General features: G+C 36.1%; 1 protein-coding gene across 1 annotated transcript; it reads right to left on the bottom strand.

Annotated features, from left to right (window-relative positions):
- Positions 1-22,452: 22,452 nt before the first annotated feature.
- On the bottom strand, positions 22,453-102,233 carry BCHE (butyrylcholinesterase). The gene is made up of 4 exons (XM_005895334.2): positions 102,114-102,233; positions 94,234-95,758; positions 35,945-36,111; positions 22,453-23,429 (listed from the first exon to the last, which is right to left on the bottom strand). The coding sequence occupies exons 1-4, from the start codon at positions 102,226-102,228 to the stop codon at positions 23,305-23,307; spliced, it is 1,932 nt and encodes a 643-aa protein (XP_005895396.1). The 5' UTR covers positions 102,229-102,233; the 3' UTR covers positions 22,453-23,304.
- Between the last annotated feature and the right edge of the window lie 28,696 nt (positions 102,234-130,929).

Below are 130,929 nucleotides of genomic sequence, written 5' to 3'. Positions count from 1 at the left end.
AAAAGCACTTTTTAAAATGGAACATCCTCCCGAGTGTCAGCTAGATGAGGCTTTGAAACTGAGACCACTCTGATCACAGAGGTAGTATTAAGCTCAAGACTGCATGCAGTCTTTGTTTTTTGATCCTGCACCCTGTTTGTGAGATGTAGACCTCAGCATGGACTGCTGACAGAGGACCCACCAAGTGACCACTGACCCCAACTAGTCTGCACTCAGCTCTCCTAGAAGGTGGATCAGTTCTATATTCACCACACCTTGAATAGCCCATCTGGATCTCGGTAACCATGGGGATGGGAGGAAATCCAAACCAACAACCTCTGCTAGAGAACTGGCACCAGCAGAATGGTCTTTCCCTTGGATGTACATTCTGGTCCCAGGTCTGAAGAAACTACCTTGGGGTGTTAAATTTCACCAAAAGTGTCTTCTTATTGGACCTGGCTGGCTTCCCAATATCATTATTCACCTCTGGTTTCTCAGATAAGAGTCTGGATAATCCACAGCAATAGGAACTGCCATTCACCTCACTGAAGATTTTTTAATAAAAGGTGTTCATCCAGGCCCTTGTTGTTGTTGTTGTTCAGTTCCTAAGCTGTGTCTGACTCTTTGCAACCCTGGGGACTGCAACACACCAGGCATCCCTGTCCTTCACTATCTCCTGGAGTTTGCTCAAACTCAAGTTCATTGAGTTCATTGATGGTATCCAACCATCTCATCCTCTGTCACCCCCTTCTCCTCTTGCCCTCAATCTTTCCCAGCATCAGGGTCTTTTCCAGTGAGTTGGCTCTTCACATCAGGTGGCTAAAGTTTTGGAGCTTCAGCTTCAGCAGGCCCTCACTAGATTTTGCCTTAAGGGGTGAGAGATGCTGTGATTGGAACCCTCTCTCTTCCCTTCCACATTCTACAAGTTCTTTGTGAAAATGGAAGGCCGTACAAGGTCCCAGTCTAGAACACAGCTGAAGAGAACACCCAAGGTCATTGTTCACACATCAATTTTCAGTATTTGGAACAACTGAGACCCACTAACTATCTACAAATAGGTACTGAGGGCCAGCCTCAGTCCTTGGAGTGGACTCTCCTGGGGATCACCTACCTGAATCCTGGTCTGGGGGAGCCTGTGCTCTGCATCTTCTGCCTCCCAGGCCCCAGTCAGTTGCTTTATCGTGGATTTGCGACTCAGTCTTCTCTTAGCTTGTATTGAGTTGGGGGAAAGAAAGAAGACACATTGACCTGTGTAGTCTGCCTGGCTCAACCACTCTGTTTGCTCTACATGGGATTGTTGTTTCTCAGTGATTCCTAGGCACAACCATCCAGAGGCAACTTTTCTCATAGAATTTATGAGAATTTGCAGTGACCCTTCAAAATTAAAAAAAGTGAAATGAAAAGCAGCAAACTAAAGGCAGTGATGGCTAAACAGTAGACAAAGGACAGATGACAAAAAATAGGGAAAATAGTAAAAAGGTACAATTGAACCCCCAAATATCACTAATTATACAAAATATAAGTGTACTTAGTGCTCTTATTAAGAGCCAAAGATTGACAAATTGGATAAATAAGCAAAATTCTGTCTATATACAGTATGTGTGTCTGCGTTCTCAGTCATGTCCGACTGTTTATGACCCTATGAACTGTAGCCCACCAGGTTCTTCTGTCTATGGAATTTTCCAGGCAAGAATACTGGAGTGGATTGCTGTTTTCTCCTCCAGGGGATCTTCCCAAACCAGGGATTGAAAGCAGGTCTCCTGCATTGGCAGGCAGATTCTTTACCACTGAGCCACCTGCAAAGACTTCATATGCAGTATACATGAGATGAATTTTAAACATAGGAAAGTTGAAAGTGAAAGCATCAGAAAAGATATACTATGTAAGCACAATAAAATAAACTGACATGACCGTACTTATATCAGATAAAGTAGATGTCAGGACACAGGGTATTTCCAGGTATAATGAATATTTATAATTGTAAGAGAATCAATTTAACAAAAGGATCTAAAAATATTAAATGGTTTGTACCTAATAACAGAGCTCAGCAAATCATAAGTAATAACTGTTGGAGCTAAGAGAGAAATAGACAAATCCATCATTATTATTGGGCATACAGTAGGATTTTATTTACATACACAAAACACTAATTTAATTTGAGGCAAATCTCAGTAATGGTTGATCTTGGTGAACGCTTGATTGTAAAGGGGCAAATTATATTTTCTCAGGGTAATGAGATACCTTTTTTCCTTGACTGGGATGGTGGTTACACAGGAGTACACATTTGTCAAACTTCTCAAACTATACACCTGTGGTTTTTACTGCATGCAAATTCCTTTTCAAAAAAAACTTCAAATCAGTGCCCAGTATTTACCATAATACCCCTTTTTCACTTACCACATTTAATATTGGATTTTCTACACATTTAAATGTATTATTTCTCCTTTTGGAAATAATACATATTTCCAATACATATTTCTAATACATAGAGTCCTGCTTGAGTTATTTTGGGGGCTTCCCTCATAGGTAAGCTGGAGAAGAATCTGCCTGCAATGCGGGAGACCCTGGTTTGATTACTGGGTTGGGAAGATACCCTGGAGAAGGGAAAGGCTACCCAATCCAATATTCTACCCTGGAGAATTCCATGGACAGAGAAGCCTGGCAGGCTATAGTCCATGGGGTCACAAACAGTTTGACACTACTGAGCTTTCACTTTCACTTGTGTTATTTATTTATTTTTGCAACTTTGCAGCACTTTTCCCAATTTGAATAATCAATAAATACCAAGTGAGCAAATAAAAATGAACTCTGAATTTTGAATCCAGCATTGTAGATAGGATTAAGTTTATTCTGTATTGCAGAGCAATGCCAAGTGATGCTAAATTTGGCACACTGCCTATTTTTGTATGGCCCTCAAGCTAGGAATGGGTTTTCCATTGTAACTGGATCAAAAGAAGAAAATATAAGTGAAAAAATGATATGAAATTCAATGTTAGAAAGCAGAAATGAAGTTTTATTATAACATGGAAAGGTAAAAAGATGAGAAAAGATATACCATACAAACACTGAGGGTGATAAAACTGATATGGTACTAGCATTATGTAAAGGAGGCTTTGAGGGTACAGGGATTTCCAAATATAACTGAGGCAAATTCATGAAGATGAAATAGACATTTTTAACTGGGCTGATATAGAGCTCAGGAATCTGAATTGTCTTCCCTGATGGCTCAGCTGTAAAGAATCCGACTGCCAATGCTGTTTGATCCCTGGGTTGGGAAGATCCTGGAGAAGGGGATGGCAACCTGCTCCAGTATTCTTGCCTGGAAAATCCCATGGACAGATAAGCCTGGAAGGCTATAGTCCTTGAAGTCACAAAGAGTTGTACGCGATTTACGACTAAACATCAACAATGACAACAACAAATCTGAAATTGTACCACACCCTCTGTAAAAAAAAAAAAAAAAACCTGCTGTAGAGTAATTGGAATGACAAAACAATTCTTAGTCATAAGCCATGCAAATAATTAGCTATTTCATAAGATACAAAGTAACAGATGGGGGTCACACAGATTTAGTGAGAGGAGTGCAAGTGATTATGTAGGCTACAGAAGATACAATTTGGAAGGCTATGAGATAAGGAGATAACTGGTTTCTGCCTACACAGTTTCAGCAGCTTTGCAAAAATGAGATTTATAAATACCTTATAAATTAAAGAAATTAACTACAGCACCACTAAACTGAAAGTACCACCTACACTACTTGCACAGTTTTCTATTAATAGTGACTGAAGCATTAGCTGCCAAGGCCTTGGAATAAATTATTATGAAATTAGAGCTTGCAGAGATGAGTTATTGCCTCTCATATGCACATCACTTGTAGCAAGAAAATACCATATTTGGAGTCAATCTCTTGGAGTGTCCAAAAGCTACATTTAGTTACAATGACATAAGAGCTCAGACATACAGCCTTCTATGTTTCATAGAAATGGGGTGGAGAAGATAAAATGGATAGTAATTTAAATGAAGATGAGATGGTTCTTTAATACTTCTCAATTCTTTTGCTCTCTCAGCTACTTCTAAGGGGTACAAGAAGGAATTCCTTGTTTTAAAAGAAACTCGTCATTCTATCATGTCATTTATTAAGGAGGCAATAAATTCAGTATTAATTACATGTAAGATTATAGTTAGAAATGTTGAGTTCCACATTTAATAAATTGTCATATAACTGCAATGTGGGTGTAAAGGAGTTTCCTGATCAAAATTGTCTACCTATAGTTAATATGATAATTATAACTCTTACTGGCAAATAACAAGCTTGTTGTAAATCATTTAATCAAAAAGAAAAAAATACTAGCAGAATAGAATATAAGGGTAACTTACAGGTCACCAAGGGCCTCATATGTCCAAAGCTCAGAAAAAGAACTGGAACCACCAAAATGACTGTCATTAGAGCTTTCTTGTCATTAGTCACTTGGACTGTTTCCTGGTTCAGTCTTGCTGCTGAAACAACCTCTTCTCATGCTGAAAAAGGTATATAAATATATACCTCAACAACAATAACAAAAAAGCATTGTAAATAAATATTGAACTCTGATTAATAATGTGTATGTTAAGGTTTTTGTGAGGCTGTACTGTGTCTGTAACTTTGCTTGAAATGCATCAAAAAATAATATACATGAATCAATGGTTAGAGGGATGTGTAGATGGATATGGACAAACAGATATGTGATAAGACAAATAGAGTGAAATATTAATTTCTGCACTGATATAGTACATATATGTATTTTAACAGAAAAATTCTTCCAACTTTTTCGTGTGTTTGAAAATTATCCCAATGAAATACTGGGAAAAAATAAAAACCAAATCAAACAGAACTTGCTCACATTAAGCATGCATTCTCAGTTAGTATTTCTATGCACTTGAGAGTCTAGAAGAATCTCTATTCCTAGTATACTTCAGATGGTATTTTACATTGCTTTAAATTCATTTACCTTTCAACTTCTAAGTTCAATATGCACCTTTCTCACTGATTGCAATGGGTCATCTCAAACATTTCCTGAAGTTTTTAATTTCATAATGAATAGCTATCCATTTTTAAATACAAAAGAGCAAAATCTGAAAATATAAATTACGTATATTCTTACTACTCAGAGATACTTGGTGTGTGTTCTTTAGAATTTGCTTTAATAAATGCCCTTTTAAAAGTGAGTGAGTAAAGCAAATAGATGGGAAGCACATATTATCTTTGTCATCTAACAGATTTGGCCAGAAACCCTGCTTCTTAAAATTCAAATTTATCATTTCCCACCTGAACCGTATCATGACAAATATTGTTTTTATCCTTCAGATTTCTCATTGACCTATCCCATGGGTATTTTATGTTCTATTGATTTTCTCAGCTAGTACAGTCTTCTACATGTACTTCATAATACAGTATTATCGGATTGTACTGTCTCAATAGCTTAGGGACTGAGATGTTTATCAAGAACTGCATAATAGGCACCACTATGAATTGTGCCACAAAATAATATAAAGGAAGTAAAACTATTTTAGAGAATATTAAACAGGTTATTTTGTTTAATGGTTAAAATGGGTAACTACTCTAAGCCCCAGTTATAGACCTTTAACAGATTCAAGAGAAGCAAAATAAGATGCTTGTAGCACTTCATCCAGGGCACATCACATGCTCAGTGTATATAAGTATGAATTGATATTAGTATGTAACTTTAAATTTGCATATTATTCACATATTCACAGACCAAAATATGCTAAACATGTCTGTACTTAAAAGAGGTTTCAATATTTTTCCATAGATATTTTTTGCATTATTGATATTTTTAGTAAGACTTCCCATAATGCAGCCCAACTTCAGCTTAGACAAGATCTACTATCACAAAGTCTGAATTTTTTGAGTCTCAGCCATTGAGATTTTGTTATTTAAGAATCTAAGATAATGAACTTCACTAAATGTTTTAGATTCTTTGGGAAGACATCATTCTTTTATGTCTATACTGGACTATGACTCTGCTACTTCATCTGTGTGTTTTCGTTGTCGTTGTTCTTTAGTCACTAAGTCGTGTCCTGCTCTTTTGAGACTCCATGGACTATAGCGTGCCAGGCTCCTCTGTCCATGAGAATTCCCAGGCAAGAATACTGGAGTGAGTTGCCATGTCCTGCCCTAGGAGATCTTCCTGATCCAGGGATGGAACACCCATCTCCTGCACTGTCAGGCTGATTCTTTGCCACAGAGCCAACAGGCAAGTCCACATTTGTGTGTCTGTGTTAGTCGCTCAGTCGTATTCCACTCTTTCGTGACCCCATGGACTGGGGCCTGCCAGGCTCCTCTGTCCATGGAACTCTCCAGGCAAGAATACTGAAGTGGGCTGCCATTCCCTTCTCCAGGGGATCTTGTTGACCCAGGGATTGAACACGAGTGTCCTGCATTGCAGGCAGATTCTTTACCATCTGAGCCACCAGGTGTGTGATGTAAGGTATGTAACACATAAAGTAAAAGCTTTGTTCCTCAAATGATACAATATTATTTATTTTTGCCTTTCAAATTGAAGTTTTTCCATTTGCCACAAAATAGCCATTACTAATCTCTTCCAATCATTTGCATAATTCTCACTTTCCATCAATGTTCACTATATTTTTTCAATCAAAAAGAATAAATGATCTATTAGTTTTGCTGTCCTCCATATCTAATGGAATTTCCCTTCCAACTCACCTCATATGAGTCAACTGACATGTGGCAAATAACCATCCTCACAGATGGATTGGTAATGGCAATCACATAATTGCTGAGTTTTGCAACACAGGTGCTTGGATTGGCTCTGCTTGCCTGCCAGCAATCTACAGATTTTTGGCTGTGCCCCCACAGTTGTAAAAAGCAGCAGAGGGAGAGCACATACTCATTCAGCTGGCACTCATCCTTTTCTGCACTGGGGCCCAAAGTTGAGCCAGACTCACTGCTTTCATTGCCTCTCAGCCCCTGAATCACTGTCAGATTCTTGACTCAAATCTGTGACTTGCAAGGAAACCATTTTGGTTTAATTACAAATGCACAAATTTAATATGAAAATAATGTGTTCCTTCATGTAATATTTACTACCAACGAAGGAGTAGGAATTGAGAAACTTGAAAATAGTATTTTTCTTCCTAGTACAGAAGAGAATGTTTCTTCAATAATAATAAAACTGTTTAAGATGAGGTTTTCTTTAATAAAAAAAAGGATCTTATATCTGCTATTAGTTTTTAAATTAAACCTTTGATGCTCCAAACATACGTACATACTTGAAGATGTATGTAGAGAGAGGGATTGCTATTTAGATATGTGCTGTGCTTAGTTGCTCAGTCATGTCTGACTATTTGAGATCTCATGGACAGTGGCCCACCCGGACCCTCTGTCCATGGGGATTCTCCAGGCAAGAATACTGGAGTGGGTTGCCACACCCTCCTCCAGGGGATCTTCCCAACCTAGGGATTGTACTCAGGTCTTCCACACTGCAGGCAGATGCTTTACTGTCTGAGCCACCATGGAAGTCCAAAAATACTAGAGTTAGATATGTGGGTGGGTCTAAAATATTGTGAGCTATTTTTCAGCATTAAGTGTGTAAGAAAATTTGTCTGGAGTGAGAATTTATGCACTGGGCAAGTTTCCAGGAATCTTAATATGAATTAGAGATAGATTCACCATTGAGGAACTCATAGTAGAGCTGATGGAAATGCCAATGTGATCCCTTCTCCTAAAAGGTCCAAATAAAATGAAGTGATAGTATTGGAGGGGAGGCAGTGTGCCTGATGAGGATCAAGGAAAACAATAGAAAGAAATTGACATATACTTGAGATTTATAAGATGTGTAATACTTCATAAGGAAAGTATCTGGATGTAGGTAGTTTGGACAAAGAAATATGGAACAGTAGGTTTGTTTTGGAAAGTGGAATTTACATATGTTTGTTAGGATCAACTAGAGATGTGGTTGGAGAGATCGTCTTGGATCAAAAATGAAGCTCTGCTACAAGTATTTTCTCATTTTCCTTATTACGGCTTCTTATATCCACCCCTCATTTAAAAGAGGACATTTATTTTCCAAATACATGGGGTTTTTAAAATATGTTTGATGTTGATCTCTCATTTTGATATTAATTTTTCATTTAAATGCTTTCTTCTCTACAATCACATTCTGTGTTTCTTCAGTCTTTTAACTTTATTTAGGCTTTAAAAAGCTAAATCAAGGATCTCTCTTGGTAAATGTCACATTGAGTTTGAAAATATGTGGGTTATTTTCAAATATCTTTCAATACTGATTTCTAATTCCACAGTGATAAGAGAACAGACTGCATGATATTGGTACTTTTAAATCATGAAAAATTTGCACCTTGTTTTATATCCCTGGATATGTTTTAGAGTCTCCTAGTTTATAGTCTATGGGAACTTAAATGGAATTTATATTCTACTGTTGTGTGAAAATCGTATAAAGCTTAATTATGTTGAATTGGTTCATAGTGCTTTTCAGGTCCACTGTATCCTTCTACTTTTCTATTTATGTTATTAATTTTTGAGAGTTTGATATTGAAACTCCAATGAAAAATCTTAATTTATATACTTAAAAATATTTGTAATATATAGTGGAACTATATGTAACTTTGTTCTGTATTTTTCAAGTCTCCTGTAAATATGTTATCATACCTTCCCCTAATTTAAAAAATGAAAAGAAAAATTTGTTTAAAATGAAGATCTAATAATTTTTCCTAAGGAGTATGGGACTTACTAAGCATAGGCAATATGAATTGTGTATCCTATTTGAGGGAACACTTGATTTACACCTTCAGCTAATGAACTTGTTCCACTTCCTGAGTTTCCTGATCTCAGCTGCCCCACCTCACTGCACCACAACACACTGAGTTAATCAAATCAAAAATTTTGGAGTCATTCTCAAGTCTTTCTTTCATTCATACCCCGTACTCAATCCACTAAAAAGCTCTGATGATTTCACCTTCCAAGCATATTCCACCTCCTCCATATTCCAAATTCAAACCTTTCAAGCTTTTATCTGCACTATTTTAACAGCTTCTTTATTGGTCTCCCTGCTTTGCTTGGACCACCTATCCTAAGAATCTTTGCCACAGAGATGTCAGAGTGACCTTTCAATTTCTAAATTGGATCATGTCATTCCTTCACTTATTAACCTTCTAATAACTCTCTATTGAATTTATAATAAAATGCAAAATCCTAGAGCTCTTATGATTCAACTTTATCTCCTATGGCTCATGCTATTCTTTCTAATTCTAGTCTTTTCCTCAAACACACAAAGCTTATTTTCACCTTGGGGTCTTTGCACTAATATAGAATGTTCTTCCTCAGACACCTATGTAATGTTCTCATTCTTGTCATTTTCATCTCAGATTTACAACATGGACTTGGGGGACCATTTGCGACCATATCCCAGGCATATACTATCACTGGTTCTCAAATAAGACCTTCTGAGTAGTTGGAAATGTAAATAAGGAACTTGCAACAGAATGTAAATTAATGCACTGCTTTCTTGAGAAACTTTTGCTATGTAGCAAAAAAATGTCAACTATAGCATTTTATATGTAAGTGTCATAATTGCTTTTTTCAGAAACTACAGAAACCAGTATGGTGAACAGTCTAAGGAAAATTGACTTTATCTTGATCAGAAAACAGACATGATATATGAAAAAGAACATACCTGGGCATGGAATTGTGACTTTATGCCTTTTGTTAACCTCCTCTTGTACCTTATCAACAGACAAAGAGACAAAGGGAATGTGTATGGGTAATATGAAGATCCAACGAAATTCTGTGTGGGTGTGGTTGGTACTTAAATCTAAGGGCTTATTCTCCTTTATCGTATAAGAAGACAAAATGGTCTGGGTTTGGGGCAAGTCCTCATATCCATTTCATCTGTTCAAAAAACCCGGGGTATATTAATACATACATTTAATACTGATTGAAGCAAACAGTAAGTACTCATTTTAACAGTTAATTGTGGAAATTAAGAACTGTAAATTGTATTTTCTTTTAAAGAGTTATATTGACTATTTTTTTTTCCTGTAAAAGAATCAATGCCTTGGTTGAGATCCCAGAGTTCCACACCACAGAGAATGGGAGAGCCATTTTGGCCTGGAAATGTTAAGGGCAGATGTTCCAGTTATCCATAGACATTGGAGGACATTAGTAAATCTCTTTGCCAAACATAAAATTTTGAATAGCACTGCTTTCATGGATCTTCCAGGATGAACTGGCAGCAAAATACCAGTTTAAGTAGTTGAAAGTATTCACGTTGGATGGAATTATTTAGCATCATCTATTGTATTGTAGAACAATGCCTGTCAAAAACAATAGTATGGGTATTCAGTTCTTATTGTTGTTATTGTATAATTTTTCCTTGCAAATAATTAAACAGGTTTGCCTGCATTTTTACAATTACATGTTATTATTTGTTTTGAATAGGTGATATATGCCCATGCTACAGAGTATAAAAGGCACTTAAAGACAGAACATGAGCAATAACTCTTAGTTTGACATTTCTATTACAGGCCATCTAGTTCCTTCCCCAGAGGTATTCACTGCTATAGTTTTAAAACATGTTTTCAGAGAGCATCTATAGTATAGGTACCAAACATAATGTTTTTAAATAGAAATCATAGCTCATCTTTAATATTATTCACATTATTTTCTTTCAAATTTGGTGGAAAAAAAAATCATGGCAATCTTTCCATATCAGCTCATAAGGAGTTAGTTACCTCATCAAACAGCTACACGGTATTCTATCTTCTGAATAAACCAAATTAGCTTTAACACCTCCCTATTAGTGGACATTTATGTATCATTCTAACAAAGAATTTTTTTAAAGTCTTGGAGAAGTCCTAAGATTCTGTACTACTCTAACATATTTTCCACCCTGAGAAATAGTGCCATTTTTCAATTTACAAATGAAAAGTTGTATTTAACATCCTTTTTTCCCTGAGTTATATCATCAATTCTGTTTTGATCTATTTCAGTTTTCAATCTTAGCAAGCTGATTGTGTTGTATATTCTTTTGCAATCTCTTCTATTCTCCTTTTACTCCTGCTTTTATTTTATCTTATTTTACTTATTTTTCAATCCTGTCATATCATCGGTGTCTTCTCAAACAGGATCATTTTCTTTTATGATGTTCTTAGTGTAAGCATTACACCTGAGAGTTTATTTTTTTCCTCCTTCTGTTTTGTCCTTTGCTAACTCTTAATCTGTTACCTATCATTTCTTTCCTGAATTCTTTTATCTGTGCTTTGAATTATTGAATCTATAATTACTTGTTTTTTTTTAATGGTAATATATTTGCTTACAATTTTTATCTGTTCCATGAATTTTTTTTCCAAATTAGGTCATTATTTCCTTCATTTATTATTGACAAATATTATTATATTTAAAATACATTTTGATATTTAATTATGGCACCTACAATCTCTTAGTTTTGTGGTCCCCACTTGTTCATCTTGAGTGCTACGTTAAAGCAATAAAAGGAAGAAGCATTTGGTGAATTTACTATACCTGAGTCCTGAGTTGATTTATTCCAACTCCGAGTTAGCAGCACAATGCCTCTTGACTTTTAATTGAAAATATCTCAGTGAAAAATGAAAGGAGTCTTCAAATGCTGCTGCATATTATAGAAGGTATATCCGACAGTTTTTGAGCTTCTATTACAAGCAAATAAAATTATTGATGGAAGTGCTACTCAAAAAGAAAACTGTAGTACTCTGATCCAGTTAAAATAATTTTCTAGTTCTTACGACTATTATTTGATACATTTTCAGTTGTCTTTTGTACAGAACAATTAATACCCAATATTGTGATCATCAGTTGATATCACTATAGCAGAATTACTTGTTCTTGTGTGATATATCTCTTTGAGTTTCTAATGAAATATTTCTGACATACTGATTTACTGACAGATTTTAAGGATAAAGTTTTTTTCCTTCTTCTTCTTTTTCTAGCCTATGAATTTCTGCACAGATGTCACTCATAATTCCAGCCCTTTTACAGGCTTTCCTGGTGGCTCAAATGGTAAAGAATCTCTGCCAGCAATTCGGGAGATCTAGGTTCACTCCATGCTTTGGGAAGATCCCCTGGAAAAGGGAATAGCTGTCCTCTCCAGTATTCTTGGCTGGAGAATCCCATCCATAGAGGAGCCTGGCAAGCTACAGTTCGTGGGGTCACAAAGAGTTGGACATGCTGAACACAATTAACACTCACTATACACCTTTACTCTTTTAGGATCTTAAAAAACTTTAAAAATACAGGTCAACAGAATTTAGGCTCTTAACATTTTAATTAATCATATTTCTCATACTGACGACTGAGCCAGACAAAGACCAAACGGACCTCTAAAGGTGAATTCTGGTGTTTCCCATTACCAAGCAAAGCTGAAAAATATGTGAAATAAAGCCAACAAGAAAAATGAAAAAATAGGACACTGCTAAGTTGCTATCACACTTATCTTGGAGTAGAATTCAAGAAATATCCCTTCTGTGGCACGGCCCTCCACTAGAATTACCTCTTAGATGGTGCCAGATATTGGATTTCCTCACTGATAAATGAAAATAGTATTAACTATAAAGTCTCCTTTTCCTTTGCCTGTGTCTGAAGGAATAGACCAGGAATCCCCACCTACTTCTGTCAAAATTTATTTCAATATTTATATCACATAGTATTATATTAGACCTATGAAAAGATGACTCATTTGAAAGGAATAACTATATCTAAATCTATACTGCTTTTGAAATTCTGCTAGTGCAAAAATAAAGGAAATTTTTAGAATATTTATGAATATATAAAAATTATCTTTAAAGATTAAAGGAATTTTTACACTTATGAAATCATAACAATGGATGATGAGAGAAAAACTTTAAATAAGTAAAAATATATGAGATGCAAAAATTGTAACAGTTAATAATAATTGTGGTAATAAAAATAATGGATCAGTTATAGAAGACAAATCTTGGAGGAGGCACAAACACTTGGAAATTTTCCCAAATTATAGTATTTCTAAGGAAAAGAATAAAGTAAGATTAAAATGAAGCTAAAGTGAGACAGATTCAGGTAATATGACCTGTGTATAGTAGGACTACAGGTGGTGAGAATGAAGGAGCCAGACCAGAAATAACAAATAGATACACATAAGAACTTTCACCAAATTAAGATACATATTAACTTGCAGCTTGAAAATATCTTTGAAAATCTAGGGAAAGTAAGGTTAGATAAACAATACTTAGGTTCAACTTGGTGAAATTTAATCTCATGTATTAGTTTCTTATGGCTGCCATAATACACTAACAAAAACTTGATGATTTAAACTATGGAAATTAATTTTTTCACAGTTCTGGAGGTTAGAAATTTGATATTGGTTTCATTGTATCAAAACCAAGTAGTTGGCAGAGCCACACTTCCTTCCATAAGTGCCAAGGAAGAATTTGTTCTTTGTCTCTTCTACTTCTGGTGGGTGCTGGCATTCCGTGGCTTGTGGCTGTGTCACTCAGAACTCTGCCTCTGTGGTATTGCCTTCTCTTCTGTGTGTCAAGTCTCCCTCTGCATCTCTCTTGTAAGAATACATGTGATTGCATTTATTGCTCACCTAGATAATACAATATTACCTGCTTCTCTCAAGGTCTTCAACTTGACCACTTCTACAAAATTATTTTATGAAATATAAGGCCACTTTTACAAATTTCAGGAATTAGGAAGTGGCTGTCATTTGGGGAGTCCATTATTTAGCCTATGAATTAGATGTATGCTTGCATGCACATGCAAGTCTTGCAAAATACACAAAGAGAAGATACAGATTATAAGCATTAAAATAAGAATCTAGTTGCTCATAGACTTTCATTTTGTAGAGAATTCTATGGAGTTGAGTAAAATATATTTAAATGGTGATATTATAAATTGAACCAAATATTCATTTATTTTTGAGGACACCAAAAGATTTTCTCATCTATAAAAAGTCTTGGTTTACTTCTCCTGAAGAAAAAAATTTGTTGAACTACAGATGAATGGGAGATGACTCAAGGTTAGAAACTTAAGGATAGGGAAAGGTCTGGTAATAAGCAGGGAACTTTATAAAATTGACAGGTTTGAACATCAAATTAAGTCTCAGTGCTGGAGTGCTGACTTGGCTCAGTTCATAGTTGCACTCAGTTTCTAGGTAATCTTGAGTTCCATGGCTTTATATACCACCTTTATGCTGGAAACAATTTTATTCATATCTCTAACCTAGAAATCTTCCCTCTACTCTCATTCAGTGAGGTGTTTTCTCTTTTTCTTTCTTAGATACCTCATAAGCATCTGAAAGCCAGCATACCCTGAAATGAACTGTTGTTTCTCTATTTAGACCTGTAGGACCTACAACTTTCCCTGTCTCAGAATATGATAAATTCATTCTACCAGTTACTTAAGCAGAAAATCTTATATTTATTGTTTACTCCCCTCTGTCTTTTGGTGAATCCTTTTGGCTATTGCTTACAAATATTATAAATATATCTCTTACTTCTCAGTAGCTACTAACTACAAGCCATTCTTTTCTCTTACCTGGATAATTAAACAGCTTCCTTTATGCCCACTCTTGCCTTTTTATAGTTTAGCCTGTAAAGAATGAGAGTGCTCCTTCTTAAAAAAAAGCATGATCATGATTGTGTTACTCAATCTGCTCAATGCCCTGTGATGACTTGCCATCTGCCTTTCTCTTCAGTTCCCACCTCATTTCCTATCACCCTCCCTTATTTCTTCCAGCAGCTTAGACCTCTTACCTGCTCCCTAAACACAGTATGTGAGGAGATCTCCATAGGACCTTCTCATTTGTTCCCTCTGCCTGAACTTTAATGGGACGATGTCCCCAAATATTCTAATACTCCATTTCTGTAGATGGGATCCAAGACAGACTTACTTTACTGAAAATGACATGACTTGGAGTGATAATGTAATATGATAAATAAAATATTTTTCATTAAGACATTAGCATATAATAGTTGGAATATTTTTTATCCTGAGGTATAGTGACAGTCAAAAAGAGATTGAACAGATGATTGAAAGACATCCTAGAAAAAGTTTTTTCAGGCATTGAAAAATATGCATTAAAGGGTAGAATTCTGTACAGCAGTGTCAACCACTGATCAAGAACCATGGGTGCTCTGGAATTTAAGGCATTTTTTGTAGACTTCAATCTACTCTAAGTAAATTGCTGCCTCTCAGGACTGAGAGGTGACTCACCTGAGAACTGTAACTCCAGGTGAGCTGAGAAGAAGGACATGGTATTCACTCTCTGTCTTTGAAGACTTCAATAATCTTATAAGAAAGAACTAGTGTTCTGTTCTTCTTCTCACTTAATATTTTGCACATGACTTCAAAGAGAAAACTCCAAGGGAGATTATTAAAATTTTATCTTTCATGGTTATGTGAAAATGTTAATTCACTTACCAAAGAGAATATTATACACACATTTGGTTTAAAATTGAAATGCCACAGCAGATGTTAGGATTTGAGTTTTTACTCACTTATTACCTTGCACAAAGATAGTAACTTCAAAATTAGCATATTACAATGTTGTAAAACAATGATAGCACATTTCAACTAAAGAAAATTGGTGGAATGTCTTTAAAGGCAGTGGAGGGAGGCAGAGTCCTCTTGGATTAAAATGTTGTTTTGTGCCTGAGGCTATAGACTAAAGACTCATTTCCATTGATGCAGTGAAAAACAGAAACTAAACTAAGTTTTGCTCTTCCTGAAACTCCTGTCTTTCAGGAAACTGTCTTCAGCAAAAATAAAATTACACACAGTGTCTTCAAAGGGGTCCTTGCAAGTGTGATTCTTGAAGTTTGTTATTCTGCATGATACCTTTTTTCTTGGAAAATATTATTTTTCATCCCAAAGGCCTAACAGTATAATGAAAAATTGCATTAAAAATATATACACAGTCCTTTATGTCACCTGTGATTCCTAGACCACAACACAAGAATCTGTATTTTCTGCATTCATGGAAAAAAAAAAAAAAAAAAGATGAGAATAAAGAAGAAAAAACAAAGTCCACATGCAAAATGAGTGAATTCATTTGTCCTCAGCCATTCTATGAGGAGAAGAATATAACCAAGAAAACTTAAATTTGATGTCAAGAAGAAAAAAGAATCTATCATGAAACATTAAGAAATGCTAAAAACAAAAAATGCCAAAATATCAAGATTAACTTAAGAATGAAAATTATCATATGTGACTAAAGTCTAAAAGATATCAGAAAAAGTTTACTAAAAAGTATATAGTCAAAACCTCATAAGTTAAAATTTTACTCCCCTCTTCACTAGGGAATCACCCTTTCTGAAGAATATCTGCTGCAAGAAAATACTTGTATTTTCTAATATGGTAGTAGAATATGAATATAGATGTGAATGTGCCCTAGGCACTTTAAGAAGTGTTGAATTTTAGTTTAGACTGTGAACGTAAATACTGCACTGAACAAAGTTTAACAGTCAATAAAGACTTCATTCAAGGTTATTACAATTGGGGAATTAAGATTGCTGGGAGAAATATCAATAACCTCAGATATGCAGATAACACCACGGTTATGGCAGAAAGCAAAGAGGAACTAAAGAGCTTCTTGATGAAGGTCAAAGAGGAGAGTGGAAAATCTGGCCTAAAACTCAACATTCAAAAAACAAAGATCACTGACATCTTGTCCCATCACTTCATGACAAACATATGGGGTAAGAATGGATACAGTGACAAATTTTATTTTCTTGGGCTTCAGAATCACTGTGGACGATGACTGCAGCCTTGAAATTAAAAGATGCTTGTTCCTTGGAAGAAAAGTTATGACTAACCTAGACAGCATATTAAAAAGCAGAGGCATCACTTTGTCAACAAAGGTCTGTATAGGCAAAGTTGTGGTTTTTCCAGTATTCATGTATGGATGTGAGAGTTGGACTATACAGAAAGCTGAGCACTGAAGAACTGATGCTTTTAAACTGTGGTGTTGGAGAAGACTCTTGAGAGTCCCTTGGACTGCAAGGAGATCCAACCAGTCCATCCTAAAGGAAATCAGTCCTGAATGTTCATTGGAAGGACTGATGCTGAAGCTGAAGCTTCCACACTTTGGCTATCTGATGCAAAGAGACAAACCATTAGGAAGACCCTGATGCTGGGAATGATTTAAGGTAGGAAAAGGGGGCAACAGAGGACGAGATGGTTGGATGGCATCATCAGCTCAATGGACATGAGCTTGAGCAAACTTCAGGAGATGGTGATGGACAGGGAAGACTGGCCTGCTGCAGTCCATGGTGTTGCAAAGACTCAGACATGACTGAGCAACTGAACAACAATAACAACAGTTTCAAATGGGGAGAGAGACTGAACTCAACTTCTCTGAAATAAAAGATGTGAAGGTTTTTATGTGTTGAGGTGAGCTAGTAGAAAAGTACTGGCAGACTTTGGGGGAGGGTTGACCAAAGGGATATGTTGAGCACATAGAGTTATTCTTGAGTTTGCAATGTTTTCTTCTGGGATTAAGCCATCAGTGTTTGGTAATTGGCTCCCAAAGAAGTTAGGCTCCTATCTTCCCATTGAGACTGAGTGATGGAGGCACTATCTCTTTTAATGTTTAATTTCAAAGTAATAGTTCCCAGGTCCTTGAGAAAGACATTTCATGGGTAGTAAAACTGACAAGAGGCTGAAAGATTTATATACATTTCAAAGGGATAGAGAAAGAATTTACAATGGCAAGATTTCTGAAGCAAATTCTCTTAAGAAACTGGAAGTCAGAGGCCCACAGCCAGGAAGAAATTTGTCTAAAGCTTAGTCAACCTGAGGGGAACAGTAAGACTGTCTTGGTCAAGGCAATGACTTTGCATTTATATTCCAGGTTGTATTAGGTATACTAGTAGCATTCCTCTGGCTTTTATCCCTCCCTTTGACTAAAACTGGGAGCGGTTATCCTTAATAGATGATAGATAGATAATAGATAGATTGATAGATCATTCTATCTCTCTTATTTTTAGATCATTCTCTTGATATATTTACTTCAAGCATTTTAGAATGGTGTTTTACACTGTTAAATACATTTTTATAGTTTATTATCCAGAGACTTCTTTGATAAATACCCTCTGCTCCTGCTTTTTCTCCCTAACCATTGAAGGATATAAAAAATAATTAGAATGTCTAACTCAGAAAAACAAGGTAATATAGTAATTGCCTCAAGCAAAAGATGTCTGCAAATGCTTCTGAGGAGAAAAGCAAGTCTTTGTATTCACCTACCTAGTTTAATAATTATTATGTAATTAATCCTAGTAGCATATCTTTCTGAACCTGGTAAGAATGATTACTTGTCCATATTTTTGAGAGTTCACAAAACAGTCAGTACTTTTAAAATGAAGGATGGTATGGGGAGGGAGGTGGGAGAGAGGTTCAGGATGGGGAACACGTGTACACCTGTGGCAGATGCATACTGATGTATGGCAAAACCAATACAATATCGTAAAGTAAAAAATAATAATAATAATAATAATAAAATTTTTTAAATAAAATGAAAAGTGTGATGGGAAACAAAAATTAAAAGTCTGATTAGTCATCTTGCATCTGAATTGCTATTGTTACTTAGTGTCAAGTAAGCAAATTCTGTGTGTTGTGTTAGTCACTCAGTCATGTCCAACTTTGCGATGCCACAGACTGTATCCTGCCAAACTCCTCTATGGAATTCTCCAGGTAAGAATACTAGAATGGGTCACCATTCCCTTCTCCAGGGGATCTTCCCGACCCAGGAATTGAACCTGGGTCTCCTGCATTGCAGGCAGATTCTTTACCCATTTGAGCCACCAGGGAAACGGAAGCAAATTTTGGGTTAGCTCAAACAAAAAGATTATCTTCAGAAATAACTGCAGTTAATGAACAACTGTAAAATATTCTATGTATTTCATGTACTCTTTCTTATTTTTCAAACATCCTCTCAGAGTATATATTTATGATAAAAATGACATCCTGAAAGGATACCTTTCTAGTGTGGAGGTCATTGAAAAAACTGTGTGTGCCAAATTTATTTTATGCATTCAGTAATATCTGCTACAGTTCCTTGTTCAGAGAAAAACAATTAGGTCCTCAGATATCAATAATAAGTACATTTCTTTCTCATGTTAAATTGCAAGTTTTATGGTTATTTGCTTGTGAGTACTAAAACAGTATGAATATTGCACCCCCACCCCACTTGCTGAAATCAGAATTACCTGAGAAACTTAAAAATACTGATGTCTAGATTCCACTCCAAGATTCTAACATGTAGTCAAGGTTTAAAGTTGAGAATCATTGAATTAAATACCCAAATGTCAATGTGAAATTACCTACTATACATATCTACAATTCTATCTCATCACCTCTTCTTTGCTGAAACTCTCAAGTACATCAGTTCAATTCAGTCGCTCAGTCATGTCCAACTCCTTATGACCCCATGAACTGCAGCACGCCAGGCCTACCTGTCCATCACCAACCTCTGGAGTCCACCTCAACCCATGTCCATTGAGTCAGTGATGCCATCCAACCATCTCATCCTCTGTTGTCCCCTTCTCCTGCCCTCAATCTTTCCCATGATCAGCGTCTTTTCAAATGAGTCAGCTCTTCATATCAGGTGGCCAAAAGACTGGAGTTTCAGCCTCAGCATCAGGCCTTCCAGTGAACACCCAGAACTGATCTCCATTGGGATGGACAGGTTGGATCTCCTTGCAGTCCAAGGGACTCTCAAGAGTCTTCTCCAACACCACACTTCAAAAGCATCAATTCTTCTGAGCTCAGGTTTCTTTATAGTCCAACTCTCACATCCATACATGACCACTGGAAAAACCATAGCCTTGACTAGATGGACCTTTGTTGACAAAGTAATGTTTCTACTTTTTAATATGCTGTCTAGGTTGGTCATAACTTTCCTTCCAAGGAGTAAGCATCTTTTAATTTCATGGCTGCAGTCACCATCTGCAGTGATTTTTGAGCCCCCCAAAATAAAGTCAGCCACTGTTTCAACTGTTTTCCCATCTATTTCCCATGAAGTGATGGGACCGGATGCCATGATCTTACTTTTTTGAATGTTTAGTTTTAAGCCAACTTCTTCATTCTCCTCTTTCACTTTCATCAAGAGGCTCTTTAGTTCCTCTTTAGTTTCTGCCATGAGGGTGGTGTCATCTGCATATCTGAGATTATTGATATTTCTCCCGGCAATCTTGATTCCAGCCTGTGCTTCCTCCAGCCCAGCATTTCTCATGATGTACTCTCATCATGTACATTTTTCATGATGTATATTGTCAACAGGATGACAATATACAGCCTTGACATATTCCTTTTCCTATTTGGAACCAGTCTGTTGTCCCATGTCCAGTTTTAACTGATGCTTCTTGACCTGCATACATAGGATAGTCTATTTGGACAAATTCAGTGAAGGCTCTCCTCCTACACACACCTCCCTCAATCTTTTTCTTCTACTTTTGTCATGTTTCTTCCTGGTTCTCGGAGGACTCACAATGTAATTTTCCTGCTACACAATGGAACTGAGCTCGGCTGTATCTCATCCTCCCATCCAATCACTCAGTCAGCAAGCATCTAACCAGTGTAATGGTACTTGGCAAACAGTTCCCAGTTGGGAATCTAGAGATGGATCTGATAATATCAAGGCACTGGCAGTTAATTGCCATGGGAATTTGGATTTTTTCACCTTTCAGGGTAACCATAAAGAATTAAACTAGGCTAAGAAATTGTCTGGAAAATAAACCAGTCTTTTTGGGGCAGGTTTTATGTGGTGTGTACATGGTTACTTGTGTTAACATTCACTTCTCAAATCATTCTTTCACTCCTGCTGCTTTATTATCTCATCAGTTGGTGACTCTAATGATGAGATTTTGCATCAGGTATAAGACAGAGCAAGGCAAACTAAACTCATGGATAAAAGCTTCAGAATAAGTCAAGTGGTATTCTAGGTAAAATTCAAGAATGAAGCAGTTGGTTGTCCAAGGTAGGACAAAGTGGACCATGGTATCTTTTCTTATGACTGGGACTAATCATATAAGAAAATTTATAGGTATTCTACAAACATTGGTTATGTTTTATTCATTATTACTCTCATCAAGAGAACTTTTAAAGGGTCCTCAATGCTGTTGAATAGGCATCATTTAGTTGTTTTATAAATAAGAGTGTTCTACATCAAAATGACACTCAACTGATTCAGAAAAACATAATAGATCCTAGGAGAATGGCACCTGAAACCAAGATGGTGGTTATATAATAGAAAACCAGGATATTTGGCTATCTTATGTGTGGCTTTTTTATTCATCTCAAGATGAGGGAAGAAATATAAAATAAAATGTCCATTTATAGCACCACTGAAATGAATTAACTTGACATGTATAACAACTCTTTTTGATCAGCTGAAGTTGATAAAATACCATGATCTTTGACACACTGAGGACTGCAGATCTATATTTATTGGATCTAACTATAGAGATACTTCGGAGAAGGCAATGGCATCCCACTCCAGTACTCTTGCCTGGAAAAATCCCATGGATTGAGGAGCCTGGTGGGCCGCAGTCCATGGGGTCGCTAAGAGTCGGACAAAACTCAGCGACTTCACTTTCACTTTTCACTTTCATGCATTGGAGAAGGAAATGGCAACCCACTCCAGTGTTCTTGCCTGGAGAATCCCAGGGACAGCGGAGCCTGGTGGGCTGCCGTCTGTGGGGTCGCATAGAGTAGGACACGACTGAAGCGACTTAGCAGCAGCATAGAGATAATTATGACCAATGAATAATGAGATTTGCTTCTGCTGACAGTCTGCAGACTGATAGACTCACTTTATACTGAGTACTAGTTTTCAGTGCTTAATTAGCATAATCAACAACACTGCCCTGGGCTTCCCTGGTAGTTCAGTGGTAAAGAATCCACCTGCCAATGCAGGAGACACGGGCCTGATCCAGGAATAATTCACATGCCTAAGAGCAACTAAGCCTCTGTACCATGACTACTGAGCCTATGCTCCAGAGCCTGGGAACCACAACTACTGAGCCCCTGTCCCACAACTACTGAAGTGCATGTGCCCTAGAGCCTGTGTTCCACAGGAGAAGCCACGCCAATGAGAAGCCTGGGCACTGCAAAGAAGAGTAGCCCCCATATGCCCACAACTAGAGGAAAGCCTGCACAACAACGAAGACCCAGCACAGCCTGAAAAACAAATAAAATTGTAAAGAAAAAAGAATAAAAGAAATGACAAGAAAAACAGCAAAACAAAACAAAAACAGTGCTGCTTTTTCCTGGGATTTAAAATCCCCTGACATCTCCCCTTTAATGAAAGACAATGAATTTATTCATGGGATGCATTCCCTTGTCATGAAAGTTAGTAAGTGCAAATTTGTAATTTTTAATATTATTAAAACAATATAATTTATCTGAAAAAATATAATCATTTCTTTTTTTGAAATTGAACAATTTCTTTACTAAAATCCTGATATATCTGGGTCCAGTCAAGGGATATTTCAGATAGTACATAGTTTTTGAATTACAGGAAGAGTAATTTACATGTGGACATGTTTGGGACAGTTGACGAGTGAGGAAGTGAGAAAGAAAAAAATTGAAGAAACAGGAGTATAATTTTAAGACTATAAGCATACACATCTTTAAAAAATTCAAAATACAAGTAATTATATTCTTTTACATTTTGTCTTTTGGTTGTGACATTTTGTTTCTATCATTAGGTAATTTCAAGTGACCAAGTCTCTTATTTTAAGATTCTCTTAAATAAATTCTCTTGCCTTCATATAAAAGAAAAACCAAAGAAGCCAATTACTTTGTTTGTTTTAATATATCATATTAACATTAAATGCATAAATTAATTAAAAGGAAATAATATTGTAAATCACAGTATGTAATGTTTCAAGACCTCCCACCCATTTTTTAAAAATATCTTTTATCAGTGGTAATAAAAATCAGTTGGAGATTGGAAACAACTCAGATACATTTTAGGGAAATACTTTCTTAAAGTTATTCAGGAAAGAGAGAGTTTGAAGCTGCAAACTGTTTTAATATGCATATAATTAATTGTCATACTTTATAATGTGAAATTTAATTAAACTTGTTCTAGCCATTTGGGTTTTGGAATGCTAGGTACAATACTAAGTGAAAGAAGAGAGGAATCGATTTTATCCTTTTGACATTTTTGTTTTATACATAATAGCTTTCTTACCAGGAGTGTAAGAGAGCCAATGATAGTTTTGCCTTGATCTACAGGAAAACGAACATTCTATAAAAGGTAAATCTATTAATTAGAGACCTGCACAGCTTTCTTTCTTGCTAGTGTAATCGTTAAATTGATTTTTCCAATCCATCATGTAATTGTTCCAGCGATGGAATCCTGCTTTCCATTCTCGTTCTACTTCATCAATATTTCCTGTAAAACACGGAGTGAGTTGTGTTAATCTACATTTCATATCTGTTGGTTAATTAAAAAATAATTTTGATTTCAGATACCATTTTCTCCTAGCACACTGCACAGTGATCTTTTAATTCATTATTTATTATCAACTTCCTTCACTACATGAAAAAACTAATAAATTTTAAATATACTATATGAAATTGAAAATTATATATACATACAAGATGTATTCAACATAAAATGCAACACACATCAGTTTGTATATTATGTAAAATTATATTAAATATTTTTGCTATAGTTTCTGAGAAGATACATAAATATTGTTTTCTAGACTCCCTAAGCATAGCAAAAATCTCATTTAATACATATATTTTACATATCTAATTATATAGCAGAGTATTATTTCTGATGAAAATATTCATATATAAATATGTATTATTAATGCTTTAGGAGAACTGTGTAATTGGCATTCTACATAGATCTTACATTCTTTCTGTATGAATATATTTTCATTACACACAAAGCCTGGTCATTGAAAAGAGTTTATTAAAAATAGTGTAATATAGAAGTTTATTAACTGCTTTGAAAATTAGAAAGATGACCAAGAAAATCTCTGTTTTTCAGCAGTTTGCAAAGTGTATGTATGTGTCAGGGGAAAGGAGTGTTTCTACCAGAAATAATATGAGACAAGGAACCAAAAAGGGTTTATGTAATACAAAAAAAACTTGAAATTTTGATTTATTTGAAGTGTATTATATTAAAGAATAAAGATTGTAAACAACAGAAGCTCTTAAATTACAGGCTTTTAAAATCATATATTTAAGTTCCTAATATAAATAGATGTAATAAAGCCAGAAGATGGTTTATTCAAATCTATAGGTATTTAATATATTTGTAGTACTCTCATGGTTTAAGGTTTTAGGAGGTTTTGTCAAGAGATAGCACTGGTCATAGCAAACAACCTCTTCCAACAACACAAGAGAACACTCTACAAATGGACATCACCAGTCAATACCAAAATCAGATTGATTATTTTCTTTGTAGCCACAAATGGAGAAGCTCCACACAATCAGCAAAAACAAGACTGTGAGCTGACTGGGGCTTAGACCATGAACTCCTTATTACCAAATTAAGACTTAAATTGAAGAAAGTAGGGGAAACCACTAAACCATTAATTTCAGTTCAGCTCACTTCAGTTATTCATTCGTGTCCGACTCTTTGCAACCCCATGAATTGCAGCACGCCAGGCCTCCCTGTCCATCACCAACTTCTGGAGTTCACTCAGACTCATGTCCATCGAGTCAGTGATGCCATCCAGCCATCTCATCCTCTGTTGTCCCCTTCTCCTCCTGCCCCCAATCCTTCCTAGCATCAGAGTCTTTTCCAATGAGTCAACTCTTTGTATGAGGTGGCCAAAGTACTGGAGTCTCAGCTTCAGCATCAGTCCTTCCAAAGAAATCCCAGGGCTGATCTCCTTCAGAATGCACTGGTTGTATCTCCTTGCAGTTCAAGGGACTCTTAAGAGTCTTCTCCAACACCACAGTTCAAAAGCATCAATTCTTCGGCACTCAGCTTTCTTCACAGTCCAACTCTCACATCCATACATGACCACTGGAAAAACCATACCCTTGACTAGACGGACCTTTGTTGGCAAAGTAATGTCTCTGCTTTTCAATATGCTATCTAGGTTGGTCATAACTTTTCTCCCAAGGAGTAAGTGTCTTTTAATTTCATGGCTGCAGTCACCATCTGCAGTGATTTTGGAGCCCCCAAAAATAAAGTCTGACACTGTTTCCACTGTTTCCCCATCGATTTCCCATGAAGTGATGGGACCATTCAGGTATGACTTAAATCAAATACCTTATGATTATACAGTGGAAGTGACAAAAAGATTCAAGGGATTAGATCTGATAGACAGAGTGCCTGAAGAACTATGGACAGAGGTTCATGACATTGTATAGGAGGCAGTGATCAAGACCATCCCCAAGAAAAAGAAACGCAAAAGGCTTTGTCTGAGGAAGGCTTACAAATAGGTGAGAAAAGTAGAGAAGTGAAAAGCAAAAGAGAAAAGGAAAGGTACACCCATTTGAAAGCAGAGTTCCAAAGAATAGCAAGGAGAGACAAGAAAGCCTTCCTCAGTGATCAATGCAAAGAACTAGAGGAAAACAATAGAATGAGAAAGGCTAGAAATCTTTTCAATAAAACTAGAGATACCAATAGAACATTTCATGCAAAGATAGGCACAAAAAAAGGACAGAAATGGTATGGACCTCAAAAAAGCAGAACATATTAAGAAAGGGTGGCAAGAATACACAGAAGAACTATATAAAAGTTATCTTCATGACCCAGATAACCATGGTGGTGTGATCACTCACCTAGAGCCAGACATCCTGGAATGCGAAGTCAAGTGGGCTTTAGAAAACATCATTATGAGCAAAGCTAGTGAAGGTGATGGAATTCCAGTTGAGCTATTTCAAATCCTAAAAGATGATGCTATGAAAGGGCTATACTAAATATGTCAGCAAATTGGAAAACTCAGCAGTAGTCACAGGACTAGAAAAGGTCAGGTTTCATTCCAATCCCAAAGAAAGGCAATGCCAAAGAATGTTCAAACTATCACACAATTGCACTCTTCTCACATGCTACCAAAGTAATTCTCAAAATTCTTTAAGCCAGAATTCAACTGTATGTGAACTGTGATGTTCTGTCAGGATCTGCATTAGGCATTACTGACCAAATGGAGGCATGGCCCCAACCCCCTCTCCTCATCTTGCAGGCACGGCCCCGGGATGAAGGAGTTAGGCCTTGTGATTCTGATTTGTTTTTTCCTTTCTTCGGTTGAGTTGGCTGGAAAGAATGTTAAGGTGCTTGAGAGAAGCATGAGAAAGCACAAAGCCTTCTGCAGTTGTGCCCGGAAAATAATCTATAAAATAACCGTTGACATTTGTTCAAGGATCTTTACAAAGAATGTCCCAGGATGAGCACATAGGCCGCAGCTTGAGGCCAGGGGAAGGACTGTTATCTGAGACCTGTTTGTAAGGGAAATATTTATGGCAAAAGAAGTTTGCTTAGTTTGGGTTTAGGAATAATTAAGAATAGCTAGAAGCCTTTTTAGGAGATAGTGATGTTAAGATGCTAGGGGCAAACAGGATTTAGAAAAATAAGAAATAAACTGAGGAATGTAGCATGAGTTACAATGTAATCACAAGTTAAGTATAGAACACATAAGAGAAAGTAGATAATAGATAGTAAAGCCGATTCTGAGAGAATCCCTGAAGCTGGAACTCTGTAGAACAACAATGATTTCTGGAGACAATAAATCTGGGTGGGGGAAATCTAAAAATGTCAAACCACTGACCTAATGCTTTTCTCAAAGTATAAAAGAAAACCTGAAGCTTGAAATAAACATGTAGTTCCACACTATGAGTCAGAGGCTATATCATCATCCGCCGACACTGCTCACCCCTTCAGGCTGATTCCCTGGCTGCCGGAGCTGGACTCCGGCAATATTCCAGATTTTCTAGCTGGATTTTGAAAAGGCAGAGGAACCAATATCAAATTGCCAACATCTTTTGGATCATTGAAAAAGCAAGAGAGTTCCAGAAAAACATCAACTTCTGCTTTATTGACTATACTAAAGACTTTGACTGTGTGTATCACAACAAACTGTGGAAAATTCTTAAAGAGATGGGAATACAAGACCACCTGACCTGCCTCCTGAGAAATCTGTATGCAAATCAAGAAGCAACAGTTAGAACTGGACATGGAACAACAGTCTGGTTCCAAATAGGGAAAGGAGTATGTCAAGATTGAATATTGTCATCTTGCTTATTTAACTTATATGCACATCATGAGAAATACCAGGCTGGATGAAGCACTAACTGGAATCAAGACTACCAGGAGAAATATCAATAACCTCAGATATGCAGATGACACTACCCTTAGAGCAGAAAGTGAAGAGTGACTAAAGAGCCTCTTGATGAAAGTGAAAGAGGAGAATTTAGAAGCTGGCTTAAAATTCAACATTCAGAAAACTAAGATCATGGCATCTGGATCTATGGCAAATAGATGGAGAAACAATGCAAACAGTGACAGACTTGATTTTCTTGGGCTCCAAAATCACTGCAGATGGTGACTGTAGCCATGAAAGGAAAAGATGCTTATTCCTTAGAAGAAAAGCTGTGACCAACCCAGACAGCATATTAAAAAGAGAAGACATTACTTTGCTGTCATAGGTCCATCCAGTCAAAGCTATGGTTTTCCAGTAGTCATGTATGGATGTGAGAATTGGACTATACAGAAAGCTGAGTGCAAAAGAATTGATGCTTTTGAACTGTGGTGTTGGAGAAGACCCTTGAGAGTCCCTTGAACTGCAAGGATATCCAACCAGTCCATCCTAAAGGAAATCAGTCCTGAACGTTCATTAGAAGGACTGATGCTGAAGCTGAAACTCCAATACTTTGGGCACCTGATATGAAGAACTGACTCATTGGAAAAGGCACTGATGCTGGAAAAGATTGAAGGCAGGAGTAGAAGGGGACGACAGAGGATGAGATGGTTGGATGGCATCACCGACTCAATGGACATGAGTTTGAGCAAGCTCTAGCAGTTGGTGATGGACAGAGAAGCCTGGCGTACTGCAGTCCATGGGGTCACAAAGAGCTGGACATGACTGAGCGACTGAACTGAACTGAGTAAAGCTAGAAGATGGTTTATTTAAATCTATAGGTCTTTTATATATTTGTAGTTCTGTCACTTTTTAAGTCTTTAGGATGCTGAGCTACAGTCATTAAATTAAAAACAAAATTTTAAGTTATTTTTACTATTGTGAAAATAAAAACTGACAATTTTTATTATATACTTTCCAGTTAGGAATTTTTGAAATTAATTATAACTTTGTAAGGTGCTAATTAGGAGAAGAATGTTCATGTGATCTCATACTACATTATAATGTATACATAAAAATGTCTTCATATTATTAAAAATGGAGCACATTCAGTGATTTGTTTTTTGTTAAATGAAAATCAAAATATTTAATGTCATTAAGAGATTCCCCTGTAATTTAAGATATATTTAGGTTTGAAATGTTCACAGTGCTTGGACACTGGACAAATATTTGTGCATTTATATTTGAGTTTATAGGACAAAAATGTCCTATTTTTAGGTAAAATGCCTTTGAAAAGGTCAATGGCTATACTATTTTTTTAAGTGAATAAAAGAACTTTTCTAAAGAATCAAAAAACAGTAAATGTGGAAGAAACATATTAAATATCCTACCAAATGATTCACTCTTCTGTTCTTTTTTATGATAATTAAATGCTGTTTTAAAATTATTTACACAAAATAAGGTTAGAAACGACAAAACTTTTTCTATAACAAATAAATGACTGGTTTAGAAACGATAAAACTTTTGGTATAACAAATAAATGACTAGTAATTTAGCATTTAGATGATGAATTTTAATATTTATAGAAAAGGTCTTATATCTGATTTTCTTCATGGAATTATATAAAATCCATTGATTCATATAAAGATAAATTTATTTCTTCTTGTGTCATAATCAAATATCTATACAATTTACTTACTCAAAGTTTACTTTCTAATGTCAAAATGCTCTGTAAATCTGATTACATTTTCCCTTTAGAATTACTGAATATTGATTGAGACAATATAGTACAAAACATTTAATTATTTTCTAACAGAATCTAAAGCAACTGAATACACTCTAATGAAAAGACAATAAAAAAAAAACCTTAGTCCTATGTCATAAATCATAACCAAAATTAGAATTTTTTTTCTCCTCCCCTCCTTCTTTTTCCTCCCAAACTGGGATACTGTTATACTTAAGTGGCTATAGATTTATCATCATCATTGTGATGTAGTTCTATTTGTTTTGTAGTTAACAGGGTGCTGCATTGTGAAATAAAGAAAAGAACCTCAGTATAGGCTTTGGAGTGACATGTGTTGAAATTCCAGTTGACCAATTATGATATTAGTATAAAAGAAACTAGCTTTTCAAATTAATTTTCCAACTGTAAATGGAGTTGGTAATCCCTATTTTGCAGTGTTGCCATGAGGGATAATTGAGATGATGTGTACATTTTGGAATTAAACTATATGCATCTTTGGGGAGCTCTGGAAATGAACTTACTGCCTTTGTTACAAAAATTATTTCCTAACTTTGCTCTTTATTGAATCATTGTAGACCTAGATCAATACCAGTAATTTAATAACACACTGATACAACTTTTGCAGGATTTTTATGATCTTTGTTTTGCCCACATTTGTTTCATTTGGGGAAAAGTCAGCAGGCTTCCCTACAGAAAGAAGGATAATAATTAAACAATTTTTTGTCTTGTCAGTTAAAAAAGAGTGAGCTAAGTCTAACTAGCCAAGTCTGAGGAGTTAGGACAGAACATAAGAGAAGTTACTGTTATTGTTAATCAAGATGAAGGTAGAAGACATTAATTATATTGATACTGAATGGTACTGAACATTACAATAAAAAATAACATATTTCCTGTGCTTTAAGAGATCATAAAAATATCTTCTGTTCCCTTTACTTGCTTATCTTCCAGTTCTTCAATCAGTTATTAAAATTGCAAAGGGATTAATAATTCTTTATGGAGTAAATCATAAACAATAATTTCCCTGTTATAATTTGAGGTGTGTGGTGAGATAGAGTGAACTATGATAAACTTGTCAGGAAGATCTACTGGAGAAGGGAGAGGTTACCCACTCTGGTATTCTTGGACATCCCTGGTGTCTCAGCTGGTAAAGAATTTGTGTGCAATGGGGGAGACGGGTTTGATCTGTGGGTTGGAAAGGCTATTGTGGCCTGGAGAATTCCATGTGGAATGTATAGTCCATGGAGTCGCTAAGAGTCGGACACACTGAGCAACTTTCACTTTCATGATAACTCAGGCTGGGTTTTGTGAAGTCTCCATATGCTTTTACAGTGAGATAAATAGAACAGTTACTTTGATCATTAAATAACTCAAGTCTTAAGAGAAGACTCTACACATGGACATCACCAGATGGTCGACACCGAAATCAGATTGATTATATTCTTTGTAGCTAAAGATGGAGAAGCTCTATACAGTCAGCAAAAACAAGACCAGGAGTTGACTGTGGCTTGGATCATGAACTCCTTATCGCAAAATTCAGACTTAAACTGAAGAAAGTGGAGAAACCCACTAGACCATTCAGGTATGACCTAAATCAAATCCCTTATGATTATACAGTGGAAGTGAGAAATAGATTTAAGGGACTAGATCTGAGAGACAGAGTGCCTGATGAACTGTGGATGGAGGTAAATGACATTATACAGGAGACAGGAATCAAGACCATCCATAAGAAAAAGAAATGCAAAAAAGCAAAATGGCTGTCTGAGGAGGGCTTACAAATAGCTGTGAAAAGAAGAGAAGTGAAAAGCAAAGGAGAAAATGAAAGATATACCCATTTGAAAGCAGAGTTTCAAAAAATAGCAAGGAGAGATAAGAAAGCCTTCCTCAGCAATCAATGCAAAGAAATAGAGGAAAACAATAAAATGGGAAAGACTAGAGATCTCTACGAGAAAATTAGAGATACCAAGGGAACATTTCATGAAAATATGGGCTCAATAAAAGGCAGAAATGGTAGAGACCTAACAGAAGCAGAAGATATTAAGAAGAGGTGAAAAGAATACACAGAACTGTATAAAAAAGATCTTCATGACCCAGACAATCATTATGGTGTGATCACTCACCTAGAGCCAAACATCCTGGAATGTAAAGTCAAGTGGGCCTTAGAAAGCATCACTATGAACAAAGCTAGTGGAGGTGATGGAATTCCAGTTGAGCTATTTCAAATCCTGAAAGATGATGCTGTGAAAGTGCTGCACTCAATATGCCAACAAATTTGGAAAACTCAGCAGTGGCCACAGGACAGGAAAAGGTCAGTTTTCATTCCAATCCCAAAGAAAGGCAATGCCAAAGAATGCACAAACTACCACACAGTTTCACTCATCTCACACACTACCAAGGTAATGCTCAAAATTCTCCAAGCCAGTCTTCAGCAATACGTGAACTGTGAACTTCCTGATGTTCAAGCTGGTTTTAAAAAAGGCAGAGGAACCAGAGATCAAACTGCCAATATCCACTGGATGATCGAAAAAGCAAGAGAGTTCTAGAAAAACATCTATTTCTGCTTTATTGACTATGCCAAAGCCTTTGACTGTGTGGATCACAATAAACTGTGGAAAATTATGAAAGAGATGGGAATACCAGACCATCTGACCCACCTCTTGAGAAACCTGTATGTAGGTCAGGAAGCAACAGTTACACTGAACACGAAAGAACAGACTAGTTCCAATTAGGTAAAGGAGTATGTCAAGACTGTATATTATAACCCTACTTATTTACCTTATATGCAGAGTACATCATGAGAAACACTGGGCTGGAGGAAGCACAATTTGGAATCAAGAGTGCTGGGAGCAATATCAATAATCTCAGATAGGCAGATGACACCACCCTTATGACAGAAAGCGAAGAACTAAAGAGCATCTTGATGAAAGTGAAAGAGGAGAGTGAAAAAGTTGGCTTAAAGCTCAACATTCAGAAAACGAAGACCATGGCATCTGGTCCCATCACTTCATGCCAAATAGATGGGGAAACTGTGGAAATAGTGGTTGACTTTATTTTTCTAGGCTCCAAAATCACTGCAGATGATGATTGCAGCCATGAAATTAAAAGACGCTTGCTTTTGAAAGGAAAATTATGACCAACCTAGACAGCATATTAAAAAGCAGAGACATTACTTTGTCAGCAAAGGTCTGTCTAGTCAAGACTATGCTTTTTCCAGTGGTCATGTATGAATGTGAGAGTTGGACTATAAAGAAAGCTGAGCGCAGAAGAATTGATGCCTTTAAACTGTGGTGTTGGAGAAGACTCTTGAGAGTCCCTTGTACTGCAGGGAGATCCAACCAGTCCATCCTAAAGGAGATCAGTTCTGGGTGTTCATTGGAAGGACTGATGTTAAAGCTGAAATTCCAATCCTTTGGCCACCTGATGAGAAGAGCTGACTCATTTGAAAAGACCCTAATGCTGGGAAAGATTGAGGACAGGAGGAGAAGGGGATGACAGAGGATGAGCTGGTTGGATGGCATCACCAATTTGATGGACATGGGTTTCGGTAGACTCTGGGAGTTGGTGATGGACAGGGAGGCCTGGCGTGATGCGGTTCATGGGGTTGCAAAGAGTTGAACACATCTGAGTGACTGAACTGAACTGAACTTGCTTTGTTTTGCTTTTAACAAGGCATGGAAAAGTCAAATATGGAAAATTGCTTGATATTTTTCCTTCAAACTACCTTTTCACTATACCATTTTTTTTTTTGCATTCTTGCTAACTAATTAGCCAGTAGCAGAATATGAGATTCCAATGTGACCAATCAGAATAATATCTCAGCTCTTAAATTTATATTAGTCTTCTTTAGTTGTATCAAGCAGTATTTCATGATTTATTCAAAGGCCAAAGGAGGAATAATCGGATCTGTTTTTTTTTTTTAATCTGAGAAGATGCGAAGGTCAATTTTTTCCCTTTATATGAATTTACTTCCTCAATTTTATTGAAAAATATTGATATTTCATCAACATTGGGTCATTTATCTACTTCCGTTTCTTGTGATTATGAAATATTGTAGTTATATTCTTAGCAACAAAAATCTGAATTTGTTAACAGTTGAAACAAATAGTGTATTTTATTTCTTGCAGGTACTTGCAATAAGACCATAGGTGTGTGCTGAAATATAGTCTGAAGTTAAGTGTTAGAATTTGTGTGTTAAAGAAATCTTAAGGATTATTTGTTTGAGCATATTTACTACTCAGATGTAAATAACTGCTCAGAAGGTACTTATGCTTATTGTACTTCCATTGTGAGTGAAGTAAACATTTCTCCTTTTAAGAAGTCCTGTTCAGTATTTATTTTTTGAAATCTTCCTTTGCTTATGAAGTTTACTTGCTTTTAAAAAACCAAAAGGAGTATTTCCATAAAATCATCAGCCTAAGCCATCTGAAGAACCCTATTTTCAGAATATTGAAGAGTAAAATGTTTAAAGTTTTATGACTTGAAAATTATAAAGTATGGTAAGAACATATCTTCTTAATATTTAAATCCCTCAACATTATTTGCTTGCTATTGCTAAGTCACTTCAGTCGTGTCCGACTCTGTGCGACCTCATAGACGGCAGCCCACCAGGCTTTCCCATCCCTGGGATTCTCCAGGCAAGAACACTGGAGTGGGTTGCCATTTCCTTCTCCAATGCATGAAAGTGAAAAGTGAAAGTGAAGTTGCTCAATCTTGTCTGACCTGGAGCGACCCCATGGACTGCAGCCTTCCAGGCTCCTCCATCCATGGGATTTACCAGGCAAGAGTACTGGAGTGGGGTGCCATTGCCTTCTCTGACATTATTTGCTTATAAAACTCAAAGACATGACATTTCAAACTAACTATGTTTATTTAAGTATAAATATTGTTATTACTAATGAATAATTTGTTGATATTATAACAATTATGTCATACATTTATTTTAAAATTTATTAAATATATTTCATAAAACTCCTTTTGGGTGATTATCTGAAAAAATAGTGATAAATATAAAATATGTTTTCAAGGCACATTGGAAGTATCCCAGAGTGAGATATGTATTTCCATACAGCTCAGTGTTCTTTTCATTAGGAAGTTGTTCATCCCTGTGTAGGATAGAGCAGCATCTAGCCAAAAACATAGGAATTGATTTATTCAACTGCTTTATAGAAGTTGGGTATTTAGAGATAGAGATTTTGAAGTACATCTTCAAAATTTGCTGATATTGAAATTTTATTTTATACACAAATAAACTAAAGTAGGGGCTTCCCAGGTGGCGCTAGTGGTAAAGAGCCAATGGAGGCTGGAGATTTAAGAGACACAGGTCTGATACGTAGTTTGGGAAGATCCCCTGGAGAAGGACATGGCAACCCACTCCAGTATTCTTGCCTGGAGAATCCCATGGACAGAGGAGCTTGGCAGGCTACATCCACAGGGTTGCAAGGAGTTGGACACAACTGAAATGACTTAGCACACACGCACACACACTGCAATAGACCACATGTGCTTGAACCTGAACGACTAAGTTGATTTTATAATAAAGTAGTCATTTAAATATTTCCCCTACTCTCAGCTTATTTTGCTTCAAATTATGATCCTCCCATTTCAAAATACTGATATTTTAAGTAAAGATTGAGACTATATAATCTGTGATATGTTAAATGGTACCTCTTCTAGTCTCCTGGCAGATTATGCATGTTACCTCATTGCTATTCACACCCAGAGGACACAAGGGCAGCACTGTAGCTCTGCCAAGGGATGCAGAAGCCCATCTCTGCTGTATATTGTGTCACAGAACATTTAGGAGTACACAGAGAACTGGTCTATAAGTAATGCTTCCCAAACAGGTGGAGTCTGTAATTATAATTTTGGTGAGTAATGTCTGAGAAAATAAAAAAGCATATTAAACAATCAAATACAACTCTGAAATGTCCTTATTTGCCTGAAACTAACCCTTAACCTCTCTAAAGAAACTAAAACAGCTACTATATAGTGATAGCTAAAATATAGCTTGAAAATTGTGGCATATTATGAGAAACAGAAGGGTAAAGTCTAAAGGAACTGGTTAAAAAAATAAATAAATAAAGGAACTGGTTAGCAGTATGTCTAGTGGTTGAAAGTAAATTACTTTTATTTGAAAAATACAGAAAATAGACTTGAGGAGCCACATCAGTTATAAAGAGCTGGGCATTAAAAATACAAAACAAAACAAACAAACAACAATGGATTGTATATGTATGTCTTTTTTCTTAGAGAATATGCAATCACTCAAGTTGATTGTTTGAGCTTAGTTAAATATTTTACTCGTGAATTTTGAAATAAATGATGATCTGAACCATTTTCTTAGTATTTCCCTATATAAATCTAAGTAATCACTTTCTGAAGCATAGCTAACTAAATTACTACTTGTTTATTATGTTATATAATGTATGTCTCTGGTCTTAAATATTTCCAAGCTCAGAATATTTAGAAATATTTGGATAATGTTTTTAAATATATAAATGTTAGAGATTTTTTTCCCCTTAAAAATCAATCAATGTATTACTAAATTTGTTTTTGGCTCTTTTGGATTATCAATTGTATTTAGTTTTATATCAGTTCAATTTTTAGTTTTATAAGTTGTTTATTTTATATATTTACTTTTTCAATTTCTATTAAATAATTCCACAAAAATTTGCTGAATAGAAAGATCACCCTATCTTAGTTCCAGTATTAGGTTTCATTTTCTTCTAGAGAAAATGTTTGGTTTTACTTTCTTTAAATAATGTACACAGTGGAATCAATTAACTGTAAATTCGCAGATGAACATTATCACCCTGCCCTGGATTGTGTAACATTTTCCTCTTTTACATAGCCCACAACTAATTATTTAACCAAATACTAACAAAACAAAAAAGTAATAAATACCTGTAATTTCCAAAACTTTGGGAAAAAATAGTGTCCAGAATCGGCATTGTTGAGCACGTAGTTTGGTATTTACTTTTGGTGACTCTGTATTTAAGGTGAAATACTTCTGTTCATTGCTTTTGAAGACAGGCCATCTTGTACTATTGTTCTGGGTCCCATTCGGATTTCTAAAAAAATAGAGAGGCATTATAGTTCTTTTGAAGTCACTGATAGATTAATATATATATATATATGTGTGTGTGGGTGTGGGTGTGGGTGTGGGTGTGTGTATACACACGCACATATATAATGTTCTCAGAAATCAATAAGAGCTTCTAAAAAGTCAGAAAAATGTGGATTTGCTTGATAATATCAAGCATAAAAGAACTAGTTGAATGTTTTCAGTACCTTGAAGCACTATGTCAGTTAAAATTGTAGGAATTAAAATTTAAAGATGAAATTTTTACACATATTTATGCTTAACATATAGGAAGAAAAATATATTCTATTTTAAAATAATAATATTTTCTTTACATTTGAACATATATATCTAAATTTGGGACTGATTGCTTATTTCCTTGGTATGTAATAACTGTATTACTCTAGGTCTAACTTTTAAATTGTTCTTTCATTCATATAAATTTGTTCACTACTTAAAAATCCTTCAATAATTCCCCTGTGAGATCAGATAAAGATTAGTGAACATGCCACCCACATTTCCAAGCTTACTTTCGGGTATTCTCTTTGCAAGCCAGCCAACACGAATTAGGAACACTTTCTTAGTGATTTCTTTCTCTATTTCACCTCCTGTCTTTGCCTAGGTATTACTTTTGCCTGGAATTTGCTTTATTTCTTAACATCAGGTGTAAAAACCAATTCAGAACCTTTAGATACTGTTTTCATGCTGATGCTTCCCATATTTTCAATTGTGATTTTTAAATCAATAGTGCTTGACTCAATTTTTCAGAAATTTATAATTTTTGGTTCATTTACACCTTGTAGGATTCAATAATATATTATTGCCTAGGTCACACAAACAGAAACTCAAAGAATAAACATTCTGGAAGTGACTATCTGGATAGTTACTGGTGATTCTAAAGATTTTTCTTTAATATATTTGTATGCAACTTTTATGAGTCTGACACTGCTCTAGGCTTTAGAAATACAAATACATATGGAAAACATAGTTTCCCTCAGAGAATTACAAGAAAAGACATCCATGAAAACAAAGAACCAACAATATCTGGTAGCCTAAATCAAGCATAAACATGACTTGTCAGAAAAGGAAATTACCTAAAGAAATGCAATTTTACCTGAGGTAAGGAGAAAAAAAAAAAGAAACTGAACCAGAAAGAAAATTTTGGAAAACTAAAGAAAGGGAACTAAAACAAAATAGGTACAAAATTGTGTTCCTCCTAGTTCAAATAGCAATGAAAAATAAAAGTTATTTTCTTGGACTCTAAGAGGAGATTCTATTAGAATAATAGCTTTAAGATATTAGTGTTATAGCAATAAGCTCTGACAATCTAGGAAAATGGTTTAGACTTTAGTTTGTAGGCATTTAGGATTCTTGAGGGATTCTTGGCCTGACGGTTTAGTATAAACATAATAGTTTAGAATTACTAACCTAGAGGTGGTATCTAGAATAACCAAGAAACCTAGAAAGTAGTCACTGAGACTGATATCAAACAAACAAACAAAAAAAAAGATTAAAGTGACAGGCAAATGCAGTTCATCCCTTTCTAACTTAAGCACAACCATATAAGAAAATCTCCAGCTGAACTTTTCTAAAAGTATACCACACAAAATTCTTCACCATTAATGACACAACTTCAATATATTACTGACAGAAACTTGGGAGTACTGATAGAACATATCTGCATCCATAGGCAAAGGAATTTTATTATCCCTGAACTACAATTTGGAGTGTCGTGAGTTATTTCATAGGACAAAGTTTGTTAAATGGACACTGGCAGTGCCATTAGTGCTTCGCTCTTGAAGTCAAGTACTAGTCAGCTCTTTTTTTTTTCTTGCCAAAAGCCTGTGAACCCCTAGAATTTGGAAAGAAAAGCAGGCATTCATCAGCATGGTTATCTGAGGCAGATTTTGCCATCAAGAACTTGTGTTGAATAAGTACCACAAGTTCCTATTTTATCACAGATGCAGACATATTCAACCATGAGTCAAGAGCTATAGAGATAAATAGCTTCGTGATGAACGGGTTGATTTTATGTAAGAACTGGATGATTTAATAAGAATTATTAAAAACCAGAGCTATTCAAGCTAAACCAATATCATAACAGGATTGAACCCTCTTGCTTTAGGGTATTATTTGAAAGAGGTCAGGAAGAAAATTTCTCCAGATCACAGATGGCACACTTGTCTAGGTGAATTATGTAGTCTTTTTCTTTTATTTTAAAGCTTTAGAAACTAACAAGTACAGCTGCTGGAGGCTGGATATTAAACCAGGAGAACCACTGGTGTGATTCGGTACAGCAATTCTTATGTTCCTAAATAGCCCACTTTCCTTCTAATTCTATTCTAATTAACTTATGGCACCATTTTAACTGCACATTCATTTCTGGCTTCTGCAAATGGTGACTTAAACAGAGCTGACTTGTATTTGAGTTCAAGAGCGAAGCACTAATGGCACTGCCAGTGTTCATTTAACAAACTTTGTCCTATGAAATAACTCATGACATTCCAAATTGTAGTTCAGAGATAATAAAATTCCTTTGCCTATGGATGCAGATATTGTTTTCAAAAAGTGATTGAAATAGCTATTGAAGTGATGAAACATTTTATTCTATAATTTGAAAAAACCTCCAAAGACTAAAACTTAACCAGAGAAACAATTCTCTTATTTGTATAAATTAAAAACTTTGTAAAATGCAATATATTTTCCAGGTACAAAATTCGGAAACACTGTGCTGTGCATGTTCAGTCCCTCAGCTGTGTCTGACTTTGTGACCCATGACCTGTAGCACACCAGACTCCTCTGTCCAGGGAATTTTCCCAGCAAGAATAATGAAGTGGGTTGCCATTTCCTCCTCCATCTTCCCAACCCAGGGACTGAATCCACATTTCTTGCATCTCCTGCATTGGCAGGCAGATGTTTTTACCACTGAGACAACTGCGAAACCCTCTGAAACACTATATAATTTTCATTTCAAAATTATAAGATAAATGTAAACATCCTGCCTTAGAAAGCATCACTATGAACAAAGCTAGTGGAGGTGATGGAATTCCAGTTGAGCTATTCCAAATCCTGAAAGATGATGCTGTGAAAGTGCTGCACTCAATATGCCAGCAAATTGGGAAAACTCAGCAGTGGCCACAGGGCTGGAAAAGGTCAGTTTTCATTCCAATCCGAAAGAAAGACAATGCCAAAGAATGCTCAAACTACTGCACAATTGCACTCATCTTACACGCTAGTAAAGTAATGGTCAAAATTCTCCAAGCCAGGCTTCAGCAATACGTGAACCGTGAACACCTGATGTTCAAGCTGGTTTTAGAAAAGGCAGAGGAACCAGAGATCAAATTGCCAACATCTGCTGGATCATGGAAAAAGCAAGAGAGTTCCAGAAAAACAGTTATTTCTGCTTTACTGACTATGACAAAGCCTTTGACTGTGTGGATCACAATAAACTGTGGAAAATTCTGAAAGAGATGGGAATACCAGACCACCTGATCTGCCTCTTGAGAAACGTGTATGCAGGTCAGGAAGCAACAGTTAGAACTGGACATGGAACAACAGACTGGTTCCAAATAGGAAAAGGAGTACGTCAAGGCTGTATATTGTCACCCTGCTTATTTAACTTATATGCAGAGGACATCATGAGAAACACTGGACTGAAAGAAACACAAGCTGGAATCAAGATTGCCAGGAGAAATATCAATAACCGCAGATATGCAGATGACACCACCCTTATGGCAGAAAGTGAAGAGGAACTCAAAAGCCTCTTGATGAAAGTGAAAGTGGAGAGTGAAAAAGTTGGCTTAAAGCTCAACATTCAGACAACAAAGATCACGGCATCCGGTCCCATCACTTCATGGGAAATCGATGGGGAAACAGTGGAAACAGTGGCTGACTTTATTTTTCTGGGCTCCAAAATCACTACAGATGGTGACTGCAGCCATGAAATTAAAAGATGCTTACTCCTTGGAAGGAAAGTTATGTCCAACCTAGATAGCATATTCAAAAGCGGAGACATTACTTTGCCAACAAAGGTTCATCTAATCAAGGCTATGGTTTTTCCTGTGGTCATGTATGGATGTGAGAGTTGGACTGTGAAGAAGGCTGAGCGCCAAAGAATTGATGCTTTTGAACTGTGGTGTTGGAGAAGACTCTTGAGAGTCCCTTGGACTGCAAGGAGATCCAACCAGTCTATTCTGAAGGAGATCAGCCCTGGGATTTCTTTGGAAGGACTGATGCTAAAGCTGAAACTCCAGTACTTTGTCCATCTCATGCAAAGAGTTGACTCGTTGGAATAGACTCTGATGCTGGGAGGGATTGGGGGCAGGAGGAGAAGGGGACGACAGAGGATGAGATGGCTGGATGGCATCACTGACTCGATGGACGTGAGTCTGAGTGAACTCCGGGAGTTGGTGAGGGACAGGGAGGCCTGGCGTGCTGTGATTCATGGGGTTACAAAGATTCGGACATGACTGAGCGACTGATCTGATCTGATCTGACTTTGCTATTTTTTAAAAAAATATTTTATATTCCGATTACAAAATTCAGACCTCAAAGTGAAAATATGCAATACTTTCCATCATATAAAGAAATCTCTTCTCTTTTTGTTATCAGGTTTTTTTCCTAATATGTGTTATACAAAAGTAGTCTAAAGGTCATTCATTGCACTTTTCCTCTAATGTAAGATTGAAAAGTTTTAAAACATGGTTTATTTAACCAAAAATGCAGAATATCGTTTGAACAATTGTATTACAGAAAATTGCTTGGTTATCATGGGTATTGGAACATTTTCTATTCATTTTATGTAGAATCTTTAAAAAGAAATTAACTGACTCAGGGTGCCTGGTATGAAGAGCTAGGATATACTCAACTTCATGTATCAAATTTTCTTAGAAATACAAATTCCAATACTGCTTACCCAATCCTAACACAGGAATTAAGATTCCTTTAAGAATTCAGAGATGGTTATTTCTAACTAAGATATATGGTTCCTTTTTAAGCATTTATTTTATATTGGAGTGTAACCAATTAACAATGTTGCGGTAGTTTCAGGTGAACACTGAATGGACTCAGTCATACGTATTCATGGATCCATTCTCCCTCAAACCCATCCAGGCTGCCACATAACACTGAGCAGAGTTCCCTGTGCTATACAGTTATTTTAAAGTGAATATATTTTAGTGTGCTTTACAATCTAGTAAAATGAAGTCATGATTAGTAGTTGTAAACTGAAAGGCCACCTGAAATATTCCTCAATCATAAGCAGGGCACGAGGATATACTATATAGTGGATAATATCTTATATGCAAATATTCATGGATTTATATTCTGTCGTGTCATGCTTAAATAACTATATTTCAATTTAAAGAATAGAAGGGTTATAAAAGAATCTGAATTTAGAGATTAAACCTATTCTTTCATTAAACAAATATCAATTGAGAGCATACTTTGTCAAACTTGTTTGAATCACAGAAGATTCAACAACAGCAAAAACAGAAAAAAATTCCTACCTCATATAGTTTTCATTCTTGAGAAAGATAGACAATAATGATAATAATAAAAGAAAAATATATAGTATGTTGGATAGTAATAGCTCCTAGAAATAATAAAGCGGAAAGTGGGGATGATAGGAAATCATGAGTATGTTAAGTATGTGTGTGTGTGTGGAGGGCAGAGGTAGGGAGTGTATAATAAGGAATTTGATTGACTTTGTCCAAATTTCCTCGTGAGACAACCTCTAAGTCTTGGGATTTTGCACCATACCTGATAGTTTATACTAACAGGGTGATTCATGTTGTGCACATGATGGCTTTTGCTAATGCAATGACTCAGGGTGGGGCTGCACACACTGATAATCTTAGGGAAGGAACTGACCTCCCCTGAAAAACTAACCAGTGATTAGAGGGTAAGACTTTGAGCCAACTGATATCAGCCTGAGCTCCAGGAAGAGGAAGGGCCTAAAGATTGAATTGAACCACTTGGCCAATAATTGACTGTGCCATGACTTTCTAATGCAACCCAAATAAAACTAAACCTCAAGGTCAGGTGAGTTTTCTGGGTTGGCAGTTCTCCATGTGCACATTACCACAATTGATGCCATGAAGATGAAGTGTCTCTGAGGATGTTGAAGATTTCTATCTGGAAGCTTGTTAGTTGTAGATCTTGCTCTCTGTATCCTTTACTTTGGTTCTGAACTATGTGCTCTTGCTATATCGTGTGTGTGTCACTCACTCAGTTGTGTCTAACTCTGTGACTCCACGGATTGTAGCTCACCAGTCTCCTCTGTCCATGGAATTCTCCAGAAAAGAATACTAGAGTTAGTTGCCTTGTCCTTCTCTAGGGGATCTTCATAACCCAGGTATTCCACATTACAGGCAGATTTTCTTTATCATCTGAGCCACCAGGGAAGACCTTTGCTATATTAAAACTGTTATTTGTAATTTATGGCATTTTTATAAGTCCTATGAGTCATTCTAGTGAATTATCAAATCTGAGGGAATGCATGTGGACTCTGAACTCGCAAGTTAGATCTGAAATCTTGGGACACGTTGACAGTCTGAAGGGCTGTGCCTTAACCTTGACTTTGGAAGACTCTGGGTAGGGAAACTCTGCGATATTTGAAAACAAAGAAACTTAAGTGAAGAGTTGACAGAGGATAAGAGTGAGCCATGCAATTTATTTGAGGGAAGAGTATTTTAACAAAAGCAGAAAGCAAAGGCTAGTGAGACAGGTGTGTGCCTGGAGTTTTCCAAGAACCTTAGTAGGAGGGTGTGACTCAAGTGAAGCCAGTCAGGGAGGAAGGAGTAGAAGGTGATATTATTTATTTACTTGTAGGACATTATAATCTTTTTACATCTGCTGTGAGGGAGAGAAGAAGCAATTGGAAGGTTTGCACAAATAAAGGACAAGATCTCACTTATTCTTTTTAAAAAGATTATCTCTGAGTATTGACTGCAGAGAATCCACAGGTAAAAGCAGGGAGATCAGTTAGGAGACCACAGGAATAATTTATGTGAGAGATGATGGTTGTGTGAACCACAGAAATAGTAGCAGAAATAGAGAGAAGTGCTCAAAGCTTGCAAATATTTTGAAGGGTGAGTCCTTATAACTGGCCATGAATTAGAAGTGGAGAGAAATGAGAACAGTCAAAGATGACTCCAAGAATTCTGGCCTGAGGAACTGGGAGGATTAACAGAGCTGCCATCATTCAAATAGGAAATCCTGTAAGAAGAGCATGTTGTTGCTACTGCTGTTCAGTCGCCCAGTTTTGTCGGATTGTTTGTGACCCCTTGGACTGTAGCAAACCAGGCCTCCCTGTCCCTCACCAACTCCTGAAGCTTTCCCAAGTTCATGTTCATTGCATTGGTGATGCCATCCAGCCATCTCATCCTCTGACACCCTCTTCTTTTGCTCTCAGTCTTTCCCAGCATCAGGGACTTTCCAATGAGTCATCTGTTCACATCAGATGACCAGAATACTTGAGCTTAAGCTTCAGCTTCAGCTTCAGCATCAGTCCTTCCAGGGAATATTCAGGGTTGATCTCCCTTAAGATAGACTGGTTTGATCTCCTTGCTGATTAAGGAACTTTTAAGAGTCTTCTCCAGCAGCACAGTCCAAAGGCATCAATTATTTGGCATTCTGCCTTCTTTACAGTCCAGCTCTTACAACTGTACATGACCACTGGGAAGACCATAGCCTTAACTATATAGACCTTTGTCAGAGGAGTAATGTCTCTGCTTTTAAACAGGTTTGTCATCCCTTTCCTGCCAAGAAGGAATCGTCTTCTGATTTCATGGCTGCAATCACCGTCCACAGTGATTTTGGAGCCTGAGAAGAAATCTGTCACTACTTCCACCTTTTCCCCTTTTATTTGCCATGCAGTAATGAGGCTGGGATGCCATGATCTTGGTTTTTTAATATTTAGTCTTATGCCAGTCCTTTCACTCTCCTCCTTCACCCTTATCAAGAGGGTCTTTAGTACCTCTTGGCTTTCTGCCATCAGAGTGATATCATCTGCATATCTAAGATTGTTGATGTTTCTCATGCCTATCTTAATTCCAGCTTATAACTCATCCAGAAGAGCATACTTGGAGGAAAATAACATGAGTTCAACTCTTCCCAGGTCTTTAGGAAGAATGTCAGATTTTTCCCTTCCTATGCAGGGGGAAAAATGCAGCTTTTCCTTACTGTATATTTCTTTCCTGTTAGTCTCCTTTTCTATCACATAGAACACTTCACTACTGACCCTTTTAGATATTAACTGTGTGAACACTTTTCTCAAGACAATAAGCTAGTCTGACACCACCTGAGTGTTCTACAATTTAATTCAATTCTGATACTACCTGGACAGAGCATCAGATCCAACAGAAAAGGACTCAGTCCCACAAGACTCCCCCACCCTTTCACAACAATAAGAAAGTCTTTGACACCAGCTGAGTGTCCTACATGCTAAGCTAAATAATGTGAAACTCTGCATCAAATAAATTTTCACTATGGCTGTAAGACACCATGCAACAGTTTTTACATGCCCCTTACATGTACACTATTCTTTTTTTACCATAGCAATTCAGCATTTAATAAAAACAATTGATAATATAGCATATAGCCTGTGCCTAAAGGATCTATATTTTAAAAGTGAGATGTTCAGATTTAGGACCCTTAGAAAAAAAATCAGGAAGCAACTGAGCAAAATTGAGCTCAAAAAAGGAGACATTCAGTGAGTATCATGATTAGTAGTGGGAGCAGTACTTGAAACAGTTCACATGTTGCTTCTATTATACTGACATATTTATATAAAGAACAGACAAAGCAATTTTCATATAGTAAACAAATTTACTCTTCATATTTAAGCATATAAAAAGGAATGTGTATTCCCAACAGAATCTATTATTTTAAGTAAATATGGAGACACAGGTGAAACAGAAAAGGATAACAAACAGAAAAGGGTAAATACCATCTTGTTTATTGCAAGGTCATATTCTCCATATCATCTTGCATATGGTAAACTTCTTAGGATAAAAATAAGCATTAAATATATTTTGAAGTAGTTTTTTGATTCCTTCCAGAAGAATTTCTGTGACTGTAACATTTGTAAAATTGATCAGGTTGCACTACTAATTGTGTTTAAGTGTTTGAAAATCTGAACAATTTAAAAACTGACCCAAAGATAGCTTTCTTAAATTAAATAAATTATAACAATTATTCTTAATTATATAACCAAATAAAATTGTCTAATAACCACTGAATTATATTAAAACAACTATTAATTCATAAATGCATTCCAGTAATTTAAGGATACTGATTGCATTTTAATTTATAAGGTTATAGCCTAGGCTAATTAGTTTTATAAAACTTCTTATCCTGAATCTCATGATTTTCTACAAGCTTCCATGATGAAGCTCCAATGATGAATGAAATAATGTAAACTAGTTTTCTTCAAAAATATACATGCAAATGTATACATTCTGGTTAATCTGTCTTCTGATTATTATATATTACATATATATATGTGTGTGTGTGTGTGTGTATTACACAACTTAAATATTTAGGATGTACCTGTGTGTATGCGAAGTCTCTTCAGTCATGTCTAACTCTTTGTGACCCTATGGACTGTAGCCCATCAGGATCCTCTGTCCATGGGATTCTCCAGACAAGTTGCCATGTCCTTCTCCAGGGGATCTTCCTGACCCATGGATGGAACCCAGGTCTCCTGGCCTGCAGGCAGATTCTTTACTGCTGAGCCACTTGGAAAGCCCAAATATTAAGGAAGCCAAAACCAATTGAGCAAATATCATTTACGTAAAGATTAAAATATATCATAGTAGCATATTATTGCAATTCACTGTAACAGTGCCAAATTACATAATAACAATTATATATTGAGCTCTGAAATAAATCATATCTTATTTATTTTTGTATGCTCAGTACCTGAAATAATCCTGAGCAAAAAGTATATGCTCAATAAATGCTTGTTGAAATGAGAACTAAGTGAATAACCTTCATTACTTTGGATATATTTTGAATTAATTCAATATGAGCTATTAAATATTTTTCACAGTACTATATGAAAAGAGAAATTCACTTTATTCTCTTGGGTTAAGATGAATAAAAATGTATGGTAAACATTACTCTTTCAAGAATAAAAACCCCAAAATGTACATTGATTCTTCAAGTGCCTAAAGCAATAATACATTTCACTTCAAAGTCCTACATGAGCTAATGGAAGGTCGCAATGTGTATGAGTTACTCTTGAGCCTGTTCACAGACTGAATCTCAACTCTTTCAAGTCTTATTTCTTCCATCCAGATGCACTATACATTATCAGAAAGGTTTTTATGACTGTACTGTTTTCTCCCTGGAGGTAATAAGGTCAAAAAAAAAATGTTACTAAAGCAATATAGAGTTTATAACAATTTACTTGGGCATACAGCATTTTTTATAAGTGGATCACTTGCAATTTGGATTATATTTTAATGCAAATGTCTTAATTTAGTTCACTTTTGGTACTTGTTTCCCCCATCTCCTGACATTTTCATTGAAAACTGTGGAAATGAAAGAAGTAATTACTGAAGAACCATTCCCTAGCTTCATGAATTTAAGTTTCCTCCTTACTTCGACAGGTTTGTTTTTCAAGGCAGGAATATGGGTACCCAGGGTGGCAGGATTGAACTACTACACTGTAAAAGTTTGCAATAATTCAGCAATTCTCTAAAAATTATTTCTTCCATCTGAATATACTACGTAAACAGGATCCATGGTCAACTTGGTTCTTAAATTATATTATCTCATTATTCTTAACTAGTGAATTGGGATATATTCTCAACTTCACAGGGAAATAGGAATTCAGAATTTTTATAAGAGAAAGAGAAGAGAAAAGAGAAGGCAAGATAAAAGAGGGAACTAAAGAGAAGAGTCCCATAGAAATATATAAATTAAATAATCCTGCTACCAAATTTGATCAAAAGGCAAAATACACCAATAATCTAAACTTTCTGGGGAAGGAAAAAAAGAGGAAGATTTATTTTCAGTCAGCACTAATAAAAAGGAGCAAATTACATTTCAGTTAAAAAAATGCCATTAGGAAGATGAGATATATTTAGCTGCACATCATCTTCTAACTTTAAAAATAATTAGTAACTGTAGTAACTGGAGGCATTCAGAACATGGGATGAGGTTTCAGCTCTAGCAATAAGCAGAGGCCAATTATTATATAATATAGATAGATAGGCACTATGAAGTGGATGCCTGGGAAGTAAGAAAAAACCTTTGGTCTAAAAGCTGAACATTTCATAAAAGGTAAGACTTCTTGACTGTTAGAACCTTGTCTGATCTTTTCATTTTTATTTTTTACTAGCACTTAATAAAGAAATAGATGGGGAAACAGTGGAAACAGTCTCAGACTTTATTTTTTTGGGCTCCAAAATCACTGCAGATGGTGATTGCAGCCATGAAATTAAAAGACGCTTACTCCTTAGAAGGAAAGTTATGACCAACCTAGATAGCATATTCAAGAGCAGAGACATTACTTTGCCAACAAAGGTCCGTCTAGTCAAGGCTATGGTTTTTCCTGTGGTCATGTATGGATGTGAGAGTTGGACTGTGAAGAAAGCTGAGCACCAAAGAATTGATGCTTTTGAACTGTGGTGTTGGAGAAGACTCTTGAGAGTCCTTTGGACTGCAAGGAGATCCAACCAGTCCATTCTAAAGGAGATCAGCCCTGGGATTTCTTTGGAAGGACTGATGCTAAAGCTGAAACTCCAATCCTTTGGCCACCTCATGTGAAAAGTTGACTCATTGGAAAAGACTCTGATGCTGGGAGGGATTGGGGGCAGGAGGAGAAGGGGACGACAGAGGATGAAATGGCTGGATGGCATCACCGACACGATGGATGTGAGTTTGAGTGAACTCCGGGAGTTGGTGATGGACAGGGGGGCCTGGTGTGCTGCAATTCATGGGGTCATGAAGAGTTGGACACGACTGAGCGACTGAACTGAACTGAATAAAGAAATTGCCACAGATTTTCAATCAGTGTTGTTCAACTCGATCATATTGAAGGCGAAAATAAAAAGTTCAAAATATCTTAAAAACACACAAACATGCTACTCTTCTTAATCCAAATCTGTATGTTCCAACACATTTTCACCTTTGCTGAGACATCGTTTCTTTTTTTTCCCTCTAAATATATAACTAAAAGTCAGGTGCCCATTTAAAAGCACATTTTCTATTATTTTATAGGAAAATTTAGATTGTAATTAGTATTTAAGAGAGATTTTTGTACTTAACCCAGTCTCCTAAATGCTTGACTAAAGTACTTGGATAGAATCATGCAAACAAATTGATTCCCAGAACACAGTTTGCATTTAGCAATTAGGTTGCACAGCACAGCTTCAGTTGTTTGTCAGCTGAAAGGGAAAAAGGTTGCCAGACAAAAGATCTCTTAAGATTCTCACTAGATGGTTGATATGATGGATGAACAAAGCTTTCATGGTTTAGAGGATTATTCTTTCTTCTTTCCTCTGCATTGTTTCAACAGAAGGGTTGGCTTAATTAGCTAGAGAGTTACAGAGAAACACCAGGCAATGTTTAGCCTCTTCCAGCTCTCTAGAAAAATGAACTGGACTGAATACTAGATTGATTTAAAGAGAAGCAAAAATGTTTCCTCTCTCCCTTCCTTCCCTCCCTCCTTCCTTCTTTCTTCCCTCTCTCCTTCCTTCTTTCTTCCCTCTCTCCTTCTCTTCCTCCCTTCCTCCTGCCTTCTTTCTTTTCTTTATTAGCTTTGCAAGTGCATCCAGATAATCTGCCAAATTTCTAATGTGAAAATGCATTATATTTGTACCTATATCTGTCTTCCAGTGACATCAGAGCAACTGCTATCATTTGGATGCAATCATATTAATCCCAGAAGGGCAATAGTCTGTATTAAGTTCAAATGCACTTTTACAAAGCGTCAACAGAGTATATTTCTTTTAATGAGTTCAGACTTAGTATTAATCATGGATGAGAAAATAACCCCAAAATTGAAACACACTGGCTTCTCTTTTGAGTCTTCCAAATTTTACCATTTTTGTTCTTCATGTCGGTTTGCTCTAATCTGTACCATAAAGTTGATGGCAACAAGCCCACAGTTTCAAGAATAAACCTAGGAAATGCCAAGAAAAAGTCCTGGAAACTGAGTTTTGTAGTAGCATATGCAATCCTTAAAATAGGTTGATTTTAAGGGAACATTTGAACATTAGAAGGGACTTGGGAAATCAAATACTCTAAGAAATTTACATAAAAACTTAATTGCAAATTTTTTTATTTATGGGAGACTTTGAGTATATAAAATACTTCTTCTTGAATTCAAACATTTTTCATTGTATCACCGTTCACTTGAGGTTCCTTTGTTTGAATAATCAACTCCATTAGGTTGGAAAACTCCATGAGAGTAGATAAACATGCCTGTTTTGTTCATTCCTGTAGCCTAGCACAGTCTGTACTCAATAAAAGCGGCTTGCTGAAGATTTTTCCTACCAGAGGGCTTGCTTAAGTAAGTAAACCATTAGATTGATTGTACCAAAACCCAATGTAATTTTGAGTACAAAGCACAAACACACACACACACATTTAGGTAATATGATGAATGATACATTGCAAACTAAAATTAAAATATCCATGTATATTTGATTTTATTTACAGGACATTGATTCTAAGGAAAGTAAGATGAAGGAAAAAATATGGCAAGTTAAGCTTCAGTGATAGCAGTGACATTATTTTTGGAGAAATAAATATTTTAAGTAAGCTTTATTGTAATACACATATGTACACAATAGACCCAAATCATGATTAATGAATTTTTCAAACTGAGCACCAAAGCATACTGAATTTCTAATTATTAACATGATTATATAAATAAAATAATCTTATTTAATATCAATTTTGTATAATCCAATTAATAGGTAAAATCCTTTGATCCAACTGATATTAAATCTATGTTTGCTATCTACAATATAAAAAACAATGCTATTTTAATACTTCTTTTATCATATTAATTGATTAATTAGTAAATTAAAATAATCATTTTCATAATTTTCAATTATTTAAAACTTTTATGATGTCCCATGCAAGCATGCATACTAAGTCACTTCAGTTGTATCTGTCTCTTTGCGACACCATGGACTGTAGCCCAACAGGCTCCTCTGTCTATGGAATTCTCTAGGCAAGAATACTGGAGTGGGTAGCCATTCCCTTCTCCAGGGTATCTTCATGACCCAGGATCGAACTTGGATCTCCCACATTGAAGGCAGATTCTTTACTGTCTGAGCCATGAGGAAAGCTCTTTATGATATCCTTATCTCAATTATTTCTCTTGAAAGCCTTGTATTTTATTGGCATGAAGTTGGAAATATTTTATAATCAAAGATTTTCTATTCTTAGATTGTTTTGGCTCTTTTCTGGATACTTTTCCTAGCTTTTTTATTAATTAAATAATTTTAACTTTTTTTTTTACTCAGAGATAAATATTATGATCTTTAAATAAAGTTGAAATTTCCGTGAGGTAATGTTGTTTCATCTCCTATTCAGTATTTCATTCTGCATAAAATACCTGCTTAAAGGTCTTCTTGTTTGTTTGTTTTATATCATGGGGTGTGTGTCAGATTCTGGAAAAGTTCATTCCAAATCCTGACAACTTTATTCATTATTAACTCTAGTTGATAAAACATATTTGTATTAAAGCCCTTCCAGAATTCCAGGCACTGCAGCTATTTTTCACTTTTTATCAAAGAGTAGTTTGGGGCTTTTTTTAATGCTAAGCTAAATTGACATATCTATGAATTTTACCCAAAGATTCCCTGGTTTATGTCCACAAAGAATATATCCAAATTCTCTTTATGACAATTTGACACATCTTTGTTTTACTTGAAGCCAGATACATTCATCTCCTCACCCAAACACCTCTTTTTGTCCTCCAGACTAAAGATAATCTCTTCCTTCCTGAGACAATGAGGTTTTCTTATCTGGAGATGTGTCACATGATAGCCAATGTTCTGTTGAATTTTCCTTAATCCACAATAAAATATCAAATCTATTTTTTTTTAAGGAAGTTGTTTGTCATTCACTTACTGAATTTTATTGCCCAATGTGCAGCAGGAACTCCATGGGCAATGGATATAGCAGTGACAAGACTGATAAAGTTCCTGATCACAGAGATTTATCAATTTAATGAGTGAAGATGGACTAGAAGTAAAGTAACATTATTAAAAATTCAGGTACTAAAATAAAATAAAAATTCAGGTACTTATATTTACTATGAAGAAAAGATAAGCAGTATGGCCAAATGTCTTTAAAGAGCATGCAATAATTCAGAACTGGCTACTGCGTCATGGAAAGGAGAAGTGAAACAAATTGAGGACGGGTAATGAAAGTGAACCTTCTTTCCAGCACTGGTTCTTGGCTACAGCTTTCTGGCTTTTACCTAGAAAGACAAACATGAGAAGCAATGGATTGTGCAATTCTCATAGATGCTAAATACAGCCCAGGCAATACCTTCTGGACTCTTCTCAGTGACAGTGATGAATATGACTTCCGAATGACTTGAGAATTACAGTTAAGTCACTCACAAGATTCTATTTCTTATGTCCGTGGCAGATGGACAATAACAAAAACTACAAAGATAATTATTTCACTAAGGAAGTATGATGTAATAATTTGTTAATTTAATACAGGTTTCCTTGGACACTATTTCATGAATTTTATGCAAAAATATTAAGGTAATGAAAGATTAAAAATACCTTTCCTATTAAATTGTATTGTTTTATGATTAGAGCTACAGATATCTTTATCTTGTTATGATGAGACATATTGTCAACAATTTACATGACTACAGAACTATGAAACCTGAAATATAAATTATGAAACCTATATAATATTGGAGAAGGTGATGGCACCCCACTCCAATACTCTTGCCTGGAAAATCCCATGGATGGAGGAGCCCGGTAGGCTGAAGTCCATGGGGTCGCTCAGAGTCAGACAGGACTGAGCGACTCTACTTTCACTTTTCACCTTCATGTATTGGAGAAGGAAATGGCAACCCACTCCAGTGTTCTTGCCTGGAGAATCCCAGGGACAGGGGAGCCTGGTGGGCTGCTGTCTATGGGGTCGCATAGAGTCAGACACGACTGAAGTGACTTAGCAATATAAATATGATTTTTGAAATTAAAGTTATTAAAATATCCTTAATCTGAGAGGTGAGATAAATGTTTATTTTCTGCATAGAAAATGGTAGATTTTTAAAGAAGACAAATATTTCTGCCAACAATATAATCTTATGTTTCAAAGGTGTTTTTGTTTTTGCTTTGATACTAGTATTAAAGTGTTATTGCAGGTGTCATAATTTAAAGAGAATTTTAATATCATAAAATGAGGTGGGAAAGTATTTGTTTAAAATTTTACTGGTTGTGTGGTTCATGACATGCATGAATGGTAAGTGGCTTCACTGTCTGACTCTTTGCAACCCTAGGACTGTAGCCCACCAGGCGCCCCTGTCCATGGGATTTTCAAGGCAAGAATGCTGGAATGGGTTACCATTCCTTTCTCTAGGGGGTCTTCAGGACCCAGGGATCCAACCTGGATCTCTTATGTCCCCTGCTTTGGCAGGCAGATTCTTTACTAGTAGCGCCATCTGGGAAGCTCACGATCTTGAGCAATTTGCCTAAATTCTTCAATTGTTAGTTGATTTGTAATATAGGGATATTAATGCATTTTATGTAGAGTAGTTGTAAATTAAATATGAAATATTTATACATTATTTCACAGAAATATTTGAATCTGAATAAAATATTTAATGAATTGAATCTATGATGATGAAGAGGAAGATGGCGGCAGTGGCGAAGGCAAAACCCACACTATCCTGTAACCACCGGAGTCATTCTGGCTGCTGTTTGCAACTTCTCATGGTAGGATCCACAAGTTATTGGACAAGATTTGCCAATTAAGATGTGAGATAGGTTTTATTCAGGAAACAGAGACACAGAATTAATTACCTTGGCAACTCTGTGGTAAACATGGTTTTCAAAATTCAACTATGTGTTTGTCTAAAGGTCATGCTATTTCTGATGCATCATTGTTTGTTAGAGGCCTAAAAAAAAGGCCTCTATAAAAATTTTTTGTGGAGGTAAAATAAGTTCATACTAAAGTATGTGTTTAGATTTTCAGCATCATTTATTTCAATATGTTCAGGATTGAAAAGTAATTAAAAGCACTGCATCTTTTAAATGTATTTGTTTTTTTAAATATTGTCAACACAACTCTTTTTTGGAAGGTACATTCTTTCAGACACTCACATATCAGTAATTTACATTATCTGTGCAATGATGACAATTATCCATAATATAGCTTTTAATTTAAATATATATTTATTTTTTACTCTGTGTCTCTTTAGCTACTGCCATCATTTTCTGTTATATTTTTAACCTTTCCTGATTGATGTAGTTTGAAAAATAATTTAAAATATTTCTGCTTCTTATAACATAAATCAGCGATTCTCAATGGAAAGGGAAATAAGGGTAGAAGGAAATAGTGGTAATTAGGAGACACATCTATCTGGAATCATGCCAGACTTATTTGCAGGACTTTTTAAAATTGCATGTACCTATCTAGAAACTTTGATGAAGATGGATGTCCTATTCTCTATCATTAAAAGCGCTATCACTGTGACTCAATATTCCAAAGGCAAATAAGACCTTGCTACTCAAAGGTTTGTAGTAAGTAAGAAATCAAATTGCCATTCAGATTCTGGGTTCCCCAGGTATAGCCTTTTATAAGGTTCATGGTTCCAAGCTTAAATTTCCTTTCTGCCTCTATTCACTTCTTAACAAATTTACCCACTCTGTTTTAATTGTTCCAGTATGTAGTGAACTCACCTGCCTGTCTCCACATTCTTCATCCAAAGCACTTTGTTTGACCCTAGTGATGAAATCTCAGCCACTGTGTATAAACCTATATTTAGCATTCTACCTCTCCCTTCAACTCAGTGAGGCCACACTATGTTTAACCTCCACAAAAGTACATACTTTTCGCTTTATCTAATTCAGTGGATGTCCTCAACCTTGTCCCAGTGTGACATTACAATCCAAGGGAACACATAATATTTGATTTGTAACCACAGGTTTTGTGACCAGAATCTACTACTAAAATGGGTTAAACTTACATGGAATTCTTCAACTTCTCAGAGACTAGTTATCCATACAAATAACTTGTATCAAGGAGACTACATTGACAAGTATAGTGAGCAGGGAGAAAATTTTAACCAAGGTAGACAAAGAACATGTCATATAGGCTGTTTTAGACAATAAGAAATTTGGATCTTATTCTATATAAAATAAGAAGTCACTGGAGAGTTATTATCTAGGCAGTGATAAAATCTAACTTACATCTTGGAAAGATAATTGCAACCACATTGAGGAGAATAAACTATAGAGAGGCAGTGGTGGAACCAGGGAGGCTGGCTATTGTAGGAAACCCAGTCACACTCCTGACATAGATTAGGTTTTTAACTGAGAATAGTATTATCTGAGTTAGCTTCTGATATATTTTGAAGGTTGAGCTTATAGAATTTGCTGATATGCAATGGAAAATGTAAGGATTCCTAGTGAGCAAAGGTTTTGGTTTTAAGTAACTTTTGTAAATATAGGAGATATTTACGGAGATATAAAGAAAAATCACAAGAGTGTATATATGATGTTTAACATCATAGAGATAAGATAATCTTACTTAGGGAAGCACATAGGAAAGGAGGAGGGAAGAGATTTAAAGCTCTGGAAAGCTATAACTATAGGGAAGATAAAAAGAATCCACTTAATTATTCAATTATTCACTTATTGAGCAATTATTTATTGCTTATTATGTGTGTAAGTATGTTCCAGGTACTGGATTATACAGTTCTGAACAAAATAAATAAAACTCCTTTTTCTTCTGGAGCTAGTATTTTGGTGAGAGAAATAAAGAGAGGGTATATAAGATCAACCAGTTAAATAGTACAAACTAAGGGGAAAAAAGAAACTAAGAAGGAGATATTTAGTATGCAGAAAGTTGAAAATATGGTAAGGTGACCAGGAAAGTCTCTATTGAAAAGGTGATTTTGGATTGAACTGAAGAAAATGAAAGCTATATTCACATGCTTCTCTAGAGAAGGAGGAAAAGAGACCACTGAAGGAAACTCCGTGCAAATCTTCTGACTATATCTAGAATGGGAGTTTACCCTGGAAGTTCAAAACAGAAGGGAAATCAGTGTGGCTGGTGTGGAATGGAGGTGGTAAAGGTAGGGGAGATGAAGTTGGAGAAGAGATTATTCAAGGGGCCTATAAACCAGTGTAAAATACTTCATTTTATTCTGAGTAAGATGAAAATAAATGAAGCACTTTGAACAAAAGACTTAACATGTCCTGATAATAGCTTCTTTTGGCTGCTACATTGAGAACAGATAGGAGTTGAACAAACACAGAAAATAGATACCAGACAGGAGGCTAGTGCAAAAATACATGTTCAGTTCAGTTCAGTTCAGTCACTCAGTCATGTCTGACTCTTTGCAAACCCATGAACCACAGCACACCAGGCCTCCCTGTCCATCACCAACTCCCGGAGTCCAGCCAAATCTATGTCCATCGAGTTGGTGATGCCAACTAGCTCATCCTCTGTCGTCTCCTTCTCCTCCTGTCCTCAATTTTTCCCAGCATGAGGGTCTTTTCAAATGAGTCAACTCTTCACATCAGGTGGCCAAAGGATTGGAGTTTCAGCTTCAACATCAGTCCTACCAATGAACACCCAGGACTGGTCTCCTTTAGGATGGACTGGTTGGATCTCCTTGCAGTGCAAGGGACTCTCAAGAGTTTTCTCCAACACCACAGTTCAATAACATCAATTCTTTGGCACTCAGTCTTCTTTATAGTCCAACTCTCACATCCATACATGACCACTGGAAACCATAGCCTTGACTAGATGGACCTTTGTTGGCAAAGTAATGTCTCTGCTTTTTAATATGCTGTGTAGGTTGGTCATAACTTTCTTTCAAAGGAGCAAGTGTCTTTTAATTTCATGGCTGCAATCACCATCTGCCGTGATTTTGGAGCCCAGAAAAATAAAGTTAGCCACTGTTTCCACATCTATTTGCCATGAAGTGATGGGACCAGATGCCATGATTTTGGTTTTCTGAATGTTGAGCTTTAAGCCAACTTTTTCACTCTCCTCTTTCACTTTCATCAAGAGGCTCTTTAGTTCTTCTTCACTTTCTGCCATAAGGGTGGTGTCATGTGCATATCTGAGGTTATTGATATTTCTCCCAGCAATCTTGATTCCAGCTTGTGCTTCTTCCAGCCCAGCATTTGTCATGATGTACTCTGCATATAAATTAAATAAGCAGGGTGACAATATACAGCCTTGACGTACTCCTTTTCCTATTTGGAATCAGTCTGTTGTTCCATGTCCAGTTCTAACTGTTGCTTCCTGACCTGCATACAGGTTTCTCAAGAGGCAGGTCAGGTGGTCTGGTATTCCCATCTCTTTCAGAATTTTCCACAGTTTATTGTGATCCACACAGTCAAAGGCTTTGGCATGGTCAATAAAGCAGAAATAGATGTTTTTCTGGAACTCTCTTGCTTTTTCAATGATCCGGTGGATGTTGGCAATTTGATCTCTGGTTCTTCTGCCTTCTCTAAAACCAGCTTGAACATCTGGAAGTTCACGGTTCATGTATTGCTGAAGCCTGGCTTGGAGAATTTTGAGCATGACTTTACTAGCGTGTGAGATGAGTGCAATTGTGCAGTAGTTCGAGCATTCTTTGGCATTGCCTTTCTTTGGGATTGGAATGAAAACTGATCTCTTCCAGTCCTGTGGCCACTGCTGAGTTTTCCCAATTTGCTGGCATATTGAGTGAAGCACTTTCACAGCGTCATCTTTCAGGATTTGAAATAGCTCAACTGGAATTCCATCAGCTCCACTAGCTTTGTTCGTAGTGATGCTTTCTAAGGCCCACTTCACTTCACATTCCAAGACGTCTGGCTCTAGGTGAGTGATCACACCATAATGATTATCTGGGTCATAAAGATCTTTGTACAGTTCTTCTGTTTATTCTTGCCACCTCTTCTTAGTATCTTCTGCTTCTGTTAGGTCTCTACCATTTCTGTCCTTTATTGAGCCCATCTTTGCATGAAATGTTCCCTTGGTATCTCTAATTTTCTTGAAGAGATCTCTAGTCTTTCCCATTTTATTGTTTTCCTCTATTTCTTGCATTGATCTCTGAGGAAGGCTTTCTTATCTCTCCTTGCTATTCTTTGGAACTCTGCATTCAGATGCTTATATCTTTCCTTTCCTCCTTTGCTTTTCACTTCCCTTCTTTTCACAGCTATGGGATGAGGTTGGTTTGAGCCTAAGTAGTAGCAGTGGAAGTAGCCAAGACTGGTTAATTTCTGCATATATTCTAATTCTTTCTATTTATTTGTTTGTTTTATGCTATAGTAGAGACATCACATTCTTTACCTAATCAATTCAGGATGCATCTTCCTCCTCTCAAAAAAGACATTGTTTCTATTTATCCAAAACACTGTAATACCTAATAAATTTAACAACGATTTTTTAATCACCTAATAGCCAGCTAGACTGCTATTCCTCATAGCTCAGACATTAGAGCATCTGCCTGCAAAGAAGTAGACCTGGGTTTAATCCCTGGGTTGGGAAGATCCCCAGGATAAGGAAATGGCAACCCACTCCAGTATTCTTGCCAGGGAAATCCCATAGACAGAAGGGATTGGTGGGCCACAGTCCAGGGGGTCACAACGAGTTGGACATGACGAGTACTAACACACACAAATGCCAGACTATATTTAAGACTATTTTAGATTAAAAGATATGTAATAGACATTAACTTATATGCAGAGTACACCATGAGAAACGCTGGACTAGAAGAAACACAAGCTGGAATCAAGATTGCTGGAAGACATATCAATAACCTCAGATATGCAGATGACACCACCCTTATGGCAGAAACTAAAGAGGAACTAAAAAGCCTCTTGATGAAAGTGAAAGTGGAGAGTGAAAAATTGGCTTAAAGCTCAACATTAGAAAACGAAGATCATGGCATCTGGTCCCATCACTTCATGGGAAATAGATGGGGATACAGTGGAAACAGTGTCAGACTTTATTTTTCTGGGCTCCAAAATCACTGCAGATGGTGACTACAGCCATGAAATTAAAAGGCGCTTACTCCTTGGAAGAAAAGTTATGACCAACCTAGATAGCATATTCAAAAACAGAGACATTACTTTGCCAACAAAAGTCCATCTAGTTAAGGCTATGGTTTTTCCTGTGGTCATGTATGGATGTGAGAGTTGGACTGTGAAGAAGGCTGAGCGCCGAAGAATTGATGCTTTTGAACTGTGGTGTTGGAGAAGACTCTTGAGAGTCCCTTGGACTGCAAGGAGATCCAACCAGTCCATTCTGAAGGAGATCAGCCCTGGGATTTCTTTGGAAGGAATGATGCTAAAGCTGAAACTCCAGTACTTTGGCCACCTCATGCAAAGAGTTGACTCATTGGAAAAGACTCTGATGCTGGGAGGGACTGGGGGCAAGAGGAGAAGGGGACGACAGAGGATGAGATGGCTGGATGGCATCACTGACTCGATGGACGTGAGTCTGAGTGAACTCCGGGAGTTGGTGATGGACAGGGAGGCCTGGCGTGCTGCAATTCATGGGGTCACAAAGAGTCGGACACGACTGAGAGACTGAACTGAACTGAACTGAATGGACATTAGTAATTGTAAACAGTGTGCACTCTTGATGAGAATTCTGATTGGCTACATTAAAAAAAAAAAGATTTATTTATTTATTTTTATTTTTTGACTGTGGTGGGTCCTTGTTGCTATGCATAGGCTTTCTCTAGTTGGAGTGAGCGAGGGATACTTTTCCTTGAGGTGCAAGGTTTTCCCATTGCTGTGGATTCTCTTGTTGCACAGCGTGGGCTCTAGAGTGAGGGTTCAGTAGTTGTGGCACACAGGTTTAGTTGCTCCACAGCATGTGGAATTTTCCCAGACCAAGGATCAAACCAGTGTCCCTTGCATTGCAAGGTGGATTCTTAAGCCCTGGGCAACCAGGGAAATGCGTGATTGGTTACTTTTTTAAAGGTCAAGTTAACAGAATTCACCAAACTGGATGTGGGGAATGATGAGGGAGACAGCAACATAGTTCTTGAAGTTTGGGGCATAAGAAAGTAGAATAATGGAGTGGTTTTTACCTGAAATGGGAAAACCTTGGAAGGAAATATTAAAAGAAAACTATGGCTATAAAAAGTTTATAATACTATATATTTAAGTGGATAGGTACATTATGTCCAGGGGTTCAGGCAAAGATCTGGGCTGCAGATATAACTTTGAAAGCCATTCACATGTAGATGGTGGGTACGAAACTGCGTGGTATCATCTATGGAATAAATACGTAGAGAAAAGACAACATGTCAAGAGCTGAGTTTTGAATCACTAACGTTTAGAGATGAGATGAAAGTGAAAGTGTTAGTTGCTTGGTCGTGTTCTACTCTTTGAGACCCCGTGAACTGTAGCCCGCAAGGCTCTTCTGTACATATTTCCCAGTCAAGAATATCGGAGTGGGTTGTCATTCCCTTCTCCAGGGGATCTTCCTGACCAAGGGATCAAACCCATGTCTCCTGCATTGTAGGCAGATTCTTTACCACTGAGCCACCAGAGAAGCCCACAATTATATATTTAGACATAAAGTTTTGATTCTTGATAATGAGAAATATTGAGATAAAGGAGTCAAAACATTGGATAGGTTATTAGTATGAACACTAAAATGATTAAAAGTGCCTATATGACTTACAGTAGACAGAAGGAAGGTAAGCTAGATGCTAAAAATCTCCAGTGAATGAATAGGATTCACCAGAATTTAAGAGGATGATACAGCAAAAACGGGGAGTGGATAGCATAGTACAATATAGTCTGACAGAATCTGCTTCAAGTAAATTGAAATATTGTGAGAGAGGAGGGAGAAGTAGTGTTTTAAAAATGGTAACTACTAGTCAGGTGGATATAAATACAACTCTGTGGTACAAGAATAGTGAAATAAAAACAGCCATCAGTTGAACAGACTGAAGGTGAAATAGAATCTTTAGAATCTGCCAGACATCATTCAAAGCCGGAGTTAAGGAAATATTCAAGAAGTTGAAATGGTAGTGAATTTTGGAATCCCAGAAAGAACAGTTTATGGGGTTTGAAGGTTTGGGAAAAGTAGTAATATGATTAGTATATTTGTCAGTATAGATTATTAAAGGAACAAAAATATATTTTCAAAGAGATTATTAAACAAGGTTACATTCCTTAGTGACATAATATGGCTTGTCATGTGTTTTGAATATTTAACTCGATGCTTGCACAGTCATATGTATATAGGCAGATGGGAGATATTCTATCTTCATATGATTCTGGAAGATCTAAAATACAGCACAGATGACCCCAATGACCTAAATTATTAACTATAAAGGTCATATTTTTAGCCCCTGCTCAACAATTGTTCACATTTCTCTTTGAAAACTAATTTTCATTGCCTTTATAAACACCACAAATTTCTTATTTTTTCCTTCTAATTTTCTAGTCATTCCTTCTTACTCTGAATTGTAGGCATCTTTACCTTTTCTTCCTCCCTAACATTGGAGATTGTCAGGTCCTACACCTAATAGGCTTCTCATTCTACATAAAATATCTTAGTGATCACATCCAGTTTGATTAATTAAATTATTATTTATATCCAAGTGCCTACTCAACATATCCCCATAGATGTGTCCTGAGCACTAATTCAGTGTACAAATGACTGAACTCATCAATCTAACCCTATCTTCCACATGCTTCAAATTCAGTAAAAGACCCTGGCTAGTCAAGTCAGAAAACCAGGTAACATTCCTTGATTTACTTTACTTCTCTCTCCATACCTAAGTAATCACCAAACAATTTGACTGATGTCCACTGAAGCCCTCAAAGCCATCTTCTACCAAGTCTTTTCATTTCCAATGAAACCCTGCTAATTGAGACCATTACTATGCTGCCTCTGCTCTGAGTGATTGTTCCATGTTTCCAAATTATTCTCCCTTTCACCTTTCTGACTCATTAGATCATTCTCTCCTTTGCAAACAAAATGATCTTACTAAAATTCAAAGTCGATAAGCATTATTCCCTGATTTAAACAAACAAAATGTTTCCACATGGTAATCTTAGAATATAATCCATAACTGGTGGAATTTGCAAAAGTATAACCTGGTTCATCCATACCTCTCTAGAATCATATCTTTCTGCACCTCCTTTTGATAGCTTACTGTGAATGATGTCGGATTTGTGATCTCTGAAGATTTAGCTTCGGGATCAGGGACCAGGCTTGATCACTGAAGACCTTTTGGGTAGCAGTTTTATTTAAGTAAGAACAGTGACAGAGATGCTTCTGACAGAGACATCAGAAGGGGGACAGAGAGTGCCCCACTCTTCCTAGTTATAGCAAGCTATTTTATGTCTGTTAGAAAGCTATTAATCAGATAAGAGAGACACCTCAAGGCTGAAGGAGTTTCACCGGGCTCCTCTCCCACAATATGTATTTTTGAGATAGGATGGCATGAGGTGTATCATCCCCCAGCCATAAAACAATTGATATGAATATTGGTTTGTTGAGTTATTATCAGCCCAAGGTTTGAAAAAGAAAAAAAAAAAAAGTTAGTCTTAGGTGGAACCATTTCAAAGAAAGGAAAATTCCAAAGCAAATATATAGTTTCATGAACATAGCTTAAGAAAAACATTTCCATAGAGAGTTTGTTTCCTCCTGCCCTTGCAATGGCACCCCACTCCAGTACTCTTGCCTGGAAAATCCCATGGACAGAGGAGCCTGGTAGGCTGCAGTCCATGGGGTTGCTAAGAGTCGGACACGACTGAGCGACTTTCCTTTCACTTTTCAATTTCATGCATTGTAGAAGGAAATGGCAACCCACTCCAGTGTCCTTGCCTGGAGAATCCCAGGGACGGGGGAGCCCGGTGGGCTGCCGTCCATGGCGTCGCACAGAGTTGGACACGACTGAAGCGACTTAGCAGCAGCAGCAGCCGCTTAAGGGAGAGACAAAAAGAAATGTCTGACACTTGCAGCCCATTTCCTCCACTTGGAGATGCCTGGCCTTCCTGCCTGTCACCCTCTCATTTTCTTACTTTCTCTCACTCTATCACTGTTTAGTCGCTCAATTGCGTCTGACAGTTTGCGAGCCCATGGACTCTGTAGCCTGCTAGACTCCTCTGTCCATGTGATTTCCCAGACAAGAATATTGGAGTGGGCTGCCATTTCCTTCTCCAGGGTATCTTCCTCACCCAGGATCAAACCTGTGTCTCCTGCATTGCAGGTGATCCTTTACCACTGAGCCACTAGGGGAAGCCCTCTATCACCTCTGGATCTTTGCAAATACAAATTAACCTTCCCAGGGACTTCCCTGGAATCCCAGTGGTTGAGGCTCTGTGCTCCCAATGCAAGGAGCACAAGTTCAATCCCTGGTTGGTGATAGTCCACATATCATACAGCATGGCCTTAAAGGGAAAAAAAAACAAACAAACAAAAAATCACTATCCTTCCCAAAGGCTTGTTTGTCTCCTTCAGGAAGGTTTCTAGGATTGGTCTGAGAAGTCTGCAGTCAAGCATGGTATAGTCCTTATGGTACATTACTTATTTGCTGCTGTCTTCCAGAAGAAGGTGGTAACCTCCTGCTAGTAAGTCTGCAATTTCTTCTACACTATATTCCTACTGACTCCACAGTATTTATCATATTGCCTGGTTTGTAACTGTTGCTCAATAAATATTTGTTCAATGAATGAGAGTATAAAATATTAAAAGAGAAGTGAGATAAAATTTAACATAAACCATTTGATTTTTTTTTTAAATCATCACTTAAGTTCATAACATTGGATACAACAAAAAGGGACCAGAACCAGATGCTGAAATAATGGTATAATCATATCTTTAGCATAATGATTATGTAATTTATTTTAATCTGCCTAAATAGTAGTCAAAGTACATGAAATATTGTTCTGATTATTTTAATGACCAAATTGGGTGTGTTGATTGATTCTGAAAAATTCAGTTGTTAGAAAAAATAGCTTGATAGAATACTATAACGTTTGGGGAACATGGGCTTCTCTGGTAGCTCAGCGGTTAAAGCATCTGCCTGCAATGCTGGAGACTCAGGTTCGATTCCTGGGTTGGGAAGATCCCCTGGAGAAGGAAATGGCAACCCACTCCAGTATTCTTGCCTGGAGAATCCCATGGACGGAGGAGCCTGGTGCGCTACAGTCCACCAGGTCGCAAAGAGTCGTAAACGACCGAGCGACTTCACTTTATAAATAAAGAATGATCCTATGTCTCTGAATAGATATTATCAAAACTTTAAGCAACTATGATCTATCATATTTTCCTGAAGAAAGCATTACTATATTTGTGGTTGGTGGAATGGATACAGAAATTCAAATAGCATATAAATTTCATTTCTACTTATTTTTTGAGGTAAATACTACAGTGGAACTAAAATGTTTCATTAGGTTCCTCACATTAATTTATTAAAAATTTCCAGTAATTTTTTTTTTTTTTTTTACAAATAAAGTCAGAATGAAAGTCCTATGGATTAAGGTAAATTATAGTTGAATTACAATGTTTGTCTACAGAAATATAAGACCTTTAAAAAATTTTTTGCTCTAATTTCTCATGATAAAGGCTACCTTTAAAGCAAAGTAATATTTTTTAGAAGCTTATTTGCCCAATAAGTTTCCTTAGGAAATAGAGTTGAAATTCTCCCTGACTGGAACATTATAATATTTTCATAAAATAGCTACAATTGCTTTCAATAACCAGTTATCACTGCAGAAGACACTGAGATATTAATTTTAAAAATGACTCCTATCAATATTAAATTTGATTAGATTTTTAAAAGTATGTTACTCAGAGAAAAATTTTTACGATTTAAGGGGTTTTTTTTGAGTTGTATTTCATTAAGAAAAACTGACTACCAAGTAATATAGTCCTACCTATTTTAAACAACATTAAGTATTCTGACACCAACTATTGGAAAAGGAATGATAGATATGTCAGGTGCCCTTTAAGAATTCATAAATGCTGATGAAAAATCGATTTCAAGAAAATTTTTAGACTGTCAAATATATACTTAATCTCTCTATTCTAGTTACATACAGTATAAGGAAACAGTGAAAGACATTTGTAATTTTTAAAGTAATCTTTGGTTTGTTGAATTTCTAATATACCAGTGATATTTTGTGAACAAATGCTATGTAATCAATCCATTATGATAAGATTGTCATTAGGAAATACATTCTATATTAAACAAATACCATTTTTTCTTATTGTATAAACATAATAAATATTTAATTTCAAAGACTATGACAATATTGTAGTTTATTTCTGCTACAACTCAAGAAGGCCATTTTGAAAGCACTTAGACTGCTATGAATATTCTTCCAAAATGCCATTTATATCTACAAAACAGACATGTATACTGCAGAAAAATCTTGACTATAAATTTATCTGTGGTTAAGAGAGTAAAATGTAGGAAAAAAAGAAAACTATCATCAATTATGGAGAGGTGAATTACAGTTATTTATTCCTCTCGACTTTACATGTATTATTTATTATTTCATCACTAAGAAAGCTAAAGACTATTTTTACCTTTAATATTAAAGAACATATAATTCACAAGTTTTCTCAAGTTGATAATGAAATCATTTGTTATTATGATAAATGGGTGTCCATAATATTATTTAGTATTTAGATTTTAGAAGACAAAACTGTTATGAACTTTAATTTTTCTGTATTATAAAAATGTTTATCCTTTATTTATCTGTGGACTAGGATAAAATTGTCAATCAATTAAAATACTGACGTCCAGGTTAAAAAATTCCTTAACCAATTTCCATGTGGTTTCAGTTTAAAAATTTTATGAGAATTTTTCAACTTTTATGTCAAGACATCAAACTATCATCAAATTTGAATGTTTGTAGGTCTCTTGTGTGACATAACAACTTAAATACATGGTACTTTTAGTTTATTGTTATATAATAAGAATTTGGGCTTCCCTGGTGGCTCAGGCAGTAAACAATCTACCTGCAATGCAGAAGACCTGGTTTTGACCTCTGGGTTGGGAAGATTCCTTGGAGAAGGGAATGGTAACCCGCTCCAGTATTCTTGCCTGGAGAATTCCATGGACAAGAGGAGCCTGGTGGGCTACAGTCATGGAGTTGAAAAGAGTTGGACGCGACTGACTGATTAACACTTTCACTTCTTCAATAAAAAATTAGGATGAATGAGTAGATTTTAAAGATTTTTTTGACATTCAAGGTGTATTAAAATATGTCACTTGCCGTTTTGTATATATCTATACAATTGCAAATGCATAACTGTTTAAATCCATTGCTCATATTTAGCATAAGTTTATCAGTGATACCTTAAGACAATTATGTGTTAAGTAAATTCCCCTACAACTAATTTCACTTATACAACTGCATTTTTATAATCTAAGAGTAGCATATTTTCATATTTACAGTATCTGCCAATGTAAAGCACATAATATAAAAATATACATAAATTACCTAAGAGAACTGGTATGGCTTTTATGATTAAACTTATTATAGTAAAATCTGACTTTAGCATGTTTAGTAGAGCTTGGCCCTTAATTAAATATCTTCATAGTCAAACTTTAAAAAAAAATGGTGTTGTCTAGATAAAAATTATGTTGTTAACATAGTTTATTGGAAATACTCCTATTTGTTTAGCATTTTACAGTGGTCAATAGTACTGGGCGTTCTTAAGAAGATTTTTAATGTTTATGATTATTAGTAATATTAAAATGTTCCATTATTAGTCATGCTTACGCTATGATAGACATTGTATTAGGTGATTTAAATTCATTCTGTACTTTCACACTAATTGTAGAAATTGAGATTTATTTTGGAGACAAAAATAATGAGTTTTAGGTAGGCTATATTCTTGCTAACTAAATTTTTAAAAACATATATCCATTAATGGATGTATGGATAAAGAAGTATATATACATATGTGTGTATACATATATACACACATATATACATACACACACACACACGGGCTTCACTGGAGACTCAGTAGGTAGAAGAATCCACCTGCAATTCAGGAGACACAGGTTAGATCCCTGGGTCAGGAAGATCCCCTGGAGAAGGAAATGGCAATCCACTCCAGTATTCTTGCCTGTGAAATCTCACTGACAGAAGAGCCTGCTGGGCTACTTTGCCATAGGGTTATGAGTCAAACATGGTTTAGCAAGTAAACCACCACCATCACATATATGCATATATATATATATATATATACACACTCACACACACCTACATATACACACACATATATATACACAATAAGATATCAGTCAGTCATAAAATAAGAGAAAATCTTACTATACGCAATGATATGGATGGACCTTGAATGCATTATACAAAATAAAATAAGTTAGAGAAAGAAAAATACTGTATGAGGTCACTTATACTTGGAATCCAAAAACAAAAACATACCAAACTCAGATAAAAAGAGATCAGATTTGTGGTTATCAGAGGCAGAGAATGGGGAGGGAGAATTGGAGCAAAGAGGTTAAAAGGAACAAATTTCTAGTTATAAGATATATTAGTAAAACATTACAACTGCTGTATGATATTATACATAGGAAAGTGAAGAGAATAGATCCCAAGATTTCTCATTACAATGAGATATTTTCTTTTCTTTTTATTGTATCTATGTGAGATGATGGAAGTTGACTAAATTTATTGTGGTAAAAATTTCACAAAATATATAAAGAAAACCATCACGCTGTATATCTTAAACCTATACAGTGATATATGTTAATTTTTCCTCAATAAAACCGGGGGAAAAGAATTAGGTTTTTTATTTATTCTTATAATCAATATGAGCTATAGATAAGCTTTTTTTATGTTCAATTTGTGATTTTCTAGCAGCAAATTCAAATTCATAGGCAAAAAGTTTATGAATTTTTTCCATATTGTCTCTACTAGGAGGATTATGCCCATGCCAAATATCTTTGCTGTTATTTGTTCAGTCACTAAGTCATATCCAACTCTTTGCAACTCCATAGACTGCAGTATGCCAGGCTTCCCTGTCCTTCACTATCTCTGAGTTGGTGCAAACTCATGCCTATTGAGTTGGTGATGCTATCAAACCATCTTATCCTCTATCACTTGTTTCTAATCCTGCCCTCAATCTTTCCCAGCATCAGGGTCTTTTCAAATGAGTCAACTCTTCGCTTCAGGTGGCCAGAGTACTGAAGATTCAGCTTCAGGATCAGTCCTTTCAATGAATATTCAGGGTTTATTTTCTTTAGGATTGACCGGTTTGATCTCCTTGAAGTCCAAGAGATTCTCAAGAGTCTTCTCCAGCCCCACAATTCAAAAGCATCAATTCTTCAGTGTTCAGCTTCTTTATGGTCCAACTCTCACATCTGTACCTGACTACCGGAAAAACCATATCAAAATATCTTGATATACACTATATAGTTTTTCCTGGAAAAGTGTGGGTTTTCCAGGATATATATTTCTTCATTTGTGGGCTAAAGTTGTATTTTAAGGGATTCGCTGAATATCTGCATAGCTTTATCACTTCATAACATTTGTTCCCATTTTGTCCTTGGGGTATTATTTTGTCACCAGTTTATGGCTTAGAAGCTAGGTTGTGACACTAGGACAAACAGGACTAGTCACAATGCCATTGGGAATAACGATGCATTATGTTCATCAGCTCTGTTTTGGTGGCCATTTGGAGAATCAAGTTTCTCCACTTGAAATTAAGAGCAAGCTATTAGACATTGGCTTTCTTAGCAGATTTTTATGTAAGCTGTTATCTCTTTCAAATTTTTTGTTCTTCAGTATAACATTAAATGAAGAACTTGTATGGTGCTTTCATCTCAAAGGGCAACCTGTGCCAAGGTCAATATAAGACTGAGGGAAACTTCTGGACAAGCAGAGACATCTCATTCATGATTAATATTAAACCTCTGACTAAAACACCAGTTGAATTAACTGCATTTTTTTGTTTTACATTTTACTCAAGAGTTATAAGATAAATTGACTGAAATTTATTTCACAGCAATGATAAAAATAAGCTGTAGTACTGGAAAAGGTTAGTTTTCATTCCAATCCCAAAGAAAGGCAATTCCAAAGACTGTTCAAACTACTGCACATTTGTACTCATCTCACATGTTAGTAAAGTAATGATCAAAATTCTCCAAGCCAGGCTTCAAGAGTACGTGAACCATGAATTTCCAGATGATCAAGCTGGATTTAGAAAAGGCAGAGGAACCAGAGATCAAACTGCCAACATCTGCTGGATCATCGAAAAGACAAGAGAGTATCTGCTTCTGCTTTATGGGTATGCCAAAGCCTTTGACTGTGTGAATCACAATAAACTGTGGAAAATTCTTCCAGAGATAGGAATACCAGACCACCTCACCTGCCTCTTGAGAAATCTGAATGCAGGTCAGGAAGCAATAGTAAGAACTGGACATGGAACAACAGACTGATTCCAAATAGGGAAAGAAGTAAGTCAAGGCTGTATATTGTCACCCTGCTTATTTAATTTATATGCAGAGTACATCATGAGAAACGCTGGACTGGATGAAGCACAAGCTGGAATCAAGATTGCCAGGAGAAATATCAATAACCTCAGACATGCAGATGACACCACCCTTATGGCAGAAAGCGAAGAAGAACTAAAGAGCCTCTTGATGAAAGTGAAAGAGGAGAGTGAAAAAATTGGCTTAAAACTCAACATTCAGAAAACTAAGATCATGGCATCTGGTCCCATCAGTTCATGGCAAATAGATGGGGAAACAATGGAAACAGTGACAGACTTTATTTTGGGGTCTCCAAAATCACTGCAGATGGTGACTGCAGCCATGAAATTAAAAGACATTTGCTCCTTGGAAGAAAAGTTATGACCAACCTAGAGAGCATATTAAAAAGCAGAGACATTACTTTGCCAACAAAAGTCCGTCTAATCAAAGCTATGTTTTTTCCAGTGGTCATGTATAGATGTGAGAGTTGGCCTATAAAGAAAACTGAGTACTGAAGAATTGATGCTTTTGAACTGTGGTGTTGGAGAAGACTCTTGAGAGTCCCTTGGACTGCAAGGAGATCCAACCAGTCCATCCTAAAAGGAAATCAGTCCTGAATATTCATTGGGAGGACTGATGCTGAAGCTGAAACTCTACTACTTTGGCACCCTGATGCAAAGAACTGACTAATTTGAAAAGAACCTGATGCTGGGAAAGAATGAAGGCAGGAGGAGAAGGGGATGACAGAGGATGAGATGGTTGCATGGCATCACTGACTCAATGGACATGAGTTTGAAAAAACTCTGGAAGTTGGTGATGGACAGGGAGGCCTGGTGTGCTGCAGTCCATGGGGCCGCAGAGTTGGACACAGCTGAGTGACCTGAACTGAACACAACTGATAGCCAAAGTAGATACAATAAATGTTTAATTTTTAATATGAGCCATGAATGATACTAGTGATAAAGAACCTGTCTGCCATTGAAGGAAACACAGGTTCGATCCCTGGGTTGGGAGGATGCCCTGGAGGAGGGCATGGCAACCCACACCAGTATTGTTTCCTAGAGAATTCCATGGACAGAAGAGCCTAGTGGGCTACAGTTCATGAGGTCACAAAGAGTTAGACACGACTTAGTGACTGAACAACAACAAAATCCTGGCTGTGGGGAACTGGAGAGATGGCATTTTAAAAAAGACTCAACCCAATGTTGCTGGCTTTGAAGATAGACTGAGGCCCACAGGCCAAGAAATCGGTGTGGCTTCTGGAATCTGGAAAAGGCAAGGAACTGATTCCTCCTTAGGGCTTCCTGAAGGGATGCAGCCTTGAAAACACTTTGAATTTAAGCCCAATGTGGGCCAATACAGCTTCCAACGTGGCATTAGTGGTAAAGAACTCACCTCCCAGTGCAGAAAACATAAGAGACACAGGTTCTTTTTTTTTTTTTTTTATTAATTTAATAAATATCAAAATGAATCCACCACAGGTATACATGTGTTCCCCATCCTGGAGGGAGGAGGAGGGAGGAGAGTTCAGGATGGAGACACAGGTTCAATCCCTGTGTCAGGAAGATCCCCTGGAGTAAGAAAATGGCAACCCACTCCAGTATTCATGCCTAGAGAATCCCACAGACAGAGGAGCCTGGTGGGCTACCATCCATGGGGTTGCAAAGAGCCAGACAGGACTGAAGCAACTTAGCACACACATGAAAACAGCAGCAATGTTGAATTTAACTAGTATAATATAACCACTGAGAAATGAAACAATCTGGCTCAAAGACTCAAACTGCTAAAGAATCTAAAGAGGAGGGATTTAGATCTCTCCATTTAAGAGGCAGTTACAAACCTCACAGAAGAATTGACATCAGAAATTATTCTGCCCATGCCAGTGGAGGTCTAATTCTTCTTCTTATTTAATATCAAAGGACATGAGTCTGAGATAAAAGTGAAGACACACTGTTACATTGATAGTGGGAAAAAAAGGGTATTTTTTTTTCTCCTGAGAACAGTGAGCAGGCCTCAACATTCCTAGCTTTTTTTTTTTTTTTTTTTTGTTAAGGGTCTGTAACTAAGTTTGCTTTTTTCTGCCCCCTAACTCTATAGGAACTACACTTTGCACCTATTTTCCTTTGACTCTATGCAAAATATATCCTTTATCTGGTGTTTACCTTTACAACACTCTTCCCCTTATAGTTCTTTTTACATATCAGAAAGAAGGCCTCAGGGCCATCGGACTGCCAGACTCAATTACTGGGTTACTGATGCCAGCCTATAACTGTCTTTGAAACAATCAGGAGGAAGAAATAAAGATCCTAACACCTTTTTCCTCATAGACTCCTGACTGTGAGCTCTTATCTTATGTAAATCCCTAGACTCCTCATCAGGCACAGTTATTGAGGCATGAGCCTACTATATTCCCCTCTCTGCAAACTGAGAATTAAAGCCACCTTTCTATTTCCTCCATACTCTGTCTCCATAATTTTTATTTGACTTGAGTGAGCAGAGAAAGCCACGCTTTTGGCCAGCAACAACACCTATATATTCATGAACAAATGCCCCACATATGTGTAAATAGAGGAGTGTAAATGTGGAGAGGGAATTCATGAATAAAGGATAAACTGAAAAGTAATAAAGTTATTTTAAAAACAAGAGAGGTTTAAAATAAAATGAAAAAACAATGGTAATTTCTGGGGATAAATAAATTATCTGCATCTGCCAAGAAACAGAAAACACAAATCACAAAAGACATCATTTTGATTTGCTCTTCAAAAATTCTGTTACTCTTTTCAGTATTAAAAATTCAATTTCTAAATTTGAAATAAAGACAATTTAATCTGATAACTTAGAATTCTTATTCCCTCAACAATATAGTAGGATACATGAATAACCATTGTTATCTTCCTAGTGCGTGGAATTTCAGCTTAAACACAGAACTGTAAGTACTGGACACTATAGGCAATAGGGATTTAAAAATAATAGTAAACAGTAAAATATAGAGTGGCAATTTGGCCATGTGACCAGGTGGGAAAAAACAGCTTTGGTTTCAGAGATAATTTTGTCAGAAGCCCACTTCATATCATATCTAGCATTTGATTTTGCCCAGTTTAATTCATCATCTCTCTTCATCTAACTAGGAGAGATAATACCTTCTAAATGAATTTACTATGAAAATTAAATTAAATGTGTTAATATATGTGAACACATTAGTCCAAAGATAGAAACTGGATAAACTTAAGCTTCCTATTTTTTTTTTCCTTTCTTTCTTTTCTCTTCATCTCACCTGTCATTCTCTAGAGATTTTTTTTTTTTTTATTGAAGCTCAGTTCAAGAGTTCAAAATATCTGCAAGGTGGATCCTGAAGATTCTATGAATAGAGACTTTCAAGAACAGATAAAGGACCACATCATTCTATCAGGAACAAACAAATTTATATGAGTAAATATTTTTAGTCTTTATACATTCTTAACATTTTGGTACTAACTCTGGAATACACAATTTTATCAATAATCTGTTTGAAGAGACAAAAATATACTGTAATATCCTCGTTCAAAGATTTCTTAGACCTTTAAACAACATGGGTTTGAAATGCACAGCTCCACTTACAGGAATAATTTTTCCTAATAATAAATACTGCAGTACTATAAGATCCTCCATTATTTGAATCCAAGGCTGTAGACCATGTATACAGAGGATACCGATAAATTATACTGGCTTTTCAATTGCACAGGAAGTTGAGTCCCAGTAAGCCCAGCATTGTTCAAGTGTCAACTGTACATCCAGGTAGCCAATCTCCAAACATCAAGTCAGTTCTGGGCTCCATATTTATTGCCTTGATCCTTGATCTTTCTAAGTAAGTTTATATATGCAACCCCAGTCAGTCATGTTCTATCCCTTCCTTACTGCTTCTAGAGTCTATAAAACTTGCTCTTGTCCAAACGTCCCTTGGAAAGAAGTCTCCACTGCTTGTAAGGCACTGTACTCCCCCAGTCTATAGATTATTTCCCCTTGAATCTATATATAGTCTATATATTATTTCCCCTTGAACACCAAACTCATTACTAAATTGTTTTATTTTTGTCATTTGACAAAAATGAATATAAACAGGTTTAAGCAAAATTTATGTAAAAGTTTCCACATAAGAAAGGGCAACTGCAAAGATGAGGTTCAACTTCATATTTAGAAGTTAACTTTTCTCATTTTAAAGTTGCTTAGTCGTTGCATATAAATAGGGCTTCCCAGGTGGCTCAGTGGTAAAGAATCCGCCTACCAATGCAGGAGACACAGGCTCAATCTCTGGGTTTGGAGGAACCCCTGGAGGAGGAAATGGCAATCCACTCCAGTATTTTTGCCTGGAAAAATCCCATGGACCAAGTAACCTGGTGGGCTACTGTCCATGGTGTCACAAAGAGTCAGACACAACTGAGTTACTGAGCATGCAGGCACATATAAATAATGATCTCCAATGTACTAATGGTAGAAAAAGAATGTAATAAAGGAAAGGGATAAACCATACAGTATGGCTCTATAATTTAAGTAGAGATCAAAAAATCTACTTACATTATACATAGTAGAAGCCTGGATAACTAATAGAATATCTCTACTCCCAAATTGATGGAGGAGATAAGATTTGGACTTCTACATCCTTGAATTTTAATTATTTTTATAATTATTGGGTTTCTTTAACTTCCACAATGATTACTTTGTAAGAAAACCTCTTATATTACAAGGTCTGAGTAGTTTATTTTCTAATAACACACATTTATGAGTATATAGAGCACTGTAAATAATTCCTGGAGGTAATAAAAATGAAATCTGAGATTGCAGTCTAGTGTTATAAATAGAATTAGTTTGAAGAAACTACAAATAACATATTTTCTAGTTTATGCCATTTCCCCCTCATTCTTTATTACAGGTTTCATTAATACTATTTAAAAGTCTTTATGAATATATTTTATGAAACATTCATTCCCCAAAGTTTATCTTTTCTTAAAGTAGAAAAGAAAAGAAAACAAAAATCCAAAAATAAACAATGAAATAAACACAAGTAAATGCATATTCTGGAGAAGGAAATGGCACCCCACTCCAGTACTCTTGCCTGGAAAATCCCATGGGCAGAGGAGCCTGGTGGGCTGCAACCCGTGGGGGTGCGAAGAGTCGGACACGACTGAGTGACTTCACTTTCATTTTTCACTTTCATGCATTGGAGAAGGAAATGGCAACCCACTCCAGTGTTCTTGCCTGGAGAATCCCAGGGACAGGGGAGCCTGGTGGGCTGCCATCTATGGGGTCACACAGAGTCGGAAACGACTGAAGTGACTTAGCAGCAGCAAATGCATATTCAGAGCTTTAGAGATTTAGGTTAAGGGGAAAGAAAGTCTTGCTTCTATTATAAACTTAATATTTAGACCAACTATTTCCTTTATGATGTTGATCTTTACTTTCCTCAGCTCACTTATAATGGAAACCCTAAACATGCAGACTGAGGCCTCTCTAACCCCAGAGCCAACCTTGAGAAATATAGCCAGGACAGAAATATAATGAGTCCCTTCAGAGCCCATATTCCCTAATCCTGCTAGTCTGAGCCAGTTGTGAGAATGAATTCTCACAACAGAATTCAGTATCTGGTTTTTTATTTTGTTCATCTTCTCACCAACCTGTGGGCCTGATACCAAGTAAAACGCCCTGTGGGGCTGCTGGGCACCAAAGCCTTTCTGTTTCCCGCCATTTCTTGGTTATAGGAAATAGGCTTCACTCAGCCTCCTTGGCCTTCCCTAAGTTCCAATGAGCAGGGTGAAACAGTTGCTAACTACTGAAGGGAGGGGATGTGGAAACAGAGGGGGAATAGTCAAAAGAAACAATATAGCAGTCTTGGGGCAGGGTCCTGGTTCCCCCTCAAGGGATACACATAGCAATATCTTTGAGCTGTTTGCAGATGCTGAAATCCCCGTTAAAGTATGTTGCGCACCAGAATGTAGACTCCAGACCTGTCAGAACCAGGAAGTTGATAATGCTAACCCTACTTGCCTCACCACCAACCAACCAGAAGAATGTCCACAAACTGATAATACCCTCTTTGAACCATTACTATAAAACTTCTCACTACCCCTCCAGGTTAGGATAACAGTTTTGAGGGCTAGAGCCTATTGTGTCCCCTTTTGCCTGGCAAAGCAATAAAGCTATTCTTTTCCACTTGACCCAAAACTCTGTCTCTGAGAATCAATTTGGTATCGGGATACAGAGGCTAGATTTGGCTTCAGAACTTTCACTGAATTTCTGACACCTTTCTCAGCTTTACCAAACTTTGCTCCTTGCGGTTACTTCACATTCTTGTTAAGCTATCTGACTTCCTGTTAGGATTACCAGATTCAGCACAAACAAAACTAAACAAAACAGAACACCAAATTAATTGTGAATTTTAGCTAAATAAGTAATCACTTTATTTTAGTATAAGTATGCCCCATGAGGATTTATGAGAAATCTTATTTAAAAAAAATATTTCTTGTTTAGCTGAACTAAATAATATGTACTAACTTAACTGGTTATCCTGTTTCTTATCCATTAATCCTACTTGCACTGCTGCTGCTAAGTCGCTTCAGTCGTGTCCGACTCTGTGCGACCCCACAGACGGCAGCCCACCAGGCACCCCCGTCCCTGGGAATCTCCAGGTAAGAACACTGGAGTGGGTTGCCATTTCCCTCTCCAATGCATGAAAGTGAAAAGTCAAAGCGAAGTCGCTCAGTCGGGTCCGACTCTTAGCAACCTCATGGTCTGCAGCCTACCAGGCTCCTCCATCCATGGGATTTTCTAGGCAAGACTACTATGTGTCTAGAAATATGTTAGATATTTTACATATAGTTTCTCAGATTTCCATGACAGCTAGGAGATATTATCAGCATTCCCATATCAAAGATAAGGAAACTAAGGGCAGAAAAGATTCAGTTATTTGCTCTTTCCCTTTCGCACTGATCCATAAAAATTCTAATACAAAAGAAGCAAAGTGTGGAAAAGATGGACCTGGGTTCTTCTATCAGACCACAGGGCTCAAACTAGAGCTCTGGTTTTTACTAATACCTGTGGAATTTTGAGCAGCTTAAGTTCTTTAAATACTCTCAGTATCCTTGTCACCACCTGTTGATGATGATCATACTTTCTTAGAAAGCTGTCTGTCCTAATGAAAGTGAAGTCCCATGCAGAGAACTGACACATGTCAGAGAAACAATTTGGTGTCATTTCGGGGGTTCTGGATAGCTCCAGCACCATAGTCCTTTATGTCTCAATGCAGAGAATTCAGTAAGAGCCAAGTGATAGGTAAGAAGTGATTTATTAGAATAGGATGTTTGTGAGGCTTAATAGTAAGTAGGCAAGAAATGCCATACCACAGAACTTAGAGGGCAAAAGTTTTAAAATCAAAGAAAAGTCAGGTGGGGGGAGAAGAGTTTATTTGTCTTTCTTAAGTAGATGTCATGTTTCCATCATCAGTTACTCCTCCAGGATGAGCAGGAGAATTTTCCTGTTTCTGCATGGTCAAGCTAAGTTTATAAATTATGGTTTTTTATGTGTTTTTTGGTGGATTATTAACTTACTTAGTTCACCGAAGTCATTTTAGGAATCAGCAAAATAAAATGGACTGCAATGGGTGAATTTAACTCAGATAACCATTATATCTACTATTGTGGGCAAGAATCCCTTAGAAGAAATGGAGTAGCCATCATAGTGAATAAAAGAGTCCAAAATGCAGTACTTGGATGCAATCTCAAAAACAACAGAATGATTTCGGTTCATTTCCAAGGCAAACCATTCAATAACACAGTAATCCAAGTCTATGCCCCAATGAGTAATGCTGAAGAAGCAGAAGTTGAATAGTTCTATGAAGATCTATAAGACCTTCTAGAACTAACACCCAAAAAGATGTCCTTTTCACTATAGGGGACTGGAATGCAAAAGTAGGAAGCCAAGAGATACCTGGAGTAACAGGCAAATTTGGCCTTGGAGTACAGAACGAAGCAGGGCAAAGGCTAATAGAGATTTGCCAAGAGAATGCACTGGTCATAGCCAACACCCTCTTCCAACAACACACTATAAGATGCTATCCATGGACATCACCAGATGCTCAACACCAAAATCGAATTGATTATATTTTATACTTTTTGCAGCGAAAGGTGGAGAAACACTACACAGTCAGCAAAAACAAGGCTGCGAGCTGACCATGGCTCAGATCATGAACTCCTTACTGCCAAATTCAGACTTAAATTGAGAAAGTAGGGAAAACCACTAGACCATTCAGGTATGATCTAAATCAAATCCCTTATGATTACACAGTGGAAGTGAGAAATAGATTCAAGGGATTATATCTGATAGACAGAGTGCCTGAAGAACTATACACAGAGGTTCGTGACATTGTACAGGAGGCAAGGATTGAGGCCATCCCCAAGAAAAACAAATGCAAACGCCAAAAGGGTTGTCTGAGAAGGCCTTACAAATAGCTAAGAAAAGAAGAGAAGCAAAAGGCAAAGGAGAAAAGGAAAGATATACCCATTTGAATGCAGAGTTCCAAAGAATATCAAGGAGAGATAAGAAAGCCTTCCTCAGTGATCAATGCAGAGAAACAGAGGAAAACAATAGAATGGGAAGGACTAGAGATCTCTTCAAGAAAATTAGAGATACCAAGGGGACATTTCATGCAAAGATAGGCACAATAAAGGACAGAAATAGTATGGACCTAACAGAAAGAAGATATTAAGAAGAGGTGGCAAGAACACAGAAGAAGTATACAAAAAAGATCTTCATGACCCAGATAACCATGATGGTATAATCACTCACCTAGAGCCAGACATCTGGAGTGTGAGTGGGCCTTAGGAAGCATCACTATGAGCAAAGCTAGGGGAGGTGATGGAATTGCAGTTGAACTATTTCAATATCTAAAAGATCATGCTGTGAAAGTGCTGTGCTCAATGTGTCAGCAAATTTGGAAAACTCAGCAGTGGCCAAGGACTGGAAAGGTCAGTTTTCATTTCAATCCCAAAGAAATGTAATGCCAAAGAATGCTCAAACTACTGCATAATTGCACTCATCTCACATTCTAGTAAAGTAATGCTCAAAATTCTCCAAGCCAGGCTTCAGCAATATATGAACCAGAAACGTCCAGATGTTCAAGCTGGATTTAGATAAGGCAGAGGAACCAGAGATCGAATTGCCAACATCTGTTGGATCAACAAAATAAAAACAAGAGCATTCCAGAAAAACGTCTATGTCTGCTTTATGACTATGCCAAAGCCTTTGACTGTGTGAATCACAGCAAACTGGAAAATTCTTCAAGAGATGGGAATACCAGATGACCTCACCTGCCTCTTGAGAAATCTGTATGCAGGTCAGGAAGCAACAGTAAGAACTGGACATGGAACAACAGACTGGTTCCACATGGGGAAAGGAGTACGTCAAGGCTGTATACTGTCACTCTGCTTATTAAACTTATGTGCAAAGTACATGAGAAATGCTGGACTGGATGAAGCACAAGCTGGAATCAAGATTGCCAAGAGAAATATCAATAACCTCAGATATGCAGATGACACCACCCTTATGGCAGAAAGTGAAGAGGAACTAAAGAGCCTCTTGATGAAAGTGAAAGAGGAGAGTGAAAAAGTTTGCTTAAAACTCAACATTCAGAAAACTAAGATCATGGCATCTGGTCCCATCAGTTCATGGCAAATAGATGGGGAAACAATGGAAACAGTGACAGACTTTATTTTTGGGGTCTCCAAAATCACTGCAGATGGTGACTGCAGCCATGAAATTAAAAGACATTTGCTCCTTGGAAGAAAAGTTATGACCAACCTAGATAGCATATTAAAAAGCAGAGACATTACTTTGCCAACAAAAGTCCGTCTAATTAAAGCTATGTTTTTTCCAGTGGTCATGTATGGATGTGAGAGTTGGACTATAAAGAAAACTAAGTGCCGAAGAATTGACGCTTTTGAACTGTGGTGTTGGAGAAGACTCTTGAGAGTCCCTTGACTGCAAGGAGATCCAACCAGTCCCTCCTAAAGAAAATTAGTCCTGAATATTCATTGGGAGGACTGATGCTGAAGCTGAAACTCTCAATACTTTGGCACCTTGATGCAAAGAACTGACTCATTTGAAAAGACCCTGACGCTGGGAAAGATTAAAGGTGGGAGGAGAAGGGGATGACAGAGATGGTTGGATGGCATCAGCAACCCAATGGACATGAGTTTGAGTAAACTCCGGGAGTTGGTGATGGACAGGGAGGCCTGGTGTGCTGCAGTCCATGGAGTCTCAGAGCGTCGGACACGACTGAGTTACTGAACTGAACTGAACTGAGTTCCCTGGGCAGAACGTGGGTCTCATGCCACCTTGTTTTATGGTCTGGGGGCATGTCTCATGCTTTTGTTGAATGGTTTTTTTGCTAAGCATGTTTGCTTGGTTTTGTGGTTAAGCAAATCCACTTTCTTGAGTAATCATTAACTTTCAGGGGTCTCCTATATATTTTCTGTTTAAAATACCCTAGTGGTATTAACTATTTAATCACTTACTTCGTCCCTTCTCTCTGTCCTTATCATTAGCAGTTAATAAATTTTTAACTAATGTTGTTATTAACATAAATATTACAATAGATTTAAATTTATTAATCCAAATAACTACTGTATCTTCTTAAGAATATCCAGAGTACAACACTAGGCTAAATTATTATTATGTATAGGTCATGTGTGAGGCATATTCCTTAAGGGCTAAGTTGCTTTTATTGTAACCACATTAATTTTAACAAAGAAAATTTTCCTAATGGATATTGTATAATTCTTCCCTGGATGTTAAAGGACACATTAATGAAAGCATTACACAATTTTTTTTTTTTTTTTTTGTCTAAAGGCTTATATTTTGTCACTAGTTACAGGCACTTACATACCGGAGGTTATAGGCTCCCCACCCCGACAGCTGTTGGTCTGACTTAGTCTGTGACCTCTTAGTTTTGTTGTAAAGTTGCTTGCTTCCTGCCTTAGCTCTCAGAAATCTGCTGCTTTTGATTTGTCTCTCATCTTAAAAGATGAAGAAATAATTCTTCCAGAATTTAGGGCACATTATAAGTCCATAGGTTCTAAAGAATGAAATACAATCTTTTCTGTGGAATAAATATCAAAGAAGTATTTCATGACAGCCTTTTTTCTGGATGTTCAGAATATTTGGGTTGTGGTTTTATTTTCCCTTTGCTTCCCATCTCTTGAGTCCCTTAATTTGTGTTCTGCAAAATCCAAGTTACTGACAGCCTGATTTCTATACAAAGGGTGCATGTTGTATTTAACTGCATTATTTTCTCAAAAGAAAATAAGTAAAAGTGTAAAATTAGGTAGATGGTTATGATGCTGACATAAAACAAAATTAGTCACATTAATCACTATACCATTGCCATCAACACACAAACATGTTGCAATATCTACCACAAAAAAAGCAAAAACAATCAAAAACCCTCCTGTTTGCTCTTATTCTCATATCCCCAGATTCAGTTCCCCTTAAGAGTAAAGTTCTTAAAAAAGATGAGTCGAGTTGCAATGTCTAATCATTTTCCTCTCATTGTTTTTTGGCTTTCCACTAAGATTTTAGTTTCTATGTTTTCATCAAAACATCAGGTATCTTTGTCACTCACCAATAACTTCCATAATTCTAAACCCACAAACCTATATATACAGTTTCATATAGTTTCCCTTATACGTATCCTATATTTGATGCAGGTATCTACACCCTCCTTGTAATTCTTTCTTCATTGGTCTTGGGAGATATCTTGTTCTCCTAGTTGTCAGTCTGACTCACTGGCTACTCATTCCCTCTGATGGTTACTCTTTTCCTCCAAATCTCTGAAGAGTTCAGATATCTGCCTCCATAAATGATATAATTCTGTGGCTCTAAATATCATTTTCATGTTATTATATACAAAGTTTAGATCTCTAACTTCTACCGCTCCCCTGAATCCCAGACTTCAGTTTCAGAATAGCTTGTCTACAGAATAGGCACCTTAAATTTAAAATGTTTAAATCAGCAGTTTTGATCACACAATCTCAACCACTATCCTACGCAGTCATCCCTATCTCACAAAACAGCAGCTCTGTTCTTCTAGTGACTCAGATCAAAAACCTTGGTTCATCCTCTATTCCACTTGTTATCTCATATGCACATCCAGTCAGCAAATCCTATCAGATCTTTCAAAATACGTCCTGACAGTCCTTCCCAGTAATACTTAATTCAAGACATCACCTGGATTGTTAAAATAGGAGTCTCCTAGCTCCTCTTCCTGCTTCACCCTTATTTACCTACGAGTCAGAGAGATGATTATAAAGTTTGAGTCAAATTATGCCACTCAATTGCCCCAAATGTCCCATGGCTTATCATTTCATTCAGAGTAGATTCCAGAAAATCAATCTAAGCACCAATTCTTATATATCTTGACCCTCTATACTTCTCAGACTTTGCCTTTCACCACTTACCTTCACATACACTTGCTTTCCAGCTTTCCGTATGTTAGCTTGTGTCTGTGTTCAGTTATTCAGCCATGTCTCTTTGTGACCCCATGGACTGTAGCCCACCAGGCTCCTTTGTCTGTGGAATTTTCTAGGCAAGAATATGGAGTGGGTTGCCATTTCCTACTCCAGGGGATCTTCCCAACCCAGAGACTGAAGCTGTGTCTCTGGAATCTCCTTCAGTGGGCCAGCAGATTCATTACTGTACCGCCTGGGAACTGCAACATCCTAAATATTTCAGTCTTAGGGCATGTCCTTGCTGCTTTTTCTCTGGAGAAAACTTATTCCCAAGATACTGACATCACATTTTTCTCCTGGAAATCCACATGATTAACTCTGTCATTTCACTCTAATATAACTTTTGAGAGACTTTTCATGGCAATCCTACAAATATCGTCACATTCCACTCACTTCAGGCTCTAGGTCCCTAATTATGCTTAGTATTTTTTCAGAACTCTGGTCAATATAAAATTTTATTATATATTTGTTAGTTGTCTTTTTCCTTCTATTAAATTGTTTGGCCCCTGAAGGTAGAAACTTTCTCTGGGATTTTTTTTTCCCCTCCAATGTTTTGCTTTTCCTTTCTTTCTTTCCTTGGGTATATTTTGATGACTACTGTATTCATATCACCTAAGTAATACTTGGTTCATATAAGCTTTCAAATATGTTAATATTTGTTGAATGACTAAGTGGAAGAATGAATAAACCAATCAACATAATGACCTATCTAAACAAACAATATTAACTTGTGATTAGTAGGTCTATAAAAGATGCAAACTTTTATTATAAGGAGTTTCATAAAATGTGTAATTTTTCCTATTTCCATAAATACCAAACCAGAAAAAGCATGTTTGGGATTATGGCTTTTAAGAAAAATATGTAATTCTAACACTTTTGATATAATTGTGTTATTGTTTTATAATGGTTTATCAGATAATATATAACTTATAACTACTATTTTATTTTATTTATTTATTTATTTTTTTATGTTTCAATGTCATTCTCCCAAATCTTCCCACCCTCTCCCTCTCCCACAGAGTCCATAAGACTGTTCTACACATCAGTGTCTCTTTTGCTGTCTTGTACACAGGGTTATTGTTACCATCTTTATAAATTCCATATATATGCGTTAGTATACTGTATTTATGTTTTTCCTTCTGGCTTACTTCACTCTGTATAATAGGCTCCAGTTTCATCCACCTCATTAGAACTGATTCAAATGTATTCTTTTTAATGGCTGAGTAATACTCCACTGTGTATATGTACCACTGCTTTCTTATCCATTCATCTGCTGATGGACATCTAGGTTGCTTCCATGTCCTGGCTATTATAAACAGTGCTGTGATGAACATTGGGGTACACGTGTCTCTTTCCCTTCTGGTTTCCTCAGTGTGTATGCCCAGCAGTGGGATTGCTGGATCATAAGGCAGTTCTATTTCCAGTTTTTAAGGAATCTCACACTATTCTCCATAGTGGCTGTACTAGTTTGCATTCCCACCAACAGTGTAAGAGGGTTCCATTTTCTCCACACCCTCTCCAGCATTTATTATTTGTAGACTTTTGGATCGCAGCCATTCTGACTGGTGTGAAATGGTACCTCATAGTGGTTTTGATTTGCATTTCTCTGATAATGAGTGATGTTGAGCATCTTTTATAACTACTTTTTATAGTAGTTATATACTTTTATAACTACTATTTTAAAATCTAGTCATAAGACAGATATTATTATGTATCAATTCATAAAGAATAATACATCAAAAGTAATTAAATTTAATTTGCATAAGATAAAGATTCAATTGCTTTTACATAACAGAGGTCTGTGGAAAATTTAATATTAACATTTCATGTATAAAAAAATTTACAGACTATCCCATCAGGTTAATAGTATTTATCATGCTAATGTGAAAGTGTCCAGCAGAGATATTAACATGCAGAAAATTTAAGAGAGTGGAGTTATGCTTGTTAACTCTGATCTTGAGTGTTATTGACTTGGGAGAAAAACTGTAGCAAGAATAATTTCTTGGAACTTATCAATCTAACCAAACACATTTTAATATTTTCTGATTTTGGAACAATCAGAAAAATATAGTATTTTAAACAACAAAATATTTAAAGCCACATTTTGTTTTTTTTGAAGCTGTTATTTTCTATCTGACACATCCTTTGAAGTACTGTATTTATATGTACATTCTTGAAAATATGACTTTGATTTTTAAAAAATGATTAACTCTAATTTCAGATTGAATTTAGGATTTACAGGCAGATTGAATGTTATAATTTTTCCAAATACACAAAAATTTTGGGCAAACTCAGAGAACAAATCACATTAATCTAAGTAAATTGATCCTATAATATAGATATGATTTTCCATGTTTTAATGAGCTCCCTTAATACCACAGTACTTCAAAACCCTTAGTCAAACATTTTTGTAGATGTAGTAGCTCTTTGGGGAATCTGGTTTCTCCTTTTCATTCCACTGTCACTGATGGTAAAATATGACTGCACTCTGAAACGGTTTGCAAATCATCTTATGTACATTTTAAGTTGTCATGTAACATAATTCTTCCTTTTCAAATAGGTTACACTAACGCAAAAATGGGCTTCCCTTGTGGCTCAGCTGGTAAAGAATTTGCCTGCAATGTGGCAGACCTGGGTTCGATCCCTGGGTAGGGAAGATCATCTGGAGAAGGGAAAGGCTACCCACTCCAGTATTCTGGCCTGGAGAATTACATGGAATGCATAGTCCATGTGTTACAAAGAGGCAGACACGGTTGAGCGACCTTCACCTAATGCATATATATGTATATATATTTCACCTACATATATATTTGTTAAACTAAGGTATTTTTAGGAATATTGCAGGCAACATTTATTGTTTTATTTCCAACTAATTCCTCAACTAATTCCTAAGGCGGAGAAAAGTATTTGAAGTGATACAACATTGATGCATTCATGATAACAATAAAATAAATCCCAGAGGATCTGAACCCTGACCTCTTTGTAAAGTCATCAAAATGTTTCAGTTAAGTTAATTACGATAAGGCACCACAAATAATTATAGAATTGGAGGGCAAGGACTTTTTGTCTCACTCTTAAAGCCACATGAACTATTATCTGTCAAAAAATCTAATTACAAGCCTGACAATAATTGGATTAGATGGCCAGATGAGTCTTTCACAAACTTAAACTTGTCTGTGTATGTCATGATGTTTAATTTTAGTTTATTCTCTGTCCTTACCTCTGTAACATTATCCAGGCAAGTATCAGCATGCTAACATGTTAAAATTATAAGTTTGTAACCAAATGCATTTCGTAAGCATATTTAATGACTGCTTTCAATAATTCATGGTGAAGGCAGCCTGGTGAATGGATAATAGAAGGAAATGAAAGTTAATAGTCTTGAGTCATAGTTAATCTTTGTTCTGTCACCTCTTAGCTCCAATTCACTATTCTTCTATGGACCACACTCTTCTCATCAGAAATGTTAGATAGTGTCATCATTTCAGCAAATTTTCAGTCTAATAATACCATACATATATTTCATACCTTGTCAGTTTAATCATACTGTTCACTTTAAAACTATCTTCAACTGCTACCATTTTAGTATATTTAAAAAATTGCTTCTTAAGAGGTATATTGTAATTAAGTCCTAGAATATATATTTCAGGTTGAAAAATATAATAAAAATAAACTCAAGTGTAATTTTAAAATTAATTTCTTGGTAACAGGATATGAACTCAATCAAATGAGAACAGATGCACGCTACATCCCTATACAGAGAATTAGAATAAAGGAGCACCAGTTCTCCACTAACATTTTCTTTTTAACTTTTCTTCAGTTTTCTATTACCTTTTAAAAATATAAAATGATTCCAGGAGATGAAAAAGAACATACAAAGAAAACAGATTTGTTTGAAAATTAACTGGAATTGAAGTGTTGTTTCAATTACTTTATTTCTTGTGTCATATATACATAAACACAAGAGAAATATACCTATTAAAAACTAAATATTATTAAATAAACTTTATATAAATATTAGAAAATAAGCATATTCCTACTAGTATAATGAAGTTATGGAAGTACATGTGTAATACCCATCTTATATATATCTGGAATATAGCTATAAAGTTCATTATTTTAGAAATCTGGCAAATCTGTAAATTTCTGATGGTTGTAATTACAATTTAGTACATAGAAGCAAGCCTATTTTAAATGCCGACAATTATTCAAAATAATCTTGTGCACTAAGAAATTATGACTCAGCATTCATTTAATAGCACCTACTTTCCAGGACAAATGTCATGAACTGTTCATATTTATTTTATACAGATCAGTAAACTAGGGGACTGAAAGTTTAGTAATATAGTTTCATTCCTATGTAAAAAAGTTGTTCCTCACACTCCAAGGGAATAAATAGTAAATAAATAAGACACATGAGGATAACAGCAGGTATACTGCTGTGAGATTACTAAAAATACTTTGCTAAGTAACATTTTGGTTTCATGACATCAAAATAGGACAAAAAGTATTTGTGTCATACCATTTATTTCTGGCCAAAAAAAAAAAAAAAAAGTATTAGGGAACATTAACCAATTTAGAGGATCCTGAATAAATGAATTCTCACCAAAGAGACAGAAGAAAGTTAATTGCCTCAATTTTGTAGTTTACCTTTATTTGTTTGAAAACTTGACTAATGCTGAGCCAGGAAGTTAAACAATTGCACATTTGGAGGAAGAAGCCAAGTTTAAACTTAGATAAGAATAGATTGAAGTAGTTTATGCTTGGTAGGGGAAAAACAGAATTTTTTAATGAAATAGAGGAATGCAGTTTCCTGTCAATGATAAGGTTTATTTCAACATGTCAGTAAGAGAGGTATATTTATAGCCTCATTTTTTCAGATAGGAAAACACAGTAAGGGATGCTAAGTCACTTGGCTGAGATTATACACAAAGGATCCCTAGTAAGATTAACACTGGACACATCAGGGCTATCACTTATGATGGGGAAGGCTATGTAACTGCACTGTGAATAGCTCAACTGGAGGCGGTGCCCTGAAGGAATTCTGAAAATAGCACCCAGAGAGAACACAGTAAACAAATGATGCTCTGCAGCAGCAGGAGGCAATTGGAGGGGTCCAGGAATAACCATCCTCTGTCTGACGTTATACTAATTGTATTTTGGCTTATTTTCCTCCTTCAGCTGTTCTGGTCTGTTTGACAAATCAAGTTTGATTTCACCAATTTCCTGTATCACTGAGGTAGTGCTGAAGATACATCATTAAGTGCTGGTTAATCTAATCTATTGGTCATCAAGGTATTGACTAGCTGAATAACTGATGGATATATATATATGTTATATTGATATTTTAATATCTCCTATTATAGGATACTGGGTGTGATGCACATGCCTGCTATTTGGATCTAGATTTAAATTCATTTTAGAGATGGGATTGAGGGAAAAGCAAAAGCAGGCAAAATGCATATAGGTAGTTAATTCCAATTAGCTAAGGCTTAAGTTATATTGTATATATTTTATAAGGAATTTCAAACCATGCAACTAAAGATACCAAATTCAAATACTATTTAGTGCTTTCACAAGATAACGTTTTCTTTATTTTTGCAAAGAAATGAAATTTTAAAAGTTGTTTTTTTAACTTATATCATGGAAATTGACAAGTGTTTTTAAAGTAACTGGAAAAATGAATTTCATGGAACTGAATGAAGTACATAAAGGTTAAGATTCTCTTAAAATACAAATCGGGTTGGGCTTTCATTGTCACCCATGATGGAATAATTGAAACTGGATTAACTGTCCCACCATAAACAAGTATATACTGGGCCAAAAGCAAAAAACAAAACAATAAAATGACGAGTTTCAGGAACTGGATAACAGGCAACACAAGTCTATGTTATTTGAGAGAAGAGGTACTTCAAGGTGAGGCCATGTTTACTGTGGTTACTCACATGAAGATAACTGGCTATCGAAGATGCAGGGAGCTTGAACCTAAGCAGAGTACAGTAGCTTCACTGAGGCTAAAAAACAGAAATAAGAATTCTGGGGTATTGAAGTAGCTAGAATCTGTGGGACAGGTCTCCCTGCACGTCTTTGGCTGAGGCCTGGGCTGAATATATTCAGAGCAAGTACATGAGAGACTGGGAAAAGAGAGAAGAGACTGCATGGCTGAAAGCAGAAGAGATGGGACAGCTGGAGAGTGAATAACTAGTATAATGTTGTCAACACTTTGCTTTCATCTCATTAATATGCAGGCCAGCTGAGTGGAAGGCCATAACTTCAGATTAAGGAGACCCAGTCTATCTCTACCATGGTGTATGTGTGTGCTCAGTCATGTCCGGCTCTTTGCAACCCCATGCACTGTAGCCTGCCAGGCTCCTCTGTCCATGGGATTCTCCAGGCAGCAAGACTGGAATGGGTTGCCGTTTCTTATTCCAAGGGATCTTCCTGACCCAGAAGATTGAACCTGCGTATCTCGCATCTCCTGCATTGGCAGGCGTATTCTTTACCACTGCACCAATGGGAAGCACTAACTCCACTCTAATAGACACAAAACAAGTAACTATTACATCTTCAGTGAAAAAAGACATTAGTTTAAGTTCTGCCAACTTAAAGAGTCTATAAAATATTTTGGACCTTTCATGGATTCACTCAAAATATAAAACCAAGTCTACACATACTTCAGACAAATTGAAGTACATACACATCTCTTAATTGAACTGTCTGGTAAAATTAAAAACAAACAACCATCATTCAGTGGAAATATATATTCTTCAGAGAAGACTAAAATAATATAGAATTTCTGCTGCATCATCCACAAAGTCTAGTACAAATGTGAAAATTTCTAGACATGCAAAGAAACAGGAAAACAGTACATGAACCCATCAACTAGATATTGAATGAGCAACTTAAAGCAGCTATTTTAAATATGTTCAGGAACTTAAAGAATAATAACTAAATAGAAAACAGGGAGGAACTCAGCAAAATAATGAAACTACTGAAAAAAATTCAATCTGAAAACTAAAATAAGTGAAATAAAAAATTCATTGGTTACCTTCAATCACAGATTGGAGATGATACAAAAAGAGTCATTGAGCTTGTAAAGAAAATTTTAAAATGTATCTAATTTGCAAATCTGAAGAAAAGGCAACAGAAGCTTAGTGACCTGCGGGACAAAATTTAATAATCTAGTGCATGTATAATCGGAGTTCTAGAAGGAGATGAGAGTGAGACTGGGGCAGAAATAATATATGATGGAATACTGATACAAAGTTTCTCAAATGTGATATTAAAAATTACTAAGCTTAGCAAACATCAGACAAAAACAAAACAAGACAAAATCCCTAGACAAAGAAATCATTCTTGGAAATACCATGGATAAACAATTGAAACCAAAGATAAAGAGGAAACTTTGAAATCAACCAGAGAAAAAAATTTTTTACATTGTATAGAGAGGGCAATCATACAAATAAAGGTCCACTTTACATCAGAACTGTAGAGACAAGAAGATAATGGGACATATCTTTAAACTGATGGAAAAAAAAAGAAAAAAAAAAGATTAAACCAGAAATCTATCTTTAAAAAAAAATTCATTCAATCGAAGGAAAATAAAGGTATCTTCAGATTAAAAAAAAAAATGTTGAGAGAATTTGTAACTATTCAAACTGCCAATGAGAAATTCTAAAGGATGTTTTTTAGCACAAAGGAAAAAAATTCCAGATGACAATTAGAATCCATAGGAAGGGTCAAGAACACTGGAAATGATATATGCCCACAGAAATTTCCAGGCAAGAATCCTGGAGTGGACTGCCATTTCATTCTCCAAATCTCCTCAACCCAGTGATGGAATACAGGTCTTCTAAATTGCAGGTAGATTCTTTACCATCTGAGCCACCAGGGAAACCCCACTAAACACACAAGTAAACATAAAAGACTATGCTTTTTATTTTATGAATTTACATGAATATAACTTGTAAGAAACAAATACAATTTTAAGAGATATTTTATATTATATATTCCATAAACATAGGACAATATAAAAAATGAGGAGAATACATGAAACTTTATTGCTAATTTCTTACAGTTGTGAAGTAGTTAAGAGTGAAATGGAAAATAGGAAGCATGAATTGTTTAGAAAGTGGGAAATGTCAGCAAAGCAGGTCAGTATTAACTCTAAGTAGATAGTTATAAGTGAAACAATTTTAGTGTTAAAACAAACACTGGGGAAAAAATTAAAGACAAACTAAACATCCATAAAAAATACAACAGCATAAACATTAAAGAGGAAAGAGTTGCAAAGGAGCAATAAGAAGGATGGATTAAAAATAGCAAGATGGTAGATTTAAACAAAACACATTGATAATTATACTAAATGCCAATTGGGTTAATCATGCTAAATCTAAGAAAGGTTTCTTTTTTTTTTTTTAATTAGATGAGTTAGAGTAAAAGGATGGAACAAAATATATTGTGCAAACATAGCGTGAGAAACTTGATGTATCTATCTTAATATTAGGCAAAGTCAATTTCAGGACAGAGACATTTCAAAATGATAAAAGTCAACTAATCAGGAATACATAATCCTAAATGTGCACGGAGTTAATAGTATAAATTTAAAATAGTAAAAGAAAAATTAGTAGAATTAAGTGGAGAAATAAACAGAATCACAATTATAGTGAAAGATGTTAGTACCCTTCTCTCAGTATTTAAAATAAGTAGACAAAAACATTAGAAGACCTGAGAAACCATGAATTAATTAATTTACTAATTAATTAATCATACCAAGTAATAACAGGCATTCTTTTCAAGAGCACATAAAATAATCACCCATATGAATCATACCTGGGTCATAAAATAATTCTCAATATATTTCAAAACGGAAATCTTGAGTAGAGTCTCTAACTAGAACTGAATTAAATTAGAAATCCACAACAAACTATCTAGAAATCATACAAATAGCTGAAAGTTAAATAAAAGACTACTAAACAACCCATTGGGAAAATAAAATACCACAAAGAAAAGTTCAAAATTATTTTGAACTTAGTCCTAATAAGAAATAGAACATATACTAAACATTCTTTAAGGAGAAAAAGGCATCAAAACATTTTATGAACCATGTACTTGAAAATTCACTTTCCTGAATGATAATTACAACTCTTATTTCTACTTTTTACTTTCTTTGTATGTGATTTTGGGGTTATATGGGAGTAAAAATCTGCAGTTTCCCAATCTAGGCATTACTGACATTTGGAATGCATAATTTGTTGCTGGGGGACTATCCTGAGCATTGTAAGAAGTTTAGCAGCATCCCTGGCCTCTATATAGCTAGTAGCCCACCCCAGTTCCAGAAGTGATACTCAAAAATAACTCCATTTCACATCAGTCAGAATGGCTGCGATCCAAAAGTCTACAAATAATAAATGCTGGAGAGGGTGTGGAGAAAATGGAACCCTCTTACACTGTTGGTGGGAATGCAAACTAGTACAGCCACTATGGAGAACAGTGTGGAGATTCCTTAAAAAACTGGAAATAGAACTGCCTTATGATCCAGCAATCCCACTGCTGGGCATACACACTGAGGAAACCAGAAGGGAAAGAGACACGTGTACCCCAATGTTCATCGCAGCACTGTTTATAATAGCCAGGACATGGAAGCAACCTAGATGTCCATCAGCAGATGAATGGATAAGAAAGCAGTGGTACATATACACAGTGGAGTATTACTCAGCCATTAAAAAGAACACATTTGAATCAGTTCTAATGAGGTGGATGAAACTGGAGCCTATTATACAGAGTGAAGTAAGCCAGAAGGAAAAACACCAATATAGTATACTAACGCATATATATGGAATTTAGAAAGATGGTAACAATAACCCTGTGTACGAGACAGCAAAAGAGACACTGATGTGTAGAACAGTCTTATGGACTCTGTGGGAGAGGGAGAGGGTGGGAAGATTTGGGAGAATGGCATTGAAACAAGTAAAATATGTATGAAACGAGATGCCGGTCCAGGATCGATGCACGATACTGGATGCTTGGGGCTAGAGCACTGGGATGACCCAGAGGGATGGTATGGGGAGGGAGGAGGGAGGAGGGTTCAGGATGGGGAACACATGTATACCTGTGGCGAATTCATTTTGATATTTGGCAAAACTAATACAATTACGTAAAGTTTAAAAATAAAATAAAATTTAAAAAAATAAAAAGTAACTCCAGATACTGTTAAATGTCCTTGGTATGGGGAGTGGAGGCAAACCAAGGGGGAGCATCTCCCTGGGAAGAGAACATCAAACATCATGTTTGTGGGCAAATGAATGTGAGTAGATTTCCCAACCTGACACTTAAACCAACTTTGTTACCATGGAGTTTATTTAATCATTCTAAGCTTCTGTATTTATTACATAGGTATACTTTGAAAAAATATAGTGCACACCAGGAGATTAACATTATGTTTTCCATCAAGTCAAATCTCAATGCATATGACATATTATCATCTCTGTCCAATTGTGCAAGCATGGACTATAAAGAAACTCACTGGTTAAATTGGTATCTTGCTGAATGGTATCTATGACTGAACTACACTAAAAAGTTTACTTTAATCTTTATGGTTTTAATCTTGTTCATGTGAATTTACTATTACAATAAAATTTTTTCAATATTCATTTATTCCCTATTAAAATATGCTAATCATAGAAGTAAATTAGGATTAAACAATCTTTTATTCCATTAATTATCAAATATTCTCTTCTTTGACCTGTTGCACTCATTTGCCATAGATACTTCACCTCGTTCTCAGTGTTCTCCATTGTGAAATAAGAAAATATATATTTCTTGATGATTTAAACATGTAAGATATAAGTCTTTTAAAAATTATAGGCATCAATATTTTGAAGAAATGTTGATGTTTCCCTTAAATTACCTTAATAGTTCCCCTAAATTATTTATAATCTCTAGAATTGTCAGACAGAATTAAAAACATATTCAAGTGATTTAATGTGGATTAAAGCCTTGAGGGAGAGAACAGAATGAAATATACATAATTCTAAAGCAGCTCTAGAAATAAGATGTTCCTTGTTAAGCAGAAATTTAGGCTGATGTTGAGAAGGTGTAATATATTGTAGAGCTACAGATAATAGCTTACATATCTTAAAAAAAAGTTTAACTTGTTCTTACTGAATCTAAATATTTGTAAAGTGGGACATATACCAATGTCAGTACTTCAATAAGTATTCAATAAAACCATAACTTCTCTATCAAGAAGTTAGTTCTTAGTCTAGTTTAGGAGGCTCAGAATAAAATGAAAGATAGCATTTAGATATATGACTGTCAATGGTTTCTCTGGGAGTGTAAAACAGGTCTGAAGCAATTACAACTCTTAGAATTAAAGTTACCCTGTAGGAAACATGTAATTAGTCAAAACAACAGAATAGTAGGACTTGTGTCATTAAAAAGGAGAGAGGTAAATTTTCTAAACAGGGCACACAGCAAGAACAGGTTCTAAGGTATAGTTAAACTTGAAATCTTTGATATTCTTGTGATAATTCCTCTACCAAAGAAACAGGTACTGAGGAGAATGGGTTGTAGCAAGGTTAGAGAAGCATCTTAATGCCAGATGGAAGAGTTTTAGCCTTATATACAGTGAATAAGTGTCTAAACATTTTGAGAGGAGTTATAAAATACAGATACTTTGTAGAAAGATACCTACAATAACATGAAGCATCAACACAATAAATTCCAAGGTTCGATGCACGATACTGGACGCTTGGGGCTGGTGCACTGGGACGACCCAGAGGGATGGTATGGGGAGGAAGGAGGGAGGAGGGTTCAGGATGGGGAACACATGCATACCTGTGGTGGATTCATTTTGATATATGGCAAAACCAATACAATATTGTAAAGTTAAAAAATAACATGAAAAACAAACCAAATGGAGGATGGAAAATAAAACCAGAAAGAAAATCATTCCCCAAATTCTTTTTGATTATAAAGATAGGATGACAAATTGGATTAATGCATCAATCAGTTTGTGAGTTTCTGTAAGCATTTTTCAGAAAAAGAGATGCCCCAATTTTTATTTTTTTGGTTATTCGCACTGATACAAATTTTCGGTGTAGAAAATTCAATTTGAGGTTACATATTATTACAAAATCCTTATTTTTTATACACATGAAGTATTAAAAAATAGAAAATATATTGATATTAAAAGAGCATTTTTTCTCTGACTATTGAAGAGATAATATCACAATATTTATAACATATGAGGGAAAATATGTTCTTTTGTAGCATCTCTTATTATGTAATGTCACCCTTGTGACTACTCAAGTGGAAAGCAGCTTAGCTAAACAAGATGAGCCTTGCAGCTCTTGTTCAACCAAGGTTACCTAAAACCTCTGAACAAACATATTAGGGAATAAAAAACGTTGATAAAATGTCAAATTCTGTATTTTGAGTAATGTGAGGACCAACCTTAATACCATCCTGCCCTTTGATTTTCCTGTGATGGTATGTCTTTCTTTGTGTATCAGGTAACAGTGTACCACTGCTGAAGAGCATGAGCAAAAGAGAGATATTCCTGCTCCTTCTTAAACATGTGAACACTGTGAACTTTTAGGCTGAAAAGCACTTGACAAGGTGGACATCTTGTTCGCAAGGTGGACATCTAGTTCCATACAAACTTTGGGGAACGTTGTTAAAGTACTTTATGCTGCTTTGGAAATGAAATCAGAAAATATTTTTCATAAAAGTCCTTTGATTATTTCTTTTAAGCACTCTGATGCAAGGAAATGAAATGTACTAAATAATGAAAAACAAAACCAGCTTAAGGTGTGAAGAGAATAAATAATCAAAATGTTTCTGTACCTTGAATGAAGTCTACACTGGGGAACATGCAAAGCTAAGCAAAACAAAACAAACAAGAACAATTACAAAAATTGGCACTTACCCATATTTTGCAAAATTTGCCCAACGTTTCATAATGGATCTACTAAAAATTTCCTCAGCTTTTGTGTAATTAACTCTTCTTTCCAGTGGCAAACCAAAAACAAATTCGATCTCATAACCATGCATCACTCCCATCCATTCTGGCCAAGGGAGTTTGGAGGATCGGTGCTCGAAGTAGTAGAAAAAGGCATTGTTTCCCATATCTGAGAACTTTTTGGTGAACTCCAAAGCAGGACATATAATATTATAATCCCCAACAACATCATCCAAGGCCTCACGGTACTTTTCAGCTCTCTGATCATCTAACCAGTCCATGTAGTGGAAAAGGATCGATTCCTTTCCAAACTCACTCACTCCTGGAAAAAATATTTTTAAACCTTCTTGAAATTCTTTTCTGGTTATAATACTATTGTTATCTTTGCTGAAGCCAGGAGCACCATATACTAAAAATGCTGTCCCTTCATCTTTATTAACACCCACCAAGATCTGGGTTTTTTTGAACTGTCCAAGTTGGAGTAGTGTGTCTGGCATGTCAGTGAGAAAATCACCATCCACAGTGGGACCAAAATTTACTGATAAGAGTGTACCATAGGGGACAACAAACACTTCATGACGAAGAATCTCCTGGGGATCTTTATTTCGAAGGCATTTGATTATCTCAGTGTCATTTTCTCTAGAGCAACCAATAAATTTAGCTAAAGTCAATGTTCTGTTCCTAGCTTCATAACGAGATGTCACTGCCCAAGGAGCATTAGAGGATCCACTTTGCAGAATAGCTCTGGTAAACAATGGGTGGCTTTCAGGAGAAAGTAAATGAAGGCTAACTGAAGCTGCTCCTGCACTTTCTCCAAAGAGAGTTACACTTTTAGGATTTCCACCAAAGGCTGCTATGTTTTTTTGGACCCACTGAAGAGCCAACTGTTGATCAAATAGACCAACATTCCCTGGTGCCTCAGGATTTCCTGGTAAAGCTAAGAATCCGAGGGCACCCACTCTATAGTTCATTGAAACCACAATAACTCTTTCAACCCGTGCCAGAAACTTGCCATCATAAACATGCAAAGATGATGTTCCAGTCTGAAAACTACCACCGTAGATCCATATCATTACAGTAGCATTTTTTGGTTTAGGTGTTGGAATCCACACATTTAGATATAAACAGTCTTCACTGAGGTCAGTGTTTGGGTTCCACATCTCTGAACCAAGGAAGCCTGGAAAACTTTGATCTGTGTTCTGATAACAAGAATTTGCATATTTTGTGGCATTCCAAATATCAGGCCACTTGGTCAAAGATTGTGGCTTTTTGAATCGTAGTCTACCAAGAGGTGGCTGTGCATACGGGATTCCAAGAAAGGCTGTTACTGTGCCACCAAGTACTGGCAAGTGCATCCCCCTGACTTTTCCATTCTTGGTGGTAATTATGATGTCTTCTTCAGTGTGTGACTTCTCAAAGAGTACCCAGAGCAGAAGGAACCACAAGACAAATCTGATGTATATGACTGTACTCCGGCTCTGCATATTGGTTTCTGCAAGAGAGGTAAGCAGGAAGTTTTAACAGCTTCATGCATCTAATGTTATATTTTATTGATGATAATTAACTAAAATTTAGCAGTTCTTATTAATCCTGTAAATTATGAAAACTAATTAATCTGTTACTGCTACAAACAATAGAAAATGGTTGGACATATTTCAGTTTTCAATTTAGGAAAGAAATGAGTGAAATGGAAATGGAAAAAGAAATGATTTCAATTTGAAGAGATTAATTTACAAACCTCTGTAAGAAAGAGAGATTTAGTATTTTAAGGAGAAAATTCATCCAAGGCATACGTGTGTGTGTGTGTATATATATGTGTGTGTATATATATATATATATACAATTTTACCAGGCATTAAGTGGCAGTCTATTAATGACAGATATAGTAGATTAAATTTCTACCTTGGTTAGAGGAAGAAATACAAGCTCACATATTCTCTGGAATATATATACAGTTCTAATCATGGCTGACTGGCTCTTGACAGAGCTGTGAAGTAGGTGAAGAAACTCTAAGGATCTTCAGACCTATTACTGTCTTTTTCTGTTTCCACAGTCCCATCTGGGGTCCTTTTTGCCTTAGTGGTTTTTTCCTCTGTACAAGCATAAGGATAATGTAAGGTCAGAAGAGAATTTGGACAAGCAATTCATAAAATGTTAAGTAACAAAAAAAATGCAGTAGCTGCCATTAATCCTACAAATTGTGAAAACAAACAAATCTTCTACCACTATAAAGGTCTACCAGAAATAGATAGAGAAGACTGGATATATACCAGTCCTTTGGAACTGAATAACCATGAAGGGTTTTTCTACCTAAATTATATTGTCAATGAAGAGACTGACTGATAATGTAATGTGTGGATGAAGAAATCAATTTAGAAGAAATTTTACACTCAGAGATGACTCAATACATGTCTTAATCTGTTAATTTATTAAAGCATATGCAACTAGGGAGGTTAAATGTGTTAGCATGGTCAGATTTGCTTATATTTTGGTAGTGGACAGTAAAATCAGAAGATTAAAATTAAGGAATTACTGGAAAAAGTGGGGGAAGCAAAAGTAATCTTTGATACCTACCAAATCATCACTATTTGACATTTCATGAAATAATATTTATTTAATAATATGAAAAGAACATTTGGGGAAATCAAAGTTTTATTTAAAATTCATAATGCACAGTTGAGTTTCTTTTCAATAAAAAAATTTAAATCACATTCTGAAACTCTAAGTGACAAAGGATAGAAAAATGTAATGCAGATATCATCTGAAAGAACTAATATCTTTATACAACTGAGAAAAAAAAGAAAATCTGATTAAAATTGTCAAATACAAACACTGATTCTCATCCATAAAACAATAGCAAAGTTCCATACATGTACAAAATGTTTTCTTCATTATGTTTTGAGAGTGTAATAATAAATCCAAACTATGTGTCCATGAAACTAATCCTGTGAGCACTGAGAATTTGTATTAGATTTTTTATTTTTTTTCTTAAATTTTAGATTGTCTTAGAAGGCAGTGATTTAGGCACTACCTATTAAGATAACTGTCTTAGATCTATGATCCTCACAGTTAATGAGCCTCATTCACCACTGCTCACAGGACAGCTAGTAACCAACAGGTATTTTTTGATCCCCCAAAATATATGAATAAACTAATCCACTGTATACACTACTTTGTTCAATGTACAGTACTTATAGATGTATATCCATTTCTACTGCTATCTCTGTCTCTTTGTCTATGATTATGGCTATGTCTATAAATATATTTATCTCTAATTCTACTTATATCTGCATGTTTATGCCTACATACACATATATATTTATACATAATGATTGCTATAATAGTAAGGCTTTAAAAAATTAAGCCATGAGATTTTTTATGCTCTCAATTTTGAAATAAATGACTCTGTTATTACCAATAAAATATTTTGAAGTATATAATATTTTAACACTATATATATTCTATTATGAAATTTAGATATTATAATCAAATTAAATATAATTTTTTATAAAAATAATAAATATAATGTCATGGTATATACTTTTGCCTGTAAAATACCATGGACAGAGGAGCCTGGTAGGCTACGGTCCATGGGGTCGCCGAGTCGGACACAACTGAGCGACTTCACTTTCACTTTTCACTTTCATGCATTGGAGAAAGAAACGGCAATCCACTCCAGTGTTCTTGCCTGGAGAATCCCAGGGATGGGGGAGCCTGGTGGGCTCCATCTATGGGGTCGCACAGAGTCAGACACGACTGAAGCGACTTAGCAGCAGCAGCAGCAACAGCATGGTAATATAAAGATGCCTGTAAATTTGACACTTGAGGCTTCTCTGATGGCTCAGTGGTAAAGAATTTGCCCGCCAATTCAGGAGCCTTGGTTCAATCCCTGGGTCAGGAATATCCCCTGTAGAAGGAAATGGCAACCTATTCCAATATTATCACCTGGGAAATCCCATGGACAGAGGAACCTGGGAGGCTACAGTCCATTGGGTCACAAAGAGTTGGACACAACTTAATGACTAAATAGCAGCAGCAGTAGCAAATTTGACTCTAATAAAATTTTATATTTCAGAGAGTTAGGAGTTTTAGAGATACTGCTAACACATACTACAGTTTTATTTTTTCCCCCTTCTGATAAATCCTAAGACATTTCTTCTAAATTGGAGGTAGGCATTTGGCCTAGCTCAATCAATCTCTACTAAGTCTAATAAAGATTGTATTCTTTTTGTTTGGTTTTACATAAACCATATAACAGATCCTGATAATTTTTGGTTCCTGACAGTTTTCAAACTTTCATTCTATTGTTTATTAATTTTATTCCATAGCGAATATAAAATTACTACCAACATATTTTGTTTTTGTATGTAATTAATAAATGTAATAATATTCATTGCATGTATTATGAAAGGCTGCTATAACATCTAAAAGGTTGTAATAACATTCCATGTCACTTAATTGATTTATATAAGTACTTGCATGCTTTTATTTATATTTTGTGCTAAGTAGAACTTAATGTTATATAATATGATTTATATGAGTAATAATCTTTCTTTTTCAACAGTGATATCTATGAGTCACCACCTTGGTATTACTAATATAAGTACTTACACCTTGTAATTGTAAATAATGTAATTAGTAACATTCAATCATATAAGCTTGTGTTTGTAGCAAGAATGGTAATATAATTCTAATTCACCTTGGTGTTAACCTGTTGGAATAATTTTAAATACTATATTATTAAATCTAGGTTTTAGCATGAACATATGCTTCTATTTGCATACTCATTATTAGTGTAGGCTAATATGTTTATATTTATTTGCATGCATGCTAAGTCACTTCAGTCATGTCCAACTCTTTGTGACCCTATGAACTGTAGCCTGCCAGGCTCCTCAGTCCATGGGGTTCTCCAGACAAGAATACTAGAGTGGGTTGCCATGCCGTCCTCCAGGGGATCTTCCCAACCCAGGGACTGAACTCTGGGTCTCCTGCATTGCAGGAGGATTTTTTACTGCTGAGCCACTGCAGTCCTTTATTTAAGTAAGAATAATTTTTTTTTCATAATCTAGTATTTTCTAGTCTAAATGCTGCACTGTAGTTTTACCATTAAGAGATGTTTATGTTTTTAATATACATTATCACATGATAAGCAATCAAAAAGTAGACAAAGGAGATTAAAAAATGTTATTGCTCTGTATCTCTAAGTGTTTATTAATAATTATTCAACAAAATTTCATTTATTTCATCCTATAAATTCTGTTGCAAATTGACTACTGGTACATTAAACAATTTAAATTCTGAGAACACATAACATGTTTATCACAAAGAATGGGGTAAATTTTCATACCAAGGACAACTGAGTAAATGAATTTAGAAATACTCAGTTTAAATCAACTAATTTATTGTAATAATATTTAATACTTGATTAAAGGCATTAGTTTTGTTTGGAATTGCAAAAGAAAATTGATGGGAGTGAGGAGGGAGACAAACCTGGAAAATAATGAATACTATAGTGTTCCAAGTTTATCAAATGCTCCAGGATATCAAAATCTACTGGCAATTTGGGGAAATTATTCTCAACTTAAGAAAAAAAAAAACTTTCAAAATTAAAAATGTATTTTCTTCTTTTTGCATTTTTAATTCAATTTTGAAAGTAGTATCAAAATTCCTTGACTAGTTTTAAAAATATTCAATGGTATAAGATATGAGTATAATAAAATTATTGGTATAAAAAGCTGTTTATTTGCCATATATTTGTCATAATTGGATATCAACCAAATTTTCTAAATAATGGGGCAGTCAAGGACTTATTAAAGAATGGTCAAGCAAAACCTGTTAATAGTTTTCGCTGAATGTAGTTTTCTTGTCTTTTTAAGAAAGTTTTAGTAGAATGTATACTTCTATATAAAAATAAAGACTGTTAAAATGGTAGGAAAAGAGCCATCTAGATAATATGATCTAGAACAAGGGCCACTAAAATGTAGATAGTCCAATTAAAACAACTGAGCCTTTATATCAAACCTAAAAAGCTTGTTTTGTTGTAGGCTAAGTGAAGCGGGGAATTGAGGAAGTCTGTTTATAAACTACAGCATTGTCTTCCAGGGATCCTTCAGATACCCAATAGACACTAAAAGGATGTATAGATAGAAGACACTATATTAGGTATGAAACACAGATCTATAACTCTCCTCAAGGAGGAAAACATTTTACAAACTTTTTATTGTGTGAATAATTTGAACATTTAATATTAGATATCTTGGGTCTTCTTACAAAGTTCAATCTGTTCTTAGGTTGACATCTATTCATTTATAATTCTCCATTTGGAACCGTTCAGTTTTGATAAGAATGAGCAGATTTTGGCAAGAAAGCATTAAAATGAAGACATATAATTTAAGCATGCATTATTCATTGTTACCAAGAAATAAATCAAAGCATAAATTAAATCTGTAAATAAGATATCATTTGCTTATATTTGAAAAGCTGAAATATGGAGTAGATCCCTATATTTTCTTTTTTTAGCTTTCTTTTTTATTTTTTTTAATTCTGAAAATATGCTAACACATTTACAGGAGACTTGGAAATTACAGAACAATGTTATGTATAGTTCCACTATATATTACAAATTTTTGTTTCAAATAAATATATTAAGATTTTTAGTTGGAGTTTCACCAAATATTTTCTTATAATTAAAAAACTAAGGACAATAATATGTCTAGGAGAACAAAACAGAACCTTGCAAATTCAATTAGAAATTGAATTTGCATCCAAAAGACCACTCTATTTCAAACACACAGAGAATTCCAAAGGTTGTCATTTAAAGTAAAAATAATTCTTTAAAACCTAATGCTTATCCTTAATAACTACATAAGTGACATATAATTATATTTATCATAGCTATGAGATAGCTCATATTATGGAAGGCATTATACAGACTAGTAACAGTAACTCCTGAGTTTATTATTATTCAATATATTCATAAAAAGTTGGAAGGAATAACTTTATTTTCTTTTAAATTACAAATAGAAATCATAAATAGTGAAATAATTTTGTTCACATTTCAGTTCACTTTTAATCATTCATATTGTTTTATAAAAACTCAATGCTAAATCCTCTGGTGAAATAAGAATTGATATCAAAATAAAGGTAGATTTACAAAATTATAGGATGAGCAGAAAGTGTGCATTTGCTATTATTTCTAAATAACAGCAAATGTAAAACACTTTTCTGTAAATACACATATTAGAAAAAGAATAAACAGGGCAAACTAGACAAAAGTTTGTAAATCAAATCAAGAAGTAGATATTTCCTTTTATACAAAACAAACTTAGACCTTTCTTTTGCAAATTGATTTTGCTAAAGTTTCAAATGGCAAAATGCTAAGTACTCTGTAAAACCAGACAATAAGAGAACTATTCATTTCAAACCACTTTAAAAAAAGAAAAAAATAGACAGTAAGATTGGTCAATAAACACTTTTGTTACTCTTTTAAGGAGACATTCACCAAACAGAGCATTTAAATGTAAAACACAGCATAAAATGTTTTCCCTTAGAGGGTGGATTAGGAACATACATTGCAGTGATCCCATTAAGTGCTATGGTCCTTTATACAAAGTTGAACAAATTCATTGTTTCCTAAGCAGTTAAGTGGACTCAGTCTGTGTTCCCTGAATAATCAGAAGGTTTGATGTATGTGGCTGCTCCCTTCATCTGTCCCATTTCCAATGACTGCCTCCCACAGAGCACCAACGGGGCATAACAAACACGTGAAGGGATCACATTCCTCTTACAGAATGAGCTTCAGGGTAACTTCCATCTCTACAGGAAGACGTAAATTCAGAGCAACTTACCCGACTCACTGCAACAAAGATGATAAAGTTTGCAAGGAGTGGAAATCATATAATACTTCAGGGAAATGCAGTATGCAGCTGCTGCTCCAGCCTGTAAATTGGACTGCACTGACATTACAATCAACAGTTACTGACAAAGCTCGCGAGAGTTGGCAGCGGCAACTTGATCTAGAAGCAGCCAATCTTTACTTTCTGACATCTGTTCAGAGGCTAATTGTATGAATGCTGTAGTGATTCATTTACAAAAGTATTACCGGAGTCGTGTTTTAAGATTGCAGGCACTCATCTAGAGTGAAGAAAAAGAAAGCTACAGAGCAGATACTGAAATTGAACAGAAAATACACAGGGTTTTTTTTTTCTTTTTTAATCGTTTGTTTTCATTTTCTTTTTAAACACCTCCAGAACTTTTAAGGTTTTATTCTCCTTTATGGAATCTACATTTTTCTCATGCTGATTTTGATTTAAATATATATATGTTGCTTTAAAGAAATGTTGTTGAAATTGTTGTACCTTCAATCTGTGTCAAGCACTTAGCTGTGTTACTATTGTTTAGTCCCTCAGTTGCGTCCCACTCACTTTTGCCACCCCATGGACTGTAGGCTGCCAGGCCCCTCTGTCTATGGGATTCTCCAAGCAAGAGTTCTGGAGTTGGTTGCCATTTCCTTCTTCACATATAGTTATAAAGAAGTGTAAAAAATTAAATAGGAAACTATTCTGGTAAAACTATGAAAATCAAAAGACTAGTTTTATCAATGAATGAATGTGGTAAATCATACAGATATCAGCTTTGATAATTTCCTAATTGGGGACCCTGCAGTCAGTCAAGTGTTGTAAGAAGCCACAAAATTTCTGCTTGAGACGAGGAAAATAAAATAGAATGAACATTCATCACTATACTTTATAGAAAAACACACTTGTCAGCTGAAACTGCGTGAACTCTCAAGGATGTATATGCATCTTTCAACCTTATCTTCCCTGACTTGGCTTTTCGGGCAAATGAAAAAACACATAAAAAAAAATTTTTTTATGAACCATTTAATGCCTGACTTCTCATTGCAGTTATAGTCTTTATCTCCCACAAACGATCACTTTCACTTTTAAGTCTCTCGCTTTGGGGCTTGTCATGGACTAACCAGTAGGCATGTAATTGTGGATAAGCCTATGTTTTGTTTTTAAAACATGTTTAAGATTTCAAAAATGCAAATGTAAGAACTGTCATTTGTTATTAATACTGTCTTGTGTCAGTCATTATAATTGACAACTTACATAACTTGTTTTATTTTATTTCAACAAATATATGTTAAATATTACTAATTGCATTTTCAGATGAGGACACTGAGGCTCTTAAAGATCAGAAACTTGGCTATATATATTTTTTGCCACTAGTAGGAATTGGCATCAGAATTTTAACCTAGATTTTTCTGATGTCATTCCATGTCAACTGTTCCCAAGATACCAACCACTTTGGCCTTTTTAAATAATCTTGTCTGGGAAATTTGCTCCTTAGGAGGTATTTATTAGACAATGAATTTCACAGTCACAGTGATTTATATTGTATTTAGAATATAGTTTAAGTAATGACAATCTAGTAACACAAAAGTTACAGAGTAAATGGTTTATCTAAAGGAAAAAAGATTTTTTTCAAAAACAGTACACTGACAACACAGTGAATAGTAACGTGATGGCATTTTTGTTTAAAATATAGTCATTCTAGTAATCCATGTGGAACAGAGTTCATTAGTTTAATATATGTGCCTTTTTTTTCATTGAAATGCCAAATTTCTTCTCTCCAACACAACTGCACTGCATTGTTCTGGGTTAGCATGTGGTTGATCTTATTCTCCTGCAGTTATTGAGTGATGTTTTTGATGTTAGCAAATGCAGGAGAACATTCTGCATGTAATATCAACACATCACAATGAAAATATATCAGATATTAATATATTTCATTTTCATCTTTAAACAGGAAAGTAAACAATAAAATCTTTTATCCTTATATCTTTAACACATGTTTAAACTGGCTGACTAGCAGTGTCAACTGATAAAATCTGGCAATTTTTTCTCTTTCTATTTCATTTACCCTCACCATTCCTCAGACATGCCATCCTATTTAATGCATTATTTCAGTGCATTTCTTTTGCCTGTCTTATTGGAGGTTTTATTCATTTGTGGCTCAACATATAGCAGCTACTTCTGTGATGCCAATATTTTTTCACACTTATCCAGCAAGAGGACTTAGTCACACAAAATGAATTTTGTTTCAAGCTTATTTGGCAAGGGTTGTTCTATTACCTGACAGAACCCTTGAGGGTTCATGATCATATTGTTAAATGTTGAGACTGCCTCCTAAGTAATACTGCTCAAATACCACAAGAGTGTTGAAATGGTGTTAATACCGCTCAGGTTTTACAACCATGTATGCTAAAGGTCTGGCAAGGCTTATGGTCTTGAATGAACATTTTCAGTTAGTCTATCACACAGAGTTTTTACTTTTAAGATTTTATTGTTACTTAATTACCACTTATCTGGTTGTTTTCTAGATAGCAGCTCTGAAGGAGATTTGACACAGTGTGGGAAATAGTAATATCACATTATACATTAGTCTTTATTAGGCATACTCATGCTATGAAAATGCCCTAATCTTTCATTAATACTTTCTTTTTTACAAGAACAATGCCTTCTCTAAAAAAATATGGGTTACCAAAAAATACCCAATGTTTTATGTATCACAGAGATGGAAAAGGTCATTTGATATATTCCATTCTACTTAAAAAAAAAAAAAACTATGTACATAGTTATAATCAGACATATATAAAACAATAATTAGGTTATTAAAATTTTCCTTATTTTCAAAATTTATTTCATAATCTTAATTTTTATTAAAATGTTTTAATGACCTAGCGATACATTATCAATGATTATACTACAATTTCTTGCACCATTTGTTTCTTATATGATGATAAAATAATTTGCAAGCACTACTACTTGCAGACATTGTTCTAAGGACTTTGAATATATTAACTCATTCAAAACTTGAAACCCCCTTTTAAGTAAATACTATTATTATCCCTATTTTTTGGTTAAAGAAATTTAGTCAGAAAGCGTTTTAGTAACTTACCAAACGTTATACAGGTAATGAAAGTATTTTCTAATTTTTTAAATGTAAACACTCACAATTGGCATTTTTGCAACTTTTGTTTATTTTCTTAATCTATTTTCCCAGAAGTGGAATAAGTGAACATAACTAGTAGAATGTAGTTAGATTTTTTTTGTTTTTTGTTTTATTTTGTTTTTGGAATTTTCTGAGGTCCTCAATAGACTGTTGAATAAGAATAGGCTTCTAACAATTCTGGCAAAAGGAGAAATATTCTTGATAGGAATAAGTCTGAACAAGTCTCTGAAGTTAGGACACTAGACATTCATCTCTGGATGTGGCAAGGTGAGGTATTTAAAGGTAAATTTCTTGACAGATTTTAAAAGTTTCCAGTCCTACAAGCAATATAATTCTTTAAGAGTTTGGTGACACCTAATATTGGAAGTGCCTGCAGGCAGTTCCTCTTTTATCCTGAATGATAAAGCAAAGATCTCTTGGAATTAAGGGAGGGTGAATAATGGGAAGTCTAAACTAGCTCTATGCTATTTACTCCAGGATACTGGAGTGGGCTGCCATTTCCTTCTCCAGGAGATCTTCCCAACCCAGGGATCAAACCCAGGTCTCCTGCATTGCAGACAGACACTTTACCATCTGAGCCACCAGGGAAGCCCAGGATATGGGTAGTTCGTGTAAAATGCTATGGAAAGAGGCTTATAAGCCCCCAAAATTTGATTACAGTCTAGAAGGCTAGACTCTTAGAAGATCAATAATAAGCCACAGCTTCTGAGGAAATACGAAGCCCAATTTCATGGAATTTGCAAACAAAAAGGATCAAAGTAAAGAAATAAGCTCTAAAACTAAATTACACAGGGCTTGAGCAAAGAAAGGAGAAATTAATTTTTTTAACATGAAAAAAGAGAGAAAAGCAGTACCTTTCTTGGCTTATAATCTTATTTATTGAATAGACCTAAATTTAGTCTTACCAAGCCCTTGATTAATCTTGGTTCTATGCTCAGACAAAAAAAGCGTACATTAGCATGCCACAGGATCAATCTTGGTGCTCTTTAAAAATCCTGGGTTCAGATATTTAAACTAGCCTCCTATGTGAGACAGACTCAGAAAGTTCAAAGACCACACCAAGTGGCAGAGGCCAGGTTCCTGACTCCTTAGGAAATTGTTATCTTCTCATATTTATGGTTTATCTTTTTCTATCTACTCATATGTAATTACATCTTTTACTTTAGCTAATTTGGAAAAGCATCAAATGTAATATTGTATAGTCTATTTTCAAATAAGTACTATTTGAAATATATCTATTGGAAATACTATTTGAAAGTCTATCAAATAAATACTCTTCACCTTAATTTCATTGCCTGTGTATTGTTTTTACAATGTACTATAATTTACCTAACTCATTTTTTTTGTTCTTGTAAAGTTAAATTTCTTTAAACTTATCATGAAATAGTAACATAAAAATAGGCATAACAATTATAGATATTTTTATACATTTCTTATTTTTCTTGAGAAAAATTTATATTTTTTATATTTATATTTTTATAAATATATAAAATCAATTTATATTTCCACTGGCGATCTAATGTATCTGCTTTATGTTTAAAAGACAACTGATTATGTATTTTCCTGTTTCTCCATTTCACTTGATAAACTAGACTTTATATTTAACTATTTTGGTGTTACTGTGATCAATCATGTGTTTATCAGTTTCCTGAAATATAGTATTTTAATTTAGACATAATTTCAAAACACTGTAAAGAACTCTCATATACATTTACCCAGATTCACATGCATACATACTAAGTCGCTTCAGTCACGTCCAACACCCTGCGACCTTATGAACTGCAGCCTGCCAGGCTCCTGCGTCCATAGGATTCTACAGGCAAGAGTACTGGAGTGAATTGCCACGCCCTCCTCCAGGGGATCTTCCTGACTGTGGGATCTAATCCTTGTCTCTTACATCTGCCGAATTGGCAGGCAAGTTCTTTACCGCTAAAGCCACTGGGAAGCCCCCAGATTCACTGCATGCTACTATTTTCACATATTTTCAATAACATGATCTCTTTCTTCATCTGAAATATATATGTATGTGCATATATTGAATATTATTTTTCCTAAGTTATTTCAGTGTTATTTGCAGGCATAATGCTCCTTTATCTTTGAATATGCCAGCAAATTTGGAAAACTCAGCAGTAGCCACAGGACTGGAAAAGGTCAGTTTTCATTCCAATCCCAAAGAAAGGCAATGCCAAAGAATGCTCAAACTACCACACAATTGCACTCATCTCACACGCTAGTAAAGTCATGCTCAAAATTCTCCAAGCCAGGCTTCAGCAATACGTGAACCGTGAACTTCCAGTTGTTCAAGCTGGTTTTAGGAAAGACAGAGGAACCAGAGACCAAATTGCCAACATCCGCTGGATCATGGAAAAAGCAAGAGAGTTCCAGAAAAACATCTATTTCTGCTTTATTGACTATGCCAAAGCCTTTGATTGTGTGGATCACAATAAACTGTGGAAAATTCTGAAAGAGATGGGAATACCAGACCACCTGACCTGCCTCTTGAGAAACCTGTATGCAGGCCAGGAAGCAACAGTTAGAACTGGACATGGAACAACAGACTGGTTCCAAATAGGAAAAGGAGTACGTCAAGGCTGTATATTGTCACCCTGATTATTTAACTTCTATGCAGAGTGCATCATGAGAAATGCTGGACTGGAAGAAGCACAAGCTGGAATCAAGATTGCCGGGAGACATATCAATAACCTCAGATATGCAGATGACACCACCCTTATGGCAGAAAGTGAAGAGGAACTAAAAAGCCTCTTGATGAAAGTGAAAGTGGAGAGTGAAAAAGTTGGCTTAAAGCTCAACATTCAGAAAACGAAGATCATGGCATCCAGTCCCATCACTTCATGGGAAATAGATGGGGAAACAGTGGAAACAGTGTCAGACTATTTTTCTGGGCTCCAAAATCACTACAGATGGTGACTGCAGCCATGAAATTAAAAGACGCTTACTCCTTGGAAGGAAAGTTATGACCAACCTAGATAGCATATTCAAGGGCAGAGACATTACTTTGCCAACAAAGGTTCGTCAAGTCAAGGCTATGGTTTTTCCTGTGGTGATGTATGGATGTGAGAGTTGGACTGTGAAGAAGGCTGAGTGCCAAAGAATTGATGCTTTTGAACTGTGGAGTTGGAGAAGACTCTTGAGAGTCCCTTGGACTGCAAGGAGATCCAACCAGTCCATTCTGAAGGAGATCAGCTCTGGGATTTCTTTGGAAGGAATGATGCTAAAGCTGAAACTCCAGTACTTTGGCCACCTCTTGCAAAGAGCTGACTCATTGGAAAAGACTCTGATGCTGGGAGGGATTGGGAGCAGGAAGAGAAGGGGACGACAGAGGATGAGATGTCTGGATGGCATCACTGACTCGATGGACGTGAGTCTGAGTGAACTTCGGGAGTTCGTGGTGGACAGTGAGGCCTGGTGTGCTGCAGTTCATGGGGTTGCAAAGAGTCAGACATGACTGAGTGACTGAACTGAACTGACTCCTTTAAGATATATGGAAATTCACCTGCTGTAGATACAAGTGAATTCAATCAGCAGTATGATAAATATAATACAAAACTAAATAGCCCTGCTATTGAGGGACAAATCCAATTTAGAGAAGGACAACTAATATATGTAGAAGGAATAATATGTTAGAAAAAAAAGATATAACAATCTTTGGTGAAATTGGGTCAGCCAAGAATTAACAACTGTTATTAAAATTATTAAGTATATGATTGATGGAGAACTACATATTTGATATTCCTTAAAAATCACATACATTACATTTAGAATTTCATGACCTAAGCAGAGGGCCAAATTTAAGGAATATTGGGAACAAAACAGGACCTAGTTCATCTAATTTTTTTTAATTGAATTGCATTTTTTATCATTAAGCTTGAAGATCTGACAAACTTTGTATGAAATAAAGAAAATAAATGAGCAAAGTTAATTATATCATAATAAATAATCCAGTAACTCCTGAAAGTGGGACAGTCTATCCTAATTATTTCAAGAAAATAATAAAGAAAATTTCTATGTAAGACTGGACCACACATAAGGGACATTGGCAGATGCAAAGAGCATATTTCAGGCTAGGAATGGGTTTGAATATCAGAAAGGGTATTTGGGGGGTCAATTTTGGAAATCTAAATAATTCTGCCTATTAGATTAGATGAGAATAACTGTGGCAAAATATCTTGATTAAAAGAAGTAGGTAGTAGTATACTATGAAAAAATCAACTCCATTGTGGTGTGTACACACAAATATACACAGAGAGAAAGATTTGGAAGGATAAGTATTAGAATATTAATGGTGGTTATTACTGCCTAGTGAATGTATAGGATATTTCTAAACGTTTCATTGCTCTATTTTCCAGTTTTCAATAGTGCAAGTGTACTAGTAGTTCCTATTATCATCATGTGTATATATATATATATATAAATAAAAATCAAATTTAAATAAATAGCAGTCAAAATTTTCACTTAGCACCTCATTTCAGGTGATCTAACAATATACTTTATTTTGTACTAATTGTTTTAGAGTACTGGGAAGAGGCAAAGCCAGCCATGTGATACTGAAATATTGAAAAGATATAAACTTTATGAAAAACAAGTTAAGGGTAATAAAAAAAAGACAAGTTGTAGTTTGAAGAAGCTGGAGCAAAGAGATTTATGTTGAGGTTGGTTAAATAAGATGAGAGGCAGATGAACGGTAAAGAAAAGCGAGAGATTTTGGGAGTCACCTTAAAGAGTAGAAAGGTGGGGGAGTTATGCACGTAGGAAAGACTTTTAGGAAGGTAGATATTTGTGAAGTGTAAATCCCTCCTGAGAACCCTCAAATTGTTATTAGGGACTAACATTGATTTTTTTTTAATGATTCTGGAGCAAATATATGTGTGTGTAGAATAAGAGAAATACTGGCTACAAGATTATGCAGAGCTGGACTTTAGACAGGACAAAAGAGAGAGATTTATATAGTATATAAAACAGTTATGCTGTGGTATCTGTGAAGTTGGAAACAGTGACACTTTGCTCTCTTTCTCTATTTCTATAGCTTGAAAAGCTTCCTAAACTGCATGTAACATGCTTAAATAAAAATAAGCTTTTTATTAAACAATTTTGATCATTCTAGTAGCACATTTTGGAGCCAAGACCTCTGCAACAAGAGTTAAAAGAAGAGAAATGAGTGGCATCTTCCCCAGAATGGTCTTCCCTTCATCTCCAAGGTAATCTCTCCTCAGTCTTGTATTTTTTCTGAAAATCTTCTGTCTTCTATGATACCTCCTTTTCTGCCTTTTTTTTTTTTTTTTGAAACTTATTTCTCTAGGATGACATTGCAAATGCCAAAATTCGTCTTGTATTTACAGAGAAATAGAATCAAAAGCCAGAAGGCAAAATCTCTGGACTGCTAAGATTCACCTCTGTTTTTCAACTGCTGACATTCACCTCTGGTTTTCAACAAATGTAATGCCAAATTGTCTGACTAATTAGCAAAGCACTGGATTGCCAGTGCATTACTACAGTTACTAAATTTAATCAGGCAACTAGTAATAAATCTTGCTACATCAGTACAATCTGTATCTTAATATTGCTTTTCGGTCTGTTCATATTTGGTGATCACATTCACAGAATGATTTTATCATACAAAGGAATTTTATTCAGAGTATATGCCTAAGTATAGAGAATGTTGTTTTGCTGGCCAGTAGAAAGCTTATATTAAAATAATTTGTTGCCTTCAAGTAATGGTTCTACCTTTGGCATTCTCCTTAAATCCATCATACAGCACTTTAGTCCTCTGTATAATTATTCTAATGTCAAATTTCTGACTCTGTTTAAACAATCAACATGACACAAGTCGAAACATGACTTGAAAGGACAACCTGTTTGTAGCCCTTACAGAGTATTCTTTTACAAATATATACACACATCTAAATTATTTTTATCCAGTAATTGTTAAAATTGTGGGTGTATAATCTTTTATACCAGAGGATGAGATGGTTGGATGACATCACCAACTCAATGGACATGAGTCTGGGCATGCTCCAGGAGTTGGTGATGGACAGGGAAGCCTGGTGTGATGCAGCCCATGGGGTCGCAAAGAGTTGGACATGACTGAGTGACTGAACGGAACTGATAAGCTTTTATAAGCCATATAGGTGGATACAGTAAAGACAGTAAGAACTTTCAAGAGAGACTATATATTCCTGCCTTGTGTATTTCATTAAATTTGGGGGAAAATCATAAAGAAATGTATGGGAAATCACATAATAAATTATATCATTGCATAGCTCTATTTTATAGTTTATAAATATAAATAACCAGAAAACATTTTGATTTCTGTTTTACTCATTCTTTGTTCCCTAAAGCATAATAACATTGTCTCACCAACAGTATCAAAGTCTGGATCTTCTTACTTGGTCTGAGAGAAATAAGAAATGCCCCAATCTCTGTTATCACAGCCTATCGGTGGAGGATTTTCAAAAACATCAAACTATAAAAGCAAACATAAGTACATTTATGGTCAATCACAACAGTCATGAGGAAGGTTGGCCGTATTCCAAGAATCTATTACTTTTGAAGTGACAATGTGTATGGAAGGATGGATGATTAGTCCTCTTCCTATTCCTCTGTCTTTTGATCTATATCACTCAAATAGTCATTTTAAAGTGACTATTATACTCAGTGATTACTTCAGTTAAATTGATCTGAATAAGCCAAGGTAAGTGGTCAGAGAAAAAAGAGAGGGAGTGCTTTTAGAGTAAATACCTTATTCTTGTTCTTTCAGTGTTAATTTTATTGTGTCACTCTCCTCCTATATTTGTTTCTAAAATGCATAGTCATTTGTATATGTTTGTATTGGCAGTACTTTGTAAATCCCTTGGCACATAGTATTATTATTATATACTTTATAAAAATTTGGTAGTTGTTTTAATGTATAATTAAATGTATAAATGTACAAAATATGTAGACTATTTTTTCTCAAAAAACATTTTAAATGTACAGTGTGCCTGTTACTCTAAAAGTTTCATTGTTACAGTCAGAAAGTACACTGCTTTAAAAAGAAGAAATTTTTTGTATATTTGGGAATAATTTTTGAAGCCATTCATCGATTATTGATGGTTACCTCTTACAGGGATTTGCCAGTACCTTTCCCCATGGTATTTTCTGAACCAGTTGTTTTCCAGCCAGATATAGCCAATGGAGTGATTTATTTGAAAGTTAGGCATATATCTTTTGTCTAAGGAATAGAAAATCTGGAATGTCATATTCAGGAATATGTAACTTGAACTAATCACACACATTCCCACATCAGATTATTCTGATCGTGGTAACCATGAAACACAGTAACAGAGACTTCCTGTGCTGTACATCATGAGTATAGTTCATATGTTTTAGTGATTATAATTGAAATCAACACCTTACTATTCTTACATCAAGGAAAATTGTGTACAGTTTCACTACATCCAAGCTTAACAACAGCCAAGTATCTGTGATATTTTGAAAGTAAACTATTAGCAGTATTTTGAGAACATTTTAGTAAGAACCTTTTTTTTTTCTTGAATCTTACAATATTTAATTGGGACAGGTTTCTCAAATTGCAGACTTGTGCTTTGCCTGGGACATTCTTGGTATCAGCTTGCTTTCTCTGCATAATTATTAATAGTGCTGTCTTTTATGTTCAGAAATTTGAAGACAAGTTATAGAGGGCTCCACTGAGAGATGAAACTGAATCCATAAGAAACATTGCACATATATATAAGTGAGAAAGAACAAATATGAGCTCAGAGTTTTCAGTAATGTCATTTTATGTAATGACATAGCTAGTAATGACATATATATCCTATCCAAGTAAAGAACAGTATCCTTTTTTTACAAGATCACTCTGTAAATAAAGCAAGATCTTCAAAGTCTCATTGGAGTGATTACTTTTCATCCTATTTTCTCCCATGTGTTGCCAAGGCATTTCTTCACCATTAGGATAAGACCGGTATGTGAAGGATTTATTGACTGTATAGTCTGGACGGTGACATCGTGATGAACACAAACCCTGCTACTTGCCACTCATACTTCACTTTACAGTGTTGCTGCTGTGCTTAGCAACAGAATGCCAGATGGCACGGAGACATCAATTGATTATTGCTCAAGAACAATGTCACCTACCAGAACAGGCTACAGACAAATTGACAAAGACAATGCTATGTTTGCAGGCCTGAATGAAGAAGCACTTTAAATAGATTTTTGGCTGCATTTTAAAAATGTGTGCAATTTGGAAGTTTGTCATTGTAGGATAAGGCTGCAATCTTAATTATATAACCACGCATATTTTGCTGGGATCTTTTCTTTGGTGCTTTATCCTTTTTACTGGTCTACACATCTAGAAAGATAATATATAACATATTAAAGCTCTCTGTTGTCTGCCATTGCAAATCCAAAATTATCCAAACTCTCTTTTTAAAATGCATCCTTAGCCACCTTTTTGTGATAATCAGTGAACATTTTAAACTAGGGCCAGAAAGAATGACCAATAGAAAAACTGCCTGAAGAATTCTGGAATTCACAAGCTGTCAGCATGAGTTATCTGTTCACAAAGAATGTTTTTTATGAGTAAGTTTGTTTTTATAGAAGGCATTTATTATCTCATTTGGCATAATTTTATGTAGCATATCCTAACCTGTTTGCACTCAAACCTTGGCTACATACTGCATTGGCCTTGGAAATAGATGCGACTATTTGAAAAACACACAACCAGGTTACTCAGCTTAGTTTTGGTAAATAAGTCATACTGATTTTTCAAAATTTTTCCTGGGAAACTTCTTGACTGCTGTAGCCTTCCTCTCAAATTTATCTGAAGAGATGCTGGTCGGATAGTGAAAATCCTACTTCAACAAACGCAGTTTATTGCTGCTTTTATATACACATAGATTGCCTATAACTGTTGTTTCAGATAGTCTGCATTTACTTAAGTGCCAGTATAACGTCTCTTTGGACACAAAATTGACCTACTTATCTAAGATGTTGCAAAAGTGCCTCACTTGCTGTAAGAGGCAGCTTACTTGGAAGATCTGAGATTTCTGGAAAAGAGAAGCCCATGGATTCTGACTCCTTCTGTGTTTGGTTATGCATTTTGTGTTTAGTTGTTCAATCCTGTCTGACTCCTTGCGACCCCATGGACTATTGTCCCCAGGCTCCTCTGTCCGTGGGGATTCTCCAGGCAAGAATGCTGGAGTGGGTTGTCATCTTCCAGGGGGTCTTCCCAACCCAGGGATAAAATCCAGGTCTCCCTAATTGCAAACAGATTCTTTACCATCTGAACCACCAGGGAAGCCCAAGAATACTGGAGTAGGTAGCTGATCCCTTCTCCAGGGGAACTTCCTAACCCAGAAATTAAAGCTGGGTCTCCTGCAATGAAGATGGATATGTATTTTAACTCTGACAATATAACTCGATTATCTATAGCTGACCTCGTTGCCTCTTAGAACACACATACCTGCTGATGGTAGAGATAGAGGACTGGCCTCTGCATTTGTTTATAAAATTTGATTTCTTCTGGTTGACAATAGTTCCTTTTACTTAAATATTCTATCAATATAAAGTTTGAGCACATTATCAGGGCTACTATGTGCTTCAAATGGTCTTACTATGACTTTCCAGTTTGATCTTTTGGTTCAAAGTGAAGTTTTCTAATCTCTGCGGAAGGCATCATCCATAAGCATCTTCTTGTCCTCACTAAACACTGCCCTGGCAGTCACTCCTGAATGGATCCTCTCAGGAACACCTGGTCCATCCTGGTTTTAGACTATCAGCGTGGTCCTCATTCATGATGACTGACTCAGATCATAAGATTCTTGGATTCTTCTGCTCCTTTATTCTAACTTGGGGTCCCTTGCAGATCTCAGATCCTCAGCCTGGCCACACACTCTAGTAGTGACAAAGACCCTCTGTAGCTTATGCCTGCTTCAGGCAAGCTCTCAGTTAGATCCCTGTGCACCATCTCCAGCTCTTCTTCTGACTAGAAATGTCTATGAATGTCCAACTGCTACTTCTCCTCTTCCATGATGATAATGTGCCGTGGAGAGCAAGTCTTTTCTTTCAGTTTGCTCTTTGCCCTGTCTTGCAATTATTTTCTCTGCCCCCATCCTAAGTGGTGGTGGAGTGGCTTTTGTTCCTTATCAGAACCCTGCATGTACCTCAGTCATGTACAACTCTTTGCAACCCAATGGACTGTAACCTGCCAGGCTCCTCAGTCCATGGAATCCTCCCAGGCAAGAATACTGAAGTGGGTTGCCATGCCCTCCTCCAGGGGTTCTTTCCAATCCAGGGATTGAACCGCATGTCCTGTGTCTCCTGCATGGCAGATGGATTCTTTACTGCTGACCCAATGGGGAAGCCCTATTGAGGCCTTAATCAATATCTTAACAAGTCTTCTATTCTCTATATTTATGTTCCGGTCAATACTCACATGTTTATATCTTTTCTAAGTCACAGAAAACTGTCCTTATGTCATTTATATACTATATTCACCCTACACTTGGCTTTGGCAAAAAGCTGTGCTTAGATTTTTCATTTTATCTTGATATTTGATAAGAAGCATCTAAAATGTGAGGGAAAAGGAATACCAAAGTCAATTATGCTCATTAGATTAAAAGATTATCTAATTTGAAACTCAAAATTGATCAATAAATATTTAGGCTATATTTGAACTTCCTCTGATACAATGTATGTCATTATTTTAATGGGTGTGGAAGCCAGCATACAGCTGAGATTATCAGAAATGGAATTCCATTACTTTCATCTGGAAAATATTACCTTAATTTCATTCTATCCAAGTACACCACTGTTTCCTGAAAAAGACACTTACTCTTAGGCAAGGATGCCATTGTGTCCTAGAGTTGAAAGCCAAATATTCTCAAACTTGATTTTTCTATGACTTGCCATCACTCCAGAAATTGAGTACTAGAGGATACTATGTCTTAAGGTTTGCATGCTAGAATGTTTGCATGCTACGTCATTTCAGTCGTATCTGACTCCTGTGACCCTGTGGCCAGGCTCTTCTGTCTGTGGGGATTCTCCAAGCAAGAATACTGGAGTGGATTGCTATGCCCTCTTCCCACGGATCTTCCCAACCTACGGCTAGAACCCAAGTCTCATGTCTTCTGCACTGGCATGTAGGATGAGACTGAGAGACTATCACGTCACTTCTTCAGCGCCACCTAGGAAGCCCCTTATCCCAGAAAGTGCTCAGATGATCAGTCATGTCCAACTCTTTGTGAGCCTATGGACTGTAGCCTACCAAGCTCCTCTGTCCATGGGATTTTCCCATGGAATATTAGAGTGGGTTGCCAGTTCCTTCTTCAACCTGGAATAGTGATTCTCACAATAACTGCATCAGAATCACCAGAGGAGCTTGTTAAATCTCTGCACCCAGAGTTTTCAATTCAGAAGGTCTGCAGTGGGTCCAAGAATGCTCGTGTCCTCCATTGATAATTTTGCCACTAGCATAGGCAAGGCTTTCTTTGAGCAGTTGTGCATCATTCTCCAGTGGCATTACAGCTGCATCTAATTCAAGAGGGATGCAGGCATTCTCACCCCCTAAATAATGACAAGACTCTTTTCTGCCTGCTCACAGCATCTTCAAAGTGACTTAGTGTTCACATTACGAGCTACATATATTCTTTCTGTCCTAGATATACAGACAAGTCTTTTTCTACAAATTCTAACCTCTTCAAATATTCTTTTGGCTATAACATTTAGGATTTTGCTGTGAAGATTCCTATTCTGTACTTGAAAAAAGTTTCCATATTTTGAAAGTTTAAAATCCAAGAAGGAAGCTTTAAAGGTTATTTTCTGTATCTTTCACTTTTTATTTTCTTGAAAAAGCTTTCTTTCTTGGTATATTTTTTTCCCTAAAGGGTCAGTCATGACCTTGGGTTCAAATGACTAGAATTCTCTCTCTCTCTCTCTTTTTTTTTTTTTTCCCCAAATACTGGTATTGACTCTGTGGTATGGATATAAATCTTCATGAGTAACAGATCTGTCTGATTTATACCTTTATAGCCCAGCAGCTAAGGTCTATGTCTTGTGTACAATTATAATTTTGTAAATTCTCTGATGTTATTCAAAAGGTTTACAAGAGGTCTTGATATAAAAATTGGAGTATCCACATTAATCCTTTTGATTGGTGATCTGCAAAATCTTGTAGCATTGAGGAGACTCACTTCTGTGTGACTATTCATGAGCAACCTGTAGGAAATTGTTGATGAAGACTTTTACTAGAAATGATGAGATGTATAACCTACAAGACTCTTTAGCCCAGCACACATGAGGCACATGCTCACTTGGGAACTGATAAGACTCATGTATTGGTCTGGATCCCACATAGCTCTGTGATAGCGTGACCCAGACCGGGCAGACTTGTGATGCTGTCTTTGCTTCTCCTTGCATGGCCTCCATAAATCTCACCTCTGCCTGCAGTTTTCAGTATCTTCTTCTAAATTCCATTCCTTGTCAGATGAACTACATCTTCTGTGGGTCAAGTGACTCTATCATCTAATTCTTGTTATGACATAAGCTTATGTTTTGCTATAAGTGCCTTAAACATTTGCTTTTCCATGATATTTTATTCTCTTAACAAAGCCTTACTTTAACCAATCAAGTGCTTTGACATTAAAATAGACTCTCAGAACACTGTAAGGACATTGTAAGGATATTATTTTTTGCATTCTTATCATGTAAACTGAAAAACTTTTGAGGCAATGTGCATAGCCCAGGTAAACTCTGAGCCTTGTGTAAAAAAAGGGCACCACCACATTAGGTATAGGAAGCAGGTAACTTAATTCATTGCTGTAATTGCAGATAAAGAATAACTAAGGCATAATAATTAGCATAAAATGCAAAAGCAGTATTTGGTAAACAGAGCTCCATATCAGATATAGGGTGCAATTTTCCAAGCAGATAGCTCCCTCACAGTTGTAAAAACACGATAATCTAGAACACTGCATCTTTCCATGATAGACATAGGGGTTCACTGGTAATTCCAACCCTAGCACTTAGCACAGTGATTTGAATATGAAAAAAAAAAATCTTTATTTTAATTGAATAGGTTAACAGAAGAGGGAGATGTACATATTAAGGCATCCTGGTCAGTTTAGGTTTTTATATTTATATGGAAAGTGGCAATAATCCCAGCTATTCCCCACCAGGGAAGCCCTAATTTATGGCAGAACATCTTAAAGTTTAGAAACTTTGAATTCTTTATACACTTAAAAATTATTGAAGGTTCAAATAGCTTTTTAATGAGCTATATATATTAATATTTACAGTGTTAGAACTTAGAGCAGAATTTGTTTTAATTTACTTAAAATAGTGATCTTTGGTTGTGGTTTAGTCACTAAGTCATGTCTGACTCTTGTGACCCCATGGACTGTAGCCCCCAGACTTCTCTATCCATAGGATTTTCCAAGCAAGAATACTGGAATGGATTGCCATTTCTTTCTCCAGGGGATCTTCCTGACCCAAGGATGGAAACTGGGTTTCCTGCACTGCAGGCACATTCTTTACCAACTGAACTACGAGGGAAGCCCCAAATAGTAATCTACTACATGTTAAGTTAAATACATTTTTAAGCAAAATAACTTGATTTTTGAAATCACAAAATAGTTTTAGTCAGAAGAGGGATATTAACATAAAAAAAGTTAATGTCTGTCAATAGCAAACACTTGGATTCTTATAACTGCTTGCACATTCAATCCATTGTGATATCACATGTCATGTAGCCTCTGGAAAACTCCACTGTATGCTCGTGAGATAATGAGTGTGAAAAATACAAACGAGGTATCTGTGTTACGAAGATAATGTTCACTTTACTGAGCCCCTAAAAGATTTCATAGAAATTCAGCGATCCCTAATTCATATTTTGAAAACTGTTGACTTGGGTGTTTCTTGATAGTTTCCTTGTTTTGTTATAGCTGTTACAGCACCTCAACATTTAAAAAAAAAAAAAAGTAAAAGTAAAGAGTGCACAGAGAAAAATTAAGAAAATACAGGGAAAAACTGATCTTTCTCTTTTTTGTTGTTGTTTAGTCACTTCAGTCATGTCTCACTCTTTTGTGACCCCATGCATGGACTGTAGCTCAACAGGCTCCTCTCTCCATGGGATTTTCCTTTAAGGCAAGTGGTTTATCTGCCTTCCTTGGGAATCATTGCTCAACACTTCAAATCACTAGTTCCATATTAATATCATCTTAAAGTCCTTTGCAACTCAAGTTGATTAGCTTTGTGCCTTTGTAAGAAAATATTTTTCCTGAATGGTCCATTTTATCTGCTGCTCTATAGCCTGAATTTCAAGGAGAATTAACATAGCAGTACAGTTCCTATATCTAAATAAAAGCTTTTTTTTTTACTTTAACGATATTATCTTTGAATAATAAGATGAAGATTTTCTCCTGACAGCTTGGAGAGATTTGTGGTTGAAATTTAAAATCTTATTGAGATCTGGAAACCTAGTTTTGCAAATACCTTTAATCAGATTATTTTCAACTCTTTTTATGAAAGTGTATTAACTTGATCTTTCCAATCCAAATTTTTCTTAGAAATATTTTACCTTAAATAAATATAAGTAAATTTATTTCCTAGGGAATACATCACCCTTAAGCAAAGCAGCATTCCTAAACATTACTAAAGGAAACCTCACCATGTAAATGTCTTTACAACAGAAGGCTTTGTCATTCTCTGAATGTGCAAGTGGTATGTGATCATGAATGTCTCATTATAAGCATCTGTGCAAAGTTTCCAGATTCATACCATAATTTCTTTGCATTGGATAATTTATCATAGTGCCATCTGTTTAAAAAACATAGTTGCCAACATGGATGGATTATCAAGAAAATAAATTATTTTGTGTCTTTATGTAAATGCTTTTGATGATATATGTATGTGAATTCTGCATAGATCATTAGCTTTTAAGGCAAAATAACATTGCAAAGATGGACTAACCATTGAAAATAAATATAATTTCAAGCAAAGCAATAGCTTTACTAAAATGTTAACAAAGTATTAGGTGTTTCAGTCAGTTCATGAAAAAAAAAAAGTGGTCATTTGGGAGGACAAATCTGTACTTCTGGATTTTTTTCTCTCCCCAATTTTGCTAGTAAAATATGGGCTTAAAACCTATTTCCTTATAAACAGACTGTGTTTACATGGTTATTACTTAGTATATAATTACAGCTATTTCCTCTTAGCACTTACTAAAGATTATATCATAAGTGATCAACAATGGAAATAGAAGGCAGCTCATTCAAGCTCTCATATCTCTGAAAAAATGACCTTAAATTGTAACTCACAGAAATTCTGGCTACAAAGGAATTTAAAGTCAGTTGATCCAGTTCCTTTATTTTGTGCCTGGAAAAATTATTATTCAAAATGGATAAATATTCATGGGTAAGAGAGTTGTTACATCAAGGTTTTCCAGAGAAATAGGACCATTAGAAGATAGGCACATATATGAAGAAAGAAATGGGGGGGGGGATTTATTATAAGAACTGAGCTTGTGTGATTTTGGAGATGCAAATCTCCTACTCTTTTGCATTCATGTGGCTTTATTTCTTCCATCCCTTTTCTGATTTTCAACTGATGCTTATTCTCCAAAACAAAACCATCTCTAGCTCTTCTAATTATTTTCTGGCAGTTCCTTCTTCATTCCCAGAGCAGAAAAAAGAAAAAAAAAAGTCTATTTCAATCTTGTCAATCTCCTGTGACATATTTTTCAAGTTTAAGTGAATCAATATTTATTTTCTATAACAAATATTCTAACCAAAATTCTAACTGAAACTATGAAAGAAAACCTTTCAACCCTTTAGGACAATCCTTGAAAATTTCACTAATTGAAAGAAACGGAATTCAATTTTCTGATGAGAATAAGTATAGATTTCACTATGACAATTATATTTGTCAATATTTCCTTTCTTTACTAAAAAAAGTTATGTCTGCTCAATGTTACATTTTAAGATGTAATGTAAAAAGCTCTTTTAAAATTTTCTCACTTTAATAGTTGAAGGATGTAGCTACTGATTTCAACATTAATTTTTATCAGGAATGAATAAAATACATTTGGGCTATATAACATTTTTCTTCCAGTTATAAAATGTTTGATAAAAGATATTAATGTGTCTTATTTACCTCTATATGAGCAGTATATGTCATCCAATAGAGGCATTACCCAATACTTCTTATTTTAAAAACATGACTATGTGACTTATATTATGGAAACTTGATTTTGAATTTCTACCTAGGATTATATTCATAAAATTGCACGTTATTTTTCTATGCTTTTAACACAATTTGCAAACATTTATTTGCTATTAACAATTTTTTTATACTTCAACAAATTCAGGAACCTTATGCTGTCTTTATTTCTTCCCATTAGAAACAGTTCTGATTAAAATATCTTACACTAGAGAATGTTGTAAATTGGAAGTGGTCAGAAAAGAAATGGCAAGAGTGAATATGGACATTTGAGGAATCAGTGAACTAAAATGGACTGGAATGGGTGAATTTAACTCAGATGACCATTATATCTACTATTCTTGGCAAGAATCCCTTAGAAGAAATGGAATAGGCATCATAGTCAACAAAAGGCCTTAGGAACCATCACTATGAACAAAACTAGTGGAGGTGATGGAATTCCAGTTAAGCTATTTCAGGTTCTAAAAGATGATGCTGTGAAAGTGCTGCACTCAATATGCCAGCAAATTTACAAAACTCAGCAGTAGCCACAGGACTGGAAAAGGTCAGTTTTCATTCCAATCCCAAGAAAGACAATCCCAAATAATGTTCAAACTATCACACAATATACTCCTCTCACACACTAGTAAAGTAACGCTCAAAATTCTCCAAGCCAGGCTTCAACAGTTCGTGAACCATGAACTTCAGATGCTCAAGGTGGATTTAGAAAAGGCAGAGGAAGCAGAGATCAAATAGCCAACATCCGCTGAATCATCAAAAAACAAGACAGTTTCAGAAAAACATCTACTTTTGCTTTATTGAGTATGCCAAAGCCTTTGACTGTGTGGATCACAACAAACTGTGGAAAATTCTTAAAGAGGTGGGAATACCAGACCATTTGACCTGCCTCCAGAGAAATCTCTATACAACTCAATAAGCTACAGTTAGAACTGGACATGGAACAACAGACTGGTTCCAAATCGGGAAAGGAGTTCATCAAGGCTGTATATTGTCTCCTTGCTTATTTAACTTATATGCAGAGTACATCATGAGAAATGCTGGGCTGGATGAAACACAAGCTTGAATGAAGATTACCGGGAGAAATACAAATAACCTCATTATGCACGTGACACCACCCTTATAGCAGAAAGCAGAGAAGAACTAAAGAGCTTCTTGGTGAAAGTGAAAGAGGAGAGTGAAAAAATTGGCTTAAAACTCAACATTCAGAAAACTAAGGTCATGGTATCTGATCCCATCAGTTCATGGCAAATAGATGGGGAAACAATGGAAACAGTGACAGACTTTTTTTGGGGGCTCCAAAATCACTGCAGATGGTGACTGCAGCCATGAAAGTAAAACACACATGCTCCTTGGAAGAGAGTTACGACCAACCTAGACAGCATATTAAAAAGTAGAAACACTACTTTGCCAACAAAGTTCTGTCTAGTCAAATCTATGGCTTTCCCAGTAGTCATGTATGGATGTCAGCTGCTGCTGCTGCTGCTAAGTCGCTTCAGTCGTGTCCGACTCTGTGCTACCTCATAGACGGCAGCCCACCAAGCTCCCCAATCCCTAGGATTCTCCAGGCAAGAATACTGGAGTGGGTTGCCATTTCCTTCTCTAATGCATGAAAGAGAAAAGTGAAAGTGAAGTCGCTCAGTCGTGTCCGACTCTTAGTGACCCCATGGACTGCCACCTACCAGGCTCCTCTGTCCATGGGATTTTCCAGGCAAGAGTACTGGAGTGGGGTGCCATTGCCTTCTCCAATGGATGTGAGAGTTGGGCTATAAAGAAAGCTGCTGCTGCTAAGTCGCTTCAGTCGTGTCCGACTCTGTGCAACCCCATAGATGGCAGCCTGCCAGGCTCAGCCATCCCTGGGATTCTCCAGGCAAGAACACTGGAGAAGGAAAGAAAGCTAAGTGCAGATGAATTGATGCTTTTGAACTGTGGTGTTGGAGAAGACTCTTGAGAGTCCCTTGGACTGCAAGGAGATTCAACCAGTCCATCCTAAAGGAAATTAGTCCTGAATATTCATTGGAAGGACTGATGCTGAAGCTTAAACTCCAATACTTTGGCCACCTGATGCGAAGAACTGACTCACTGGAAAAGACACTGTTGCTGGGAAAGATTGACGGTGAAAGGAGAAGGGGATGACAGAGGATGAGATGGTTGGATGGCATCACTGACCTGAGTTAGCTCTGTTAGTTGGTGATGGACAGGGAATCCTGGCGTGCTGCAGTCCATGTGGCCACAAAGAGTCAGACACGACTGAGTGGCTGAACTGAACCAAACTGAACTGAGAGAATGTTGTATTACATAAATAAATTCATTACCAATAATTTTTTAAATATACAGAGCATAGAAATAGCAATACATCTTGGTAGGAGTGAATGTAGTAAGTTTATATTCATTGTAAACTGCTATTTTGACATTTCATTATTGTTCAGTCGTTTAGTCATGTCTGACTCTTTTGCCACTCCATGGACTGCAGCACACCTGGTTCCTCTGTCCCATGGGTTTCTTTATCCCAGCAAAAATGCTGGAGTGGGTTGTTATTTTCTCTTCCAAGGGATCTTCCCCAGCCAGGGGGTAAAACTGAGTCTCCTGTGGCTCCTGCATTGGCAAGTAGATCTTTACCTCTTGAGTCACTTAGGAAGCTCTAAAAAAGAGTGGGTATGTGTGTGTGTGTGTGTGTGTATGACTGGTCACTTTGCTGTACAGCAGAAAGTAGGACAATGTTGTAAATCAACCATACTCCAATAAAAATAAAAAATATTGGGGTCTTTCAGTCCATTCTAAAGGAAATCAGTCCTGAATATTCATTGGAAGGACTGATGCTGAAGCTGAAACTCCAATACTTTGTCCACCTGATGTGAAGAACTGACTCACTGGAAAAGACCCTGATGCTGGGAAAGATTGAAGGTGGGAGGAGAAGGGGATGACAGAGGATGAGATGGCTGGATGACATCACTGGACAAGAATTTGAGTAAGCTTTGGGAGTCAGTGATGGACAGGGAAGCCTGGTGTGCTGCAGTCCATGGTGTCACAAAGAGTTGAACTCGACTGAGCAACTGAACTGAACTGAACTTAAAGCTACAGTAAAGGTGAGTTGGGGCTCTTATCTGGTGGCTTGATTGAGAAACAATCTGCTTTCAAGTCCACTTGGATTTTTGGCAGAATTTATCTCTTTGTAGCTGGAGGATCAAGGGCCCCAGATTCTGATTGACTTGAAATCCAGGATCGTTCTCAGCTCTTAGAGGCTGCCTAAGTTCCTGGAGGCTGTTGCACCTCCTAGTAAGGGTTAGCTTTCCCAACATGTCACTGTACTTCATTGTGACAAAGCCTGCAGCATCTCTAGAGCAAGTCTGCCAGCAAGATGGAGATTTATTCAATGTAACAGAGCAACAGGAATGACATTCATCACCTTTTCCAAATTCTATTGATTAGAAGCCAGTCACTGGTCCTATTCACACACACGTGGGAGAGCCCTATACAAAGGCGTTAACCTCCGTTTGCTGGGATCACCACACAGCAGCAGAGGAACCTTAGAGTCTGTCAGCCTTATTCAGTATAGACAGATTTTATCAGTCCCAGATGAAAACTGCAGAAACAAAACTTTCTCTTAAGTCACCACTAGCAAAATGATGATGCTAAGGCTTAAAAATAAATCTTTCTTATTCTCAGATTTAAAACCTCAATATGATGAAAATTTTATATATATATATATATATATTTTTTTTTTTGCTCTGTGCCTCCCCTCAGTATTCACCGTGGCCCTTGTTGGAAGATGATGTGCTTTAGATGCCTGCACTTCACACTCTCTTCTGAAATTTAACATGCAGAGGCCAGGCAGGAGAAATAGGACCCTAAGATGTAGTCTAAAAAGAGATACCCCAAAGAAAGCAGAAAATAAAATAACTCAATAAAGACTAGAGGAAAATGGACTGAAGAACAGAGGAAATAATATGATTGAAATGAAAGAAAACAAACAAGCAAACAAAAAACCTCTCTTTCTTACACTTTGCATGTTATATCTGGAATTTTTTAAATTACAGCCATAGCTATAGATACAAATTGTAGGTGGCAAATTACTATCCTGAGTGCTGCATATTTTAATGATGTAGAAGTGAAGCAGGCAGCTATTTCCTCTCCTTTGGGCAGTATGACAGACGTGATCCTGAATGGAAAGTGAGCAAGAATATAATACAGAGACTTGGATGAAAACGCAAGAAGTTCAACAAAGCCCAAAGCACTCATCAACATGAAGGGACAAGAATCTGAGGTAGAGGCTTGAGGTATAAGGCCAGGGACCAGAGAGACAGGATCAGAGAGACAGCTAAGCAGGAAGACCTTCGGAATGTTATTCTGGGAAAACACCTAACAGCTAGGTTGCACTTAAGGATAATTCCTTGCTGCTCATCTAGCTGGAGCCTGTGTCACAAGGAGAGTAAACTGTGGCAGAAAGAAATACATATCTTGCAACATCAGGAAATCTTGAAACTTCTTTGCTTTAGTCATCTTCTGTAAGGCTACTCATTCATTCATCATCTACAGCAGGGACTAAAAGAGAAAAAAATACCCTCTCTCATAGACTTATATTCCAGTCAGGGGAACCAAACTCTAACATAATAAGCATTTATATTATACAGTGGTAAGTGAAAAGGACCATAGAAAACCAAAAGCAAACAAGGGGTCCAGAAGAGTTAATTATTGAATAGTCGTAACTGAGACAAGGTAACATTTTAAAAACTCTTGAAGGAAGTAAAAGTATAAGCTAAACAGTCTGATTCTGCTTTATTGACTATGCCAAAGCCTTTGACTGTGTGGATCACAATAAACTGTGGAAAATTCTGAAAGAGATGGGAATACCAGACCACCTGATCTGCCTCTTGAGAAACCTGTATGCAGGTCAGGAAGCAACAGTTAGAACTGGACATGGAACAACAAAATGGTTCCAAATAGGAAAAGGAGTATGTCAAGGCTGTATATTGTCACCCTGCTTATTTAACTTATATGCAGAGTACATCATGAGAAATACTGGGCTGGATGAAGCACAAGCTGGGATCAAGATTGCCGGAAGAAATATCAATAACCTCAGATATGCAGATGACACCACCCTTTTGACAGAAGTGAAGAACTAAAGAGACTCTTGATGAAAGTGAAAGAGGAGAGTGAAAAAATTGGCTTAAAGCTCAACATTCAGAAAACGAAGATCATGGCATCCAGTCCCATCACTTCATGGGAAATAGATGGGGAAACAGTGGAAACAGTGTCAGACTTTATTTTTCTGGGCTCCAAAATCTTTGCAGATGGTGACTGCAGCCATGAAATTAAGACACTTACTCCTTGGAAGGAAAGTTATGACCAACCTAGACAGCATATTAAAAAGCAGAGACATTACTTTGTCAACAAAGGTCTGTCTAGTCAAAGCTATGGTTTTTCCAGTGGTCATGTATGGATGTGAGAGTTGGACTCTAAAGAAAGCCGAGCACAGAAGAATTGATGCTTTAGAATTGTGGTGTTGGAGAAGACTCTTGAGAGTCCCTTGGACTGCAAGGAGATCCAACCAGTCCATCCTAAAGGAGATCAGTCCTGAATATTCTTTGGAAGGACTGATGCTGAAGCTGAAACTCCAATCCTTTGGCCACCTCATGAGAAGAGCTGACTCATTTGAAAAGATCCTGATGCTGGGAAAGATTGAGGGCAGGAGAAGAAGGAGACGACAAAGGATGAGATGGTTGGATGGCATCAATGACTCAACAGACATGGGTTTGGGTAGACTCTGGGAGTTGGTGATGGACAGGGAGGTCTGGCATGCTGCGGTTCATGGGGTCACAAAGAGTCAGACACGACTGAATGACTGAATTGAACTGAACTGAAAAACACTGAGATGAGATCCTATGTATTGTGCCTGTGGAATAACAAAGAGGAAAGTGCATCTCAAGTGGACTAAGCAAAAGTGTAGGTAGTTATAGATGATGACAGACAGGTTCCATGGGAGTTTTATCACATAGAACTGTGTAGGACTTTAACAGGGTCTGGTTTTTACCCTGAGTGAAATGAGAAGCCATTGGCAAGTATAGACAGACACCAGAAAACCCTGGGGTTTCATTAGCCCCATGTTATATCTGCAAGGAGGCTTTCCTGTTCTCACCTGTGGCTGATTTTTATCTCTACTCTTCCCTATCTCCAAGTACTAATAATCCTGGAGCTTACTCAAACTCATGTCCATTGAATCAGTGATGCCATCCAACCATCTCATCCTCTGTCATCCACTTCTGCTCCCACCTTCAATCTTTCCCACATCAGAATCTTTTCCAATTAGTCTGTTCTTTATAACAGGTGGCCAAAGGATTTGAGCTTCAGCTTCAGCATCAGAACTTCCAATGAATATTCAGGACCAGTTTCCTTTAGGATGGATTGTTTGGATTTCTTTGCTGTCCAAGGAACTCTCAAGAGGCTTCTCCAACACCACAGTTCAAAAACATGAATTCTTTGATGCTCAGCTTTCTTTATAGTCCAACTCTCACATCCATACATGACCACTGGAAAAAACACAACTTTGACTAGATGGACTTTTATTGGCAAAGTAATGTCTCTGCTTTTTAATATGCTATCTAGTTTGGGTATAACTTTTCTTCCAAGGAGCAAACGTATCTTAATTTCATATTGCAGTCACCATCTGCAGTGATTTTGGAGACCCCAAAAATAAAGTCTGTCACTGTTTCCATTGTTTCCCCATTTATTTGCCATGAAGTGATGGGACCAGATGCCATGAGCTTAGTTTTCTTAATGTTGGGTTTTAAGCCAATTTTTTCAGTCTTCTCTTTCACTTTCATCAAGAGGCTCTTTAGTTCTTCTATGCTTTCTGCCATAAGTGTGGTGTCATCTGCATATCCGAGGTTATTTATATTTCTCCTGGCAATCTTGATTCCAGCTTGTGCTGCTTCCAGTCTGTCATTTCTCATGATGTCCTTTGCATAGAAGTTAAATAAGCAGGGTGAAAATATACAGCTTTGATGTACTCCTTTTCTAATTTGGAACCCAGTTTGTTGTTCCATGTCCAGTTCTAACTGTAGCTTATTGAGTTGCATAGAGATTTCTCAGGAGGCACATCAAGTGGTTCCCATCTCTTTCAGAATTTTCCACAGTTTATTGTGATCCACACAGTCAAAGGCTTTGGAATAGTCAATAAAGCAGAAATAGATGTTTTTCTGAAACTCTCTTGATTTTTGATGATCCAGAAGATGTTGGCAAATTGATCTCTGGTTCCTCTGCCTTTTCTAAATCCAGCTTGAACATCTGAAGTTCACAGTTCACATACTGTCGAAGCCTGGCTTGGAAACTTTTGAGTGTCACTTTGCTAACGTGTGAGGTGAGTACATTGTGTGGTAGTTTAAGCATTCTTTGGCATTGCCTTTCTTTGGGATTGGAATGAAAACTGACCTTTTCCAGTCCTATGGCCACTGCTGAGTTTTCCAAATTTACTGGCATATTGAGTGCAGCCCTTTCACAGCATCGTCTTTTAGGATTTGAAATAGCTCAACTAGAATTCCATCACCTCCACTAGCTTTGTTCCTAGTGATGGTTCCTAAGGCCAACTTGACTTTGCCTTCCAGAACGTCTGGCTCTAGGTGAATGATCACACCGTCGTGATTATCTGGGTCATGAAGATCTTTTTTGCACAGTTCTTCTGTGTATTCTTGCCACCTCTTCGTAATATCTTCTGCTTCTGTTAGGACCATACCATTTCTGTCATTTATTGAGCCCATCTTTGCATGAAATGTTCCCTTTCCCTTTCTATTGTTTTCCTCTATTTCTTTGCAATGATCATGGAGGAAGGCTTTCTTATTTCTCCTTGCTGTTCTTTGGGAGTCTACTTTCAAATGGGTATATCTATCCTTTTCTCCTTTGCTTTTGGCTTCTCTTCTTTTCACAGCTATTTGTAAAGTCTTGTCAGACAACCATTTTGCTTTTTTGCATTTGTTTTTCTTGGGCATGATCTTGATCACTGCTTTCTCTGATCAATGCCACAAACCTCCATCCCTAATTCCTCAGGCACTCTGTCTATCAGATCTAATCCTTAGTGTTTACTTAGACACCATATATAAGTGATATCACATAGTATTTGTCATTTCTTGACTTGTCACTTAGTCTAATGTTGAAATGCTTTCTTTTTTCATAAGAAACAAAATAAAAATTTACTCCTTAAAACTAACAAATTACTCTTTCTAGACATCAACTGGATTTTTCAGCTAGGTATAATTTGATATTTTAATTTTTGCCCACCTAAAATGGCTTAGCGATTTCATTTTTCGGAAAAAAAAAGTAAGAAAGATTTAAAAAGATGCAAATTACTTTAGTAAAATATCTCTAAATATATTAAGACTTTGCAATCCAATCAACCAAACCAAAACAAAAGTTAAATGACAAGAAAGTAAATAAAATGGCATTTAAATTATATATTATCAAAGGAAATAGTAAAGGAAACTTCCTCTAAGTTTTTAATACTTAGAGTGCTACATTGTGTCTATGAGATGATGATGATGATGAAGGTGATTGCAGAGCTTAATTGCTGTCTCCTCGTGTCAGCCTCTGAGCTATAGGGTCACCTGTTAACATCTTTACCACAGTTCCAAGAAACAGACATCACTATTACCCCTCATTTGCAGGCAAATAAATGGAGACCTAGCTACATTAAATGAGCAATGTCTGAGGTGGCCTAACTGAAAAGTGGCAAATCCAAGGGTCAAAATTAAATGGTATGACTCTGAAAACCTTGAACTCAACTCTCATGGCAATGTTTCTCCAAGTATAAGCCATGAAACATTTACATCAGTGTCAGTGGAAAATTCCAGGTCTTTGACTTCACACAAACCCTCCTAAGTCCTATGTCCAACCATAATGATTAAAATTGACCAAGCTCACAGTAATTCTTAATACAATTTCAGTGCATGTCTTCTAACAGTCAATGTATCTACAAAGACAAAGGATAAACACAAGAAACCACTTTATCTATAAAATCAAGCCTTGGAATGAGGTAGAAACAGTTTTTGTCTACTTTCATTGTCTATGAAAATTGCCTAAATATCATAATATCCAAAAGGAGGATTTTTTTTTTCTTTTTTTGCTAAACAGGAAATGTTTTAATGTATTATATGCAAATGGTTCTCAAATATTTGGCTGTCCCTTCACACACCTAAGTAGTCAAATGTGCTCCTGTCACTAAGAGTGGTGACTAAAGTGTTTGAAAAGGAGGAATGAAAAGATAGTGTGTGAAAAAACAAAGCAAAACACTGTTGGTAGGGGAGTATGATCTCTCCAGATCATTCTGTTATAACTCTTATTATTTTTTTTTCTTTTGAATATAGTTGAATATACTTGACATACAATATTGGTTTTAGGTGGACTACATAGTGGCTCAACATTTATACA

This window comes from Bos mutus, chromosome 1 (assembly GCF_027580195.1).
Source record: "Bos mutus isolate GX-2022 chromosome 1, NWIPB_WYAK_1.1, whole genome shotgun sequence".
NCBI classification, from domain to species: Eukaryota; Metazoa; Chordata; class Mammalia; order Artiodactyla; family Bovidae; genus Bos; species Bos mutus.
This window is presented reverse-complemented; position numbering and strand designations above follow the sequence as displayed.

Bases quoted from the DNA above. Each gene is read 5' to 3' on its own strand.
- BCHE (XM_005895334.2), bottom strand. From the start codon at position 102,228: ATGTCAGTGCAGTCCAATTTACAGGCTGGAGCAGCAGCTGCATACTGC. The intron at 95,759-102,113 runs GTAAGTTGCTCT...CCTCTCTTGCAG, and splicing joins TCTTTGTTGCAGTGAGTCGG to AAACCAATATGCAGAGCCGG. The intron at 36,112-94,233 runs GTAAGTGCCAAT...CTATTTTTTTAG, and splicing joins GCAAATTTTGCAAAATATGG to AAATCCGAATGGGACCCAGA.